General features: G+C 42.1%; 14 protein-coding genes and 1 pseudogene across 15 annotated transcripts; 2 read left to right on the forward strand and 13 right to left on the reverse strand.

Moving 5' to 3' along the window:
* Nucleotides 1-1425: 1425 nt before the first annotated feature.
* Nucleotides 1426-4844, reverse strand: LOC114768873 (extracellular calcium-sensing receptor-like). The gene is made up of 6 exons (XM_028961296.1): nucleotides 4651-4844; nucleotides 4120-4411; nucleotides 3221-4030; nucleotides 2912-3139; nucleotides 2708-2831; nucleotides 1426-2486 (listed from the first exon to the last, which is right to left on the reverse strand). Exons 1-6 carry the CDS (start codon nucleotides 4827-4829, stop codon nucleotides 1573-1575), a joined length of 2547 nt encoding a protein of 848 aa, XP_028817129.1. The 5' UTR covers nucleotides 4830-4844; the 3' UTR covers nucleotides 1426-1572.
* Nucleotides 4845-10423: 5579 nt separating this feature from the next.
* LOC114768870 (extracellular calcium-sensing receptor-like) lies at nucleotides 10424-15535 on the reverse strand. The gene is made up of 7 exons (XM_028961287.1): nucleotides 15350-15535; nucleotides 13693-13750; nucleotides 13298-13586; nucleotides 12354-13166; nucleotides 12016-12243; nucleotides 11815-11938; nucleotides 10424-11697 (listed from the first exon to the last, which is right to left on the reverse strand). Exons 1-7 carry the CDS (start codon nucleotides 15402-15404, stop codon nucleotides 10799-10801), a joined length of 2466 nt encoding a protein of 821 aa, XP_028817120.1. The 5' UTR covers nucleotides 15405-15535; the 3' UTR covers nucleotides 10424-10798.
* A 467-nt stretch (nucleotides 15536-16002) lies between these two features.
* Nucleotides 16003-18088, reverse strand: LOC114768871 (extracellular calcium-sensing receptor-like). The gene is made up of 4 exons (XM_028961288.1): nucleotides 17864-18088; nucleotides 17486-17777; nucleotides 16486-17277; nucleotides 16003-16380 (listed from the first exon to the last, which is right to left on the reverse strand). Exons 1-4 carry the CDS (start codon nucleotides 18085-18087, stop codon nucleotides 16132-16134), a joined length of 1557 nt encoding a protein of 518 aa, XP_028817121.1. The 5' UTR covers nucleotide 18088; the 3' UTR covers nucleotides 16003-16131.
* Nucleotides 18089-20527: 2439 nt separating this feature from the next.
* LOC114769585 (extracellular calcium-sensing receptor-like) lies at nucleotides 20528-23571 on the reverse strand. Its single transcript, XM_028962742.1, is given in 7 exon segments — nucleotides 20528-21448; nucleotides 21545-21668; nucleotides 21742-21969; nucleotides 22044-22213; nucleotides 22216-22831; nucleotides 22953-23244; nucleotides 23346-23571. Coding segments are annotated over 7 exon segments (2568 nt in total). The 5' UTR covers nucleotides 23570-23571; the 3' UTR covers nucleotides 20528-20534.
* A 1435-nt stretch (nucleotides 23572-25006) lies between these two features.
* Nucleotides 25007-32063, reverse strand: LOC114769621 (uncharacterized). The gene is made up of 12 exons (XM_028962809.1): nucleotides 31820-32063; nucleotides 31425-31716; nucleotides 30548-31339; nucleotides 30240-30467; nucleotides 29988-30111; nucleotides 28995-29899; nucleotides 27873-28045; nucleotides 27487-27778; nucleotides 26548-27339; nucleotides 26241-26468; nucleotides 26003-26126; nucleotides 25007-25920 (listed from the first exon to the last, which is right to left on the reverse strand). Exons 1-12 carry the CDS (start codon nucleotides 32041-32043, stop codon nucleotides 25007-25009), a joined length of 5088 nt encoding a protein of 1695 aa, XP_028818642.1. The 5' UTR covers nucleotides 32044-32063.
* Nucleotides 32064-36182: 4119 nt separating this feature from the next.
* LOC114769622 (extracellular calcium-sensing receptor-like) lies at nucleotides 36183-39822 on the reverse strand. Its single transcript, XM_028962810.1, has 6 exons — nucleotides 39614-39822; nucleotides 38970-39261; nucleotides 38075-38869; nucleotides 37781-37990; nucleotides 37507-37630; nucleotides 36183-37416 (listed from the first exon to the last, which is right to left on the reverse strand). The coding sequence occupies exons 1-6, from the start codon at nucleotides 39820-39822 to the stop codon at nucleotides 36503-36505; spliced, it is 2544 nt and encodes an 847-aa protein (XP_028818643.1). The 3' UTR covers nucleotides 36183-36502.
* Nucleotides 39823-41422: 1600 nt separating this feature from the next.
* Nucleotides 41423-43851, reverse strand: LOC114769733 (extracellular calcium-sensing receptor-like). Its single transcript, XM_028963016.1, has 6 exons — nucleotides 43640-43851; nucleotides 43232-43523; nucleotides 42336-43130; nucleotides 42023-42255; nucleotides 41719-41842; nucleotides 41423-41603 (listed from the first exon to the last, which is right to left on the reverse strand). Exons 1-6 carry the CDS (start codon nucleotides 43849-43851, stop codon nucleotides 41535-41537), a joined length of 1725 nt encoding a protein of 574 aa, XP_028818849.1. The 3' UTR covers nucleotides 41423-41534.
* Nucleotides 43852-47186: 3335 nt separating this feature from the next.
* On the reverse strand, nucleotides 47187-51476 carry LOC114769731 (extracellular calcium-sensing receptor-like; annotated as a pseudogene).
* A 43-nt stretch (nucleotides 51477-51519) lies between these two features.
* olfch1 (olfactory receptor C family, h1) lies at nucleotides 51520-54860 on the reverse strand. Its single transcript, XM_028961708.1, has 6 exons — nucleotides 54661-54860; nucleotides 54188-54476; nucleotides 53304-54107; nucleotides 52819-53046; nucleotides 52601-52724; nucleotides 51520-52524 (listed from the first exon to the last, which is right to left on the reverse strand). Exons 1-6 carry the CDS (start codon nucleotides 54795-54797, stop codon nucleotides 51614-51616), a joined length of 2493 nt encoding a protein of 830 aa, XP_028817541.1. The 5' UTR covers nucleotides 54798-54860; the 3' UTR covers nucleotides 51520-51613.
* Nucleotides 54861-62562: 7702 nt separating this feature from the next.
* Nucleotides 62563-65636, reverse strand: LOC114769041 (extracellular calcium-sensing receptor-like). Its single transcript, XM_028961719.1, has 6 exons — nucleotides 65435-65636; nucleotides 65042-65330; nucleotides 64222-64965; nucleotides 63803-64030; nucleotides 63570-63693; nucleotides 62563-63476 (listed from the first exon to the last, which is right to left on the reverse strand). The coding sequence occupies exons 1-6, from the start codon at nucleotides 65569-65571 to the stop codon at nucleotides 62563-62565; spliced, it is 2436 nt and encodes an 811-aa protein (XP_028817552.1). The 5' UTR covers nucleotides 65572-65636.
* A 1103-nt stretch (nucleotides 65637-66739) lies between these two features.
* LOC114769057 (extracellular calcium-sensing receptor-like) lies at nucleotides 66740-69862 on the reverse strand. The gene is made up of 6 exons (XM_028961751.1): nucleotides 69657-69862; nucleotides 69280-69568; nucleotides 68447-69196; nucleotides 68105-68332; nucleotides 67886-68009; nucleotides 66740-67743 (listed from the first exon to the last, which is right to left on the reverse strand). Exons 1-6 carry the CDS (start codon nucleotides 69860-69862, stop codon nucleotides 66830-66832), a joined length of 2511 nt encoding a protein of 836 aa, XP_028817584.1. The 3' UTR covers nucleotides 66740-66829.
* A 1712-nt stretch (nucleotides 69863-71574) lies between these two features.
* Nucleotides 71575-74654, reverse strand: LOC114768932 (extracellular calcium-sensing receptor-like). Of its 2 annotated transcripts, none has more exons than XM_028961459.1 (6): nucleotides 74438-74654; nucleotides 74059-74245; nucleotides 73188-73940; nucleotides 72860-73087; nucleotides 72635-72758; nucleotides 71575-72488 (listed from the first exon to the last, which is right to left on the reverse strand). In XM_028961459.1, exons 1-6 carry the CDS (start codon nucleotides 74638-74640, stop codon nucleotides 71575-71577), a joined length of 2409 nt encoding a protein of 802 aa, XP_028817292.1. In that variant the 5' UTR covers nucleotides 74641-74654. The 2 variants fall into 2 exon arrangements, with proteins under 2 accessions (XP_028817292.1, XP_028817291.1); XM_028961458.1 differs by having other exon boundaries at nucleotides 74059-74347.
* A 15933-nt stretch (nucleotides 74655-90587) lies between these two features.
* LOC114768934 (extracellular calcium-sensing receptor-like) lies at nucleotides 90588-93970 on the forward strand. The gene is made up of 6 exons (XM_028961461.1): nucleotides 90588-90831; nucleotides 91026-91311; nucleotides 91382-92203; nucleotides 92294-92515; nucleotides 92611-92734; nucleotides 92870-93970. The coding sequence occupies exons 2-6, from the start codon at nucleotides 91051-91053 to the stop codon at nucleotides 93772-93774; spliced, it is 2334 nt and encodes a 777-aa protein (XP_028817294.1). The 5' UTR covers nucleotides 90588-90831; nucleotides 91026-91050; the 3' UTR covers nucleotides 93775-93970.
* A 1521-nt stretch (nucleotides 93971-95491) lies between these two features.
* On the forward strand, nucleotides 95492-99399 carry olfcw1 (olfactory receptor C family, w1). Its single transcript, XM_028961460.1, has 6 exons — nucleotides 95492-95568; nucleotides 96127-96415; nucleotides 96505-97341; nucleotides 97422-97652; nucleotides 98091-98214; nucleotides 98303-99399. Exons 1-6 carry the CDS (start codon nucleotides 95492-95494, stop codon nucleotides 99208-99210), a joined length of 2466 nt encoding a protein of 821 aa, XP_028817293.1. The 3' UTR covers nucleotides 99211-99399.
* A 2380-nt stretch (nucleotides 99400-101779) lies between these two features.
* Nucleotides 101780-106609, reverse strand: LOC114769039 (extracellular calcium-sensing receptor-like). Its single transcript, XM_028961718.1, has 6 exons — nucleotides 106351-106609; nucleotides 105986-106277; nucleotides 104093-104890; nucleotides 103763-103993; nucleotides 102914-103037; nucleotides 101780-102827 (listed from the first exon to the last, which is right to left on the reverse strand). The coding sequence occupies exons 1-6, from the start codon at nucleotides 106566-106568 to the stop codon at nucleotides 101929-101931; spliced, it is 2562 nt and encodes an 853-aa protein (XP_028817551.1). The 5' UTR covers nucleotides 106569-106609; the 3' UTR covers nucleotides 101780-101928.
* Between the last annotated feature and the right edge of the window lie 10604 nt (nucleotides 106610-117213).

The raw sequence follows: 117213 nt of genomic DNA on the forward strand, positions 1-117213 counted from the left end.
TCATCTCTACACTGCCTCACCTCTATTCAATTTGATTCTGCTTATTATTATTATCCTATTATTCTGTCTTTATGTCTCACTAGCACACTCGCCGTTCAAGCGACCAGTCCAGTTCTTAGGTTATGGCTCTGGCTGGCTCACTGGAACATCAATCTCAGACCCCTTTGTCTTCTCATGTCAGCTGTGTGGGCCATCTTTGAGTCATGGAATGCCCTTCAAAAAAAATTAGTATGGAACCCATCATGTACTTACCTTAAGTAGCTCTTTGTTGTGAATTGACCATTACATTCTCTGCTCACAGATTTCTTCAAATTTATAATGTTTAATGTAATTGTTGATCTTGTTATAGAGCAGACTGTTACTCACGATTCTTACCAGAGGGATACACTGGCGTTTCATGCTGTTTGTTGTCTTCCTAATTCCTGATTGTGTTTACCTGATGTTACGTGTCTAAAGCAGCAGTCCCATTGAATGTAATCTGTGCAGGGTCATTGTATCTTTTTGTATGTCTTTGTCCCTGAGCCTGTTTTTTGTGCTTGGTTCCAACCCCTGTCTTTGTGAAAGTATAAAGTGAAGTGAAAGTGAAGTGATTGTCATTGTGAAACACTGCAGCACAGCACACCATGCACACAATGAAATGTGTCCTCTGCTTTTAACCATCACCCTTGCTGAGCAGTGGGCAGCCATGACTGGCACCCGGGGAGCAGTGTGTGGGTCCTGTTCGTTGCTCAGTGGCACCTTGGCGGACTCTTAGGCCACCACTGCCCCCTTGTGAAGTCATGCGATTGTGTCCATGTCATGTACTGACTCCAGAGGGGGCACTCCACTCCGATTTGGGCAAAGCCCCCCATTTGTGAAGCTGTGTAAATGTGTCCATCCCTTGGAGCTTGCTTGACCCTTGCCATCCTGAATTCACAACTCATCTGGAGACACCGCCAGTTCCCTGTTCCCTGGCCAAATATTTGGCTTCATGTTCAGAAGGGTCCCGATGTGCTACCATGTTAGCCAAGTAGTTGAGGATGCCTGCAACAAATCTCTTTGCTGGCAGTGGAGGACGGTGAGGAGAAGAGTGGGGCAGATGGTGGAGGACCAAAACCGTGCCTGTGGTGCCAAATGGGTGCAAAAGTGCACCAGGAGTCACACCTAGGACTGGGGGCTCTGTCATTATGTTCTGCCTGATAAAAGTCAACAATAGCTGTTGTTCCCGATACAGTAGTTAAAGTAGTTGAATTTTTATTTAATGCTGTTGATGGGAAGTTAGTTTTTTTTTCATTGCTCCAATGCTAATATATTAGGTTTGACAGATTACTCAGCGATTCGGACAGGAGTTTCATTGTGTTTGTGTTGACCATTATTGTGATTGTGTGCAGCTGTAATATTCTGCATAAATGCATTGTCCTCATCAGGTCCTTAACATGTCTGTGTGCTTGTGTTACCTGTAATAAGCCTCTCAATTGTGTATGCTGTGCGCATGTGTCCTGCTGTTCACCACAACACTGTGACAAATGCGTATAATTTTTTTAAACATTTATTACTAAGGTGCTCGAACACATCAGATTGCATAAACAGTACTTAAAGTGACTTTGTTGCCATTTTACCAATCATGTGCCTTTTGTTATTTTTTTCTGGTTTCAATAAAATTATGTAACATTTTGGTACAAAAATGCAGAATAATAACCCAAAACTAGAAGCTAAAATAGCAAAAATCTCCACAGCTACAGTGAACTTGCCAGGAGAGCTGACATAAGCTGGGATAAAGGTGATCCAGACCGCACAGAATATCAGCATGCTGAATGTGATGAATTTGGCCTCATTAAAGTTATCAGGCAGCTTACGAGCCAGAAAAGCCAAAACAAAGCACAAGACAGCCAGGAGGCCAATATAACCCAACACGGCCCAGAACCCAACTGCTGAACCCAATTTACATTCTAAAATAATCTTTTCTTTGTAAAGCTCTACATTTTGATGAGGGAAAGGAGGTGAAACTGTCAACCAAAGGACACAAATAATAACCTGTATGAGAGTGAAGCCCAAAACACTGAGTCTCTGTTGTGTAGGCCCAAACCATTTCATGACATTACTGCCTGGAAGTGTAGCCCTGAAAGCCATTAACACAACTATCGTTTTCCCCAGAACACAGGAGATACAGAGGACAAATGTGATCCCAAATGCAGTGTGACGCAGCATACAGGACCATTCAGAGGGCTGGCCAATAAAAGTCAGAGAACAAAGAAAACAAAGTTTCAATGAAAAGAGAAGCAAAAAACTCAACTCTGAGTTGTTGGCTTTTACTATTGGAGTATCCTTGTTCTTATAAAATACTACAGCTATAGACAAGGTTAGTGATGCCCCAAGCAATGAAAATGTAACAATAATTATTCCCATTACTTCTCCAAATGAGAGGTATTCAGTGAATTTTAATATACATGCATTTCTTTTGGTGTTGGGCCATAGTTCGAGTGGACACTTAAAGCAACTGATGGAATCTGTTAAAAATAAAACAATAATATTAATTCAGTTAAACTACACTACACTGACAACTGATACTTCACTGTGAGGCAGTGTAAAAAGATATTTATTTGAACTGAATGCTTAATACATGCAGTTTCAACAAATAGGTTCAACATATCAAGAGGAACATAACGGAGAAATATATTTAAGTCTGGCATTGGTAACATTAGCAAACTTCAACACGCTATTTTAATACCTGTCTCATTACTGATCTCCCCTTCTCCACATGGCAGACAGTCATAGCAGCAGACAGGCTTTCCTTTCCGAGCCGCCTTCCTGGTGCCTGGAAGGCAGTTCTCACTGCACACAGATACAGGTACCTGCAAAACAGACGATACTATTTAACAACCTTTTTTTTTTTTATTATGACGTGTGCATTCAAAATACATGTCAGCCTCACCTGGTGCTTATTTTGAGCCCAGATAATGCTACTTTGATTAAAAGAAAGCTGTAGCTGCTTTGGCAAAGAGGCATCATAAGAACCCACAGTAACAAATTCAGTTTTGCTGTCTTTGCCTTGCTGCCAATTCAGCAGGTCGTACCTAGCTACGGGATCTCCATTTCTGTCAAAATGCACATCCTCCCCTGTGTTAGTGGAGAAATGAACTGCCTTTAAGAGTTCAAGGACCTGCAGTAATAAAACAGACATTTCATGAACTAGCAAGAGACATCATTTTTTGTCACAATTTCAGAGGATTGCACCCTTTACCTTCCACGGCTCTATACTGTCAGAGGTTTGAATGCAGTTGTCATTGGAAGGCAAGTTGTCATCCTGGCAGAACCTCATGTTATGCAGGACATGCGCAACAGCATAAACTGCTTTATAAACATTATTTGCTATTTGCAGCTCAGACACATCAGTGTATTGGTTTTGCACATTGCTTAGCCGTTCATTGCCTTTACATATGTTGCTGTCATTTGCAGGTCCATTTGTGGTCAGCCGACAACCAAATATTGTCTCTAGCAATTCTCTGTAAAGAGGAACTGGTGTAGACTGTGGTAGATTGGTAAGAAATTCTCCTAGGCCTTTTAATTTAGCTTTAGGGATAGCAAATCCCATAGATCCTCTCAGAATGGCTTGCCATTCCCCTGTTGCAATGTTCATGTCAGAAATCCAAGATTCACTTCCTATCCACTGCAACCCAGTGATGTTCTGGAGGACTATTTCTCTTAACAGAACCTCCATGTCTGAGTAGGACACAAATGCAACAATGACCTTTGAGCTGGAAGCTTTAATGATGTCCACTATTTTGAGAATGTCCTCCCTCGGGTTTGTCCTGAAGAATGCTTCGGAATACTCAATACAAACACCTTGCTCCAATGCAGCTTTGATGAATGTGGTCAGCCCATTTTTCCCATAGTCATTGTCGCTGCACAGAGCTCCGACCCAGGTCCAGCCAAAGCTTTTCACTAACTGGGCCAGAGCTCTGCTCTGGTAATAGTCACTTGGAATAGTTCTGAAGAAGGACGGATGCTTGTTTTTGTCACTCAGGCATGCACACGTGGCAAAGTGACTTATCTAAAACATTACGAGAGAGAAGATGATTGTGTATATTATTACTTTCATCTATTTTAAGTAAATAAATATAACATTCTGTACAACCTTACCACTGGTATATGTAAAGGGCCTACGGTGGCAGAAATGGCAATGCTTGGGGTAGATGAGGTCTCTGCTATAATGGTTTGCACAGTATCAGGTTTAGAACAAGATATAATTTCATTTGTCTCTTCACGTCCATTGACCAAAGACAAGGCTGCTCTTATGGCCATTTCTATAGAGCCACATGAGTCATAAATCTTGTATCCTAGTCGTATGCCGGGAAGGAGGTTGGTACTGTTGTTTATTTCCTCAATAGCAAACACCATAGTCTGAGCATTTTGAAATTCTCTGAGGCTTAAACTGGAGGAAAACATACAGAATTCACACAATTGTATTATTAGGCATTGCAGAAGAACATAAGAAGCTGACCCAAAAAACAGATATGATGAAATTATGAAAACATATATGCATTTATTCTCGAGTTAATCTACATTGATGCATTGCTGCAGTTAGCATGTCTTGTTGCATTTTTTCATTATATATTTGCTTATTTATATTGAGTATTCTTCAGTCTGCACCAGCCTTTGACATCCACTCACCTCTTGCAGCGTGGATGCACTGGCTCTGATGTGAAAGAGGGTTTTAACTCTTCCCAGCCATTGTGGAAAGAGAAAATCCCTCCAATTATCACATCTCCATCCATGCTTAGTTGTGGAGCTTCAGGTTCTCTCCACAGCCTGCAAATGGGGCGGATTGCTTGTACCAGTGTGATCAGCATCCATGTGTGTAAGAGCACCATCATGACCCTTTATTCAGTCTCATCATGTCTAATGTGGGGTTTATATCATTGTGGGAGGGTACCCATGGTGTTCAGAAAAATGTTGATTGGTAGACATTAGGGGCAGGTCTAGTTTGGCTGTGAGATTAAATTATTATGCAAAGATTGTATCATAATCCAATTTTAGCCAATGTCTTATATAATTAGTTAAGTAAATATTTTTTATCCAAATCAGTCATATTAAATGTAAATTGTACATCATTGTTTAAATACTTTAAATTATAACTGATATGTTTTGCTTGCATGACATGAAGAATTTGACTTTAAATGTGTATGAAATAAGATAAGATAAGATAGCTTTTTTCATAAATTATGATTTCTGAATTTTAGACTGACAAAATAGTCATGGTTTTCAATCTAGAATTATAACTTCATGTATTTTTTATAGGCTTGCCTGCTGTTATGTTGCAATCTGATATTTGACCAGATAGAGGCACTGGACGATTACAGGCTTCCAAATGCACCATACTATTGTGCCATTTATGCTGATATAAAATGCACTTTCAAGAACAACAACAACAAAATATTTTTGTATAGCCCTAAATGATTTCGTAGTCAGTACTAAGTTTGATGGTTAGCCAGTGCAGCGAGTATAAGATTGGGATGATTTTGACATATTTTCAAGTATCTAGGCCCAAGAAATGGTTAAAAGGGATAAAAGAAAGGGCTCAAACCTCATCCTCGGGCGCCTGTCATGGCTGCCCACTGCTCACTCAGGGTGATGGGTTAAATACAGAGGACAAATTTCACTGTGTGCACCATGTGCTGTGTTGTTGTGTATCACATGTGACAATCACTTTACTTTAACTTAAAGTACAAGAGCTTCTGTCTTATCAGTATATAACAGAAGAAAATTGGTGAGCATGCACTGCCTATCATGCTCCAGAAAATTTTCTGCTGCCTCTTGTCTGGCATTGCTGATACATACAACTGTGTTTGCATAGCAGTGAAAGTTAGTACCATGTTTACAAACAATGTTACTTCAAGGTAGCATGTAAAAGAAAAATAGCAACGGACCTAACACGGAACCTTGTGGAACATCAAACTCCACTTAACTATGTGAAGATGAATCACCATTAATGTCCACAAACTGATACCCATCAGTCAAATAGGACCTGAATCAGAAGGGGCCTTTAACCACAAAAACGTTCCCCAACCTGTCGAGGTGAATTGCGTGATCAATAGTATCAAATGCTGCTCTAAAGTCAAGAGACAAGCAGCGAGATGTGGCCCTGATCAGAGGCCAAAAGCAGGTTATTAACCTATTTAACTAATGCAGACAGCTGCTGGGCTCTGACAGTTTTTAAGATTGTTGATATAAACCAATTCCCTAAGAATAACACCAGTAGTAGAATAACCCTCATAATTCCATTATTTTTGTCCCTTAGATGCCTTTTTTCTGTCAAAAACCAAATTGAAACAGAACTAAGTTCTCTCTCAGGTGAGTCTAATAACACATAGAGCACATCCAATACAAAAATCAATCTTTTACTAATACAAATAGGAAGTATATATAAGCAGGGTACTTTGACACGTGTGGAAAGACAGGTAGTCAAACAAGGATATTGCACCACCTGGTGGGCAAAAGGTGCCAGGTACCCCCTCAACCCCCCACCACTGGGGAGTAAGTCAGAGTCAAAGTGATCTTTGTCATCTTACCATATACACAGAGAGACAAATATTGCAAAGAGACAAGTGTGCAAAAGGACATGGAAATGATGCACAAAACAAAAACATGACAAAGGGTGGTAGTAACCTAGTGGGTAACACACTCACCTATGAACCAGAAGACCCAGGTTCAAATCCTACTTACTTCCATTGTGTCCCTGAGCAAGACACTTAACCCTAAATTGCTCCAGGGGGGGACTGTCGCTGTAACTACTGATTATGGATAAGGGCGTCTGATAAATGCTGTAAATGTAGTCAAAAGTCAAAAGTTTTGGAGAAGGAAGAAATAACAGAAGAGTCACTAAAGGCCCCTGTGGTCCTCCTATGCTAGCTGCAGGAAGACATGCAGGTTCAGGATCTCCAAGGGCCTCTTTCTGCATGTCCAGAAGGGACGCTGGCTGCCAAGCTCCTTTGACTCTCTCTCCTCTGGTCTCGGACCATATCCCAGTTTGGTCCACCACACACTCTTCCATCAAGCTTCAGGGCTATACCCCCTAAAAAATACTTGGGCTAAGCACTCCTCTAAGCTAAGCCAGGGGCTTTTATTGGACCACCTGTCCTTATCTTTAGGGTAGCCAGGTAGTGCAGCAGGGGCAAGAGAGCTCAGACAGGGCACTGGAAGACAGGAGACTTTCCTCCCTGCAGGGTAGAGAAAGAAAGAAGAGGAGCGAGTGGGAGAAGGAGGCAGTATTCCCAGCACAAATGTGGTCAGGACTGGCATATTTTCTGGGTTTGGTACTGGCAACCTCACTGGGGCTGGACCTAGATGACATGGAGGAACCCAGTGTCAACCCGACAAACAGAAAGAACAGAGGAATGTGGGACCAGGCCACATGGATCCAGAATAGATGCATGACTAGACAAACCTGCTGGCACCAGAAGCATAGAGGAAAATGTAGCTATTTGAGGTGTACAGGGAGTGCAAGGTGTACAGGGAGGCAAGTTGTATTTTTGAGGAATAATTTTATTATTAAACAACAACCATGTTCTCAATGAACAAAAACTCGTTAATATAAAAGCTGAATGTTTTTGGAAGTAGTTTTGAGTTTGTTTTTATTTTTAGCTATTTTAGGGGGATATCTGTGTGTGCAGGTGACTATTACTGTGCATAATTATTAGGCAACAAAAAACAAATATATACCCATTTAAATTATTTATTTTTACCAGTGAAACCAATATAACATCTCCACATTCACAAATATACATTTCTGACATTCATAAACAAAACAAAAACAAATCAAATCAGCGACCCATATAGCCACCTTTCTTTGCAAGGACACTCAAAAGCCTGCCATCTATGGATTCTGTCAGTGTTTTGATCTGTTTACCATCAACATTGCGTGCAGCAGCAACCACAGCCTCCCAGACACTGTTCAGAGAGGTGTACTGTTTTCCCTCCTTGTAAATCTCACATTTGATGATGGACCACAGGTTCTCAATGTGGTTCAGATCAAGTGAACAAGGAGGCCATGTCGTTAGTTTTTCTTCTTTTATACCCTTTCTTGCCAGCCACGCTGTGGAGTACTTGGACGCGTGTGGTGGAGCATTGTCCTGCATGAAAATCATGTTTTTCTTGAAGGATGCAGACTTCTTCCTGTACCACTGCTTGAAGAAGGTGTCTTCCAGAAACTGGCAGTAAGACTGGGAATTGAGCTTGACTCCATCCTCAACCCGAAAAGGCCCCACAAGCTCATCTTTGATGATACCAGCCCAAATCCAGCCACGGGCCCATCCATCTGGCCCATCAAGACTCACTCTCATTTCATCAGTCCATAAAACCTTAGAAAGATCAGTCTTGAGATATTTCTTGGCCCAGCCTTTCTTACCTTGGCCATGTCTCTGAGAATTGCACACCTTGTGCTTTTGGGCACTCCAGTGATCTTGCAGCTCTGAAATATGGCCAAACTGGTGGCAAGTGGCATCTTGGCAGCTGCACGCTTGACTTTTCTCAGTTCATGGGCAGTTATTTTGCGCCTTGGTTTTTCCACACGCTTCTTGCAACCCTGTTGACTATTTTGAATGAAACGCTTGATTGTTCGATGATCACGCTTCAGAAGCTTTGCAATTTTAAGAGTGCTGCATCCCTCTGCAAGATATCTCACTATTTTTGACTTTTCTGAGCCTGTCAAGTCCTTCTTTTGACCCATTTTGCCAAAGGAAAGGAAGTTGCCTAATAATTACGCACACCTGATATAGGGTGTTGATGTCATTAGACCACACCCCTTCTCATTACAGAGATGCACATCACCTAATATGCTTAATTGGTAGTAGGCTTTCGAGCCTATACAGCTTGGAGTAAGACAACATGCATGAAGAGGACGATGTGAACAAAATACTCATTTGCCTAATAATTCTGCACTCCCTGTAGTGAACCTGGCAACCTTGCTTGTGCTGTCATGCTTGGCTTGAGAAAGGCATGGGGCACATTAATTTATTTAGACATTAGAAAAAGAAAGAAACTGGTAAATGGAGGCAAAAAAGAGAGCTAAAGAGTCTCTTAGGTAGCTCTGACAAGTGACCAAGACTAGAAATAATAGGAAGCTTGTATAGGCAAGGTAGTTTAACACGTGATAAAGTTAATTTGGGCTGAAACCAGGGCCAGTTCTATGTAAGCATATATGAGGAAGCAGACATAAATGTGAAGGTAGAAAACATGGTGGCCGTGGAGGCAGGAAAGGGGTGGAGTTGGACTGAGGTGGTATGTCATTATACTTTATCAGACCTCTAGCCTAAGACCTGTCCAACTTGGGTGTTCGACCTGAAGGCTGACCTTATGGTTGAGCTCCCACTGACTAAAAATACTGATGTCTTTTTTAGTTGTTAATTATTGCACCAGTTACTAAGATATTTAAGACAGATATTTGCCTCCCACTCATTTACACTGCATGATTTGTCCAGGTAATTTCCTGTCATGGGGTAAACACCCAGCTCAAACTGTACGAATAAATCGCATCCCAATAAATCGCATGCAGAAAATAAAAGATCACGTTTCATGATGGTCTGATGCTCTGATGCGACCTGACTGCTCACTTATATTGCCTATTACATAAGCAATATAAACACACTGGACGCAGAAGAAGAAGAACAAAGCAAAACGCACTGTTTAAAAAAGATAAAAATGCTTTAAAAAATTTAAAACATGCGGCATATGGCTACAATTTAAAAGAGGGGGGGTCACAAAAATTAATTTGATTTACCACTATAAATAATATTTCTCCCTGTGGTTCCAGTCATGATAAGTAGGCGTTAACCACGTTAAAAAGTTTTGCTTGTGTGTGTCACAGCTGAACGAGCTGAGATTCCATGTGCTGCTTCTTGAACTACAGTTCTGTGTTTGCACATGTGGAATGAGGACAAACTTCAAGATGGGTGACAAATTTCAAACAGGCTTGATATTCTTACGACAAGCCTCTCATGGGTCAAGGCCTGGTTGGGAGGGGAGAATCGGTGATCAAACATAATGTGTACTGTATGATGCAAGATGTTCTAAAAGTTTGATTTAAGGGGGCAGGACTTATGTTTAAGGGGGCGTTGCCACCTCTTGCCCTTGCGTAAACAAGAATGAGACTTCTCCTGGTGGGCCAGAGGCACCAGTACGTTACAGCGGCAACCAAGTCCGCTGAGGACATTTCAAGCCACGAGTCTCATAGCTGAACCAAAAAATTGTATGAGCAGAAAAGTGTTTGTGTCGTTTAATTCCACAATATTACACATTTACTACAGTAAATAACAAATTACAGTATATCATTCTATTGTTTGATTTAAAATGTCAGGAAGTCCTGCTAATTCCAATTCATAACAACATTGCAACTGCACTTTATGTACACTGTAATCCATGTATTTTTGTTTATAAAAAATATTGAGTGTAATGTATATTGTTGTCTATTATACTGAGCTTGAGAGTCACCATCAGCCGGAATCAAGTTCCTTCTATGTGTTCACTCACACACTTTGCCAATAAACACAGTTCTGATTCTGGAATGGAATGATACAATTTCCTTGTTTCTTTGATTGCCAGGATGTACTCATATATGAATCTTGATCTATTATGTGTGGATAAGGAAGACTGGAACGACAAGTGTGAGTGTGATAAAGTCACAGGCCAAAAGGTTCTTTGGCCTCATTACCTGTTTCAATGAGGACAATGTTGATGAAATGATCTAATACAAATGCTACGATTTGATTAAGTGGCTAGTGTTGAATAAGGACAATTTTAATATAAAGAGAATAATTATATCTAATTATATCTTCCCCATGACATGTCTTTTGGTGTTCTTTTCTGGCTTCATTATAATTACATAGCACTTTGGTGAAAAAATACAAAGCAATAAACCTGAACTAGATGCTAAAATGGCAAATATCTCCACAGCTACAGTGAACTTGCCAGGAGAGCTGACATAAGCTGGGATAAAGGTGATCCAGACAGCACAGAATATCAGCATGCTGAATGTGATGAATTTGGCCTCATTAAAGTTATCAGGCAGCTTACGAGCCAGAAAAGCCAAAACAAAGCACAAGACAGCCAGGAGGCCAATATAACCCAACACGGCCCAAAAAGCCCCAGTAGAACCCAGGTTACATTCAAGAATGATTCTATCTTTGTAATATGTCATATTTTTAACAGGAACTGGAGGTGTTAACACCAGCCACAGTGTGCATATCAGAGCCTGCACAGATGTAAAACAGACAACAGTGAGTCTTTGTTGTAGAGGACCAAACCATTTCATGACATTACTTCCTGGAAGTGTAGCTCTGAAGGCCATTAACACAACTAGAGTTTTCCCCAGAACACAGGAGATACAGAGGACAAATGTGATCCCAAATGCAGTGTGACGCAGCATACAGGACCATTCAGTTGGCTGACCAATGAAAGTTAAAGAGCAAAGAAAACACAGAGTCAGTGAGAAGAGAAGCAGGAAACTGAGTTCAGAGTTATTGGCTCTGACAATGGGAGTTTCTTTGTAACAATAGAAAATCATAGCAGTCACCATAGTGAAAAGGACACCTAAAAAGGCATACGTTGCAATAATTATTCCCATTATTTCACTATATGATAAGTATTCTATTTCTTTAGAGATGCAGGTGTCTCCTCTTTTGTTTGGCCAATACTCCTCTGAGCACTTCAAACAATCGGTTGAATCTGTAGAAAATAATAATAAGAAAAAACACATATATGAAGAACTTTTCCATTAGTATAACAATGCTAAACATTTTGTTCCTCAAGATTATTTTTGGAATTTAGTTCGGTTATAGTTACCAGTAGCATTACTGATCTCTCCTACTGGACATGGTAAACAATCATAGCAGCAGACAGGTTTTCCTTTCTGTACTGCCTTCCTGGTACCTGGGGGACAGCTCTCGCTGCACACTGACACAGGAACCTGTAATTCACAGATATTCATGGGGTTCAGGGATTTCATTGGATTTTGAAAGTCTTTTTATGCCTATTTTGACATACATTTTTATATCCGCCTCCCCAAACAATGTTTACATTCTTCATTCTGAATTGCTGTCCTTCTGGCATTGACCCATCATAGTGGCCAATTGTGGCCATTTCTATGGTGCCCTTTTTGATATTTTGCAGATTTATTAGGTCATATTGGGCAGGAACATCACCATTGCTATCAAAGGACACATGTTCTCCATTTGGTGTTGTGAAGTTCACTCTTTGCAGGTAGTGTAACACCTTTAGTTTGAAAATTGTGGAAGTAAGTTAACACATATACACAATAAATGTGATATATAAATTAATAAAACAAAAAAAATGTTTTTAATAAAGCAAACTGATACTAGCACCTGCCATGGCTGTATTTCTCTTGGTATTGCACAACTTCCATTAATAAAGGGGCCTTGGCTACTCTGACATGTTTGCAGGTTGTGTATAGCATGAGCAACTGCATACACCGCCTTGTACACATTGTTGATGAACCGGACTTCTGTGACATCAGTAAACTGGTTTTGCACATCTCTGAGGTCCTCGGTTCCATTACATTGCCTTCTGTGAGTTAAATTCTGTGGACTCAAGGAACAGTCAAACACAGCTTCCCAGAAATCTCTAAGAAATAAACTGTCCGGAAACTGTGAAGGGTGCACTTTCTGTAAAAACGGACCAAGTCCAGGTATTTGGGAGTTGGGTGCTGAGAATCCTATAGATCCGATGAGGTCAGTTTGCCCTTCACCGACTGCAAGAGAGTCATCTGTAATCCATGCTTCGCTGCCAATCCACTGCAGACCTGAGATATTCTGGTTGTGCATCTCTGCCACCAACAGCTTGATTTCAACATATGACATGAAGGTAACTATCACCTTAGAAGTGGATTTCTTTATGACCTCCACTATCCTGAGGAGCTCCTTCCGTGGCCCTGTCTCTTCAAAAGCCTCAGAGTATTCAATGCATAATCCTTCCTCGTGAGCAGCCCCCATAAAACTGGCCATTCCATTGATTCCATAGGCATTGCCATTACTTATAGCCCCAACCCAGGTCCAGCCAAAATGTTTGACGAGCTGGGCCAGTGCTCTGCTCTGATAGTAATCACTTGGGATAGTTCTGAAAAAGGAGGGAAATGCTTTTCTGTTGCTTAGACAAGCACACGTGGCAAAGTGGCTTATCTGTGTGAATATAAATGGACAACATTTCAGCATCAATATTCCCAAATCAGATTTATAATGTAAATATTTGAGTCTTAACAAGTTCAAAAATGTACTCAAAAAAGCACAAAATACATGTTTAGGCTGCTTACCACTGGAATCTGAAACCTCCCTACTACTCTTGCAAATGCTATAGTTGGTGCTGATCCAGAGTGTCCGACAATAGCTTGTACTGTATCTGGTTCACTGCAGGTTTGTGTAGTTATTTTGCTCCTATGACCATTTACTAGAGTCATGGCAGCTCTGAGTATGTTATTGGTGCCACAGTCGTTATAAATCTTATATCCCAAAGAAATTCCTGACAGAATGTCAGGATTTTGGTTTATTTCTTCTATTGCAAAGATGACTGTCTGAGCAAACTTGAATTCTCTGAAATTAAAGCTGGAAAGAGAGATTGTGTAATTGACGAAAAAAAATGAAGTTCTTTAGCAAAAGAAAAAGCAACTTCCTTAATCAAAATAAAAAGAATATAGTACATTAGACATACTCTTTGCATTTGTGTATACTTGGAGGCTCCTGAAAGGTTTCCATTACAGGGTCTTGCTCTGCACGAAAGGAAAAAATACCTCCAATTACCAGGTCCCCATCCTTTTTGAGTTCAGGCTGCTCAGTGCTGCCGAGGAGACTGCAGATGGGTTCCTCTGCCTGGGCCAGGAAAACCAGGAAGCCCAGCTTCAGGAGCAGCATGTCAGCTTGTCTCTCTCTACCCAGTATCTCTCCTCTTATACATATCTAAAGTGCTTCTTCAGGTTTTGCATATGGAACAGTGATGAGCCTCTGGAGGCAGGGGTCTCAGAGGCCTGGCTTCAGATTGCGTCACATTTGCTTAAGCATTTCAAAAAATGTAAAACCCCATAATCTTTTTTAAGGTCCTCATTTAGAATTATACAATCATTTACACCTTATTCATAATCAAAACGTAATGCAGAAAAGTTTTTATGTACAGGGTTTGCTTTTATAAAGTCACTTATCATTAGAAAAAAACATTGTAATTAAATCAGCAGTTATTGGGAAAATATTTTGGAACAACTGAGGCTTAAGCAGAAGCAAAAAATATAAAAATTGTATTATAGTGTTAGTGCTGCAACAGCCATACATTAATATTAAAGGGTAAAATTATGGTAGATTTCCATTTCAGGAACAGCATGTAAATCAAATGCATTTTTACAAATCTCCTTTCATGAACATTTCTCTCTGTGTGTTCCCCTAGCCTGCCTATGGTCCTGCAGTGGCTAGAAATGGCGATAGGTGTAAATTGCCATTCTGCTTTGCCGTTCAGACAGCAACAGCTTAGACGGCCGGATCTGGAATTTGTCCTCATAAGGTGATCATAAGGTCATCACAAAGTGAAAGGTTACCTTAGTCCTGTTACGTGGGGTTAATTTTATTTTTTCTGAGAAAACAGCAACACAACTTCCTGACTTTGCCAAACATTATGGTTGGTGAATGGTGGTGATGACATCATTCCTGCGAGGGCCTGCTCATTATAGGCTGCTCTTCTCCACATCCTGCCTCTCTCCTCCTCATTAGCATTTAAAGCTACACACACCGACATTCATTATGGAACTGGTTTGAAGTGGTTGTAACGCTGCACCAAGGCTGAAATTTGGAAAGACACTTCAGATACAATTTTTGGTGACTACTAAGACCTATATAAAAGTAAAATAAAAATTAATGTCAGGGGACCTTTAAAAATTGTTATATCAGAGTGCTTTTGATGGCATTTTGCCCATCATGTGCTTCTTGGTGTTTTTCTCTGGTTTAAGTAATATTATATAACATTTTGGAATGAAAATGCAAAAAAGTAAACCAAAACTTGAGGCTAAAATAGCAAAAATCTCCACAGCTACAGTGAACTTGCCAGGAGAGCTGACATAAGCTGGTATAAAGGTGATCCAGACAGCACAGAATATCAGCATGCTGAATGTGATGAATTTGGCCTCATTAAAGTTATCAGGCAGCTTACGAGCCAGAAAAGCCAAAACAAAGCACAATACAGCCAGGAGGCCAATATAACCCAACACGGCCCAGAACCCAACTGATGAACCCAAATCACATTCCAGGATTATTTTGTCTTTATAATACTGCATATTTTTGTATGGGAAAGGAGGGGATATTGTTAACCATAAAAGACAAATAATAACCTGTATGAGAGTGAAGGCAAGGACGCTTAGTCTCTGTTGTGTAGGTCCAAACCATTTCATGACATTACTGCCTGGAAGTGTAGCCCTGAAGGCCATTAACACAACTAGAGTTTTTCCAAGAACACAAGAGATACAGAGGACAAATGTGATTCCAAATGCAGTGTGACGAAGCATACAGGACCAGTTAGAGGGCTGGCCAATGAAAGTCAGAGCACAAAGAAAACAAAGTACTAGTGAAAACAACAGGAGAAAGCTGAGCTCAGAGTTGTTAGCTTTAACAATTGGGGTGCTTTTATACTTCAAAAATATAATTGCTATCAAAGATGTCATACATGTTCCAAGTATAGAAACTGTTGTGAGCAATATGCCTATAATTTCTTTGTAAGACAGATATTCAATCTCTTTCTCAATGCAGTCGTCCCTCTGTGTGTTGGACCAGAATTCCTGATGGCACTGTACACACGTGATTGAGTCTGGAATTAAAGTACAAAAAAGGTTGTCAGACAAGTAGGGACAGATCAAATAATTTTCCTTGAAATATGTTGTTCACGTATGGATGAATCTATTCTCTATTTACATATTTACCTGTTTCATTACTCATTTCCCCTTCTCCACATGGTATACAGTCATAGCAGCAGACAGGCTTTCCTTTCCGTGTTGCCTTCCTGGTGCCTGGGGGACAGCTCTCACTACACACTGATACAGGGATCTGATAATAAGAGAAGGTTATTTCATTTTTAAGGACACATTGCACTGTGTTGCTAGAAATTTAGTGCACAGTTTTAACCATTTTGAACTGTTACCTTCTTTGCGTAATTTGCCCACTCAATTGAATGCTCATTAAAGGTTAGTTGACTGTTCATAGGTAAGGATGTGTCATAGAGGCCCACAGTAATAAACTCAATGTGTCCTTCTTTATGAGGTTGCCAGTTTATTATCTCATATTTGGCTGCTGGATCTCCATTCGCATCGAAATACACCTCCTCACCCTCTTTGGTCCTGAATCGCACCTTTTTCAGTTGTTCCAAAATCTTTTTTTTTTTTTAATGGGAATATTGCATTAGTTATTTAATATAGTTTGTCTGTTTCTATGTATTTTATACAATATAGTTCTATTTTAATTCATTTTCTATTACCTTGATTGGCTCTGGTTGTCTCTTGTTAGCACACGTATCACCACAGTTCAGCACCTTGTGGAGGGCATGTGCCACAGCATATACAGCCTTATAAACATTATTTAAAATTGGCATCACGGACATGTCAGTAAAGACACTCTGTACACCAGATAGATCCTCTCTTCCTGTGCACCTTGTGTGACCTGCTGATTCATTGTTGGTGGGGAATTTACAGTTGAACATCGTTTCCCAAAACTCATTGAAAATCTCACTGCCATATGAGCTCAGTGGTGCTACATCTAATATGAAATCCCACAATCCTGTCACTTGTGCTTTGGGAATAGCAAGCCCTATGGCTCCAACTAATATGTGGTGACTGTCCAGCAAGGCAACCTGAGAGTCTGCAATCCATCCCTCTGTGCCCACCCACTGGTACCCCGTCAGGTTATGCTCAGCAAACGCATGCACTAAAACTTCTAAGTCAAGATGAGATAGGAAAGCCACCACCACCCGTGATGTAGACACCTGCACTTGCTCAATAAGCCTCTGAAGTTTTTCTTTTGGGTAGTTTCTTAAAAAGGGCATGGAGTACTCCAAACAAATCCCCAGCTGCTGGGCAACTTTTATAAATGTGGCCATGCCATTGTTCCCATAGTCATCATCAGTGCGTATGGCCCCCACCCAGGTCCAGCCAAAATGTCTTACTAAATGTGCCAAAGCTCTGCTCTGGTAAAAGTCACTGGGAATAGTCCTAAGAAATGATGGATATCTTTTTTTGTTACTTAGGCAAGCACATGTGGCATAGTGACTGATCTGAAAAACCAAAAAAAGATGAAAGTAATTAATTTTATTGCTGTAAAACAGTGATTCGAATTCCATTTCAGTGCCATTTCAGCTTTTTCATGTAATATATTAAATTAGAAAAGCATATGTATTCATATCCAGTAACACAATCTGTATGTGTTAGAGGCATATAAAGCCTTAACAGGGAATAATGTGGATTACATGAACGCATGCTTACCTGAGGTATGTGAAAAGGTCCAATACTGGTTGCAATGGACATGCACTGAGAAGAGGTTGACTCTCCAATAATGGCCAAAACCTGGAATGAATCTGTGCATGGTTCTTCAGATGCTGTCTCCTCATAGCCATTACATAAAACCATCGCTCTCCTGACAGCTTCAGCAGCTGAGCCGCAGGAGTCATAGATTTTAAAGCCCAGTGAAAGACCAGGCAGTAAAGTAGTACTGTTGTTGATCTCCTCAATGGCATACAGTATTGACTGAGCATACTGGAATGCCCTGTAATTAAGACTATATGATATGCAATTGTCAGGTTAAAGCATAATACATATGTTAAAAAATGCTTCAGTCTTTGCTGCTTTTGAGATGAAACAGACCTGGTACACTGCAGTGGAAGAGGCTCACTTGAGAATGTAAAATCTCTATCTGTCCAGCCACTGTGAAAAGAAAAGATTCCTCCAATGATGAGGTCTCCATGCTTCCACAGCTGTGGATGAAGAGGTTTTCCTTGTAGCTTACATTGAGGTTCACTTACATTCACAGAGGATGGCTCAGAAAGAGAAACAGCTATGAGCAGTAGAATGATTTTGTTCAGAGCCATATCACTACACAGATGTGTGACTGCTCAAATGCTGAGTGAACTGACCTATTTATACAATGCACCGCCTAACTCTCTGTGGTGAGGCAAGGCAACACTGCTGGGACACTTTTTTTACAGTATTTTTTCCAGAATATAGACTGCATGTAGGCTGTATGTAAATTATATGCTCTTTTTGTTCAGCCATGTCAGGAGCAGTATTGCATTTATATTTTTAGCCTTCTAATGCCATTTTATGCAACTTTCCTAAGAAACAAGAGATTTTGATATCACATCAGTTATTAAGTTTTTCAGGTTTTCATTTTCAAACTAGACTCTCTAATTTGGTCCATGTTTTTTGACCACACATTGGGCCTTATTTATCAAACATGTGTATGTTTGTCACGTGTGTCACAATTTCAGTGTCCACACCAAAAGTCCACACCAGCTCTCGAATTATGCAGCAGAGGTAATCAAGCTGTGATAGAGAATTCTGATTCTGCTTTTTTTTTTGCTGCACTAAACAGCAGTATTTTATTTCTGAATAAATTAACATCATATTTCTTTTAGCTTTCTGTGCAATAGTAATATTACACTAAAAGACACACGGATTGGCACAGGCACACCTGTTTCATGAATCACACGTGAAACATACAGTTTGGTGAAATTTGCTCATGTTCGTGTATGTGCAAAGTGTATCCAAAGGTCACTTTGTCTTTTTCTCTAATCTTCCACCTTGATCGGATCAGATTAAATATCAGATTAAATTCTTTACACAGTTGAATGTTCTTGAAAATGACTTGATAAAAAAATAAAATGCATTAAACCATGGAGGTCTGGATTTGGAGTCACACTGAAAATTAAAGTGGAAAAACACGCTATAGGCTAATCCAACTTTGATGTCCTTAAAACAAGTCAAAATGAGGCTCGGTAGTGTGTGTGGCCTCCACGTGCCTGTATGACCTTCCTACATGGCCTGGCCATGCTCTTGAGGGATCTCCTCCCAGACATTGACTAAAGCATCCGCCAACTCCTGGACAGTCTGTGGTGTTGGTGGATGAAATGAGACATGATGTCCCTGATGTGGTCAATTGGATTCAGGCCTGTTGCCAGTTCATAGCATCACTGCCTTCATCTTTCAGGAACTGATGACACACTCCAGACACCTGAGGTCAAGCATTGTCTTGCATTAGAAGGAACCCAGGGCCAACTGCACCAGCATAGAGGTGAACTCCTGATGAACTCCTCTCGATACCTAATGACAGTCAGGCTACCTCTGGTGAGCACATGAAGGGCTGTGCGGCCCCCCAAAGAAATGCCACCCCTCACCATTACTAACCCACTGGCAAACTGGTCCTGCTGGAGGATGTTACTGGCAGCAGAATGTTCTCCACAGTGTCTTCAGACTTGGACACGTCTGTCACATGTGCTCAGTGTGAACCTGCTTTCATTTGTGAAGAGCAGAAGGGCAGCAGTACCGAATTCTTGGATTTCTCTGGCAAATGCCAAACGTGCTGCACAGTGCTGAGCTGTAAGCACAACTCCCACCTGTGGATGTCGAGCTCTCATTCCACCCTCATGGACTCTGACCATTTTAGCAGACAGATGCACATTTGTGGCCTGCTGGAGGTTATTTTGCAGAACTCCCTCCTACGGCCTCCTCCACGTCTCCTGATGTACTGGCCTGGACACTATGCTGACAGACAGCAAACCTTGCCACAGCTCGCATTGATGTGCCATCCTGGATTAGCTGCCTACTTGCATTGTGTGGGTTGTAAACTAGAGTGAAAGCACCGCCAGAATTCAAAAGTGACCAAAACATCAGCCAGAACATCATCCAGGCGGGGCAGTGGTAAGCAGGTAAAGAAACGAACCCGTAATCGGAAAGTTGCCGGGATATATCATGAGCTGTCAAGGTGCTACTGAGCAAAGCACCGTCCACACACACTGCTCCCCGGTACCTGACATGGCTGCCCACTGCCCACAAGGGGGATGGTTAAAAGCAGAGGACACATTTTGTTGTTTGCTGCAATGTTTTACAATGACAATCACTTCACTTTCACTTCATCATGAGGCGCACAGGTGTGGAGCATGAAGTGGGTGTGTCCTCAGATTAGGTGATAAGTACATTAGTGCAGGTGATTGTGTGCAGGTCAGAGTGAGTGAGTGGTGCAAAACACACAGGTTAAATTAATAGGAAGTAGCATATTTAAACTGTAAATCTGCCATAGACTCCTCCCATTTTACTTCAGATAATTCATGTTATGGCCGAAGTAAATCCACATGGTAATTTGCTATTCTCTTTAGGAAATAAATACTTTTTTATTTACTCAATGTGAAATGTGATTTTTAAAACACTTTTTACAAAAATTGTAGTTATTGTTTTTGCTTTATTACATTCAGTAAATTTCTTTATAACAAAAGATGTTTCCAAAGTATACATTGATACATATTTTACGTGCATATTAATTTTAGAGCGATTTTGTAGGCATTTTGCCCATCATGTGCTTCTTGGTGTTTTTCTCTGGTTTAAGTAATATTATATAACATTTCGGAATAAAAATACAAAACAATAAACCAAAACTTGAGGCTAAAATTGCAAAAATCTCCACAGCTACAGTGAACTTGCCAGGAGAGCTGACATAAGCTGGGATAAAGGTGATCCAGACAGCACAGAATATCAGCATGCTGAATGTGATGAATTTGGCCTCATTAAAGTTATCAGGCAGCTTACGAGCCAGAAAAGCCAAAACAAAGCACAAGACAGCCAGGAGGCCAATATAACCCAACACGGCCCAGAACCCAACTGATGAACCCAAATCACATTCCAGGATTATTTTGTCTTTATAGTATTGCATATTTTTGTATGGGAAAGGGGGGGATATTGTTAACCACAATATACAAATAATAACCTGTATGAGGGTGAAGGGAAGGACACTGAGTCTCTGTTGTGTAGGTCCAAACCATTTCATGACATTACTGCCTGGAAGTGTAGCCCTGAAGGCCATTAACACAACTATTGTTTTCCCCAGAACACAGGAGATACAGAGGACAAATGTGATTCCAAATGCAGTGTGACGCAGCATACAGGACCAGTCAGAGGGCTGGCCAATAAAAGTCAGTGCACAAAGAAAACACAATATTAGGGCAAAGAGTAACAGAAAGCTGAGCTCAGAGTTGTTAGCCTTAACAATTGGGGTGCTTTTATACTTTACAAATATAACTGCTATCAAAAATGTCACACATATTCCGGTGACAGAAACTGTTGTGAGCAACACTCCAATTATTTCTTTATAGGATAGGTATTCGGTCTCTTTCCTAATACAGTCATTCCTCTGCATGTTGGACCAGAATTCCAGGTGACACTGCACACAGGTGATAGAGTCTATAAAAAGGGTACAAGGGTTTTGGATATGCTTAAATGTAATATAAATCTAAATAAATAAATATATATATATATATATATTTTTTTTTTAAATACCTGTTTCATTACTGATCTCCCCCTCTCCGCATGGTATACAGTCATAGCAGCAGACAGGCTTTCCTTTCCGAGCTGCTTTCCTTGTGCCTGGGGGACAACTTTCACTACACAATGACGCCGGTACCTAGAGTCAAAAAATGCATTTTTGTTCAAATATCAGTAAACAAAGTTAATATTTTCAATGTTTGGACTGTTACCTCTTTTGCATCTTTTGCCCAAACAATTCTGTGCTCATTAAAAGTTAGTTGACTTTTCATAGGTAAGGAAGTGTCATAAAGGCCCACGGTGACAAACTCAAGTTGCCCTTCTTCATTTGGTTGCCAGTTTATTATTTCATATTTTGCAGCTGGATCCCCATTGACATCAAAATACACCTCCTCACCCTCTTTGGTTCTGAATCGCACCTTTTTCAGTTGATCCAAAATCTGTTGCAGAAATGTGAATAGTATTTAACATAGTTTGATAAGATGTATGTTCTTTCATATTGTAAAAGGCCTACCTTAATGGGCTCAGGTTGTCCCTTGTTAACACATGTCTCACCACAGTTCAGCACCTTGTGAAGGGCATGTGCCACAGCATACACAGCCTTATAAACATTATTTAAAATTGGCATCACGGACATGTCAGTAAAGACACTCTGTACAGCAGAGTGCACCTTCCCGTGCACCTTATTTGTCCTGCTGTTCCATTTTGAATGAGAAATTTACAGTTGAACATGGTTTCCCAAAACTCTGCAAAAATCTCACTACCATATGTGTTCAGAGGGGTTACATCCATGATGAAGTCCCACAATCCTGTCACTTGTGCTTTGGGAATAGCGAGTCCTATTGCTCCACCTAATATGTGGTGACTGTCCATTCTGGCAACCTGAGAGTCTGCAATCCAGGCCTCTGTGCCCACCCACTGGAACCCAGTTAGGTTATGCTCAGTGAAAGCATGTAATAAAACTTCCAAATCCAAATGAGAGAGGAAAGTCACAATGACTCGTGATGTAGAAATTTGCACTTGCTCTATGAGCCTCTGTAGTTTCTCTTTGGGGTAAGTTCTTAAAAAGGGCAAAGAGTACTCCAAACAAATCCCCAGCTGCTGAGCAACCTTTGTAAATGTGGCCATGCCATTGTTCCCATAGTCATCATCCGTTCGTAGAGCACCTACCCAGGTCCAGCCAAAATAGCCAACTAACCGTGCAAGGGCTCTGCTCTGGAAGTGATCACTAGGTATGGTTCTGAGAAACGATGGATATTTGGTTTTGTCACTCAAGCATGCACATGTGGCGTAGTGACTGATCTGAAAAAAGATTTTTTTTTTTACTCTTATTGTGAATTTATGTCTGCTTTTATATAATATTTTAAGGTAGGATGTCATGAATGTTCTCAATTTTCAAGCTTAATTTAGAGTACTTGCTTACCAGTGGAATATGGAATGGCCCAATACTGGACGCAATTGCCATGCTCGCAGAAGATTTTGTTTCTCCTATGATTGCCAAAACCTGTGAGGTATCAGTGCATGGTGCTTCAGAGACTCTGTCCTCATAATCGTTACATAAAGCCATAGCCCTGCTTACTGTTTCAGCTGCGGAACCACAGGAATCATATATCTTAAACCCCAGTGAGAGTCCTGGCAACAAAACGGTGCTGTTGTTGATCTCCTCAACTGCATAAAGTATTGCTTGGGCATACTGGAAAATCCTGAAATTAAGACTGCATCACACATGTTTATGGGGTTAAAGTCTGAAGTATTACATTCAGATTAATTCAAATGATTTGACCTCATAATTCACTGCATTTGAAAGCTGACTGACCTTTTGCATCGAATTGGAGGAGGATCAGTTGTGAACGTGATCTCCCTGTCTGCCCATCCGCTGTGAAAAGAAAAGATCCCTCCAATAATGATGTCTCCATTCTTCCATAGCTGTGGATGAAGAGGCTTTCCTTGTAGTCTACACTGGGGTTCACTCACATTTACTATGGATGGACTAGAAAGTGAAACCACCATTAGCATTATGATGGTTTTGTTAAAAGCCATATCTCTACATAACACGTGTGTGACTGTTCATAAGATGAAAGTGCTGACTTATTTATACTGATCTGTGGTCATTTCTTGAGGGAGGTGCTTAAATCAAGTGGGATTTAAGACTCTTTGAGATCAGCTTTGCAGAAAACATTGTATAATTAAAAATTATTTTCTACAAACCAGAGAAAAGTCATAGATAAATACTGTAGTGCAAATAGATGTATTTATTGGAAAGCCCATCAAGGGTCAGATTTTCTGTCACCAATCCTTTTTAAAACAATGATCTCAATGGTGATAATGTACATTTTTGCTACCACAATAACATTCTCCTGAAATCTTTGATTTATTATTGTTTCATGAACATTTGAGTACGTAAAAGCAAGAAAAAAATAATTCAGGCCATTCAGTGAATCAGATTTATCGACGTCTTTCCCAGAGCCCTGGTACTACGAAAGAATTTTGTTCATGCAGTGTCAAATTATGCTGCAGAGACAATTAGCAGAATTGTTTCACGCACACATCCATGAAATTGTCCTATCGTGCCATAGCAGCCTGTAGCCCCTAGTGGATGCTACTTGAACATGGGACATTTGGACATTTTATATCTTACAACACATTTTGAACACTTTGGCGTTCTTCCTGTGCTTGCCATTTTGAGCTCATCCCCCTTCATCTCTTTTTAATTTTTCTCTTGGTTTAAATGTTCTTTTCCTTTGACTCACCCTGATGATATAGCCTTTGTCCATGTTCCCGTCCCTCCTTTCTGGGGGGATTGTCAGGTCCTCTCCCTGCTCCACAGTCCCCATATCCCTCCTTTCATTCTAATGAACTATAAACTCCATTTTTCATCATCCTGTCTTACCAATTCATTTTAAGTCCTCTCCCTCCTGGCATTGGTCATTATGCTATTTCGGTTACGGCCACCTTGAAGGTTTATTATTTTGCCACATGGTTCTGTGGCCTCATACCTCCAGGGCTGTGGGTTTAATACATGTTCACATGTTCACTCAATGTTTGTGCGGGCTTCATACAAGTTCTCCAGTGCTGAATGGGAGAGAGTGAGTGAGTGAGTGAGTGAGTGAGTGAGTGAGTGAGTGAGTGAGTGAGTGAGTGAGTGAGTGAGAGTGAGTGACAGGAATTATCATTCTCTTTATAAATACATTTAGTTTGTAGAACTATTTATCACAGCCAAGCACAAGCCCCAGACTATTTTAATAACAGTGGGACTACTCTATGTCCATAATTTTAAGTAGTCTGGCAGCCAAACAATATTCTAGCATTGCATGTAATATAATACAAATGGAAACAGAGATGTGCCATTGAAAAGTTTAATTAAAAAAGTTGGGAACCTGATATAATGATATTTATTAAATGCATTAACTTGCATTATCAATTTTACATTAGGAATTTATAATTACAATTTCAAAAATTGCTTTTACTTACTTTACATTAGAGAGCTTTTGAGGGTATTTTACCCATCATATGTTTCTTAGTGTTTTTCTGTGGTTTAAGTAATATTATGTAACATTTTGGTATAAAAATACAAAACAATAAACCAAAGCTAGAGGCTAAAATAGCAAATATCTCCACAGCTACAGTGAACTTGCCAGGCGAGCTGACATAAGCTGGGATAAAGGTGATCCAGACAGCACAGAATATCAGCATGCTGAATGTGATGAATTTGGCCTCATTAAAGTTATCAGGCAGCTTACGAGCCAGAAAAGCCAAGACAAAGCACAAGACAGCCAGGAGGCCAATATAACCCAACACGGCCCAGAACCCAACTGATGAACCCAAATCACATTCCAGGATTATTTTGTCTTTATAGTATTGCATATTTTTGTATGGGAAAGGGGGGGATATTGTTAACCACAATATACAAATAATAATCTGTATGAGAGTGAAGGCAAGGACACTGAGTCTCTGTTGTGTAGGTCCAAACCATTTCATGACATTACTGCCTGGAAGTGTAGCCCTGAAGGCCATTAACACAACTAGAGTTTTCCCCAGAACACAGGAGATACAGAGGACAAATGTGATCCCAAATGCAGTGTGACGCAGCATACAGGACCAGTCAGAGGGCTGGCCAATAAAAGTCAGTGCACAAAGAAAACACAATATTAGGGCAAAGAGTAACAGAAAGCTGAGCTCAGAGTTGTTAGCCTTAACAATTGGGGTGCTCTTATATTTGAGAAATATTACTGATATCAAAGATGTCATACAAGATCCAAGTATAGAAATGGCTGTTAGTAATATTCCTATAATTTCTTTATAAGACAGATATTCAATTTCTTTCTTAATACAGTCATCCTTCTGCATGTTTGACCAGAATTCCAAATGACACTGCACACAGGTTACTGAGTCTAGAAACAAGGTAAACATATATTTAGCACGTTGAAAATACGAAATAAAACCTTTTTATATTTATTTCTTGATTTAATTTACCAGTTTCATTACTGATCTCCCCCTCTCCGCATGGTATACAGTCATAGCAGCAGACAGGCTTTCCTTTCCGTGCTGCCTTCCTGGTGCCTGGAGGACAACTCTCACTACACACTGATACAGGCACCTAAAGTAAAGAGAAGCAGATGCATTGTCAGCATTTAGGTTCACTCTGTCAATGTACTGTTTCTTAACTTATTACAACCATTTATCAAAATGTGTGTAAAAAATGACCTGTTACCTCCTTTGTGTTCTTGGCCCACACAAGATTATGCTCATTAAAAGATAGTTGATTCTTTTCTGGTAGAAATGTGTCATAAAGTCCCACTGTGACAAACTCAATGTGCCCTTTTTTATGTGGTTGCCAGTTTATTATTTCATATTTGGCAGCTGGATCCCCATTTGCATCAAAATACACCTCCTCACCCTCTTTGGTTCTGAATCGCACCTTTTTCAGTTGTTCTAACATCTGTTGTAAAATTTGAATTTGATAGACATTAAATGGATGTCAAGAATTAACTTTTTTCTTTTTTTTCCACAGAGATTACCTGGATGGGCTTAGGTTTTTGCTTGTTAGTACATGTCTCTCCACAATCCAGTACCTTGTGCAGGGCATGTGCCGCCGCATATACAGCTTTATAAACATTGTTCAAAATGGGCAAGATTGACATGTCTGTGAAAATACCCTGTACTCCAGACAGATCCTCTCTTCCTGTACATTTTCTCTGTTCGATTGTTTCATTGTTGGTGTAGAATTTACAGTTAAACGTTGTTTCCCAGAATTCTGTGAAAATCCCATTACCGTACATGTCTAGAGGTGTGACATCCAAGATGTATTCCCACAATCCTGTCACTTGTGCTTTGGGAATAGCCAGCCCTATGGCACCTGTTAGTATGTTGTGACTGTCCAGCATGGCAATTTGAGAGTCTGCAATCCAGGCCTCTGTTCCCACCCACTGGAACCCAGTCAGGTTGTGCTCACCAAAAGCATGCAATAAAACCTCAAGGTCCAGATGGTAGAGAAAAGTCACAATCACTCGTGATGTAGAAACTTTCACTTGCTCAATAACCCTCAGGAGCTTCTCTTTTGCGTAATTTCTTACAAAGGTGACTGAGTACTCCAAGCAAATCCCCAGCTGCTGAGCAACCTCTACAAATGTGGCCATGCCATTGTTCCCGTAGTCATCATCAGTTCGTATGGCCCCCACCCAGGTCCAGCCAAAATGCCTCACTAACTGAGCCAGGGCTCTGCTTTGGTAGTAGTCACTAGGTGCAGTTCTGAGGAATGATGGATATTTGATTTTGTCACTTAGGCAAGCACATGTGGCATAGTGACTGATCTAAGAAAATATCAAAAGACAAACATTGTATGTAAATAAATCTTAATGGATAGATATGACAAACTCAGTAATCCTCCTCCTGGTGATCTTTTTAATTGTGATAATGTGGCAAATATATGAAAATCCAGAAAAAGTGCACATGCTTACCAGGGGGATGTGAAAAGGTCCGATACTGTTGGCAATAGCTATGCTCTGAGAGGACGTTGTCTCACCTACGATGGCCATAACCTGGAATGTATCAGTGCATGGCACACCAAAGGATGTGTCCTCATAATCATTACATAAAGCCATTGCTCCGTTTATTGCCTCAGCGGCAGAACCGCAGGAGTCATAAATTTTAAAACCCAATGAAAGACCAGGCAATAAAGCGGTGCTGTTGTTGATCTCCTCAATGGCATAAAGTATTGACTGAGCATACTGGACAGCCCTGTAATTAAGGCTACACAGCAAAATGATTAAATTTTAGAGAAAAATAGCAACATTCTCTTTTGTTAAGGATTTTATTTATTTGCTATATTTCAGAGCTAACTGACCTTTTGCATTGGAGTGGAGGAGGCTCACTTGAGAACGTAAAATCTCTGTCTGTCCAGCCACTGTGAAAAGAAAAGATTCCTCCAATGATGATGTCTCCATTCTTCCAAAGTTGTGGATGAAGAGGCTTTCCTTGTAGTTTACACTGAGGTTCACTTCTATTCACTGATAATGCCTTAGATAGAAAAGCAGCCATGAGCAGCATGATGATTGTGTTCTGTGCCATATCACCATGCATGTGTGACTGTTCAAATGCTGAGTGCACAGATACATTTATACTTCACACCGTATAAATCTCAGTGGTGCAACAAAATGCTTCATTCTGAAGGAGGTGCTTAATTCAGGGGTAATTAGTTCATCAGGAATTACATCATAAAACATTACTCATCCTAAGAGAATATAGGAATGAATATTATCATGTATGTTTTCAGTATGTTTTCAGGATGACTTTTTTTTTACCACCCTCTAAAGAAAAAAAGGTGGGTCATTTGGTCATTTATGTTAATTACACTCAGTAGTAAATATAGGGTTTTCTAATTTTGGAAAGTATTTGATTATGTATGAAAACATATATCATGTGTCTTTTTCAGGAATTTTGGAAAAAGTCACATTGTACAGCAATGAAGAGGTACTATAGCACAAATAGCTGAGAACCTGAGTGCAGTCCATTATAGACTGGCATCAGAACACTTAATCACTTGCCATATCGTAGATTAACTCCCCAAACATGTAAATGGTTCTAAATTACTAGTATTACTAGTAAACTTTGAATGTTTGGTTTACTAAAACGCAGTTAACTATTTAATACCATGTTTTTACAGTGTCCTGAGTTATGAACATTATCTTCATGTGCTGATAAGCCATCTTTTCTAAAGATTCAGTCTTATGCATGAGAAAATGGAGAAATGCTGATGTGCATCATATTGCCTATACAAAAAGAAAATGACATGATATACCGGACATGATGTGATTTTTTTGGCATGTTCTTAAGAAAAAAATTTGACACTGGACTTAAAATGTATATATTGTTTAATTAAAACATTCATTTGTTTCATATTGTTGTAATCATGTGTTAAATATACTTACAAAAAGATGTAAGTATTGTTAGAATAAAACTAAAGGGCTTTTGAAGGCATTTTGCCCATCATGTGCTTCTTGGTGTTTTTCTCTGGTTTAAGTAATATTATATAACATTTCGGAATAAAAATACAAAACAATAAACCAAAACTTGAGGCTAAAATGGCAAATATCTCCACAGCTACAGTGAACTTGCCAGGAGAGCTGACATAAGCTGGGATAAAGGTGATCCAGACAGCACAGAATATCAGCATGCTGAATGTGATGAATTTGGCTTCATTAAAGTTATCAGGCAGCTTACGAGCCAGAAAAGCCAAAACAAAGCACAAGACAGCCAGGAGGCCAATATAACCCAACACGGCCCAGAACCCAACTGCTGAACCCAAATCACATTCCAGGATTATTTTGTCTTTATAGTATTGCATATTTTTGTATGGGAAAGGGGGGGATATTGTTAACCACAATATACAAATAATAACTTGTATGAGAGTGAATGCAAGGACGCTGAGTCTCTGTTGTGGAAGACCAAACCATTTCATGACATTACTGCCTGGAAGTGTAGCCCTGAAGGCCATTAACACAACTAGAGTTTTTCCAAGAACACAGGAGATACAGAGGACAAATGTGATTCCAAATGCAGTGTGACGCAGCATACAGGACCAATCAGAGGGCTGGCCAATAAAAGTCAGTGCACAAAGAAAACACAATATTAGGGCAAAGAGTAACAGAAAGCTGAGCTCAGAGTTGTTAGCCTTAACAATTGGGGTGCTTTTATACTTTAAAAATATAATTGCTATTACAAATGTCATACATGTTCCAAGTATAGAAACTGTTGTGAGCAATATGCCTATAATTTCTTTGTAAGACAGATATTCAATCTCTTTCTCAATGCAGTCGTCCCTCTGTGTGTTGGACCAAAATTCCAAATGACACTGCACACAGGTGACAGAATCTAGAAATAAGGTGCAAATATTAAATAAATATATAAAAATATTAAATTGTGTTTAAAATAATATTTATTTATTTGTATACTTATTTACCTGTTTCATTACTGATCTCCCCCTCTCCGCATGGTATACAGTCATAGCAGCAGACAGGCTTTCCTTTCTGCGCTGCCTTCCTTGTGCCTGGGTGACAACTCTCACTACACACCGACACAGGCACCTAAAGTAAATAGATGCAAATGTTTTTAAGTGTACATAACATATTAATCAAGCTGTACTTTGCTTGATTTTGAATGAATTTCAATTTGTATTATTAATAGCATATTCAAATGCTAGATCATGCTTTACCTTTTTTGCATTTTTGGCCCAAACTATAGTGTGTTCATTAAAGTTTAGTTGACTATTTGTAGGTAAGGACGTGTCATAAAGGCCCACGGTGACAAACTCAAGGTGCCCTTCTTTATGTGGTTGCCAGTTTATTATTTCATATTTCGCTGCTGGATCACCATTTGCATCAAAATACACCTCCTCACCATCTTTGGTCCTGAAGCGCACCTTTTTCAGGTGTTCTAACATCTGTTTTAGAAATATATTACATTGTATAGTATATTGTATATTAAATAATGTAACATAATGCATTTTTTTATGACAGCTACCTTGATTGGCTCAGGTTGTCTCTTATTAATACACGTCTCTCCACAGTCCAGTACCTTGTGGAGGGCATGTGCCACAGCATATACAGCTTTATAAACATTGTTCAAAATGGGCATCACAGACATGTCAGTAAAGATACTCTGTACAGCAGACAGATCCTCTCGTCCTGTGCACTTTCTCTGGGTTGCTGTTCCATTATAGGTGTAGAATTTACAGTTGAACATGCTTTCCCAGAACTCTGTATAAATACCATTACCATATTTGTTCAGATGTGTGACATCCATCATAAAGTCCCATAGACCTGTCACTTGTGCTTTGGGAATAGCCAGCCCTATGGCACCAGTTAGTATGTGGTGACTGTCCAGCATGGCAATTTGAGAGTCTGCAATCCAGGCCTCTGTTCCCACCCACTGGAATCCAGTCAGGTTGTGCTCACCAAAAGCGTGCAATAAAACCTCAAGGTCCAGGTGGGAAAGAAAAGTCACCACCACCCGTGATGTAGAAACTTTCACTTGCTCAATAACCCTCAGGAGCTTCTCTTTGGGGTAATTTCTTACAAAGGTGACTGAGTACTCCAAGCAAATCCCCAGCTGCTGAGCAACATTTGTAAATGTGGCCATGCCATTATTCCCGTAGTCATCATCAGTCCGTATGGCCCCCACCCAGGTCCAACCAAAATGCCTCACTAACTGTGCCAGGGCTCTGCTCTGGTAATAGTCACTGGGAATGGTTCTGAGGAATGATGGATACTTGGCTTTGTCACTTAGGCAGGCACATGTGGCATAGTGACTGATCTAAGAAAAGATGAAAAATTGCACATTGAAGGACCGTTAAAATATATAAAAATATATACACTGCTAATGTATGTGAAAAACTTACCAATGGGATGTGAAAAGGTCCAATACTGGTAGCAATTGCTCTGCTCTGAGAAGACGTTGTCTCACCTATGATAGCCAGAACCTGGAATGAGTCAGTGCATGGTCCATCAGAGGCTGCGTCCTCATAGCCATTGCATAGACTCATTGCTCCACTTACTGCCTCAGCTGCAGAGCCGCAGGAATCATAGATCTTAAAGCCCAAAGAGAGACCTGGCAGCAAATCAGTACTGTTGTTGATCTCCGCAATGGCATACAGTATTGCTTGAGCGTACTGTATAGCCCTGTAATTAAGACTTCACCACACACATGTTATGTCATTTCTTCTGTTCTTTATAATAACTATTTAATAGTGAATTTCTATATATTAAAAAAATATATATTATTCAGCTGACCAACCTGTTACATTGCAGTGGAGGAGGATTGCCTGAGAATGCTAATTCCCTCTCTTCCCAGCCACTGTGAAAGCTGAAGATTCCACCAACGATGATGTCCCCTTTCTTCCATAGCTGTGGATGAAGAGCCTTCCCTAGTAATGTACACTGAGGTTCACTTTGATTACCTGAGGAAAGTGTGGTCAGAGAAATAATCATTAGTGAGAGAGTGATTATCTCTGATGCCATATCACTGCATAACCTGCAAATGTTAAACACAAAATCTACAGTTTGAATGCCGAAAGCAGCGGCATTTATACTTGCTGCACCTCTTTCTCTGTGGTGCAGGGGCTCTGAAGGACAATTGAAGGAGGTGCTTAAATGGGGAATGAGAGAATTGCTTAATGCCTGGCAAGTACAAAAGATACAAAATAAAATAATTAAACTTACTTTGTTCATATTATTTTTACATTATGTTTCATATTATTAAGACATTATTATAATAAAAACAATTCTTACATAGTTAAAACATGATTTATTATTACAATGTGTAGGGCTTAACTGTTATGGTCGTAGATACATCATGTAGTTTAATATATGACCATAAAATGTTCTTTTAGCAGTGCTGCTCTTTTAACAGTGCAACATAGGCCAGAAATCTTTGCCTCTGCCATTTATTCCGCCGATTATCCAGATTGTGTTCATCTATGTTTCACCTTTAAAATCATGAATGCCATTTGCAGCCAGATTCTGGAGTGTTCCCTGCAGTGAAGAAGAAACCTTAAAGTATTCTCATCTGATCTTTGAGTTTCTTACAGGGGTAAGAGGTGACTATGTTGCTGCTTGCGGTGTTTAGCCATTGTCAGCTGCAGCTTCAAAGTGAGCATAAAATGGGCATGAAAATGTGCAGTTTATATGTTTGAGTTAATGAGCGCTATTGCCGGGTTGTAAATACTGTCTCTCATTCTTTTAATTCTTGACCTCAGCCCCTGAATTCTGAGCAAATGCAGTCACCGTTAGGCCTTCTTTACTACCACCAACACGTTGGAGCACCATTTCAGGTCTGCATCCATATGCACTCCCAGGAACTTTAAACTGGTCACCCTCTCCAGACCTTCCCCGTTGATGTAGATGGGTTGTAGGTTCGCCTTCCTCCTCCTGAAGTTGAAGATGAGTTCCTAGAGTTAATAACCAAGTTGTTATCCACACACCACCCCCCAGTCTCTGAACCTTCTCCCTGTACACTGTCTCATCATCATTGGAGACCACAATGGCATCATCAGCAAACTTAATGATGATCATTATTTGGATGGGTGCTGATCCCTACATGTAGAACATGTACAGTAGAGGACTTAGTATGCACCGCTGTTAAGATCCCGTGTTAATGCTGGGGGCTGTGGAACCCACTCTGACTCTCTGATTGCAAGAGAGTGTCACGCTCGCGAGCTGACGGGGAGGGAAGCACAGAGGCGGGACATTCGGGAAACAAGGATTTATTAATAATACTAAATAAACACCAATAAATATGGCTCGGTGGCCGAAAGCAGTTGGACTTAACAGGGGAAAACACGAAGGAGCCCGCAGGCATGTGGCGACTGCCAGAACTCAAAAATACACGTTAACAGAAACTGGTCAAGTTCACACAAAAATGCCGTCCCTGCAGAAGAGGCGAAGTTCCAGACCTTTAAACGGTGTCGGAATTGATCCCAGCTGACAACCTCACCTGAAGCCAATTCTGACAGAGACCCATCCTCAGAGCCCCAACAGTACCATCAGTGGAGGTGGCGGGGCGCCTGCCCTCCTGCATCCTCCCCTTGGCCTCCTCTGGCCCCTGACGTGGTCCAGCATGGCGGCCCGGGGCCTGGGTTCCCTGGCGGGATATCCTGGATCCATCCCTGCTCCTGGATTTCCATGACCGCCACCCTGATCTGCCGGGCCTAGGAGGGGGGGGCTCTGTCACAGTCAATACACCTCCAGCCCACCAGAGAGCACCAGACAAGCTAGGGAGACAGCGACCCTGAAGCGGAAAGCACCGAGTATAAAAGTCAGGTTACCTTGAGGAGACGCTGCCCACTCTGTGAGTTGAATTTATTCCCAGAGACGCTAGCCTTATTTACCCACGCCCAGCTGATTAGAATCCACGACCACGACCTTTGCCTGTCCCTGTCCCTGATGTAGAATCCGTAGAATCCGTCTGGAGATCGTCGTAACAAAGGTGAGAAAATGTGAGAATGATATGTTATTCTATTTAAAATATGATAGTACGGTAACAAATTCAATTACTATATGAGAGTAACTGAAGTAATTACATTTGTCTCAAGGATCAGTGGCAGATTAATTTGCATAACGTACAAAAAACAGGGGATTTCCTCCGATTGGGGTGTAAGACGGGATGTCGCAGGGCTATGGCCTTTCTGCGCTTTTGTTTTGCATAGCAGCCGTCTGTAAGATGGGACGTCGCAGAGTTACGACGTTTCTGTGCTTTTGTTGTGCATGGAGATTCAACACCTCCCCCGAGCCAAAGGTCCGACGCACCGGCCGTCGGGAGCGCCTGCTCTCTTTGTCTGCCCCAGATGGGAGACTCTGAGGGCGTGACGAAAGAAACAAGAAATTCTGATTGGTCTGTGACAACTTCCTGTGTGCCAAATGTATAAAGCATTTTCACGTGTGGGAAGGGGCACTTTTCTCCCAGCTGCTTTTCCATCGAAACCGAACCTTCCAGCTTTCGAGTCTTTTCCCTCCTCCCATTTTTGTCCTGAATCAGGTGATGTCTCTGAAGCTTGGTTCAGGCTGTTCTGTCTCTTTCTATCTTTTCCTCCTGTCTTTCATTTTGGTTTTCTCTGTAACATTGGTACCTTTTTACACACAATGTTTACATGTGCCTGCAATAATAATCTACTGGGGTTAATAAATTAGAAACTTTTCATCCTTTTAACCTCTCTTTCTGCCAGGTAACATCAAGTTCAAGTGGTTTAAATACAGTGCTTTTGTGTGTAGAGAGAGAGTTTTTCACTCTATTCTCCCCGGTTTTACAGTGGATTAAGGAATACTCAAAAAGCAAAAGAACTTTGGCGGACATTCCAAGCATTTGCACCCTTACAGACATTGTGCATTGAGCATGCACAACCCCAGCAGGAGACACAGGGACAGGCATCCTCGACACCACCATCAACTGTCATGAGTGCCTGGACCCTCCTGGATTCCACGGATGTCCACAGAAGTCGGCTGTGTCCAGAAGTCGTTCGATCATTCTATCAAGGATCAAGAGCATTGCCGGAAAAAAGGATGCATTTGCATGACTTAAAAAAACAGGGAATTTACTCAGTGACAAAAAGGAGCATGGACACTCATATCAGTACATAAGACACAGTAAAATACAACAACCAGACTAGACACAATGAGAATAAATTTATATTTTACATGACAGGTGCACACATTCAGGGAATCAGGAACAGACACAATGAACATAAACCTCTGACCCGGAGCACCCCAAGGAGTACCCATGGTTGGCCGACCACCTACCGGTGCTTGCTGGGGTCATAGGAACACTCCACCAGGCAGCCACGATAATCACTGGTGGGTGCCGATAATCACCCACTCCCCAGTGGGTGCCAACTCCAGAGTTATTCCAGGTGCCCACTGTCTGCCACAACCTGTCTGAGTGTTTGACAAGGAACTTTGCCCCCTCACAACCTGTCACAACTGCCATTCCTATACAAGGCCAGCAGGGGGCATTAAAGAAGTCAGCATTACCTAGAAACATCCTCAACTCTACTACTAACTGCGAGCTCATTGTGTTTTCCTCCAGTGTTGCAAACATTACCACATAAGGGGACAAATTCCAGAGCTGCCACTCTCTGAAAGGTGAACCAAAATTGCCAAAACAATGACCTAGCGCCATTTCTAGCCACTACAGCACAAAAGACAGGCTAGGGGAACTCATATTAATGTTAAATAATCTCACAAAGTAACATTTTTATTATAGGGAACTTTTAGCTCAACACAGCATTGCAAATTTGAATAGTTTCAGCAGTCTACTTATATGTTTTCTTTGATGTATGGCATTAATTTGATCTTTTTGAAACTGTTTAAACACTCTGTGAGTGTTTTTTGGTGGGACAGGCAGTGCTAGATTTAGATAGTATTGAATAAATTGAAGAGGCACCACAGCTTATATGTTGTATTTATTGAATTTTGATCATTTTTGTCTTATTGTTTCTGGATTCTCCCAATTACTTTTCTGAGGAAAAATTGGAAGTCAAAAATGTTCCATCAGTATAGCAAAAATAAAAAATATGCACCTAAAAATATTTATGTATATTATAATACCAATAAGCCAACATACTGTGATACAAAATTTCTATTACATTTTTTTACATCAGGTGTCAATGAAAAATTCTATTGTACACTATTCACTTAAGTAATCAGTAAAATAAATAATCACTTAATTTCCCACTGAGGTTTTCATTTTGTAATAAACAATGAATATCCATAGCAAGCATACTAAAAACTGGCTGGGGGATTGTCCGGTTTGTTCAGGTCTAATCTCGACCAGGAGCATACAGCATCGTGAGAGAGTGCCTGTAGAGAGCAAAGCCAGTGAGTCACTGGCAAGTGTGGATCAATTGATTTAAATGTTTTTCTTTACGGACATTCCTATCACATCATTCTATTTAGACATTATAAAAATGCATTTGAAAAACAAGATTCAAAAACCTTTCATTGCCGTTTTGCCCACCATATACTTTTTTGTGTTTTGTTCAGGTTGTAGTAATATAGTGTAACATTTTGGAGTAAAAATACAAAAGAGTAACCCAAAACTAGAGGCTAAAATGGCAAAACTTTCCACAGCTACAGTGAACTTGCCAGGCGAGCTGACATAAGCTGGTATAAAAGTGATCCAGACAGCACAGAATATCAGCATGCTGAATGTGATGAATTTGGCCTCATTAAAGTTATCAGGCAGCTTACGAGCCAGAAAAGCCAAAACAAAGCACAAGACAGCCAGGAGGCCAATATAACCCAACACAGCCCAGAACCCAACTGCTGAACCCACATTGCACTCTAGAATGATTTTTTCCTTGTAAAGCTGCATATTTTTGTATGGAATAGGTGGGGATGTTGTTAACCAAAGCACACAAATAATGACCTGTATGAGTGTAAAGAAAAGAACAGTGAGTCTCTGTTGTATAGGCCCAAACCATTTCATGACATTACTGCCTGGAAGTGTAGCCCTGAAGGCCATTAACACAACTACTGTTTTTCCCAGAAGGCAGGAAATACAGAAGACAAATGTTATGCCAAAAGCTGTGTGGCGCAGCACACAAGACCACTCTGTAGGCTGGCCAATGAATGTGAGGGAACACAGAAAACATAATTTCAGTGAGACGAGGAGCAGAAAGCTTAGCTCTGAATTATTAGCTTTAACAATAGGTGTGTCCTTATGGACAAAGAATATGATAGCAACAAAAAATGTAATACAAGTTCCGAATATGGAGAACAATACAAGCATTATTCCCATCATATCAGTGTAAGAAAGGAATTCAACTAATTTTAAAACACAGCAATCCCTTTTTTCATTAGACCAGTACTCCAAATCACATGGCATGCAGTCATTAGCATCTGCAAAAGTTAAAGACGCTGCTGTAATACTTGCATTATCATACTAAATTTATTGCAGAATTCTATAATTATATTACACGTATACATTACCTGTTATATTACTGATCTCGCCCTCTGCACAAGGTACACAGTCATAGCAGCAGAGAGGTTTTCTCTTCTGCACAGCCTTCCTAGTGCCTGGGGGACAGTTTCTACTGCACACAGACAAAGGAACCTGTGAGACAAAATTTGAGACAAAATGAAAACCTAAAAACTCAATGTCAAGCCATGGGTTTATTTTATCATGAACATTTTTGTGTATGTGCGTTTTTTAAGTGTCAGTGTTGGTTAATGGTTTCTACTTTTCCTCAGTTTGTCCCCCAGCCCAGATCACTCGCTCTTGGTTTGCAATTAACTGATGACCTATGGCAAGCGATGTGTCATAGACCCCAACAGGCTGAAAATGCAGCGTTCCATCTTCACCAGGTTGCCAGTTGACCAGCTCGTACCTGGCAGCTGGGTCTCCATTTTCATCAAAGTAGATCTTCTCACTAGTCTTAGCAGTGAATCTGACCTTCTTAAGATACTGAAATACCTATACGTTCGGACAAAATGGCAAACATAGATATTACACATTTGTATATTCTGAAAAGCTTTTGCTGGTCACCATACATTTTACCTTTTTTGGATTAAAGTCAGGTATAGTGCTTTCATTTGTATAAGACTTTTCATCCTCAATAATGTTATGTAATGAATTTGCAATAGCATATACTGCCGTGTAGACTTTACTGGATATCCGCAGCTCAGACACAGCAGTGTACTGGTTTTGCACTGTAGATAAGTTTTCTGATCCTGTACACAATGCAGTAGTATTCTGGCTTTTCTCAAATGAGCACTGAAATGATGTTTCCCAAAATTCCTTTACAAGACTGTTGTTTGGTGATTTTGATGGGTGAACATTGACAAGAAAGTCCCACAGGCCGTCCAGTTTTGCCTTTGTAATGGCAAATCCCAGAGCACCTTTAAGGAAATTGAACTGCTTAGTCTCTGCAATACTTCTAGAAGTTATCCAGGACTCACTGCCCACCCATTGAAACTCTGGCATGTTATGCAGAGCCATTTCATTCAGAAAGGGTATGAGGTCCCCTTGTGCCACAAACGCCACCACCACCTTGGCAGTCGATCTCTTCATCACCTCAATGACCCTCTGGAACTCCTCTCTGGGGTCTGTCCTGAAGAAGGATTCAGAATATTCAATACAAATGCCGTGCTTCTGTGCTGCTTCAATGAAAGTGGCCATCCCACTGTTTCCATAGTCATTCCTGCTTCTGATAGCCCCAACCCAGGTCCAGCCAAAAAGCTTCACCAGCTGGGCAAGTGCCCTGCTCTGGTAGTAGTCACTTGGAATAGTTCTTAAGAAGGTGGGGTACTTTTTCTTATCGCTCAGGCAAGCGCATGTGGCAAAGTGACTGATCTACATAACAAAACAATGTATTGCAAACAGATAGCCATATGCATGTTCAGTATACATTTATTAAAATAAAAACGAAATAAATAACATGGTGATATCTTACCACAGATATATTAAAAGGCCCAACCGTGGATGCTATTCCAATGGATGGACCTGAATTAGTCTCACCAATGATGGCCTGCACAAGTGGTGCTTTGGAACAAGATTTTTCACTCAGTTTCTCTTCAAAACCATTCATGAGGGCCATGACTGAGCGAATAGCCAAAGACACAGATCCACAAGTATCAAAGATTTTATAGCCAAGAGTCATGTTAGGGAGGAGATCAGTGCTGTTATTTATTTCCTCAGTTGCAAAGATTAATGTCTGTGCCGTCTGAAACTCCTGCATGTTAAATCTTGAGATAAAAAATAATTAAAAAATTAATTTAATTACATATAATTTTTAAATAGTATCTTAAATAATTCTACGCATGAAATAGTGTGTTTATGTACATTTATTTAATTCCTACCTCATGTGCATTGATATAAATTCTTAATATATTACACCTATTCATTATATTTGTATTGAATTATCATTTATAACAGTATTATGAAAGGTTTATGTATATAACATTTTCCAAAAATATTAGTAAGAATTCCTAAAAATATATCATATATATTAATATATTCATATTTATGTAATTCTATGTTGAATAAAAAACACTTTTATATCAGTTGTTGCATTTCTGTTTTTCTTATTTTACAAACCTGAAGCATGATGTTGGTTCTGGCTTGTGGTTAAATAGGTTAATTTTCCCATGTTCTTCTGTGTGAAGTGAGAGAACCGCACCAATGTTGACGTCCCCCTCAAAATACAAAGAAGGTAGTGCTGGCAGACCCAGTAAACTGCAGCCTGGCACCAATATAGCAGAGATGCGAGTCAACCACAGCAACAGCAGCAATGTTTCCTGTGACATGACTGTGCTCTTTAAGACAGAAGCTTTTCAGTTGCTCATGATACAACACTCACTTCTTTATAGAAATGTTAATTCCCCTAAAGGGAGAAAAGATCCTCCCTTCATATACATAAATTAAGCTCATTACACAGTAGCACAATGAAACATCGCTTTCAATTGAATTTAAGGTCAATTACATTGTGCTGTAAATTAACTTTGTGTTAGATATCAGATACCAATCTTATTTATTTTTCTAGCCATGTGGTGATGAGTAGCACCTAAAAAGCTTTATTAAATTGTAAAATTGTAATATTCTTTGGACCTGTCGTCATTGAAATCAGCTCATTTAGTGGATAAAGATGTACAAATTCCCATCTTAGACATTTGTTATGTTATCTATGTTCTGTTTTGAATAAAATATTGACTCATGTGATTTGAAAGTCTTTTAGTTTTCATTTAATACAAATTTAAGGCCTGACTCAACTTTTCAGGTATTCACACTGTATAAAAATAACGTACAAAATCAAATGTGCAAACCTAGGAGTGAATCCTAACTGAGCCTCGTTCATGCCACATATTGTTTAGTTGTAACTTGGTGTCCTGATGGGGTTTAAAATGTCAGTTTTATTTTGTAGTACACAATACAAATCCATGAAATGCATGATAAAAACTGAATAAGGGATGTTCCTGTTTTGCTGGGCTTGGGGTTGGATTGAAGACCACTACATCCTGTGACAGAACCTGTAAAGAGCAAAGCCAGTGGAATCACTGACACTGGCCAACAGTATTATTGTATATCTAAATACATATTCAATGCCACATCACCAATACATTTTGTATAATATGAAAAACATGATATTAAAAACTTTCAATGTACTTTAAAAACATTCATAAACTTTTTGTGGGTATTTTCCCCATCATATGTTTTTTTGTGTTTTGCTCAGGTTTTAATAATATGACATAACATTTAGGTGTAAAAATACAAACTAATAACCCAAAGCTTGAAGCTAAAATGGCAAATATCTCCACAGCTACAGTGAACTTGCCAGGCGAGCTGACATAAGCTGGGATAAAGGTGATCCAGACAGCACAGAATATCAGCATGCTGAATGTGATGAATTTGGCTTCATTAAAGTTATCAGGCAGCTTACGAGCCAGAAAAGCCAAAACAAAGCACAAGACAGCCAGGAGGCCAATATAACCCAACACGGCCCAGAACCCAACTGCTGAACCCAGGCTACATTCTAGAATAATTTTTTCTTTGTAAATCTGCATATTTTTAAAAGGGAAAGGAGGCGAAATTGTTATCCAAAGCAAACAAACTACACCCTGTATGAGAGTGAAGGCAAGGACACTGAGTCTCTGTTGTGTAGGCCCAAACCATTTCATGACATTACTTCCTGGAAGTGTAGCCCTGAAGGCCATTAACACAACTAGAGTTTTCCCCAGAACACAGGAGATACAGAGGACAAATGTGATCCCAAATGCAGTGTGACGCAGCATACAGGACCATTCTGTAGGGCAACCAAGGAAGGTCAGAGAGCAAAGAAAACACAGTTTGAGTGAGAAAAGTAGTAAGAAGCTCAGTTCTGAATTGTTTGCTTTGACAATGGGAGTGTCCTTGTTAACAAAAAAGACAACAGCCACTATTAGAGTAGTACATGTCCCAATTACAGAGAAAAATACGAGCACTATTCCCATTACTTCAGTGTAAGAAAGGTATTCAACTGCTTTTAACACACATCGATCTTTATTTTCATTAGACCAGAACTCCAAATCACATGGAATGCAGTCATTAGAATCTGAAAAATAGATATACAATGTAAAATAATTACATTTTAATAAAGGGTGCTAAAATTAACATTGTTTTAAATAGTTATTTGTTTTCTTTATATATGTGTGTATTATATTTCTCACCTGTAATATTACTGATCTCTCCATCTGCACATGGTAGACAGTCATAACAGCAGACAGGCCTTCCTTTCTGTGCTGCCTTCCTGGTGCCTGGGGGACAGCTGTTACTGCACACTGACACAGGGACCTGTGAGAATCAAATGGAGGAAATACGTTTTAGCCTATACTTGCTGAAGAGGATATTGATTGCTTATCCCACTCTAGATTTTACTCCTCAATCTGGATATTTTTATTAGTTAGCTATTCTTTCAAATGCTTCCATATGAATAAAGCACATGCAGTCCATTATACACATTACAATTTATACTTTTCCTCAGTTTGTCCCCGAACCCAGACAATTTGCTCATGGTTGAGAATGAACTGATGGTTTGTAGGCAGCGATGTGTCATAGACCCCCACAGGTCGAAATTGCAGCGTTTTATCTTCACCAGGTTGCCAGTTGACCAGCTCATATCTCGCTGCTGGGTCTCCTTTCGCATCAAAGTAAACTTTCTCACCAGTTTTAGCAGTGAATCTGACTTTCTTCAGATACTCAAGCACCTTTGCACACAGAAAATATCACAGTTACTTAGATGAGAATGCATTTGTTAACTGATTACATATTACACCATAATACTTGCCTTTAGTGGATTAAAGTCAGCTCTGCTGCTTTTATTTGTTAATGATTTTTCATCCTCAATAATGTTATGTAATGAATTTGCAATAGCATATACTGCCGTGTAGACTTTACTGGATATCCGCAGCTCAGACACAGCAGTGTACTGGTTTTGCACTGTAGATAAGTTTTCTGATCCTGTACACAATGCAGTAGTATTCTGGCTTTTCTCAAATGAGCACTGAAATGATGTTTCCCAAAATTCCTTTACAAGACTGTTGTTTGGTGATTTTGATGGGTGAACATTGACAAGAAAGTCCCACAGGCCGTCCAGTTTTGCCTTTGTAATGGCAAATCCCAGAGCACCTTTAAGGAAATTGAACTGCTTAGTCTCTGCAATACTTCTAGAAGTTATCCAGGACTCACTGCCCACCCACTGAAGCTCTGGCATGTTATGCGGAGCCATTTCATTCAGAAAGGGTATGAGATCCCCTTGTGCCACAAACGCCACCACCACCTTGGCAGTCGATCTCTTCATCACCTCAATGACCCTCTGGAACTCCTCTCTGGGGTCTGTCCTGAAGAAGGATTCAGAATATTCAATACAAATGCCATGCTTCTGTGCTGCTTCAATGAAAGTGGCCATCCCACTGTTTCCATAGTCATTCCTGCTTCTGATAGCCCCAACCCAGGTCCAGCCAAAAAGCTTCACCAGCTGGGCAAGTGCCCTGCTCTGGTAGTAGTCACTTGGAATAGTTCTTAAGAAGGTGGGGTACTTTTTCTTATCGCTCAGGCAAGCGCATGTTGAAAAGTGACTGATCTTTGTATTTGATTGCATTGGGGGAAGAATTTACAGAGAAGCATTAATTGACAGTACAGTCATCACCATCTTTTGCTGTAAAAATTATATTTACATCTTACCACAGGTATGTTAAAAGGACCAACTGTAGAGGCTATACCGATGGACGGACTTGAACCAGACTCTCCAACAATGGCCTGCACAAGCGGGGGTTTGGAGCAAGATGTTTCAGCCAGTGTCTCTTCATATCCATTCATCAGGGCCATTCCTGATCGAATAGCCAAAGTTACAGAGCTACAGGCATCATAGATTTGATAACCAAGGGTGATATTGGGTAGGAGGTCAGTGCTGTTATTAATTTCTTCTGTAGCAAAGATTAACATTTGAGCAAACTGAAACTCATGAAGATTCAGTCTGTGATCCAAACAGAAATGCAATGTAGAGCTAAAGTTTTACATATTTTAAGCAACACATAAAAGAAACAAAGAGAGCATAAAAACATACTTTAAATTTTAATAATTTTTACCAACCTGATGCATGATGTTGGTATAGGCTTAGAGTTGAATGGATGAATCTTCACTTGTTCTTCTCTGTGAAGGGAGAAAACTGCACCAATGTTAATATCTCCCTCAGAGAAAAGAGATGGCAGTGCAGGCTGACCCAGATTACTGCAGCCTGGCTCTGACATTCTGGCACAGACTAGAGCCAACAGGAGTAGCAGAAGTGTAGTTTTCTGTGACATGACTCGTGCCTTTGAGACACAAAGAAAACAGACACTGCCCTATATCAAAGGAAACGTTCCCCCAGGGACAGGCAAATCACAGATCCTCCCTTTCCAACAAAATACACCAAGCCCTACAATAAGGGATTGAAACAAAATGTTCCATTTTAGTTTTCTCAGAACAGAAACTCAACAAAAGCCTCTGTTCTGACTGGTTACCTGACATAGAAAGTAATTATCCGCTCCACCATTGTGACATCTAGGGGCTGCTGGGCTCTCATAGCTGGTACTGTAGCACCTGATTAAGGAGTCCTGATCAATCCAAGCTGAAGCCAATTAGACACAATTGATCAGGATGTAAAAAGCAGCAACAGGACATCCCTGCCACATTAATGTGGATGAAAGCTCCATACTTGCCTTTGGTTTATTTCGTTCCAGACGTTTATGTCTCACAACTTTAGGTTTTTTAGTGTTTTCTTTTGGCCATAGTGGCAGTTTTCTTTGTATTTATAATAAATCCTTTTCCATCAAATATCCTGCTTCTGTGGCTTTTTCCCCATCCAACCCCATATAATGATCAAATATGTTTTTTCCTTTTCCATTAAAAAAGTTACATTTGATTTTGCCTTATAATTTGGAGGGACAAACATTCTGAAGTGATATTCATTTTTAAGATAATGAAAACCAAAGCTTGAGGACTTGAAATTCAATATTATTAAATTATCCATATTGAAATACATATTACATTAGTATTTGTCACGATGGCTGGACACGGCGAGGAAGGAGGACGCATACGCACGACGTCACGGGACAGGGGTTTAATACATAGTACATAGGACAGGGGAGCATCACCAGACAATGACCCGACAACAAACAGACACACCAGGGCAGCTTTATACACTCATATAATTATACACAGGTGAACATGATCACCCCCCCCCCCCCCCCCCCCCCTCAAAGGCACGACCTTCAGGTGTGTCACACAAAACGGTCCATGAAAGGAGGGGGAGGAAGTCCATAAGGACGAGTGGTGGCTGTCCTGCACTGGCGGCTTCAGGCCCGAGCAAAAGCACGGCTACTCCGTGGGGGATCTCTCCGCCATCCGCAGCACCCGCCAATCCATCAGTCTCCGGCATGTCTGCCACTCTCCTCGTCTTGGTCCCTTCGACCCCAAGGTAGCTTTCGTAGGCCGCTGTGGTCCAGCCGCATGATTCCGTCAGTACTCCCCGCCTCCGGAATCACCAAGGGGAACATGGACAGCGCTGAGAGTCTGTCACGCTTGGGGAAATGATTAAAACATGGCATGGATCTTGACCAGGAAACTGGTGATTACCAGAGGTGGTCGCTGGAATACGGACGAGACGGCGGCATCGGGGGAAGTCCATACATGGAACCCTGGAACTCCACCAGACATGGAGCTATGGAGCAGGCGTCCTCCCGATGAACCACGGCTCTTTGGGTCTCAGCGGGGCGACGTTGGCTGCATCCAAATATGGTCAGGTTTTTCTGTCACGATGGCTGGACATGACAAGGAAGGAGGACGCATACACATGACGTCACAAGACAGGGATTTAATACATAGTACACAGGACAGGGGAACATCACCAGACAATGACCCTACAATGAACAGACACAACAGGGCTTATACAGCTTTATACAGTCATATAATTATACACAGGTGAACACAATCAGGGAATATTAAACGAGACTAACATGAAACTAACATGAACACCATCATCACATAAGTCAGCAATAGGTGTTATGAACATAGATATGCTAGTTTCTTAATTTACTAATTTAGAATAGATCGTCTTCTAATATCTTCAGATATCATACACATTCATATACCCAAACATGTTTAAGAGAAGTGTTTATGGCTTAACATGTAATAAACGCCTGAAAACAAAAGGCTTTATGCCAGTCATATGCCAAAACAACTCTCTCAGATATGTAAAGGTTCTCATTAATATATATACCGCTCAAAACACTTAACACTTAAAGACTGAAACAATACAATGTAACTCCATCTCAGTTACACTTCTGTGAAATCAAACTGTCCACTTAGGAAGCGATACTGATTTACAATCAATTTCATATGGTGTTGTGCAAATGGAATAGACAACAGGTGGAATTTATAGGCAATTATCAAGACATCTCCAAAAAAAATGTGTGGTTCTGCAGGTGGTGACCACAGACCACTTTTCAGTTCCTATGCTTTCTGGCTGCTTTCACTCTAGTGGTAGCATGAGACAGAATCTACAATCCACACAAGTGGCTCAGGTAGTGCAGCTCATCCAGGATGACACAATCAATATGAGCTGTGGCAAAAAGGTTAGCTGTGTCTGTCAGCGTAGTGTTCAGAGGATGGAGGCTCTACCTGAAGACAGGCCAGCACATCAGGAGACGTGGAGGAGGGCAACAACCCAGCAGCAGGACCGCTACCTCCACCTCTATGAACGGAGGAACAGGAGGAGCACTGCAAAATAACCTCAAGCAGGCCACAAATCAGAATGAGAAAACTTAATTAATCCCAAAGGAAATTGCTCAAATGGTCATGTTTCTGCTCAAACGATCAGAAACAGATTCCACGAGGGTGGGATGAGTGTCTGACATCCACAGGTGGGTGCTGGGCTGTAAGCACATGGCACATGCAGTACGTTAGGCAAATTGGCAAAGATGACTGCCATTAGGTACCGAGATGAGATCCTGCTGGTGCAGTTGGCTCTGGGTTCAATCTAATGCAAGACAAAGACATTGATGCTATGGACTGGCCTGCCCGTTCCCCAGACCTGAATACAATTGAGCAGATCTGGGACATCATGTCTCATTCAAACCACCAACGTCATGTTGCACCACAGACTGTCAAGGAGTTGGTGGATGCCTTAGTCCAGCTTTGGGAAGAGACAATACGCCACCTCCGGAGCATGCACAGGCATTGTTGGGAGGTCATGCAGGCACGTGGATGACACACACTACTGAGCCTCATTTTGACTTGTTTTAAGGACATTACAGGCTCATATAGGCTCAGTGATACTGAGGAAGGGGAATAAAGTTTTTGGGGTTCCATGTTTGATAGTATCACACTGGATAGTATCCAGTCAGAAGTATAAGGCATAGCACAGATGCTTTCAGGATTTTATCTCCTGTTTGTTGCCTCTGACTAACTCAGTCACTCACACTGATATGGCTTGGCAATAACCATCTTTCATCAACTGGAGGTTATGCACTTGTTTTCAGGAAATAGCAGTTTAATATGATCTTGTCAACATTTACATGAAATTCAGTGCATGAACATTTTACATAAATATAACCTAATACAGAAAATAAACAAAAACCATCGACAGCAGTGCTTTTAATTATGATTTGCCCATTAGATGTTTTTTTGTATTTTTCTCAGGCTTAAACAAAATAATGTAGCATTTTGGCATAAATATGCAAAACAACATACCATAACTAGAAGCTAAAATGGCAAATATCTCCACAGCTACAGTGAACTTGCCAGGAGAGCTGACATAAGCTGGGATAAAGGTGATCCAGACAGCACAGAATATCAGCATGCTGAATGTGATGAATTTGGCCTCATTAAAGTTATCAGGCAGCTTACGAGCCAGAAAAGCCAAAACAAAGCACAAGACAGCTAGGAGGCCAATATAACCCAACACGGCCCAGAACCCAAGAGCTGAACCCAAATAACACTCTAGAATGATTTTTTCTTTATAGTATTGCATGTTCTGATAAGGGTAAGGTGGTGATATTGTCAACCAAAGTACACAAATCAGGACCTGTACAAGTGTAAAAGCTAGAACACTGAGTCTCTGTTGTGTAGGCCCAAACCATTTCATGACATTACTGCCTGGAAGTGTAGCCCTGAAGGCCATTAACACAACTATTGTTTTCCCCAGAACGCAGGAGATGCAGAGGACAAATGTGATTCCAAATGCAGTGTGACGCAGCATACAGGACCATTCAGAGGGCTGGCCAATGAAGGTCAGAGAGCAAAGAAAACAGAGAACCAGTGAAAACAGAAGCAGGAAACTCAGCTCTGAGTTGTTTGCTTTTACTATGGCTGTTTGTCGATATTGGAAGAACACAACACTTATTGACAACGTGAGGCACCCACCAAATACAGAGAAAGTCACAAGCAAAATGCCCATAAGCTCCTTATAGGTCAAGTATTCAATGTTTTTCAAATCACAACGAGTTCTGTCCTCACTTGACTTGTACTCAGGAGGGCAGGGCAAGCATGTCACTGCATCTGAAAGCACAAACACATTGAAGGTAGGAAATTTGACTACTTTCAGGTACTTCAGAAACGTGATTAGACTAACTCTCCCGCACAGCAGCCTGAGCAGCACCAGGCCAAAAGAAAGGAGCTGCGCCATCTCACTTGTTGTGTTGCTGTACTCATCGTTAGCACACGGGATGCAGTCGAAGCAGCAAATAGGCTTGCCCTTCACGAAAGCTCTGCGCGTGCCTGGCAAGCAGCTCTCGCTGCAGACGGACCTTGGCACCTGAAACACAAGTCGCCTTAAAGTCACACGTCTCTGGAATTAAAATCAAAGCGCTCACGTGTTTGGACACACCGCGATTATTACCTCTTGCTGATTTCCTGCCCAGACCGCGTTGACATCATTGTACATCAAAATCTGCTGCATCTCAGGGAGAGAGGTATCATACAGGCCAATGGACTGAAAGGTTATGGCGTTACTGGAGTCCATCTGCCAATTGACCAAGGCGTAGCGGGCAGCAGGGTCACCTTGGTGGTCAAAATGAACACTTTCCCCCATTTTGGTTGTGAAGTTCACGATGCTCAGATAGTGTAGCACCTGCAAGTACACGTGTTATTGTGCTTTATAATTGTGGTTTTTAATAATCACTATGCATTTTAGAGAACATGTACCTCCCATGGTTCTATTTTGTCTTTTATTAGACATGTTTTATTAGCAAATGGCCCCTTAGCATCCGCACAGTTCAGGAGCTGGTGCAGAGAGTGGGCGACGGCAAACACAGCCTTGTACACATTGTTGAGGAGGCTTGAATCAGACACATCTGTCAAGCGCACGTCCAAATTCTCCAGAGACTCATCCCCTGTGCAAGCCTTGGCTGCGCTGTGCGTGTCAGGGCTGAGAGAGCACTCGAAGACCGCCTCCCACAGCTCGACCAGTCCCCTGTTCTTCGCATCGGTGGAGGGCCGGAGACCCTTCATAAACTCCCTGAGTCCAGGAATCTGCACGTTGGGCACAGCAAAGCCCACAGCTCCCCCTACCACCGCATAGTTCATTGCCGTGGCTACATATTTGTATGTGATCCATCCCTCGCTTCCCACCCACTGGAGTCCCGTCACATTTTGCAGAAACAGCTCTGTCAGGAGGATGTCCAGATCATTACCATCAGCAAAAGCCACAATCACTCTGGACGTGGACTTTTTAATGATGTTGACCACCTCCATAAACTTTTCTCTGGAGTCCGTCCTGTATATGGCCACTGAGTATTCAACACACACTCCCTCCTTCTCTGCTGCTTCAAGAAAGGTCGCCATTCCATTGTTTCCATAGTCACCTCTGCTCCGAACAGCTCCCACCCACGTCCAACCAAAATGCTTCACCAGTCTGGCCAGTGCCCTGCTCTGATAATAGTCACTGGGAATAGTTCTGAAGAAAGAGGGGAACTCTTTTCTGTTGCTGAGACAGGCACAGGTGGCAGAATGGCTGATCTACAGAACCACAAATCAAAGACATTTAATTAGAAGCTTAATTCATGCTACATTTATGTCAATTGTTATTAGACAAAAGCATCACATTTTACCAGATTTTGGCAGCCTACGTACCACAGGTATGTGGAATGGTCCCATGGTTCTTGCAATTCCTATGGTAGCAGTGGAAGTAGTCTCACCTATGACAACGTGAACAGTGTCGGGTTTTGTACAGGTTTCCACCTCGGGCCCATTCATGAGGGCCAGTGATGCTCCCACAAAGAGGGGGATACTGGAACAAGAACCAAATATCTTATAGCCCAGAGTAATCCCAGGTAGGAGCTGAGTGCTGTTATTGATTTCTTCAATTGCAAAGATCATAGTCAAGGCATACTGAAGTTCTCCTGTGTCTAACCTGTAAAAATGACATTGCAAATATCTACAATCATCAATTTAACTACAGGATGCACAAATTCATCTGGATATTTCACATTTGTTTTATGATCAGCACTCAATACAAAACCGAATGCATAGTAAAAATTTACCTGTGCAGGCATTCCAGGAATTCATCCTTTTTTGTTGTTCATTTTAAGAATTTCTTTGTAAACACTGCCATATATAGGCAACATTTAAAAGAATATATAATGACAAATAAATATACAGTACAATTACATAAAATTTTATTAAGAGATATTATAAATTATATTGTAATAAAACACATGACAGAAAATTATCACTTAAATAATTTTAAATTACAACACTTTCAATCTTACCCTTCACATTTGAGAGTCCCAGGGTTGTTGTGGAGGGATGGATTCAAACCTATGGGATTTTGGTGAAATGAAAAAATGCCTCCTATATTAACATCACCCTCCTTTGAAAAATACAGCAATTCGTGTGTCCCATATGCTATGCATGTAGGTTGTGCAGCTTTAGCACTTAGTACATAGTGCAAGAGTAGGTGTGTGAAAAGCAGCATGGCATATGTTTTCTTCATGTGACAGAACCCTTTGAGTAGAGCTAGATTATGGATTTTATGTTGTCTGGCACAAATTTAAATGTAATGGCAATTTTTGTGGGCCAATTGTGAGCTGTCTCACAATGATTGGCGGACCAATGGTGCAATAGAATACGTTGTGTTGTTCCACATCCTTTACATGGCTGTGCTGTGGGGGGAGTGCTGCTCAGGGAGAGCGAAAAACAATTCACTCTTAAAAAAAATATTTATACATGCTGAAATTGCCACACCACATTTTACCATCCAACCAATATGAATTGTTCCCATAACCACCTCTAGGAGAAAGAAGAAGGTTGAATTTCACAACCACAGTTGTATTCTCTTTAAAAGAGCTGATTGGAACATGAATGTGCAGCAGCCAAGCTTTGTTTCCCCTATTCTAGAGTGAAGGCAAATATCAAATAAATCAGAGAACCCACCTAACAGTGCTGTACAAAAGTACTACTTTTTCAGTTCTAAATAATGTCTTCCCTAATGAATAACCTTTAGTCAATAAATTGCAACAAAACAATTTTACGCAAAATAATGCAGAGTAAACAACTAACACAAACAACACACACAACACATATACAATTTACATAACATAACACAAATTTGACAAATGTTAAACATAATTAAGTAACTAAAGAGCACATATAACATATACATTTTACAACATAAAACACATTTTACTAATTGTAAACATAATAAGTAAAAGTAGATAAAGTTATAATGTAATTAAGCACTTTTAAAATTACTAAATATTTGGGTTTGCACTTTTTGTGCTAGATATTTTTATATCTGCACCCTGGTGTTTGATGTTTATAATGGGTAAATGGTATTCAAGAATTCATGATGCAAGTAAATATAACACAAACCTAAAGATACTTATTAAATATGCTCATTATTTTATAAGTCTTTGTACGTAATCTCATGTGTCTCAGCATGTTGCTCATGTTCAATATGTTGTTGTAAGTGTTTATTACATAACATTAAAACTTCAAGAGAACACAATTGAATTGTGAAAGAGATCCAAAACTTAATTTTTTTTTAATTTTCCCCTCCTGTGTACTTATAGAGTTATAGAGAGCATTTCACATTGATTTTACGTTGGCTTTGCCCATCACATGTTTCTTTGTGTTTCTTTCTGGTTTCAGAATAATTATATAACATTTTGGAAAGAATATGCAGAAAAGCAAACCAAAACTTGATGCTAAAATAGCAAATATCTCCACAGCTACAGTGAACTTGCCAGGAGAGCTGACATAAGCTGGTATAAAAGTGATCCAGACAGCACAAAATATCAGCATGCTGAATGTGATGAATTTGGCCTCATTAAAGTTATCAGGCAGCTTACGGGCCAGAAAAGCCAAAACAAAGCACAAGACAGCCAGGAGGCCAATATAACCCAACACGGCCCAAAACCCAACTGCTGAACCCACATTGCACTCTAAGATAATTTTGTCAATGGAGTGGACTGTGTTCTTTTGTAGAAATGGAGGAGCAAGGGATATCCAGAGTGTGCATATGATGACTTGAAATACAGTGCAGCACAACACACTAAGCCTCTGCAGAGGTAGTGAGCACTGAGGGACACCAGCGCCAGGCACTGTAGCTCTAAAGGCCATCACAACAACTATTGTTTTTGCCAGAATGCAAGAGATACATAGAGCGAATGCAATTCCAAAGGCGGTGTGTCGAAGTCTGCATGACCAATCAGAAGGTTGACCAATGAAAGTCAGAGAGCAAAGGAAGCAAAGGCTCAGCGAAAATAGCAGCATGAAGCTCAGTTCAGAGTTGCTAGCTTTAACCAGAGGTGTGTCCAAGAAACAGAAGAAAACTAGGCCCACAGCTAGAGTAAAGAATACTCCTGTCAGTGAGAACATGGTCAGCAGGATCCCCATGTTCTCCTCAAATGAGAGAAACTCAATCCTCTTCAAAATGCATTGAGTGTTGTCCTCATTTGACCAGTAATCCAGGTCACACTTTATGCATTCAGCAGAGTCTGTAATGGCACAGAGAACGAGTGAATGTATGTCAAAATCATGACAAAAGCATTGATGTTTTTTAGCTGTTCTCACCAGTCTTGTTGCTGATTTCCCCAGCAGCACACTGTATGCAAGAAAAGCAGCAGACAGGTTTCCCTTTAATCACAGCCTGTCGAAAGCCTGGTAGGCAACTCTCGCTGCACACAGACCGGGGTCGCTTGAAAAGAAGCAGCCGTAACATAATGGAAATTATTTTCACGAATTATTTTAAGATTACTGTCAAATGTTTATTGTGGTGATTTGATACCTACTGACAGGGCACCACCTGCCCAAACAATATTCACATGGTTCATTGCAAATTGCATGCCTTTTGGTAATGATGCATCGTATTGGCCAACAGTAACAAATGAAGTGTCTCCGGCTTCGCTGTTCTGCCAGTTGACCAGCTCATATCGAGCAATAGGATCGCCATCATGGTTAAAAAATACAGTCTCTCCAGATGGCATTGTAAAATTAACATCTTGTAGAAAATACAAAACCTTTAATACATGGGGAGACAATTGCAAATGACAAATTATGTCACCAGTATATAACATAACACATTATTGACAACTCTTTACAAGCTTGTTGATAAAATGTGCATTTTTTTATGGAGACACCTATGTTTCACTCCATGAATTAATCAGCCATGCTGACAGAAAGATTTAACATCATGAAGTCATGATACTGAATTTTTCTATTGTTTTTCTTGAAGAATATATGTTTTATTACCCTGTGGAACAGCAGTGCATCTTACCTGGCCTGGTTCAATGCTCTCTTTCTGGATACAGTTCCTCGCCTCACCATTCCTGCAGGTGAGCATGTTGTGTAAGGAGTGAGCCAAAGCATAGACAGCTTTGTACACGTTATTTGAGATCCGCAACTCAGAAACATCAGTGAAAGTGTTCTGAACACTAGCCAGATTTTCAAAACCAGAACACTGTCTCATATTTGCCGTCAGGCTTTTAGATTGGAAATGACAGTCAAATACAGTCTCCCAGAACTCTCTCAAGAGAGCACTATTAGTGTTTTGAGACGGATGTACCTTGACCAGGAAGTCCTTCAGACCAGGTATTTTTGACTTACAGATGGTGAAGCCAATAGGTCCACTAATGACTTTAGCAGCCCTGGGAGTGGCCAGCTGTCGGGATGTTATCCAGGACTCACTACCCACCCACTGGATCCCAGTTACGTTCTGGGCAATGACCTCCTCCAGCAGAACCTCCATCTCACTCTGCGCCAGAAAGGCAACCAGAACCCTTGCAGTACCTTTTTTAATCACGTTCACCACTTTAGATATTCTCTCTTTTGGGTTTGTTCTTAAAATAGCCTCAGAATATTCAACACACACCCCTTCTTTCCCTGCTGCCTCTAAAAACGTTGCCATCCCGTTGTTGCCATAATCATTATCACTTCTCACAGCTCCAACCCAAGTCCAGCCAAAGTGCATAACAAGCTCAACCAGTGCTCTGCTCTGATAGTAATCACTTGGGATAGTTCTGAAGAAGGAGGGGAATGTTTTTCTGTTACTTAGACAAGCACAAGTGGCAAAATGACTGATCTGTTGGAAGAAAAAATGAGATAAACCATGACATCAGACTTGTGTGAATTGGACTGTTTAGGTAAATGTATAGATATTACCACAGGGATTTTAAAAGGTCCAGTTGTCCTTGATAGGACAATAGTCGAAGATGACTCTGACTCTCCTATGATAGCATGCACTGGGGACTTTCCAAAGCAGCTTCCTCCAATTGTGAGCTCTTGACCATTTATCAATGCCATGGTTGATCTCATGGATGCCAGGGTTGAGCCACAGCTGTCATATATTTTATAACCTATGGACACATTTGGGAGAAAATTGCTGCTGTTGTTGATCTCCTCGATGGCAAAAAGCATTGTTTGGACAAAGCGGAATTCCCTGAGGTTTAAGCTGATAGCAATATAAAGAAAAAATAAAGCAATGCATTTAATATTACTATTTGTATTATGGCTTCTTTCACAAGTTCTTTCAAAAGTGTTAATTTTAATTATTGAAATTGTATGTTCAACAGAAATAACATGATAGATTTAAATGCATTACGATCATTAAAATAAATTATTTATGAAATACAGACCTGGAGCAGACAAGAGGTTCTGGTTTGTTAGTGAAAGGCAACAGCGATAAGGTGATTTTGCTATGTATAGAGAACGTTCCTCCTATGATCACATCTCCTTCCTTTGATAGCAGGGGGAACTCTGGAGTCCCCATCATTCGACAGACAGGCTCTTCTGCCTTTGCCAAAATTGCATACAGTAAGGGGAGTGCACATAAAAGCATCACTGATGCTTGCCAGAGCTGCCCAATGGGTGAACCCAAAGAGCGTGCAAGTTTTATAAAGGAGACTGAGATAGCTTCATTGGAGCAGCTCAAAAAGCAAATCTTATTGGCTATTGTTTTTTTTGTTTTTTTCTTACATTGTCCATTCTTAGATGTGACAGTGTTTCACAAAAATAACAAGGGGTCACTAGTTTTACAATAACAAAATAAATAAATGTAATTTAATTTACTAATTAAAATATACTAACTACAATGTCCCATAGTTTTGTTTAATTTAAGTTTTATGAATATTAATGTTTTATATAGTCTCTGAATCCTCTAGTCCATCATACTCACATAGACAGCAAATTTCTTTGTAATTTTGTTCAAATATAAATCCTACACAAATTCTTTATCCATTATTTTATAATACTGGAGGGTACAGTAAATAACCCCCTTGTCATGAACCACAACTATTCACATGGGTGTTGAATCACTCCCAGGAACTGTTCTCTAGGCTCAAGTGACCAGGTCCTAACACTCATGTGAATAGGTACCAACTGCATGAGCTCAGTGGCACCAAGGCATGACAAGGGTTTTTTATTTACAGTACCCTTTAGTATTGTAAAATGATAAATGAAGGATTTGTGTAGGCTTTATATTGACTCCCTTGTCCTGCATTTTGATCGTGTTAATGTCATGGGAATGAGGTGAGCAAGCGCGTGTAGGAGGAAATAAAAACCCAGTTGTGGAGTAGCGCAAGGAGACTTTTCCTGTGAATGTTTAACCAACGTGAGCTGCATCATCCATGGATGTTGACATTTGTGAAAACAGGCACGACAAGGGACAGGAAAAACAGTCAGTCAGGAAAAATGTAACAGGAATAATCTTACTTGAGGTAGGATGAGAGCTTGAGGTAGGATGACTGACCAACTGGAGGTGGCCATCTTGCCGTTTTAGTTAATTGCTGTTTAAATAGTTTCATGTCTGTTTTGGGGTTATCTCACCTATTCTTTGTCATTTATCACCATAGTCCCCATATTTCACATAATGTAGAGCGTGTGAGGGGAGCAGGTCTTCCCCTCGGACACAGAATGGGTGGCATCTACATTTACAGCATTTATCAGAGCGACTTACAATCAGTAGTTACAGGGACAGTCCCCCTGGAGCAACTCAGGGTTAAGTGTCTTGCTCAGGGACACTATGGTAGTAAGTGGGATTTGAACCTGGGTCTTCTGGTTTATAGGTGAGTATGTTACCCACTAGGCTACTACCTCCCTACCGCATCTAGTGTGGAGATGAGGAATCCTCTTTAACACCATATTTCTAGTGGGTGATGCAGAGCACCAGTGACTTGACAGGCTCCACTGCCTGCACCCACACAATGAGGGCAAATTACTATGAGCATGAACGAGGGCTGGACTCTGTCCCTGGTTTCTGTTGTGACTCCCCACTTCTTGAATGCAGGTCCACAGCACACAAACAGCACCGTCTCAAACCACTGCAAGCGTCTGCCCACCCCAGCCGCCACCATTGCAATATCTCTCTTTTATGTTTTGTCCATCTCTCTATCTCCCTCCTTCTCCTGTCTCCCTACAGGAGAGGAGATGTGTCCAGTACCCTGCTTAAGCTCTCCAGCCCCCCATAACACCAGCCCAGAGAAAGAGAATGGCTGGTCTCCAGTTGAAGGGGCTGTTATGTACAGGTAATGCTGTGTTCCAGTAATATCTGAAACTTGGCTAAACCCAGCGATTCATAAAGCGTCAACTAGCAAGTCGTATTGTGCATCACGGGGACCAAAACAAAAACTCAGGTAAGAGCAGTAAGCTCTTACCACCCAGTGCTAATGTTAGCATAGCTCTCTTGCTACTATCAAGCAACATCAACAAGCTACAGCAGACTTATTCCAAAGGAGTACACATCTTAGCTAGGGATTTTAACAAGGTAAACTTGTCTAAGTTCTATTAGCATGTTAAATGTTGGACCAGAGGACATTTTAACACATTAGACCAATTCTACACTAATATAAAACATGCATATAGAGCCACACAGCTTCCACGCTTAGGCCAGTCACAACACCTCTCTTTACCCCTTACTCCTTACATGCCTCTCAGAAGAAGTATTGCTTCATTGATCAGGTTCATCACCACATGGCCGGAAGACACACTTCTCCAGCTTCAAGACTGCTTCACTCACACCGAGTGTTTTTGAACAACAGGACCTGACTGAACACACAGAAGCCATCTTGTCCTACATCACATTCTGTGTGGAAAATGTCCCAGAGAATAAATGCCACAGATTGTTTCCCAACCAGAAGCCCTGGATGACCAGCCAGGTCCGCAAACAGCTCAAGATGTGTAACTCTGCCTTCATGTTAGGAAATAAGGAACTGCACAGTGCTTCCAAAGCAGATCTAACTGTATATCTAGAAGATCTACACAAAGCACTGTATTAAAACCACTTCAATCTGATCGAACAAGCTCAATGACCTCAGGGCCAGGGTAATGTTCCAGAGAGACATCTGGGACTGCAACCTCCTCTGCTTCACCAAGACATGGCAGAACCCAGCGATGCCGGACCACGCCATCCAGCCGGCCGAGTTCTTCTCGGTTCATCGCATGGACAGGACACGGGACTCAGGGAAGACACAGGGAGGCTGCGTGTGCTAGATGGTAAACAACAGCTGGTGCGACAGCACTGTTCCTCACACTCGCTCCTGCTCAATTACTGACCATCAAATGCTGTCCTTTTTATCTTCCTCAGGAGGTCATCATCAGCGCTCTTACATCCCACTGAAAGTGGACACGGACACTGCCTTATGTGAGCTGCTTGCGGCAGGCACCTATCACCAAACACAGCACCGGGATGCTGCGCTTATTGTGGCAGGGGGGATTTTAATTATGCCAGCCTCAAACACGCAGCTCAAAACTTTCACCAGCACGTCACCTGCCCCACTAGGGGCGAAAGGACATTGGACCACAGGGCACAATCTCATCCACCGTTTGGTAAAACCGACCATGTCACCATCTTCCTCATGCCTAAATACAAACAAAGGCTCAAACAAGACCTGAGGGAAGACCTGAATACCTTCTTTGAATGCTTCAAGACCCAAACCCACAGCTAATAGTGTCTGCCACCAACATTCCAATTCTCATGAATGCAGCCACAAACAGCCTTGTAAGATGGGACGTCACAGGATCACGACGTTTCTGCACCATTGTTTGCGTAGAGGTTCAACACCTCCTTTTTCCATATCTTTGTCAAATGGCAAGAATTCTAATTCAAATTTTATTTGTCACATACACAGTCATACACGGTATGATATGCAGTGAAATGTTTTTTGCGACTGCTACAGACCACAGTATTGCAAATGTTGCAAGTAAACAATGAACCAATATGCAAATATTGCAAACATAACCAAATATTACACTTTTACGTCTTTAACATAAAATATGTGTAACTGGTAGGGTGAAGGTGTGCAAATGAATTACAGTTGTTTTTTTTTTACAATGTTTAAAGAAAAGAGAAAAAGAGCCAAAAAAAAAAAAAAGAGCAGTAAGGTAAAAAGCGCAGAGTCATTTTGTGCAAAGTGGTTTAGTGCAAAGTGAAGTGTGAAATGCCAGCCACGGGTTTTTGCGATACCCCGCCCTGCCTTTGTCTGCCCCAGACGGGAGACACCGGGGGCGGGACAGACAGTTACAACAAATTCTCTGTCTGTGACAACTTCCTGTTGGTCAAATGTATAAAAGGATGTTCACTTGTGGTAGCTGGGCTCTTTTTTCATCTTCTTTTCCATCGGGAACTGGGCCTACCAGCTAATGAGTCTTCTCTCTACCAAATTTTCTCCTGGATCAGGTGATTTCTCTGAAGCTTGGTTCAGGCTTTTCTGTCTTTTCATCCTGTCTTTCATTTTGTTTTTCTCTGTAACATTGGTACCTTTTTTACACACAATATTTACATGTGTTATTAAATTAGTGTTATTTAATTTAATAAACTGGTGTTATTATATTAGAAACTGTTGATTCTTTTAACCTCTATTGTGCCGTGCCTCTTTCAGTCAGGTAACATCAAGTTGTAGTGGTTTTAATACAGTGAATTTGTGTGTAGAGTGAGAGTTTTTGTACTATTCTCCACAGTTTTACAGCCTAAATGACTACCACCCATCATTGCTAAGTGCTTTGAGTGTCTAGTCCTAAAAATTCTCAAAGAAATCCTCCCATCTTGTCTCGTTTGACCACCAGTTTGCCTACAAACAGTTTAACAGAGGACACCTTTGCCACACTTCACACTAGCTGAGCCACCTAGTGTGAATCAGAATGCTCTTCAGAGACTTCAGCCTTTAATACCATCATCCCAGACATCTTGGTCAATTAACTGTATGATCTGGGAATCCCACAACTCACCTGGTTCTGGATCAAAGATTTTCTCACAAACCAGCCCCATACAGTAAGACTGGGACTTCACCTGTCTTCCACCAGGACACTAAGAACAGGCTCCCAAAACAGTGTGTGCTCTTCACCTTGTACACCTGCAGACTGCAGACCTACCCACATTAGCAAAACAATTGTCAAGTTTGCTAATGATACAACACTGGTGATCTCTGGTGGGGATGAGTTTGCTAATAGGGATGAGGTCCTGAACACTAAAAACAAAAGAGATCATTCTAGACGTCAGAAGGCACAGGGCAGATCCTCCTCCACTCTACATCAAGGGTGACCTCACTTTCCTAGGCACCACAATCGCCACTGACCTCTCCTGGAACACCTACACCATGGCGGTCTTTAAATTTCCTTGTGAATTTCCAACCTGTGGGATTAATAAAGAACCATCTTATCTTATAAAGAAGGCACTGCAGCAAAGGTTTTACACAAATACTGGTTTTCATTGCTTCACTGCTTCAGTGTTTTAAATCTTCTTGTCAGTTGTTTATGTGGTGTATTGAAGTATAATTTCAAGCATGGTATACATTTCAAAAGCTTTTATTGGCAATCAAATTTATGCAAAGAGTCAATATTTGCAGTGTTTGTCCCCTTTTTTCAAGACTTCTGCATTTTGCCCTGGCATGCTGTCAATCAACTTCTGGGCCAAATCCTGACTGATGGCAAACCATTCCTTCATAATCAGTGCTTGGAGTTTGTCAGAATTTGTTGCTTTTTGTTTGTCTACCCACCCCTTGAGGATAGACCACAAGTTATCAATTGGATTAAAGAGTTTCCTGATCATGGACCTTGGTTGCAGCCTCTCTAAACATTTGTCATTTGAACTCAAAGCAGTCTTGAAGAGCTCCTGCTGTCCAGGTTCTCATCTGCTTCAGAAGTGTATTATCCAATGTATTGTCCTCCCTCATTGCAAAGTCAACATTTTGATGGAATTTAGGGAGAACTTTATGGAAAAAGTGGACTGCATTAAGACCCAGATCATGCCAGCTCTTAGACACCTCTTTGGCACCAATCAATTGCACCAATTGCACTGTTTAACTGATTTGAGCCCATCTCTCTCTCTCTCATATGTAGATCAACTTATTTCTGAAATAAAACCCTCGGGTTCCCCCTTAGACGTTATTCCTCCTTGCCTTTGAAAAAGGTATTCTCAACTTTGGGGCATTTTGGCCTCTCCATCATTAACAGTAGCCTTGTCTCTGGTGTGGTTCCCAAAAGTTTTAAGCATGCTGTTGTTCAAACTGGTCTCAACACCACTGCATTATCAAGCTTTAGGCCGACTTCAAAGTTACCTTTTATTTCTAAACTACTTGAAAAGGTTGTTCATGTCCAGCTACAGACATTTTTAAACATAAATGTAATACTGGAAGTTTTTCAGTCTGGTTTAAATCACATCACAGTACAGAATTGGCTCTGTTAAGAGGTTTTAATGACATTTTCTTAGCAAATAATTCTGGGGATTCTGTATTACTTGTCCTTCTCAATTTAACAGCTACTTTTAATACAACTGATCATGTTATTCTTGCTTCAATGCTGGAGCATTGGGTGGGTTTTAGGGTCCAGCCCTCAAATGGTTCAAACCATATCTGTGTTATAGAAGCCTATGCGACTCCTTCTCATCTTCAATGGCGCTTCTGTGGGGGGTACCACAGGGCTCTATTATGGGTCTTCTTTTATTCTCATTGTACTTATTTCCTCTTGGAGCTTTTTTTTTTCTATGCAGATTACTGTCAAATATATATTTCCCCTTAAGTGTAACAATCAATGCTCCATCTAACCTCTCCTCGTCTGACTGATGTCACGAGGTAGATGGCCCTAAATGTCCTGGACCTAAATGAGAATATGTACGCTTTTTGGTAGTGATTACCTTTTTTGTGAAAAATCATTGATTACAAACCTAGGGGTTAAAATGGACTCAACTCTGAAATATATGCACAGGTTAACAATATTGTAAAATTGTGCTTTTTTTTAGCTGAGGCGCCTGACCAAACTTAAGACAGTCCTTTCCAAACGAAATCAGTGATTCACGCTTTCATACATTTACATTTAAGACGCCCTTATCCAGAGCGACTTACAATATGCTTTTACATGCTTCCCTGGGTGGAATACGTTCAAAACTCCCTTAGACATGTGTCCACTACCTTAATACCATTCCAGTGTGTCCTTTGATACCACCCCTCTCACAGACACAGACTGAACAGAGCTGAGAGAGAGCCGGTGAAAGCCTGTGGTGACTAAAAGTGCCCAGAATGGTCTATTCTGCGGTACGGTAATGAGGCGGTGGATGTTCCAGAAGGGACACACAGGGGAGGGGCCTGTACGTGCCACAAATGGTCTGCCCAATGGTGCGCTATGCAGGGAGGAAAGCTGGTGGATCCAGAATGTTCGCTGGAGGTCCCAGGACCACTTGCCAGCAGGACTCAGGGAAGAATGCTGGAGAACCCAACAGTGATGTGCAGGGGCAGGGCCTGCATGTGCCCAGAATGTCTTTCAATTGCAGGGTGCCTGGTCGGACAACAGAAGAAATGCAGCCTCCAGCTTTGATGCTGATTGGGTGCCTTGGAGCTCCGCCCTTAGATGCATGTTAATGCCCAGGGGCTGCTACACTCACACAGTCAGTGCCATGACACCTGATTATGAAGTCCTGATCAATTCAAAATGAAACAAATTAGATCAGGATTCTTAAAATACAGCAACAGGGCCGTGCTGCGACACTAAATGCATTATGTTGTATGTTTGTGAGTGTTAAGTGATGGCATTAACCTTCAATTTCTTGAGTAGCTCTTTACAATAGTTTTTTTTGCCTCTTAATGCTGACCTGGTTGTCAACCTCTGGTGAAGACTATACTACCACTGTTAGGTATGGACGTATCAAGATTGTATTCTTATCAGAACAAATGAATACCTACAGCTCCTCTGATTTAGGTCTTGTAATAATACAGATGTAAAATGCCAATTTGTAATGCCAACTATATAAATATTGGAAAAATAAATTGCTACAACCAGAAACACTGTTTAAAAAATCGAATTTCTAAATTAATCACACTAAGCAGAAGAATCTGATTGAATATAACATCTATTCAGACTATCCACAGTTTTCAACAGTTTTCAAGTTCGATAAACTCACCATCACTGTCGATATTTCACGATTGACTGTTTTGCATGTTTTAATATGTATGTAAGTACATTTAATTGGGTTTAGAAATAAAGAGAACAATTTATTGTTTATTCAAAGTAGTGAAACATCAGATCAAAACAGGACAAACTTTTTATTTGTATCTTTATAGAGACTTGGAAGGCATTTTGCCCATTAAGTGTTTTTTAGTATTTAATTCAGGCTTGAAAATTATGATATAACACTTGGGTGCAAAAATACAAAACAACAGGCCAAAGCTTGATGCTAAAATAGCAAAAATCTCTACAGCTACAGTGAACTTGCCAGGCGAGCTGACATAAGCTGGGATAAAGGTGATCCAGACAGCACAGAATATCAGCATGCTGAATGTGATGAATTTGGCCTCATTAAAGTTATCAGGCAGCTTACGAGCCAGAAAAGCCAAAACAAAGCACAAGACAGCCAGGAGGCCAATATAACCCAACACGGCCCAGAACCCAACTGCTGAACCCACATTGCACTCTAGAATTATTTTCTCTTTATAAAGATATACATTCTTGTATGGGAAAGGAGGAGATATAGTTAACCAAAGCACACAAATAATGACCTGTATGAGTGTCAGAATTAGGACGCTGAGTCTCTGTTGTGTAGGCCCGAACCATTTCATGACATTACTGCCTGGAAGTGTAGCCCTGAAGGCCATTAACACAACTAGAGTTTTCCCCAGAACACAGGAGATACAGAGGACAAAAGTAATGCCAAATGCAGTGTGACGCAGTTTGCAGGACCATTCAGATGGCTGACCAATGAATGTCAAGGAGCAAAGAAAACATAATTTTAGAGATAGGAGGAGCAGAAAACTTAGTTCTGAATTATTTGCCTTTACTATGGGAGTGTCCTTGCACATCATAAACAGAAAACCGGAAAATATGGTCAAAGCAACACCAAAAAGTGAGCAAAGCACTAAAACCATACCTAATGCATCAGTAAAAACAAGAAATTCAACCATTTTAAGGACACATTTGTCTTTAGCCGCATTTGACCAGTAATCTTCAGGACATGGTTCACAGTTATTAGAGTCTGCAACAGAAATGGGGCCATCACAGTTAAACATGTATTCTTTTCATTGATGCCAAGAGGAACCCTTGAAGGAGATTGCAATGTCTGATTTACCTGTGGTATTACTGACCTCCCCCTCAGCACATGGAATACAATCATAGCAGCAAACTGGTCTTCCTTTCTGTGGTGCTTTTCTGGTGCCTGGAGCACAACTCTCACTGCATACTGACACAGGTACCTATTGTTTAGATCAGAAGTTAGAGAATATTACAGAATATATCCATAGCTCATGTAAGCAAATGCAAATGCAATTATTATACAATATTTCATAGACATATTCTCTCTACCTGGGATGTTCCTCCAGCCCAAACTATGGTATCTGGTCTGAGGGTCAAGTGCTGCTCAGCCGGTAAGGATGCATCATAATTCCCGACCGCCTGAAACTGCACATTCCCATCTGGCCCAAGCTGCCAGTTTACCACCTCATATCTGGCAGGTGTAGCACCGGAATTGTCAAACCATACATGCTCTTCATTCTTTGTCATGAAATTCACTCTTTTAAGAGACTCAGCCACCTATTTAAAAGAAATAACACATTTTTGGAGCAGGCGAAAGCACCTAGTCTTAATTCTGAATGAATAATTTTATTTTTGACTAGACACTAGAACATATTTAGTAAAATACTAGAAAGGTTAATAAACAAAACTATGGAATCCCTAGCAGTAATAAATTATAAAAGTTTGTTTTTTAATTTATTACGTGATACCTGCCAGGAATCGAAGAGCAAATCTTGGTCACATCCATGTTGTTGTGTACATTTCAGTAAACTGTGTACAGAGTGTGCTATTGCATAAACTGCCTTATAGACATTGCCTGAATATCGCAGTTCTGGCACATCTTTGTTATAATGTCTGAAATCCATCAGGTCCTTGCTGCATGAACTTTGAATTTCTGTCACGTTCATTTGTGCACAGTCCACTGCGCTTTCCCAAAACTCTTTAACAACATAATCAGCGAATCCGCTTAAGTTGGCTTTTCCACCAGAAAAACCAAGTGACCCACCCAAGACCCTATAGCTTGCTGGAGTTGCCAGAGTTTTTGCTGTGACCCAGCCATCGACACCTATGATTTGGAGGCCCGTGATATTTTGAAGGCTCAGTTGCTCTATAAGTTGAATCATCTCTAACCCAGTAAGAAATGCAACAATCACTTTGGCGGTTCCTCTTTTGATAACATTCATCACTTTTAGGAGTTTTTCTGGCTCTGTTCTGTGAAACTTCTCTGAATATTCAACACAGATGCCTTCTTCCTGGGCGGCTTTCAGAAATATGGCCATCCCACTATTTCCGTAGTCACTGTCGGTCCTCACTGCTCCTACCCAGGACCAGCCAAAGTACTTCACAAGGTGGGCTAGTGCCCTGCTCTGGTAGTAATCACTACCAATGGTTCTGAAGAAGTAGGGAAACTCTCTCCTATTACTCAGGCATTCACAAGTTGCCCAGTGACTTATCTATACAAAAAGAATGGAATAGAATTGAATCAGCCTGAACAAATATGTTAATTAACAGTGAGTGTCTTGGAATTACCAGAGGGATTTTAAAGGGCCCAGTTATTCTTGCCAAAACAATACTTAAGGAAGACTCAGACTCCCCTATAACAGCATGAACTAAAGATTTCCCAGTGCAGTTGTTTTCTCCTGCATCCTCATCACCGTTGATCATGGCCATCGCTGCACTCACAGATTTAAGAATGGTGGCACATGTGTCATAGATCCTGTAACCAATGGAAACATTTGGAAGCAAATTATGACTTCTGTTGATTTCATCGATGGCAAAAATCAGTGTCTGAGCAAAGCGGAATGCTCTGAGGTTCACACTGTGGAAATATAAATTAGAAATTTAGAAACAATATACTTAATTCATAAAATGTTTTATCGCCAAAAAGGTTTTACATTTACTGGTTTCTGAGATGTTACAGACCTTGAGCAAACCACAGACTGAGGCTTGTGAGTAAAAGTCACTGGTGGTTGAGAGAATTTAGTATGAATGGAGAAAACTCCTCCGATGATCACGTCCCCTTCTTTTGATAGCAGAGGGAATTCTGGACTGCCCATCATTTGACAAGCAGGCTTCTCCGCCTGTGCTACAAATGTACAAAGCAGAACCAGTGCACACAGAAACATCATGGAGACCTCCTTTTGCCAGTGAAACGTTTTCGTTTTATATATAGACCAGTGCACACCTTCTTCATGTAATATTCAAAACAGAGCAAGTCACAAAGAGGCCAGATTGTCCCAAATGGTTGAAACAGAACTTTCTAGGGAATTCTGAATTCTTATTAATTTATTAAACATTTATTACAATTGAAAAACTATTGATCAACACAAACATCTGTGATGTTCTACATGAAAAGTATGCCTAGCAAAGTTAATATTATTAAAAATGACTCATTCATATAATAAAGTATTTCATTTTTATGGGTATATTTTAAAGAGATTTTGTTTTTGCATTTAGACTCTATTGTAAATTTACTTTTTTTCCCCAAAAAGTCCCCCAAACCTATCCATAAATACAGGAGGAAAAGGTTCTTGTGTCTTTTTGAGACAATCCTACTGGTGAGATACAGTACTGTACAAGTTTTTTTGAAGGTGTAAAAATACTTTCAAAAATCAAAATAATAAATCTTTATTTTTAGCAGTTTAGCACAATTAACAAACAAATTATAAAGCATTCTTACTTTTAATCATCTTCACTCATTCTTAAAACATTTGTACAGTACTGTATATGCTTTGTGACATATGGTTGCCTGGTTGACCTCATGAATATGTTACATACCATGAAATATGAAGCTTAAAGTTGAAGAAGTAAGTCAAATGTAGACAAACATTTACCATAATTCACACAAATGTTTGGTTTGTTTAGGGCAAGCCTTATGGTGCAGAGAATGCATCCTTTTCCAGCACTGCTAATCACAGATGAAGAGCAAATGCCAGGTTCTTTAGGCATTCCAACAATTCTCTTAAGATGTCCCCATGGTCTCCATTCCATGCATTTGTCTGGTCTGACTAATTTTTGACATCATTTTGCATGCCAGTTTTCTTTTCTGTTAGACCAAATTTTAAAAACATTTGCCCACTTTTGATGTTTCAAACATAAACATTTTATTTGATTATTTAGATGAAATAATATTACGTACATACATTTATGGAGGTGTATGAAAGGTAAGGGAAATGTAGTTACAATTTGTCTGACAGATAAAACATAACATTAAGCTTTATTAGACAGTACTACAAGGTAATATTAAAAAGTGATACATAAACTGTAGCTTACCTGCTGAATATAAGCCTACCAGTCTGAAGAATTTAATTAGTTCCTTTAAAGAGATTTGGAAGGCATTTTCCCCATTAAATGTTTCTTAGTATTTAATTCTGGTTTGAAAATGATAATATAACACTTGGGAGCAAATATACAAAATAACAAGCCAAAGCTTGAGGCTAAAATAGCAAATATCTCCACAGCTACAGTGAACTTGCCAGGAGAGCTGACATAAGCTGGTATAAAGGTGATCCAGACAGCACAGAATATCAGCATGCTGAATGTGATGAATTTAGCCTCATTAAAGTTATCAGGCAGCTTACGAGCCAGAAAAGCCAAAACAAAGCACAAGACAGCCAGGAGGCCAATATAACCCAACACGGCCCAGAACCCAACTGCTGAACCCACATTGCACTCTAGAATTATTTTCTCTTTATAAAGATATATATTCTTGTATGGGAAAGGAGGAGATATAGTTAACCAAAGCACACAAATAATGACCTGTATGAGTGTCAGAATAAGGACACTGAGTCTCTGTTGTGTAGGCCCGAACCATTTCATCATATTATTGCCTGGAAGTGTTGCCCTGAAGGCCATTAACACAACTAGAGTTTTCCCCAGAACGCACGAGATACAGAGGACAAAAGTAATGCCAAATGCAGTGTGACGCAGTTTGCAGGACCACTCAGATGGCTGACCAATGAAAGTCAAGGAGCAAAGGAAACATAATTTTAGAGATAGGAGGAGCAGAAAACTTAGTTCTGAATTGTTTGCCTTTACTATGGGAGTGTCCTTGTTCATCATAAACAATACAATTGCAAATATGGTCAAACAAACACCAAAAAGTGAACAAAGCACTAACACTATACCTAGTTCCTCAGTGAAAATAAGAAATTCAACAGCCTTTAGGACACATTCGTCTTTAACTGCATTTGACCAGAAATCTTCCGAACAGGGTTCACAGTTATTAGAGTCTGCAATGGAATCGGGAATCAGGATTAAATGTGCTGCCCTGTAAAAATAACAGACTGCACGCATGTAATTTGAACAGGTGTAAGAGGATACATAGTGAAACCAAAGAAAGTTTCTGTGGACCCTTAAAGACTTCTAGTTTACCTGTCATGTTACTGACCTCCCCATCTGCACATGGAATGCAGTCGTAGCAGCAGACAGGCTTTCCTTTCTGTTGGGCCTTTCTGGTTCCCGGAGGACAGCTTTCACTGCATACAGATACAGGCACCTAGCATTTTGAAGATCAGTCCATGCTATTTCAATAAAGCAGGCAAAATATTTTCGTTTAGTGTTGTCTTGTACATGGTTGAGTCTTCATTGTACCTGAGTTTTGCCACCAGCCCAAATCATGGCATCTTGCCTGAGGGTCAGGCGATGTGCCACTGGCAAAGATACATCATAGTTTCCTACTGCCTTAAACTGAATTTTCCCATCTGGGCCAAGCTGCCAGTTTACCACCTCATATCTGGCAGGTGTAGCACCAGTACTGTCAAACCATACATGCTCTTCATTCATAGTGGTGAAATTCACCTTTTTGAGAGACTGAGCGATCTATTGGTGGGGAAAACATATGCACAAATATGTGATCAGATATTGTTGAAAACATATCTATGTAAATTAATCTTTCTCCAAAATACCATTCAGATTACAAACTTGTCACTGTACCTGCCAGGCATCAAAGGTGAGATCTCTGTCACATCCGTGATGTGGTGTACACCTCAGTAATCTGTGCACAGAGTGTGCTACTGCATAAACTGCTTTATAGACATTGCTTGAATATCTCAATTCTGGTATATCTTCATTATAATTTTTGAAATTTAGGAAATCTTGATGTGCACTACACGCCTGTTCACTTCCTGTTGTATTTGTCTGTTCACAGTGGAATGCAGTTTCCCAAAATGTGTTCATGGCATAATCTTCAAAACCACTGATGTTGGCTTTTGACGCGGCAAAGCCAAGCGACCCACCCAAGATCCTGTAGCTTGCTGGAGTTGCTATGGTTTTTGATGAGATCCAGGCATCAACACCAATTATTTGGAGGCCTGTGATGTTGTGTGTGTTGAGTTGCTGTGTAAGCTCAATCAAATCTAAACCTCCAAGAAATGCAACCAGCACTTTGGCCGTGCCCGTTCTGATAACGTTTAAGACCTTTAAGTTTTTTTCCGGTTCAGCTTTAAGAAACTTCTCTGAATATTCAACACAGATGCCTTCCTCCTGGGCGGCTTTCAGAAATATTGCCATCCCATTATTTCCGTAGTCACTGTCACTCCTCAATGCTCCAACCCAGGACCAGCCAAAGTACTTCACAAGGTGGGCCAGTGCTCTGCTCTGGTGGTAATCACTAGCAATAGTTCTGAAGAAGTAGGGAAACTGGTTCCTGTTACTCAGACAATCACATGTTGCCCAGTAACTGATCTATTTAAAAAGTTGGTGTAATAACAATTATTCTTATAAGTTATTATAAATGGCAGATGTAGTAATGTCATCTTAAATATTACCTGGGGAATTCTGAAAGGTCCAGTTGTTCTTGCTAAAACTATAGTTGAGGAGGAGTCTGATTCTCCGATAATGGCATGAACTAATGACTTTCCAGAACAGTTCTGTTCTGCTGTGGGCTCATCACCACTCATCAGGGCCATCGATACACCCACAGAAACAAGAAAAGAGCCACAACCATCATATATTCTGTAACCAATGGAAATGTTTGGCAGCAATGCATCACTTTTGTTGATTTCTTCAATGGCAAAAACCATGGTTTGAACAAAGCGGAAAGCTCTAAGGTTTGCACTGCAAAAATATGAATGAAACAATCATGAACAGCAGATGCACATAACAACATTACATCAAACATAAAAAAAAAATCTTCATAGCAGACCTGAAGCAGATCAAAGGCTGAGGTTTTTCAGTAAAAGATGTTGGCAGTTGTGAGGTTTTGGTATGAAGGGCGAAAACTCCTCCGATGCTCACATCTCCTTCCTTTGATAACAAAGGGAGCTCTGGAATCCCCATGACCTGGCAAAAAGGCTTCTCCGCCTGTACTACAAAACCACAGAACAGGACCAACACGTAGAGACGCATCATTGAGACCTGTCCCTACCCGACTTAATATTTTCTTGGGAGTGGTTATCTCATGTTATATAGATTGTGCACCAAGCGTTATTTAACAAGAGCAAATAATTAAGAGGCCACATGCGCCACAATGATCTCAGTAGACCTTCCTAGGGAATTTGAGTATTTTGTAAATAGAAATCAGCAATAACATTTTGACAACCCATCTAATATTGATTAAGGTCACACCGAACACAACATGCACATACAAGTTTAGAACAAAACAGCAAGTTGCCCTCAACACACCACACGTGCAACGGTGGTTTTCCAGACTCCCAGTAAGACGATAATGTCGTGTTGTAGATCTCTGAGCACCTCCATTCTCGCTTTGTGTGTGTGTTTTGAAGGAGCAGAATGAACACTAGCTCACTTCCATGATTTCATTGTATTGCTCGCACCAAAATGTGTCACGGCTTGCAGCGGTCAAAGTTAAAATTTTAAGTTTGACAACGGTGTGTGCACAAGTCTGCAGAGTGATGCCCGCAATCTATAGAAAACAGGCTGGCTTTATCACCACACATGCATCAATGAGCCTTCAGCTCACCCATGGCCTTGTAGCCCTCTCCTTTCTGGAATTATTTTTTATCAGACCTGACAAGTGCTGCACTTTTAGATGCCATGGTCCAGCTATCTATTATCACATTTTGGCCCTTGTTGGTCCTCAAATTCTCAAATCCTCAGAAATAACCAGAAACCAATTTCATCAGTATATCAGTTGAATGTGCAATATATGTTTACCTGGCTAAAATGCATTTTGTGGTTGCCAAAAATATCCAGTTTGTTACCATTGAATACGTGCGATGTAAAATTGAAAAATCTATGTTTATTATTGCTAATCAATGTTATTCACATCACCATAGTTCATTCTCTTCACCATGACTACATTAAACATGAGAGCATTTATTGATTATCTGTTCTTTTTTTGTCCCTCGTGCCTGTTTGTTTCTGTTTCAATAAATGTCCTTATATTGAAAATGTCCTGCTTTTGCTCGTTACAGTCTGTGGCAGCCTACGAAAATGCGAAAACTACGAGACGCAAAAGCAAGCTTAAACTGAGGAGGATGAAGCCAGGGAGTTTGTCTTGTATCTTTCCGGTAGTTTTCAGTTCTTCTTTTGCTTCCTTTTCTGGCCCTCGTATCTGTTTTGTTTCTGATTTAGATTGCTGTCCTGCTTTTGCATCTCCTTTCCCTTCAAACCCCAAGTTAAAACCCCAGCCTCTTTCTTCACTTCACTTCACTTCACTTCCTTGCGGTTAAGGAAGAGGCCCCGTAATCAGAAGGTTACATGCAGAGGACACATTTTACTGTGTGCACCGTGTGCTGTGCTTCTGTGTAGCATAATGACAATCACTTCACTTGTGACATTACCTAAACTAAACTGAGTGTATCTACTTTGATTTAATGACTATAATGAAAACTATCTCTCATGAGACGTATTATTGAACTCCTAATTTAAGTCTTATGTTCAGCAATGTCACATTTTTCCAAAATAAAAGGCATTTATTTGTATCATAATTTGTATCACATTCAAGTATCATAAATGCCACAAAATTTCAATATTTTGTATTATTTGATAATGGTGACAGAAATACATACATTTTGAGCATACAGTTTATTGAGTTAACTACATTTTACAAACAACTGTTGAATATAAGCATGCCCTCTATAAATATTTCATTTCTGCCTTTAGAGAGACTTTGAAGGCATTTTCCCCATTAAATGTTTCTTTGTATTTAATTCTGGTTTGAGAATTATAATATAACACTTGGGAGCAAATATACAAAATAACAAGCCAAAGCTTGAGGCTAAAATAGCAAATATTTCCACAGCTACAGTGAACTTGCCAGGGGAGCTGACATAAGCTGGTATAAAGGTGATCCAGACAGCACAGAATATCAGCATGCTGAATGTGATGAATTTGGCCTCATTAAAGTTATCAGGCAGCTTACGAGCCAGAAAAGCCAAAACAAAGCACAAGACAGCCAGGAGGCCAATATAACCCAACACGGCCCAGAACCCAACTGCTGAACCCACGCTGCACTCTAGAATTATCTTTTCTTTATAAAGCTGCAAATTCTTGTAGGGGAAGGGGGGTGCCGTTGTTAACCAAATCACACATATGATGACCTGAATGAGTGTCAGGGCCAGAACACTGAGTCTCTGTTGTGTAGGCCCAAACCATTTCATGACATTACTGCCTGGAAGTGTAGCCCTGAAGGCCATTAACACAACTAGAGTTTTCCCCAGAACACAGGAGATACAGAGGACAAATGTGATCCCAAATGCAGTGTGACGCAGCATACAGGACCATTCAGATGGTTGGCCAATGAAAGTAAGAGAGCAAAGAAAACATAATTTTAGAGAGAAAAGGAGTAAAAAACTCAATTCTGAATTATTAGCTTTTACGATTGGGGTGTCTCTTTTAATCATAAACAGAACAGCAACAAGAACAGTTAAAAAAACCCCAAACAATGAAAAAAATACTAACACTATCCCCATAACCTCGGTAAACAATAGAAATTCAACAAGCTTTAATACACATTTATTTCTCTCAGCGTTTGACCAATATTCTCCTGGACACACTTCACAGTTATTAGAATCTGCAAGAAAATTGTGATGGTCACCATTAGACACTCCTGTCATTTATGCAGAGCAGAGCTCAGACATTGCATCCTGAACAGCTGTAGGAGGATGCACAGAGATGCACATGCAAACTTCCTTTGAAGGTTAAAGGTCTCTGATTTACCTGTTAGGTTACTGATTTCTCCATCTGCGCATGCTACACAGTCATAGCAGCAAATTGGTTTTCCTTTCTGTGGGGCCTTCCTGGTGCCTGGGGGGCAGCTGTTACTGCACACAGACAAAGGAACCTGTGTGGCACAATGTTGGTCCTTTTTTATTGCTGCTTGAATCATTCATAACACTAGGATTCCAATTTTGCAAATTATGTGATTAATGTTGTTGAGTGTACCTGTGTTTTTCCACCAGCCCAGACTATGATTTCTGGTCTGAGGTTAAAGCGTTGGCCAGCGGGTAAGGATGCGTCATAGAATCCTACAGGTTTGAACTGCACATCCCCGTCTGGCCCAAGCTGCCAGTTTACCACCTCATACATGGCTGCTGCTGCACCTGTACTGTCAAACCACACCTGGTCCCCCGTTCTTGCTGTGAAATTGACCTTTTTAAGAAACTCCACAACCTTTAAAACAACAGAAAGTTAATGTAGATGTGCAGTTGGGGGATCATAAGCTGGTGACCTGTCTTTTGATTCTGCTTTAACTTTTAAAAGTGCTATATACCTCCCAGGGTTCGATTTTCCAGTCTTTGTCACATCCATGAGGTGATGTACATCTTAAGAAGCTGTTTATTGCATGTGCCACTGCATAAATGGCTTTGTATATGTTGCTTGAATACCTTAGTTCTGGCACGTCCTCATTGTCATCTTTAAACTCAAGCAGGTCTTGGTGTTCGTTGCAGAGATTCTGATCCCCGAAAATGTTTAGCTTAATTGCTGGACATTCTGGACGGAAGGCTGTTTCCCAAAATTCACCTACCACATAATTAGCAAAGCCATCCAGGCTGGCTTTACTCACAGCAAAGCCAAGTGAACCACCCAATATGCTGTAACTTGTTGGAGTTAACAGACTGTTTGCAGTAATCCAGGCCTCCACCCCAATCATTTGGAGGCCTGTGATATTCTGAAGGCTCATCTGAAACAGCAAATTATCCATTTCCACGTGGGCTAGAAATGCAACTACCACTTTGGCGGTTCCTCTTTTTATGACATCCACCACTTTTAGGAGTTTTTCTGGCTCTGTTCTGTCAAACTTCTCTGAATATTCAACACAGATGCCTTCTTCCTGGGCAGCTTTCAGAAAAATGGCCATCCCGTTGTTTCCATAGTCACTGTCACTTCTCACTGCTCCTACCCAGGACCAACCAAAGTACTTCACCAGTGCTCTGCTCTGGTAGTAGTCACTACCAATGGTTCTGAAGAACGATGGGAACTCTTTCCTACTACTAAGACATTCACAAGTAGCAGAGTGACTGATCTATCATAAAGGACGCACAAAAAGAATGAATCGCTGTTATTGTGAGTGCCTGACAATGAATTTTGACAAAATGTTAAATCAGCCATAACACAACAATGGATACATTTTGACATTTTACCACAGGGATTTTAAAGGGTCCCGTTGTTCTTGAGAGCACTATGGTTGCGGAAGACTCTGACATGCCTATAATGGCATGGACTGCTGACTGCTTGGAACAGATTTCCCCCACAGTGAGCTCGTCACCATTCATCAAGGCCATTGCTGCCCTCATAGAAGTGAGAGAGGAGCCACAGTTGTCATAGATCCTATATCCGATGGAGATATTTGGAAGCAAAGTGTCACTTTTGTTGATTTCTTCTATTGCAAAAATCATGGTCTGAGCAAAGCGGAATTCTCTAAGGTTCACACTGGAAATACATGATAAGGCAAGATTAATATTTAAAACTAAGGAACACTTTAATTTTGCTTAGCAATGCAAATAAATCTTTGAAACAGACCTGGAGCAAATTGGAGGTTGCGGTGTTTCTGTAAAATTTGTCGGTGGTTCTGTGATTTTGCTATGAATGGAGAAAGCACCTCCAATGATCACGTCTCCTTCTTTTGACAGCAGTGGAAATGCTGGAGCTCCGATTATTTGGCACACAGGCTTCTCTGCCTTAGCCATAATGGCACAGAGAAGAAGTGCCATGTGGAAAGGCATATCAAAGACTTAAGCTGTCCTGATCAGAGTTCCTTTGTTTGAGTTGATGTCTTCATTATATACTTACCTGTCCTGTCTATCCCAGAACCACATGCCTAACAAAAAGTGGGCTGGACTTTCACAACAGGCAATGAAATGAATGGTTTTAAACACATTTGCATGTATGTTAGTATAGATAGTAGTATTAATGTTTTTTTTTTTATTGATTTTTTTTCTAAATAAACAAACATCATTTTTTAAATAAACATAGAATACAGGCCAAAAGTTTGGACACAACTTTTTATCTTTATTTTCATGACCATTTACATTGGTAGATTCTCACTGAAGGTATATAAAGTTATGCACTTAACAAAAAATGGGAGAACTTGCCTCCACAGTCACCGGACCTGAACCCAATCGAGATGGTTTGGGGTGAGCTGGACCGCAGAGTGAAGGCAAAGGGGCCAACAAGTGCTAAACACCTCTGGGAACTCCTTCAAGACTGTTGGAAAACCATTTCAGGTGACGACCTCTTGAAGCTCATGGAGAGAACGCCAAGAGTGTACAAAGCAGTAATCAGAGCAAAGGGCGGCTATTTTGAAGAAACTAGAATATAAAACATGACATGATTTCAGTTATTTCACCTTTTTTTGTTAAGTACATAACTCCACATGTCTTCATTCATAGTTTTGATGCCTTCAGTGAGAATCTACCAACGTAAATGGTCATGAAAATAAAGAAAATGAGAAGGTGTGTGCAAACTCTGCATGTGTGACTGACAATAACAGAAGCGGTTTCTTCTGCTTCTTCTGCATTTTTATGGCCTGCAAGTGTTATAAGTCAGTCAGCTTTGTGTAATCAATTATTTAAATACAACTATAAAACTAATATTGGAATATTTCTATTACATACCACCTGTCTAGTACTTGTGTTGTATCTGTGACAGGGCCCATGCTGCCAATGATTAGATTTTGTTGGGGCATACAATTAGGCCCTAAATTTTGTAGCCGTTTATGTACTATGTGTGTAAGACTGCTTGAAAAAGGTCCAATTTCTTATTGAATATAATTAAATATGTTTTAAAATAAATTTGAATGTTGTATTGTTTAACCACATGTTTATGCAATTAGAATCATATTTTAAAGAAAATATGCATATGATCGCATATTATATATTATGTTGTTGTCTTCCTTTGGCTGGAATCAGCACATCAACCAGTCTGGCTATCCTCGTAGTTGACCTGGCAAAAGTTTCACACGAAATGCCCTTCCAGACTCAGCCCTCATTTACCTGGGTTTTGGAGCGGCACCAAGAAATACACTGTCAATCTCCAGTGGCTGAGCTCAATTAAATTATTTATTATAATAAAATATATACAAATTATATTTTATATTATTGCTATAAATGTTTGTTTAATATGTCTGTTGCAGTTCAGTCATGGCCTGATGCAATATGCTAAACTGTGTGTGTGTACATGTTTTTGTGTGAGCAAGAGTGTGCACAAACATCAAAACAGCATACTTTACAAAGTTTCCAATCTGACAGCTCAAGTAAACAATCCAAATAATTGGCCTTTTGTGTTTTACTTTCATCACCGGGCCTCATTAGATTCTATTCTTAGTTGTTGTGTTCCAGTAGATTTTGGACATGAACATGAGGTCACACTTTTGACATTTGCTCAAAATAAACAGTTGATCCACACCGCCTGGCTACATGGGGAATTGTGAGACTTGTGCTAATGTGCTGTTGTTGTTTTTACCTGTGGCACACCACTGTTGCAAATGCTGATTAATGTGACCGGGCTGTCAGCGGAGATTTAATTAAAGAACGTGTTTTCGTCCGCGGGCCTGCCCGTCATCGTGTTGTTCGGATGACTTTGCATTTTCCTCTGTGCCTGTGTGTCATGCTGCTCTCCCGAGTCATAAAGTCTCATTAAGGTTCAGGTCCCCGGTCTGAACCTGAAACCAAACAGTCCAACAGCAAAAACTTTGGAGTTACTGAATAATTAAAAATATTGATGTGCACCAAATTTTAAAAACATTTTGAAAACATTAAACATATACTCCAGTAAATGTGTTAATTTATCTTTTGTCTCCTTGCACAGGAGGGGATAACTTTACCACAACTAAGATCATTGACCCTATAAATCCTAATCAAACATTATGCAAAATGCATGGGCCAAAGAATGAACCTGGTCTTTCAAAAGAGAGAAACTAGAAAATAAAATTGGATATCATAATTCCTGTTCTTTCTTTCCCAAGCACTTCCATTATTGCCTGCTAATCCTGATCCTCGGACCTCTGTAAATTTACACTATCACTATTTACATTTACATTATCTTTACACTATCATCCTGCATATTCACACTGATGAGATCCTGTCATCCTACTAATAATAAATTACATTTAACATTTGTTGTTTGGTTGTAATCTGAATTTTTCAAGGCCTGTAATGGTCTGTGACATATAAATGTTCATGTACGGTAGTTCAGTGTATGGAGTAATTTGGCACATATTAATTAAAAGATCAACAGTGTATATTGCATTGTAGTAGTGAAACAATACAAGGCCAAGAATATGTTAACCACCACCCTTGCACTGAAAAGTGAGTCTGAGTGACTGTTTGAAGTTGTTCATATTTTTTTTTCATGAAATGCTTTAATAAAGACAGATTTTAATGATTTTAATAAATCATTACACAAAATAAACCTTATGCTAAACCAACCATTTTATATGATGGTCTCATAAAAGTGAACAAATGTGCAAATGCATCTGATCATGCAACACATGATTAGTTCAGAGATTCAACTTTGATCTGCCGATTTGATTTTATCATGAGTCTATATGACCTCAGTTTTTTATATTTTATTTTATTTTATCAGCATTTAGCAGTATGAAACATGGCATTTCCCCCTTTTTTCAAGTGAATATTCTTGCTTGTACTTTAGTATAAAGTATTAGTGGGACGGGAAGCTTAGGAAGATCATATTTATATGTAAGTTACATTTAAATGAGTACTTGCACAATAATCTTTTTTTTCTGTAGTTTTTATATATATCATATATAGCACAGGTTGACCTTGTATAACGGTGATCTTTAATTAAAATCCTGACCTGAGATGGTTTAGGATGCTGTCCTAGAGCTCCCCCTAGCGCCGCTGTGAAGTTTGGATCACAAAACAAACATTGCTACAATGTTCTGCAGTCTGCAAGAGTGAAGAAGGATTAAAGATTCTTTGTAATTATGGTTTGTTATTAGAATTTAAATCAGGGCAATTACATTTTATTTTGTATAACTATACATATACAACAAAATAAAAAAACAATTCTTTGTTCATAAAATGAAAAGTAATATTCAGTGCAAACAAATACAGCAGTTCAGTCAGTCCCTAGAATATATATCTGTTATATTTATATTTATGTATGAGCTGCTTTTAATATGAGTCAATCAAACCAATAGTATTAGTAATAGTAATAATAGTAATAATATTATTCTAATAATTATGATATCACAATAATAATTGCAATTTATTTATTTATGTATTAATAACAAATGTTATTACCATCATTATTATTATTAATATTAGGGGTGGTGGAAGTTGTTTTGCATCTGTAAACACCATTATTATAAATTATTAAGTCTCCTTTTAGAATTTTAAATGGCAAAGTTAACCACTTCTAAAGATTATTGTCATCATTTTCATATTGACTAATTAACTGTAAATACAAAAAGTTCATTTTTATTCTTTTTGTGGCAACAAAGTTTTAATTATGTTTTAATTAAATTAAAAGTGATTGTTCTTTTGTTCAGTCTCTAATCACTACACCACCCTCTCGTCATGCGTCCCCTATTACCCCTGGGGTATAATTATTCCATGGCACGCACCTGAGCTTGTGTCTCCCATCTGCTGTTTCATCATGTGAATGGGAAACAGTTACCTGTCCACACATGTTTACCGGTGCTCACCTGTCGCCTCTGTTGCCAGTTGAACAGAGGACATATGCCCCAGTCCCCCAGGGGTGGCTCTTCCCTCCATACCCAATTATGCCGCTTGGTTGCAGCCAAGCTTTTTCCTCCAATTAAACCTTTGCCATGAGCAGCTCTGGATTGTGAAAAACGACAAATTTACCAGGAAGTGCTTTACCCTGAGTTCACAAACAACTCAGCTCAGCCCATGAGACTTTTCTTTTATTGTTTATCATTGCCAGCTGGCAACTGTTGCTTTGACCTGTGAGACTAATATGGATCAAAATAAAACTTTTTTCCACCTCAGTTCAAATCCCAAGAAAACAATTGCATCATGAGCACATTATTATTTCTTATTATTATTATTATTATGAAAAACTCAATAACATATTATTGCCCTGAAGAGCAATGCTTACATTTGTAATAATGTGTCAGAATAAACGCAGCTAAAAGTGCTTTAAAATTTATTTAAACATGCATTTCATTTTTTGAATGGGTTTAGTATTGATTGCACATTGAGAATGATTGATGTAGTATGATTGATATCTTATGATAAATTAAAGAGTTCTAAAAATAAAATGTTGCCATTATACAGAATACAGTCATGAAAGGCCAACTTGTGATGCATACATAGTGATTAATTTGGCCTGTAAATTTGGCCTGTTTTTGCTCCAGGCTCATAGAAACAATTAATATAAACAGCATCACACTTTGATGTGCTTGATGTGCATAGAAGTGCATGCTGGTCAGGTTCACTGCTGCTATAAAGATGTGTGTTTATCCTGAAGCCGGCAATGTTTTGTGCAGCTCTCATTGATTCATCGTACATCAGAAATTGAGAAAACTGAATCTTTTACCTAAATGATAAAACTTTTTTTTTTAAGTAATTTTAAAGTAAAGTAATTTGCTTTGCTGTTTGATCTGACAGCACAGGCCTGCTTGCTTTCCCCACATGCATCAATGAGACTTGGTCACCCAGGATCCTGTCATCTTACTGGGACTTGTTTTGGTAAATCCTGGCCACTGCAGACCATAGAGATTTCACAAGAGCGCATTCCTCTTATTTATAATTTTTTTTAAAAAGCATTAAAGTTTGTCTTCTGGGTGTGATAAATATTTACACTCAAACAAAAATGCCTGGTTGAGTACAGAGTTGCTTTTCTGTTCAGGATAGTTAAAAGGAATCATTTCTTTTTTGTATTTAATTAAACTGTAAATCACAAATAGTAACATGTTCTTCATCTTTTATGCCGCAATGCCTGAAATTATTTTTTGTTATTTTTTGCACACACTGCAGCATTTCCTGGGCCACCTGTCAGAATTCTTCAGGCATTTGTCAATGCTTTCTAATACTTTTTTGCATTTGCTCAAACCCAAGTGATCCAGACCCCAAAAACATGTCACATGGCTACATGTCTGTTATTGCTTGGCAACCCTGCTGGCTTCACCTGTTTGGGTAAATATTTGCCGGTTCTTGTGGAATTATGTCCTAAATATAAAATTTGCATACGTGTCAATGGGCAGACACCCTTATCACCCTTACCAGTTCCCATGCCCTGACCTCAAATCCTGTTTTCTTCCGCTAGCCCTTCCACAGCACACAGTGACACAATGAAATGTGTCCTCTGCTTTCAACCATCACCCATGGTGAGCAATAGGCATCCATGACAGGCGCCCGGGGAGCAGTGTGTGGTGACGGTGCTTTGCTCTGTGGCATCTCAGTGGCACCTTGGCTCTGACAGGGATTCGAATCTGCAACCTTCTGATTACGGGGCCACTTTCCTAACCGCTAGGCCACCACTTCCCCTGGGCACCCTGGTGTTGGGTTTGAAGCTGGGGTTTGTGAGGCTACAGTTCCCCTGGCCCAACCAGGTGTCCTGGCCAGCTGGCCTAAACACCCACAGGAGTTTTCTGTTTGGTTTGAGGAATTGGGACTATTTATGTTGGCCTTTTTCTCCTCACTCCCCTTGTGTGCTTTAACCCCGTGTGATGCCAGTGTGTTCCTTTAGTCACATTTTGCTTTCATAATAAGTAAAGTGAAGTGTTTGTCATTGTGAAACACTGCAGCACAGCACATGGTGCACACAACGAAATGTGTCATCTGCACAGTGGAAAGCTATGAAAGGCACCCGGTGAGCAGTGTGTGGGGATGGTACTTTACTCAGTGGCACCTCAGTGTCACTTTGGTGGGTCGGGATTCAAACAGACAACCCTTTGATTACGGGTTTGTTTCCTTATTCCTTATCCTTTTTCTTAGGGGGGGTGTGTGCTTGTTCTTATCAGTGAAGATGGTTTACAATCCTTGGGTCTCGTAGAGTTGTTTGGGAAAGGTCACCACTGGCCAGAATGGCATTGGGTTGAGGTCTTTAATCAGGGTTCAGAATGTTGTAAAGGCAACACAGACGATCATTGGCTGTCCTCTCCCATCCCTGATGGACATCTAAACCTCCCGATGACTCTACTGCTCCCACCCTGTCTCTCATGTCTCTGACCTGCTGCCCTCAGGAAGACGTTACAGGTGCATCACAACAAGGACAAACCAGCTCAAGAACAGTTTTTTTCCAAAAAGTCATCACCACTTTAAACTTTCACATGCACTGAACACACAGTCGCACCTCCCATACTGTATACTGTATACTGTTCAATAACATTATTCTCACTGTCCAACACTCACTACTCACCACATGTTCATCACTACTGTGAATACTTGAAACAATGGGAACAAATGTGCACTAATATTTTTTGCACACATTATATAAAATATACACTTTATATAAAACCATACTCAGTTATTTGTTCTTCCCACATGTATACAACACAGGCACTCACTTGTAACTGCCCCTTAATGTATTGTGTTATGTTTATTTGTATATTTGTATCTCTGCACTATTTTGTACATATATGCCTGCACTGGAGGAGCTGCTTTAAATCCCATTGTACATGCATATAGTGACAATAAAATTAATTCTATTCTATTCTATAATTGCAAGGTTTTATGAACAAAGAAAGTTCATAAGAAAGCAGAGCATGAGCTATGCAGGTTCATGATCAGATTTTACCAGCCTGTGTGTCCCCAATAAGGTGTAGATGTCCTCTTTTCCATTGACATGTTGTCATTTTGAGACCTGGAAATGGCTTCTGACCATGCTTTTAGAATTATCTGGGTTTTTGACCTGTCTAAAGATTAAGTCATTGGCTTCCTACACGCCTATTCACTACACGCTAGTGGATTGGCTGTGCCTCATTATTCACTTGACCCGGCAATACATGAATGTAACATGAATGTAATGCAATTGGTGCCATCTGGTACTCATCTGGACAAAACTAAAGAGACGATTGTTTCAGAAGAGAACGGACAGACCCTGCTCCACTGAACATCGACAGATCTTGTGTGGAGATCATCAAGAACATACCCTCGGTGTTCATCTAGAGGAGAACCTCTCCTGGACTCTCAATACCTGCTTAACAGCCAAGGAAGCTCAGCAGGGTTTCAACTTCCTGCGGAGGCTGAGGAAAGCCCATCTCACCACCCATCTTCACCACCTTCTATAGAGGGACTATTGAGCGCTTTCTGACCAGATATTTACCACACACGCTGCATCAGGAAAGCCACCAGCATTGTGAAGGACTCCACACATCCCTCACATGCACTTTTCACCCTCCTACCATCCGGAAAAAGGTACCGAAGCATTGAGGTCCTCACTGCCAGATTATGCAACAGCTGCTTTCCACAGGCCATCAGACACCTGAACACACAAGAACTGTCCACTCTGGTCTCACACTTACACTACCTCTATAACATTGAATAATATTATCTATTATTGCACTGTTTCACTATTAATAGTATTTGCACTATTTTAAGTTTGCACATTTATATTTCACTTCACCCATTTTAGCGCTGTCTTGTCTACATGTTGTCTAAATGTTTTTTGTTAAATGTTACTCTTGTGCTGCCTGTGTGACCTGTATGTAACTTTGTTCAATTGTCTAAATGTTACATGTAGCAAAAATGTTGTTTCATTTCACTATGTACCGTATAACATGTGTGTAGCTGAAATCACAATAAAGCTCATCTTCAACTTCATCTTCCACTGATCAATCCAAAGTGAAGCCAATTAGGCACGATTAAGCAGGGCTCCTTAAAAGCTAGCAAGCACCGGTGGACTGCATGTGTTTTTCCCTGTTTATGTTCCTGATAGTTATTCACATGCCTATGGGTTTGTTTCTGTTTATTTCTCTTTCCTTTTGGCCCTCATGCATGTTCATTTCCTGTGTTAAATAAGTATACTTACCCTACAATGTCCAGCTTCTATGCCTCCTTCCACCACGCACCCTGAGTCAAGATACACTGTGTTTTTACCAAGCCTACTGTCACGACTACGGACTTACGGGGGAAGGAAGCGCAGAGGTCTGACATACTGGGAAGGGGTTTTTATTATTAAATAAACAATAAACACAAATAAAGACGGGCGCGGTGGCCAAAAACGATTTAACTTAAATAAAGAACTGAAACTAACCCGTAGGCGTGTGGCGATTGCCAGAACTCAAAACACATGAAACTAAACCAGGTCAAGTTCGTGCAGAGAGTTCACGAAAATGCCGGAGACCCAGAAGGGGCGGAAACTTCCGGCATTTATGGGGTGTCAGGATTGGAGTCAGGATTGGATGTGGAGCCCAGCTGCAGGCAATCCTGACAGAGCCCCCCCTCCAAGGGCTACGTCCTCAGAGCCCCAACAGTACCATCAGTGGAGGCGGCGGGGCGGACGGTGGCAACCACAGGGCTCCTGCCCTGCTGTATCCTCCCCTTGGAGGACCCGGTCCCTCGGGCTGGCTCCCCGGCGTGGTCAGGCGTGGCGGCCCCGGTCCCTCGGCCTGGCTCCCCGGCGTGGCGGCCCCGGTCCCTCGGCCTGGCCCCCCGGCGTGGTCAGGCGTGGCGGCCCCGGTCCCTCGGCCTGGCTCCCTGGCGTGGCGGCCCCTCCCTGGCGTGACTATGCAGCCCCTCTCACTGCCCGGCCCTGGTGCCAAGAGGGGGGAATTGCCAGACCATCCGGCTAGCCCCTTCTGCGTCCGTTGGGACAAGCAGGCCCTCTTCCTGCCTGACCCAGCTGGGTTCTCGTGCCTACCAGGGGGCTCTATGGCGCTCCACCCCTCTGGAGGCGGACACAGACCCATGCCTGGCCCACCCTCCTCACTGGCTACCGGAGGACCCAGCTCAATCGCTTCCCCACCTACCCTCCCCTCAGGAGGAGTCCCCAACCCGAACTGCACCCCCCCAAAAAATTCTTTGGGGGAGCACCCCCCCCGGCTGGACTTAATGGGTACCTTGGGGCTTGTCCACCTCACCTTGCACATTCAGGTCAGGAACCTCCTCCCTGGGGTTCGGCTCCGCGGCTGGGTCGCCATCTGGTGGACACAAAGAGGGGAAGTGGGGGGGCGACATACGGACACATATGCCACGCACACACACACAGACAGAGACAGACAGAAGAGAGGGTCATCTGGCTCCCTCTCTGGGCTCTCCGGGACCTCCTCAGGGGGCACAGCCAGGATCTCGGGAGGTGCGACCTTTTCGTCGCCCGCCAGTGCTTGGTCTTCTTGCCCCGGATCCTGACTGGTACTGGATGTGGTGGAGCAGCAGAGTTCGATCCCTGGCTCAGGCTCTGGCCGATCAAACTCCGCCCTCAGTCTCTGCTGGAAGTCCCGAAAACTCCTGTCGGTCTCTCCCTGCTGCCAGAGGGCTGTGCTCCAGCCCCATGCTGATCCAGTCAGACATGTGAGGATGGTAGTGATCTCATCCGTGTCTGCTGCTCCACTGAAGGGTCCTGGGACCATTTGGCTGTCCCACACGGGGCTGGGCACGTCGCTGGAGATGGTGGTGGGCGTGGGGGGTGGTGGACGTCTACTCCAGCATGTGGGGGCGCTGGTTATGCGCTGCCGTTCAGCTGGGGAACGTCCGAGCAGAGGGAAGGCGGGTCGGCGACTGGAGCTGGGAGGGCATCTTCCCTGTGAGGCAGTTCCGGCAGTGCAGTTGCTGGCTGGCGACCTCCCGTCGCTGTCCTCCTCCTCACTGTTGTCGCACCTCTGGGACTGACGTGGGTTTCCACGGACCTCGCAACGATCATGGACGGGCACGATGGGCGGAGCCATCCCGGCACCGACTGCCCAATCGGCGTCATCCTCGTGTTGGTCCGTGTCGACCTCATACCCTCGGAAGTCACGTGGATCTTGACGGATGTCGCGACAATCTCGGACGCGCGCGCTGGGTGGAGCCATCCCGGCCCCGACTGCCCAACGAAAATCCACGTCATTGTCGCTTTCGTCATCCGTGTCCTCCCACCTGTGACTCCGAGGGTCGTCCACCCTGCGGACATCCTGGACCCAGGGTGCGATCAACTCCCAGGGACAGTACTCTGGCCATTCGGGCTGGAGCCTGCCCACCTCCTCGCTGGAGGAACGCCGCCGTTGTCGCTTCTCACCCCCCTGGAAGTGACGTGGGTCCCCACGGACCTTGCGACGATCGCAGACTGGCGCGATGGGCGGAGCCCAACTCTCGTCTCCCATGCTCTCGTCGTCGTCCGTGTCGTCCAGGTCCACGGGGAGTCTTGCCAGCAGAGCGCAGAGTTCTTGGCTCGACATGGCGAAGATCGTGGGGGTCGCATCTTCTGCGCTCGCTGCCCACGTCACTTCCTCGCTGCTGCCAACGCCAACGTCCTCGCTCCGCCCACTCACCCGCCGACGTTGTCGCTTCCGGGTTTCGCAGAGTTTCCCGGGGGTGACGTCATCACGCGGCGCCGCGTACCACGGCTTCTCTGGGAGAAAATGCTCCACCAGAACGGGCGGCGCGTCTCTCCCCTGGCGTCCGCGTTCGCCGCGCCGGGCTGCGTCCTTCGCGGTGCATTTTCTCCTCTGCTTTCCACCTCTGCGCTTTTGGGTGGGTCTCCGGCATTCTGTCACGACTACGGACTTACGGGGGAAGGAAGCGCAGAGGTCTGACATGCTGGGAAGGGGTTTTTATTATTAAATAAACAATAAACACAAATAAAGACAGGCGCGGTGGCCGAAAACGATTTAACTTAAATAAAGAACTGAAACTAGCCCATAGGCGTGTGGCGATTGCCAGAACTCAAAACACATGAAACTAAACCAGGTCAAGTTCGTGCAGCGAGTTCACGAAAATGCCGGAGACCCAGAAGGGGCGGAAACTTCCGGCATTTATGGGGCGTCAGGATTGGAGTCAGGTGTGGAGCCCAGCTGCAGGCAATCCTGACACCTACATGGCTCTAAGAATTTGTGAATCACTGTATCAAGAATCATTGTGTTTTTACTGTATGGAGCTGGACTAAAATTGAAAGTATAGTTTGCAGTGGCTGTCAGCAAATAGGTATTACAGAAATGCACACAATTGATTCCATTGTGTGCAGACAAAGGTGGCTGAAGTGCCTATAAACTTTTTAAGCTACAATGCTTTGCAAAATAGATGGTTGGACCAGCTTTAGCTTTGACAACAGCATGCATTTACCATGACATTGTTTCAATAAACTTGCTATGTGACAACATCTATGTCTTTCAAGAGTTTTGAGTTGAACCATTGTGTCTACATGTATTTCTTGTAAATCCAGCTTGAACTTTTTTAGAATAGAAAGAACATTGATTTTCTTTTGAAGCATGTTATAGAATTATTTTATGTAGTCAACACTTCTATTTCACGGGTATTACTGAGGTGCCAGTAGAATTTGATGTTTTGAATTCACTGTTTAAATTTTTGCATTGAATGATTTGAGTCTGATTCCAGTTTTAATGTCATCCAGATTTTCAACTAAATAGACTATTATCACCTCATTGATTGTAACATGGAAGCACGTTGTAAGTCACTCTGGATAAGGGTGTCAGGATTGCCTGCAGCGGGGCTCCACACCTGACTCAAATCCTGACGCCCCATAAATGCCGGAAGTTTCCGCCCTTTCTGGGTCTCTGGCATTTTCGTGAACTCTCTGCACGAACTTGACCTGGTTTAGTTTTATGTGTTTTGAGTTCTGGCAATCGCCACACGCCTACGGGTTTGTTTCAGTTCTTGATTTATGTTAAACTGTTTTCGGCCACCGCGCCATTGTTTCTTTGTATTTCGTTATTGTTTGTTATAATAAAACCCCTTCCCAGCATGTCAGACCTCTGCGCTTCCTTCCCCCGTAAGTCCGTAGTCGTGACAGAATGCCAGCGACCCACCCAAAAGCGCAGAGGTAAAAAACAGAGGAGAAGAAACGCCGCGAAGGACGCAGCGCGGCGCGGCGAACGCGGACGCCAGGGGAGAGACGCGCCGCCCGTTCTGGTGGAGCGTTTTCTCCCCGAGAAGCCGTGGTACGCGGCGCCGCGTGATGACGTCACCCCCGGGAAACTCCGCGAAACCCAGAAGCGACAATGTCGGCGGGTGAGTGGGCGGAGCGAGGACGTTGGCGTCGGCAGCAGCGAGGAAGTGACGTGGGCAGCGAGCGCAGAAGATGCGACCCCCACGATCTTCGCCATGTCGAGCCAAGAACTCTGCGCTCTGCTGGCCAGGCTCCCCGTGGACTGGGACGACACGGACGACGACGAGAGCACGGGAGACGAGAGTTGGGCTCCGCCCATCGCGCCAGTCTGCGATCGTCGCAAGGTCCGTGGGGACCCACGTCACTTCCAGGTGGGTGAGAAGCGACAACGGCGGCGTTCCTCCAGCGAGGAGGTGGGCAGCCTCCAGCCCGAATGGCCAGAGTACTGCCCATGGGAGCTTATCGCGCCATGGGTCCAGGATGTCCGCAGGGTGGACGACCCTTGGAGTCACCGGTGGGAGGACACGGATGACGAAAGCGATGATGACGTGGATTTTCGGTGGGCGGTCGTTGCCGGGATGGCTCCGCCCAGCGCGCGCGTCCGAGATCATCGCGGCGTCCGTGATGACCCATGTGACTTCCGGGGGTACGAGGTGGACACGGACGACGACCAGGATGCCGCCGTTTGGGCAGTCGGTGCCGGGATGGCTCCGCCCATCGCGCCCATCCAGGATCGTCACGAGGTCCGTGGAGACCCACGTCCCTCCCAGCAGTGTGAGGAAAGCTGGTGGAAGAGGGCGACGGGAGGTCGCCAGCCAGCAACTGCGCTGCCGGGACTGCCTCGCAGGGAATCCTCCATTCCTGCTCCAGTCGCCGACCCGCCTTCCCTCTGCCCGGACGTTCCCCAGCGAAATGGCAGCGCAGCACCAGCGCCCACACCTGCTGGAGAAGACGTCCACCCCCCTCCACACCACACACCTACCACCATCTCCACCCACGAGCCCAGCCCCGTGTGGGACAGCCCAATTGTCCCGGGACCCTTCAGTGGGGCAGCAGACACTGATAAGACCACCACCATCCTCGCGTGTCTGCTTGGGTCAGCATGGGGCTGGAGCGCAGCCCTCTGGCAGCAGGGAGAGACAGACAGGAGTTTTCGGGACTTCCAGCAGAGACTGAGGGCGGAGTTTGATCGGCCAGAGCCTGAGCCAGGGATCGAACTCTGCGGGACCACGCCGGGGAGCCGGGCCGAGGGTCCGGGGCCGCCACGCGGGACCACGCCGGGGAGCCGGGCCGAGGGTCCGGGGCCGCCACGCGGGACCATGCCGGGGAGCCGGGCCGAGGGACTGGGGCCACCACGCCGGGCCGAGGGACCGGGGCCGCCACGCCTGACCACGCCGGGGAGCCGGGCCGAGGGACCGGGGCTGCCACGCCGGAGAGCCGCGCCGAGGGTCCGGGGCCGCCACGCGGGACCACGCCGGGGAGCCGGGCCGAGGGTCCGGGGCCGCCACGCGGGACCACGCCGGGGAGCCGGGCCGAGGGTCCGGGGCCGCCACGCGGGACCACGCCGAGGGTCCGGGGCCGCCACGCGGGACCACACCGGGGAGCCAGCCCGAGGGACCGGGGCCGCCACGCCTGACCACGCCGGGGAGCCAGCCCGAGGGACCGGGTCCTCCAAGGGGAGGATACAGCAGGGCAGGAGCCCTGTGGTTGCCGCCGTCCGCCCCGCCGCCTCCACTGATGGTACTGTTGGGGCTCCGAGGACGTAGCCCTTGGAGGGGGGGCTCTGTCAGGATTGCCTGCAGCTGGGCTCCACACCTGACTCAAATCCTGACGCCCCATAAATGCCGGAAGTTTCCGCCCTTTCTGGGTCTCTGGCATTTTCGTGAACTCTCTGCACGAACTTGACCTTGTTTAGTTTTATGTGTTTTGAGTTCTGGCAATCGCCACACGCCTACGGGTTTGTTTCAGTTCTTGATTTATGTTAAACTGTTTTCGGCCACCGCGCCATTGTTTCTTTGTATTTCGTTATTGTTTGTTATAATAAAACCCCTTCCCAGTATGTCAAACCTCTGCGCTTCCTTCCCCCGTAAGTCCGTAGTCGTGACAAAGGGCGTGTGAAAAATACCATAAATGTAAATGTACTATGAAAGACTTATGTTTAATGGCCACTTATTTACTGTATTAAATGTACAAATTATAGAGATCTGTACAGTACTTAAGGTTTAGTTTTAGCTAATATAGTTTAATGTGTATATACATTTTTCTTTCTTTTATTATTGCACTATGGGGGGTCTGTGTGAAACATTATTACTGTGTATAATGTTGTACTGACAATAAACCAATCTTGAATCTTGAATTTTGAAAATGGCTTTGTTCATATTATAGAATCGGCTGTGCCAAAAAAAAAATCATTCTTGAATACCTAGCAAGGTGGTTTCAATGATAATGTCAATATTACTGACATAACAAATAATGCAAATGATTCATTAGCAGTGTACAACATACCATACCTTTCCTAAAATATATATTAAATTAATTAATTTAATTTAGTTAATATCTTAAATTAATATCAAATATGTATGGTTATCATCGTTGTGTAATGTGTTTATAGAACAGCAGGGGCAGTAATGGCCTAGCAGCTGAAGAAGAAGACTCATAATCCAAAGTTTGCTGGTTCAAATCCCAAAGCGTCAAGGTACAACTGAGGTCCAATTGAGCAAGATACCGTCCCTACAGTGCTCCTGCGGAGCAGTTCATGGCTGCCCAAAACCCACAAGGTGATGTGTTAAATGCAGAGGACACATGCATGCATTTTTTTGCATATCAAACGAGATGAGCATTGGGAATAGACATACAATTTCTAAACTTCAGTACATTTGGGTTTTGATGTTGGTCTTATATATTCAGATGGTCTCTTGTGCCAGAATTGCCTCTTCTGCAGAGAGCTCCTTTGGGCTCCAGAGGTCCTCAGGGAGCCCAGCACAGAAACACTTAGCATGCTGAGGGGGTAATCTCACAGCAGAATTAGAGAAGAGAAATGGGTTTGTAGCCTGGAGCAACACAACAAGGCACCTTTTTAGCTTTCAGCCTCTGCCTCACGCACACACATTTTGCCTGAGGCACTTACAATAATGAACTGTTCCCAAACAGCAGTCCCATTTATCTTGCAGAGTACAGCCTTAATGAGTCATTAAATGATCCCCAGGTTTCAGTGGCAGAGCAAAAGGGGCCCAGCAATGTCCTCAGCGTGCCACCTGTTTTCTGCTCTTCTCAGCCTTGTAAGCATTTAAAAAAATGTTGACATCAATGGCACGGATTTGGTGTTGTTTTTTAACAGATTTTTTTGTTCAAATGTATAAATATATCACTCAACACAGATGTTTATGACATTTCTTTTGTATCTGACGTGCACCTGCTAGGACATCCAGAACAAAGACGTTTGCGTTTGTGTATTCACAAAGCTGGAGGCTTTTCTTTCCATTGGGTCATCTCTCTAGTGACAGGGGGGTGGGTGATGTGCCCGTTTCGTATAAAGGTGGGGTTCAGTGGTCTCGGCTGGGAAATGAGGATGGGTTTGTGTCTTTGGGCGGTCTTGTGCCATGCTGCAGTCTTCAGGCTAGAATGTTCCGCACCCAGGGCCGTTTTTTTTTTTTTTTACTTGATTCTCTGGATCTGTGCTGGGTCGTGGTAAACATGTGTGGGTGTAGGAGTGTATGTGTTGCTTGGCTGGTGGCCTTCACTCATCTCCTCCAGAGTCCGGTGTTTTCACTAAGCACCCCGCAGCAAGCCCTGCGCACGTGTCACCCCATCGGCAATCCCTCAGAGCTGCCAGTGCTGAAGAAAGAGGGGGACATCAACCTGGGGGGTCTCTTCTCTTTGCATGACACAGTGACAGAGCCAGATCTGTCGTTCACTTCACAGCCAGGTCCAGTTCAATGTTCGGGGTTAGTTGATGGACCCCTGGATGGTGTTTACATGTGCTTTTGAGTTTCTGTAAATGCTAAAGGTCACTGCTTATCAGGTCCATTCATTTTTGTTGTGAAGGTTTTTTTTTTACTACTACTAACTATAAAATGCCAAAATGTAAAAAAAAACTTATCCATGCGATGTCATGTGATCATATATTTGCTTTTTTAAGATTTAATTTTAGGACGTTCAGGTGGATGCAGACTATGATTTTCGCCATAGAAAAGATCAACAGGATCAACAGCCTCTTGCCAAATATCACACTGGGCTACAGGATCTACGACTCGTGCAGCACCCATTTCCACGCGCTGCGCACAGCCATGACTCTCATGGGTGGGAGCGAGGAGGAAAACGCAAGCACGTCCTGCAGCGGCACGGTGCCTGTGGTTATCGGGGATGGCGGCTCCACCCTGTCGCTGGTGGTGGCTCGCTTTCTTGGCGTTTTCCATGTTCCGCAGGTGAGGAACCCCCTTTGGTTAAATTTGAGCTTTGCTTGCCGTTCGTTAAAATGCCCTCCTCTCTCCGTAGGTCAGCTACTTCTCTAGTTGCGCCTGCTTGAGCAACAAGCTTCAGTTCCCCGCATTCCTGCGGACTATGCCAAGCGACTTCTTCCAGGTGGATGCCCTGGCCCAGCTGGTCAAGCACTTTGGCTGGACCTGGGTTGGGGTGGTAGCAGGAGATGACGCTTATGGCCGAGGTGGCGCCCAGATATTTGTAGATAAGGTGAGGATGATAGGTGCCTGCATTGCCCTCCACGAAATCATTCCGAAGAATCACGGCCAGGTTCTCATGTCCGGCATCGTGGAGCGGATCCATCGGTCCAGGGCGCGGGTGGTGCTTCTTTTTGCGCTCGAGCAGGACGCTGGAGCGCTCCTTAAAGAGGCACTCAGACAGAACTTGACCGAAATACAGTGGCTGGCCAGTGAGGCCTGGATCACAGCTGCAGTGCTTTCCACTGCAGAGTTCCACCCCATCCTCCAGGGTTCTCTGGGCTTCGCCATCCGCAGAGCCATTATCCCCGACCTGCAGCCATTTCTGCTGCGCCTGCACCCCTCCATGGACCCCGAGGACCCTTTCCTCCAACAGTTCTGGCAGGAGAGCTTTGGGTGTCAATTGCTCGGTGGTGGTGAGATGATTTCCACAAACAAACCTGCATGCTCAGGTGCCGAGGATCTGGCCAACTTGCATAATATCTACACAGACGTGTCCCAGCTCCGAATTTCTTATAATGTGTACAAGGCTGTGTATGCCATTGCTCATGCCCTGGATGCTATGCAGAAATGTGTGCCAGGCAGAGGGCCGTTTGCTGGCCGATCTTGTCCAGACAATTCCGGCATAGCGCCTTGGCAGGTACCTTATTAAAAACAAGTGCTTCCATTATGAAGTTGTTTTGTATTCTATACTATTTTTCCTCCATATGTATCTGTCTGTGTCTCACAGCTGCTGTATTACCTGAAACGGGTGGATTTTACAAATGAATATGGAGAGGAGACAAAATTCGATAACAACGGTGACCCTGTGGCTACATACGACCTGATAAACTGGCAGGTGTCTGTGGAGGGAAAGGTGAAATACGTCACAGTAGGACGGTATGACGAAACCACGCACAGTAAACTGGAGATAGACGAAAAGGCCATCCTGTGGACTGGGAGCCATACAGATGTAAGGCTCACATCCCTGTACTCTGTATTTGTATTACATGTACAGTTGTAACAGTCTCTCTCACTGGTGCAGTTTCTGCTTTCTGTGTGCCGCAGGTCCCTCTCTCTGTGTGCAGTCAAAGCTGCCCGCCTGGAACAAGGAAAGCCAATAAGCCAAATGCCGCTATTTGCTGCTTTGACTGTGTTGTCTGTGCAGCTGGGGAGATTAGCAATCAGACAGGTAAAACAGGACAAGGTGATGCAGTATCTGTAGTAATACATAATAGTAATAATAATCTTTTTCTTAATCTAAAACCAAATTCAAAAATAGAAAAGATAAATTCATGTTTTTGTGTGAATCACTGTCTTTCTTAAGATGCTATAGAATGTGTCCAGTGTCTCCCAGAGTTCTGGTCCAATCCAAGAAGGGACGCCTGCATCCCCAAAGACGTGGAGTTCCTCTCCTATGAAGACAACATGGGCATGACCATGCTGGCTGTGGCCTTGGTGGGATCCTGCTGCACCCTCACAGTCACCTTCATATTCGCGTGCCACAGGACCACGCCCATCGTCCGTGCCAACAACTCAGAACTGAGCTTCCTCATCCTCAGCTCCCTGTGGCTATGCTTTCTGTGTGCTCTGCCCTTCATCGGTGAGCCTACTACCTGGTCCTGCATGCTACGCCACACCGCCTTTGCCATCACATTCTCCCTCTGCATCTCCTGCATCCTTGGTAAGACCATTGTGGTGCTCATGGCCTTCCAGGCCACCCTGCCAGGCAGCACAGTGATGAAGTGGTTCGGCCCACTACAGCAGCGTGCCATGATTTTCATGGGCGCGGTCGTGCAGGTGGTGATTTGTGGGGTGTGGCTGGCAGTGGCACCGCCAACACCGCGGCGGCTGCTGAGCCGAGAGAGCTCGCGTGTCATCCTGCTTTGTGACCTGGGCTCTGCCCTGGGATTCTCCCTGGTTCTTGGCTACATTGGCCTGCTCTCCACCCTTTGCCTCCTCCTGGCTTTTCTGGCAAGAAAGCTGCCCGGCAACTTCAACGAAGCCAAGCTGATCACCTTCAGCATGCTCATTTTCTTTGCTGTGTGGGTATCTTTTGTACCAGCCTATGTCAGCTCCCCTGGAAAATACAGCACAGCCACAGAGGTGTTTGCCATCCTGGCCTCCAGCTATGGTCTGCTAGCCTGTCTTTTCCTCCCAAAATGCTATATCATCCTGTTGAAACCAGAAAAGAACACCAGGAAGCACCTGATGTCCAAATTTGCACATTAAAACATGTACTGGCGTGACTGTGAGTTCAACTGTTGAATTAAATGTAAACATTCATAAATGTTTTTTTAGTAAACTCACCCTAATAACATAAAAGTGTCATTTGCATGCTGTGTAGCTTTTCTGCTTTGTTATCAGAGAAAGATTATTATTATTTTGTGTAGATTGCAGCTTTATGTACTTTTGTGTAGTTTTTGTTAATGGCCACTAGAGTGTACTGCGCTGCACATTGTAAAATACAACTTTGACCTCAAAATATAACGTTTTGCAGCTTTATGCTATACTTGACTTATTGCAGTCATCATACATGTACTCCTCTGTATAGATGTGTGTAATGCATGATACCCCCCGACCCATGGAGACCCTCTGAAAAAAAAATGTATTTGGTTGTGCAGCTATTGCACACATATGTCTGACAAATGATGACATTGACCCAAAACTGACAGACGTCAGTGAGGGACCCCACTGTTGGGTTTCTAAAAGGCTCACATTCTCCAGACGTGTGTGGCCCAGCTGCCTCGGCCTAATTCCTCGTCTTCTTGAGTCCCTGGTAGGTAAACACCATTTCTCAGTGTCCCACTCGCCGAAGACCGCAATAACCAGTGCGAATAACCTCCCTGCATTGTGCAAGTTCCACCTGTGACTGATTAGGCAGAAGTAATTTATGTTGTCGTGCCCTGTTGTCAGAGTCGAGAGTGACGCACAGTCTCCAGTCCCCAGCCCTGGGTGACAAACAGACTGCCTCGCGGGACACATGGCAGGCGGAGCGGGCTAATGTCATGTAATGACACTCACTGCCGAGTGGTAATTGCGCCACTCGGCATGTGACTCTAAACACATATCCATCATGCCCTTTAACACTCGCTGCTGTTTTCCACAGAGACAGGCCTTGGTCTTGTCATGTGGCCAACCCATCTCGCTCTTCAGACCACATTGCATGACCATAAAGAAGTTTAACGATGTGCCACTGGAGTTGAAACACTGATGCAATTATCTAAATATGTGGAAGAGAGTAGGGAAGGTTGAATCCCATTGACAGCTATCTATAGTTAAAAAACAATGCCTCTTATCATAATGTAATATAGTGAAATGTAATAGTAAACACATACAAACCGTGTCATTCAGTCCATGTTAAAAAGGAAAATATACAATAAAATATGTTTTTTTTATATATTTGTTTATTAGGACGGTGATTTTACTCATGAGGAGCAACCGTAAATAGAGAGACCTTGAAATCAGTGCTAAAGAAGACATACATTCCAGTTCATTAAGTAAATTATTAAATTAATTGTATAGTAATTTCATAAAATTAGCCATGTGAATTAGCCATGTTGAGGTCTTTGAAAGTTTAAAAGAGAAGGTCTTCAATAAATACATGAAGAAGGTCACCTCAGCTCTGATTGTGTGTGTTTGTGTGTGTGTGTGTGTGTTCATGCATGCATGTCTTCACATTGCCCCCATTGTTTAATTTCCCTGTAGGTGGACACCTCATTAATGTGGCTCTATAAAGTCCTGTTGAGACCGTGGCAGCACGCAGAGGTGGGGGGAGAGATCTGAAGGACTGGAGATCTGCAGTGAGATGGATCTCCTCTCTGGCACGTTCCTGCTGCTCTTTGCACTTTTTGCCCCCGTATCTAGTGTCCCAGATGGATCATGCGAGCAGTGGACAGACCTAGAGTCCAGCGTGGTGCACAAGGACGGGGACGTGGTTCTGGGAGGGATGTTCCCCATTCACTCCAAAGGAGTAGAGCAGGAGCTGAGCTTTAAAAGCTTGCCAGACAGGAGAACTTGCCGAGGGTAAACCACAATGCTGCTCATATAAACTTGATCTGTACATCATTACATCCATGGAAGATTTTCTTTCCATGTTTTAATATAAACCAGATCAGCTTAAATAAGATGATGCTGAATTGTGCAGCGAAGATTGACCAGTTAATTTTGAACCGAAATGTAGAAAAAAACAATTTTTTTTTTTTAAGCGTAAGTATGGATTAGTCTGCATGAGGAGGTGCTGCAAAAAGCATTGAAAAAGCATTGCAACTAGTTTGTGAATTAGTTTGGTTCCTTCCAAACAAGCTCGATGTGCTAAATGGTCTCCTCTCACTTGTAACTTTCCTCTGTTCTAAAATAATGCAAGATTTTTGTGTTGTGTGCCATAAAACCATGCTGGAAATGTAATTATTTAAAATGTAAAGAAAATGGTTCTTGTATGTAGAGAAATGTACAATTTTTTTTGTTTCTTTAATCTCAGCATCATAGACAGATGTTCTTTTTTTTTTATTCAGTAATGGCTTTGGTTTATCAGTGCTGTAACTTTGAAACTCAGTACTGTAAATCTTTTTTTTTCCCTCTAAGGTTTAATATGCGGGTTTTCCGCTGGTCCCAAGCAATGGTGTTCTTCATCGAGGAGATCAACAGGAGTAATGTCCTGCTGCCCAATGTCACCTTGGGGTACCGCTTGTATGACACATGTGGGCTGGAGGTCCATTCCATGAGGACGGCATTGTCAGTGGTGTCCCAGCCCCTGAAAAGTGACAGCGCAGGGGCATGTACATCTCCCAGCATCCCTCTAATAGTGGGCGATTCTGGCTCAACCTTGTCTATGGCTATTTCCCGAGTGCTCAATCTTTTTAATGTTCCCTTGGTGAGAACATCTGCTCGTCCATCTCTCTCGTCCATACTCCTGCCTGCTTCTTCAGCTGACCCTCTCTCTTATTCTTACGTTCTCTCTAGGTCAGTTACTTTGCATCGTGTGCATGCCTGAGTGATAAAAATCGATTCCCGTACTTTTTCCGCACCATCCCCAGCGACGTGAACCAGGCCAGGGCCCTTGCCCGCCTGGTAAAGCACTTCGGATGGACCTGGGTGGGCACCATGGGTGCAGATGACGCCTATGGGCGCACAGGCATCGACATGTTCACAGCCGAAGTGGTTCGTCTCGGGGTGTGTGTGGAATACAGAGTCATCATCCCCAAACTCCCCTCCCAGCAGCGTGTGCGGGACATTGTCAGAACTATCAGAGCCTCCACGGCACGGGTGGTTGTGGCCTTCGCGATCGAGGAGGACATTGAGCCGGTGGTGCGGGAATTTGTGCGGCAGAATGTGACTGGCAAGCAGTGGGTGGCCAGTGAGGCCTGGGTCACCTCCACCCTCATCTCCACTCGGGAGAACTTAGCCTCTCTGAGCGGCACCATCGGATTTGCCATCCGCCGAGCGCAAATCCCCAGGCTCAGGGACTTCCTGAACAGCCTTAACGTCCTGGCCGAGCCCTATAACCCTTTCGTTCGAGAATTCTGGGAAACGCAGTTCCAATGCTCTTTGAACACCACCCATCCCCACGGCTCTATGGCTGAGCCTGTGCGCTATAATAAGACCTGCACAGGGTGGGAGAGGGTTGATGACACAGACAGCATCTATAATGATGTGTCTCAGCTCAGGGTCACCTATAATGTGCACAAGGCCATCTACGCCGTAGCCCACTCTCTACACAACTTGTTATATTGTGAACAGAGACAGGGTTCTTCTACCAGTGAGACCTGCGCTGATGTGCACAACTTACAGCCCTGGCAGGTACAGCAGTATTAAACATTTTAGAGACTATGAAAATCATTCCCTTACACTTTTTTTGTATTAATTCTCTTGGCCTTAAGGTTGCTCAGTACCTTAGAAAGGTGAATTACACCACGCAGTTTGGTGACGTGGTCCACTTTGATAAGAACGGCGACCCTGTGGGCTCGTATGACCTGGTAAACTGGCAGAGAAGCTCATCTGATGGCCCTGTGGATTATGTAACTGTCGGGAGGTTCGACTCCATTCTGCCACAAGATGAACAGTTGGCACTAAGCTCCGAGGGCATTGTCTGGCACGGGGGGACAAGGGAGGTGAGTTGCAAGAGTGTGAGTGCAACTAGTGTGAGTTTTTTTTATAAAAATATATGTAACAATAATGTTTTATTCCAATTTTGTGACAGCTTGATTTGAAATATTTCTCTTAAGAGATATTGTAAATGACGAATTAATCCACACATGTAAAAGTTTAAACAACTTTACATGAAAAGTTCCTCTATGGATTTAATGAATACATATAGTATAATAGATCCAAGCACAATTCTGTGATGATAATTCTCTAGTATTTTTCTGGTATTTTTTATCCCTGTAGCGTTTTTTTTTTTTTTTTTTTTTTTTGTAGAAAGCATCAATATTAGTGTAAATAAATATTGTTTTTGAAAAATATAAATTGGAAGTTCATGAGATTCCCCTGAAATTAAAATTCTGATACTGGCCATAGTGTATGATCAGATGTTGGTCTTTACCTCTTAGGTCCCTGGGTCAGTTTGCTCTGAGAGCTGCCCACGTGGGTACAGGAAGGTGACCCGTGCTGGTCAGCCCGTCTGCTGCTACGACTGTGTTCCATGTGCAGATGGCACCATAAGCAACACTACAGGTCAAGACGTCTCGCATGTAAATGATCCTTATACAGATTGGACTTTGTGTTTGTAATGCTTCAGGTTTTCATCTGTGTCTCTCTCTAGATCAGCCCGAGTGTACTCCCTGCCCTGAAGACTTCTGGTCCAATGAGGAGCATGACACCTGCATCCCGAAGCAGATTGAGTTTCTCTCCTACACTGAGGCATTTGGGATGGGCCTGGCTGCAGCAGCCATCCTGGGAGCAACAGTCACTCTGGCAGTGGCAGCCATCTTCCTTCGCCACAGGAACACACCCATTGTGCGTGCCAATAACTCTGAACTGAGCTTCCTGCTGCTGCTCTCTCTCTGCCTGTGCTTCCTGTGTGCACTTACTTTCCTGGGGCAGCCCTCTCGCTGGGCCTGCCCGCTCCGGCGGACGTCTTTCGGTCTGAGCTTCGCCCTCTGCCTCTCCTGCCTCCTGAGCAAGACTCTGGTGGTTCTCATGGCCTTCAGAGCCACACTGCCAGGGAACAATGCTGCACGCTGGTTCCGCCCTCCCCAACAGCGCCTGGGCGTCTTCATATGCTCCGTCCTGCAAGTGATGGTCTGTGCAGCCTGGCTGGTCAAGGCCCCTCCTTACCCGGTAAAAAACAACTGGCTGTACAGGGACCGGATTATCCTGGAGTGCCACCTGGGCTCTGCAGCACTATTCTGCTGCGTGCTGGGTTACATCGGCTGTCTGGCAGCATTCTGCTTTCTTCTGGCCTTCCTGGCTCGTAAGCTGCCTGATAACTTTAATGAGGCCAAATTCATCACATTCAGCATGCTGATATTCTGTGCTGTCTGGATCACTTATATCCCAGCTTATGTCAGTTCTCCTGGCAAGTTCACTGTAGCTGTGGAGATATTTGCCATTTTAGCATCTAGTTTTGGTGTGCTCCTATGTATATTTTTTCCTAAATGCTACATCATCATATTTCTGCCCGAGAACAATACCAAAAGATATTTAATGTCCCAAAAGGGTGGTAGATGAGAATACACCTTGGAAATCAATATTATTATTGCTGTATAGGTGCTCTGAATCTTATTAATCCAAGGCTGGGCTAACGTGTAATAGTGGTAATTTCCCTTTGTGACCACTAGAGTGCACTAATGTTCCAGGGTGAATCCAATGTCATTCAAATATTACAAATGCAATTAAATATCAACAATCAATCATTAACACGAGGTACTGGAATTACATATGAATACACATATATACACACACATTGGTAAAAACGTGGTGTGTGTATTTATGTGCACTGCAGCACAATAGACGTGTCTAGGTTACTTCAGATGTTTTTGAAGGCACTACAATGCTCTCTGTGGAAATATACCAGCACCTGAACAGAACCGTCAGCCAAAAGCTTCAAATCCCACATGCAATTAGAAGGCAAAAACACACCACTGGGTCAGACCTCTGGTTCACGCTAGATTAACAGCATATAATAGGCAGATAATAGTCTTCCTGAGAGAGTTACCAACACATGACTGTTGTACACATTCACAAATATATTTACATTAAAGCCACTCTTTCTCTCACACAGATCACACCTCTGTGACTCAGTGTCCCACCAAGGAACCTGACATGCGTTTGGTATGCCATTGCTTAGGCAAGCCATGTACGGTTTGGGCAGGCTGCCCATACATCTCCAATGTGCTAGAAAATGTGTGCACAGCCCGATATCTTCTCTATAAATGAATGGCAGTAACTTATTTTATATCTGCCTGTTCACATGCCCCACATGTTTGCATTTACGTGTACGTGGGAACCAGATGTTGCCATTTGTACCTTATGTACTAAAACTAAAACTACATCTTTTCATCTAAGCACTGTTTTAAGTTAAGTCTAAGGTGCTGTTTTTATTGTGTCTGGCCATATTAGAAAATGTAATGCTGGGGTGGGTGCACAGACGCTTGCCCTGCTTGTATGCTCTGTAGTTGTTTACAGAATTGCGGTTTTTCTGTGCTCTGTACTCCTAGTCTCTCAAGCTTGTAAATGTTGACCAGATGTTTTTACTCTTTCAAAAAGAATGAGAGGCATGCATCATTTGAAAAGAGGATGCCTTTCACTGCTGCGTGACAGAGAAATATGTTTAGAGATTTATTCAGAATAGATAAATGTATGAATGACATCTAAAGTCATCATTAGACTAGCAAGTGCATTTGGACAAAGGAGGTCATTCATTTTCAACATATTACTTTTTTTAAGATGTTTGAACTTTTACATATTAACATTTTATTCTTTATAATCTAAACTAAATTATATGACTGCAAATTTAACCATTTTTCAGAAATGGGTTGCATAGTGGGTGAGGCTCAGATCAGGAGGAGGCTTTACACTTTTATCCTCAACTACCCAGAAATGAGTGTGAAATCTCTCGGGGGTTCTGTCTTCTGATCTGTGTGTGCCAGCGTGCGTTCATGCCAGAGACCCTTGTGTAGATCACTGCGATGCTGTCAGGGCCACTAAGAAAATATTAAAGAACAAAGATAAGACAAACTCACAGAGGGGGTTGTTTTTGCAAAAAACAGCTTGAAGTCATGATGACGTCTTTGCCCAGATGTGGAAGATGTGCAGGAAACGATCTCCACTCTACTGAGAGATGAATGCCGTGAATACATCCCCACCCTTAGGTTTGATACACACACAAACACATACATAAAACCATAACTTAGGGCCTGTCAGCCTTAATTAATAACCAACAAAACGGAATCAGTTTATTTCTTGATCGGTTGGGCTGTGGTATGATGTGGACTTAGATTTTTGGCCATTGGAGGTAGGTGGTTCCTGTTGTGCAAAACGTGAAATCATGATGTGGCAGTGGTGGCCTAGTGGTTAAGGAAGCGTAATCAGAAGGTTGCCGGTTCGAATCCCGATCCGCCAAGGTACCACTGAGGTGCCACTGAGCAAAGCACCGTCCCCACACACTGCTCCCCAGGCGCCGGTCATGGCTGCCCACTGCTCACTCAGGGTGATGGGTTAAATGCAGAGGACAAATTTCACTGTGTGCACCGTGTGCTGTGCTGCTGTGTATCACATGTGACAATCACTTCACTTTAAACTTTAAAACTTTATGTGGCTATCTGCATTATATTACAACACCATTAATGGGGATGCATGCCTATGTTCTCAGTCCATGCACCTCCTCACTTCCTTTCTTTCTCGTTTATCTGGCTGAGACTGAGATCCTCTGTGTCATACCCTCATATCTCCCACCTAACAGCGATCCATTCCTGGGGCCACAATAAGAGCTATTCAGGGTGGATTACTGGAGCTTTGTTGGCCTCCCCGATGACAGCAAGGCGCACGAGGCCAGATTGTAATAACCACCTCCACCTCCCTGAGAAGACAGGATGAATAGAGCCTCAGTCAGATAAATCCGCGGTGGAGGTGGGAGTGTCGTCTGGGGACAAGGAAGAGGAACAAGAAGACTATTTGTGTCTGGTCAGGCGCACAGTGAGTGGGGAAAAAGGAGGTTATTCTGGAAAATAACAGCAAAAAAAAAGCTTCTCATTAAGTGACATATTCACTTTTATTCCTTTATGTGTTCATTCACCAGTATATCATAATACATAAATACATTTCATTATAAATGCAGTCTTGCAGGGTAATATTGCAACAAGGGTAATATTGCAACAAATTGTGAATAATTCACTTTCATTGTCATAGTCACAACAACAGCAGGGTGCCACTAAATGTTCAGGCACTTCATTTAGCCATCATGTTCTTTTTCGTGTTCTTCTGTGGCTGCAGCAGGATGATGTAACATTTGGGAGCAAAGATGCATAGCAGCAGCCCATAACTGGAAGCCAGAATGGCGAAGATCTCCACGGCAACAGCGTACTTCCCCGGGGAGCTGACATAGGCTGGGACAAATGCAGCCCACACGGCGCAGAAGATGATCATGCTGAAGGTGATGAACTTGGCCTCGTTGAAATTGTCCGGTAGCTTCCTGGCAAAGAACGCCAGCAGGAAGCAGATGGCTGCCAGCAGGCCGATGTAGCCCAGCAGAGTGGCAAACGCAGCCACCGAGCCCACAGCGCACTCCAGCACCACCGTGGCACTGTGTGTCCTCTCATGGTTCTCAGAAGGCATAGGAGGGGCTAAAACGAGCCACAGCAGGCAGACCAGCACTTGGATCAGAGTGCAGAAGGTGATGCCCAACCTTTGCTGCGCGGGTCCAAAGTAGCGCATCAGGTTATTGCCAGGCAGCGTAGCACGGAAGGCCACCAGGACCACCACCGTCTTGCTGAGGACGCATGAGATGCAGACCACGAAGCTCACCCCAAAGAGGGTGTGCCTCAGCATGCACGACCAAACTACAGGCTGGCCGATGAAGGCCAGCGCACAAAGGAAGCAGAGTGTGAGGGACAGCAGCAGCAGGAAGCTCAGCTCAGAGTTGTTGGCACGCACCAGAGGTGTGTTGCGGTGACAGAAGAATGTGGCAAGGACAGCAGCTGTCAGCGCTGCCCCAGATATGGACAGGACTGTCAGGATGATGCCCATGGTGTCCTGGAAGGACAGGAACTCCACTTGTTTAGGGATGCATTCTGTATTCTGAGCGTTGGACCAGAAGTCCTCTGGACATCTTGTGCAGTCAGTTGATCCTAAACCACAATAATGAAAAGAACAAAACTTAGAATGCAGGGCATAGCGCTCCATGCACAAATACTGAAGACGCTGAAGCAAAAACCTGTGGTGTTACTGATCTCCCCATCTGCACAGGGCAGGCAGTCAAAGCAGCAGACAGGCTTTCCTTTCTGAATGACCTTCCAAGTGCCTGGGGGACAAGGGGTGCTGCACACTGACACAGGTACCTGGGTAAAAAAAAGTACTTCTCATTCAATTTCACACAATTATATTATTCTTATCTCAGAAGCTGTCACAGTAAATACATTACAAAGTTGACCCTTTGAACCGTCTGTAATGAACGTGTGATTTCTTACACTTCTACAGGTCTGCATGATAGAATAAACTGCATGTTTATTAAATGTCAAGCATCATAAATCCCTCCCAGATTGCTTTCGTGATAAAATGTGCATGTCTGATGACACTGAGTTTAGGCAATCTTCCCGCCAGAAGGGCTGCTGCACTCTATCATTACATCCAGACCACTGAAGAACCATCCTTCTTGCATTAGAAAAGGCTCTGGACAGGACTAGATTTGGCTCAGCCCATGTTTACCTGCTCTTTTATTGTTAGGGTCTGATAGTGCAGCACAAATCAAAAGAACATTGTGCAAAAATGTTCAGTGTTTAATTATGGAGCTTTTGTTAAGAATAATCTATTTGTAAACAACTTTATTTTTTATTTAAATTGAAATGTATTTATTTTATTTTATTTGGAAATATGTATTTGCTCTGTTCATATAAAATATGAACATTTTATAAAGTTTATATTGTGCATTTTTTTGGGATCAAGGAATCAATGATAATTATCCCACATATTATGTGCATAATATATTCTGATCCATGGCTTTATGCTGTATAAAGTAATATTATTATATTATATTAATATTCATAGTAGTAGTTTGTCTGCTTACCCTGTTTTGCCAGCCACCACCCCAGACAACTTTCTTAATTTCCATCTGAAACTCCCAGTTGGAGCCCCTGTTGGAGTCATAATTGCCCACCTCAACAAATGCCACTGTTCCCTGAGCATCTCTGTGCCAGTTGATGATGTCATATGAAGCTGCTGGATCTCCATTTTTGTCAAAAGTTATGATATCCCCTACAGGTGTTGTAAAATTTACTCTCTTCAGATAGTACAAAAGCTAGAAATAAAACAAAATTACATATTTTACAGGCAGAACAGAACCTTTTCTTAGCTTATAATGTCTGTACATCTTTGGAATAATTGCACATGATCATACTTGTTTGGGGGTAATGTTGTTGATATCAGGAGATCTTTGTCCTTGTTTGAATGAGAGCATGTCTTGAATGGCGTGAGCGATGGCATAAACAGCTTTATAGACGTTGTAGCTCACCCTTAGCTGGGAGACATCAGAATATGCACTGGGTTTTTCAGCAATTTTTTCTGCACCAGTGCATGATCGCCTGGGTGGCCCAGAAGTGTTTACCTGCAGGGAGCATTCAAACAGTGTCTCCCAGAACTCTCTCACAAAAGGTTCTTCTTCGGGTCCGACAGGCTTTATTCGACTGAGAAAAGGGCCCAGGCCAGGGATTTGTGCTTTCCTCAGAGCAAATCCTATGGTCCCCACCAGCAGTGGTAGATGCTGAGTGTCAGAGATGTCCCCAGACGTGACCCAGGCTTCAGTGGCAATCCACTGCCTGTCGCTGACATTCTGCCTCTTTACCTCCTCCATCAGCGCCTGGGCGTCAGGGGCAATGGCAAAGACCACCACCACTTTAGCACTGGATTTTCGGATAATATCTACAATATTTTTCATCCTCCACAGGGTGTGAGCTTTGGGGATCACCTCGCTGTAGGCCACACACACCCCCGATCCCCGCAGCTCCTCCAGGAGTAACTGCACCCCAAATTTCCCGTAGTCATCGTCACCAGAAACCACCCCAACCCAAGTCCAGCTCAAGAGACGCAGCAGGCTGGCCATGCCTTTGGCTTGGAAGGTGTCGCTGGGCACGGTGCGCAGGAAGTAGGGGTACTTCTTACTGTCACTCAGACAAGAACAGGACGCAAAGTAGCTCACCTAGACGCACACAGACAAATGTGACCACATTAGACAGCCCAAACTATCCCATAATACTATGCACAATGGTCATTTAATGCAAATGCATGTGATTTTACTTTAATTTAAAGTTATAACAAAGTGTGTAATGAGATTACAGCAAATCATCTGTCATATTATCCAATTATTATCCATGTGTAATTAGTCAGATACCAATGTGCCAATGTAATGCTTTAATTATACAAAATTTTAAGACTGTAATGCACTGGGATTTGGGATCATGTACAAATGGTACATTTGATAAATTAACTGTAGATTGGTTTGAAACTCGAACTGACTGTGCACATAAAGACAGAACATTATTTTCCAAAGGTAGAAATGAACAAGATATATTTTGTATTTATTATACTAATTCCAACATAGTTACAGTGTATGAGTCTTGCTTGTATTTCTATTGTCCATAAAGATGATGCACAGACAGCATCAACACAAATTAGAAGGAGTACACAAAAGTTACAGAGTTAACAAAAATTGTCCTCTCACCACCAGATTAAAACTGGAATGAGTTGGAATGGAATCGGAATGACAATATATAATGAAATTATAACATTTGATCTGAACGGTGCAAAGTGACATTCATGTAGATTACATTTCCAGAGAGAATTGGCTTGTTTCATTTAGGAACACTGATATTGAAGCCAACACACTGGGAGGGCAGCAGTATTCATATCCTGCACACCTGAGGCAGCAGATTGTCTATCATTAAAATTTATATATATATAAACCTGGAATGAGTTTCAAACCAATATATATGAGTTTCAAACCAAACTATATATATATACAGGTGTTTTTTATAGGTGTTTTAGCACTGGGAAAACATCTCACTTGGAATTACTTCACACATATGTCATCTTATGAAGCCAGACACGTGTGAAACAGTTCGTTGTCAATGCACGTCACCTTACAAAGCATGATAAATTCACATTGAGCTTAATTACACAGTTAATTGCATGTACCATTAACCAGACAGGAAAGAAAATGCAAAAAACATGAACGTGATTGATGGATGATCTGTGCAGGGTGGTGCAAGTTCAAGTTCGCTTTGTCATGGTTTACCATCGGGATGTCAAAGACCCCCAGCGTACGGGCCACCGCAATTGAAGCAGAGGAGCGGGCGTCGCCGACAATGACGGGCACCTGGGGGGCGCTGCTGCAGTTTGAGCTCCAGGCGGTGGGCTCCTGCCCCGTCACTGTTGCCAGCGCCGCCCCCAGAGTGGTGCGCTCTGCCAGGCATGTATCGGCTGCCAGGTACCCTAGAGTAATGTTTGGCAATAGGCCAGGGTTCTGGTTGATCTCTTCGATTGCAAACAGCATGGTCTGGAGCCAGCGGTAGTGCCGGAAGCTTAAACTGTAATCAAAGACAAAGTGTGAAGCTCTGCTAATAAATACATACATGTAAAGTAGAATGTTTGGAGCCTTACCTTTGGCAGGGTGCACGGCTCATTCTCTGTGTGAACATCTGGTCGGGTTCAGGGGCGTCATTGTGCACAGGGAACAGGCCACCGATAATGATGTCTCCGTCTCGGTACAGGCTGTCTGACACCGGCGTCCACTGCAGACGACAGGAGGCTTCTGCAGCTTCCGACCAGCATCGGCCACTGGCCAACCCCAGCAGCCACACATACACAATGACACACATGACAGCGTGACACACAAGCAGAGGAAGTGAGGGGACGCCACACATCCCCAGCAAGCAGGAAAGGAGCCAAAAGGTGGCCCGTCTTAAGTAGTGTGAAATTTGCCCTGAGCAAAAACAAAAAATAACTCCATTGTCAGGGGAAGAGCATGCAAGAGCATGCAGAGTAAATGGGGCTAATTGGACAAAGCCCTTGTGAGGCATTGACAACTGGGGACAAAATATCTCTCAAGTAGATGGAATTACTGCTGGAATAAGGCCCACGGTTTGGTATTTATTGAAACTTATTACCTAATTAAATAAAGACTAACTAAAACTTCAAAAATAAAAACAAAAAAAATTCTGGGTTGTGCTCATTCACAACCCTGCCTGAGTAATTGTGCTTATTCTAGTGGTTGGCCTAGCGTGTAAGGAAATGGACCCATAATCGGAAGGTTGCCGGTTCCTATCCCAAACCACCGAGGTGCCACTGAGTAGAGCACCGTCCCCACACACTGCTCCCTGGGTGCCTGTCATGGCTGCCCACTGCTCACCAGGGGTGATGGTTAAAAGCAGAGGACACATTTTGTTGTGTCACCGTTTGCTGTGCTCACTTCACTTTCACTTAAGAGAGTCACTAAAGAGTCACTAAGTGAGACAGGTTTAGTGTACTGTACGGACAGCAGATAGGATCACCGGTGCCCAAGATCCAACAAAAGGGGAAATCATCTCAGACCCCTCACACCCTGGACACAGACCTTTTGACCTGCTGCCCTCTGACAGACATTATAGAAGCCTGCAGACCAGGACCAGCTTCTTCCCCCTCGCCATCTCCCTCCTAAACAGCTGAAACTGTCACACTGCAAATCTCCTTCAACATTGCACACTGCACTTTATGTACTCTCTGTATATAGGATTTAGTTTTTTGCCTATTTATTCATAGACCTATGTACATTTTTACATATATTTATTTATACTCAGTAGATATACTTATTTATAAAAAGTACAAACAAATTCCATAACTTGTACAATAACACTTACACACATCCTTGCACATTGTTGTTGTTTTTTGTTGTAGTTTTTTCCTACTCTGTACTTGAGAGACACCATCCACTGGAATCAAATTCCTTGTATGTGCTTGCACTTACTTGGCCAATAAATACGATGCTGATTCTGATTACTGGAGTAATGCTTTGAAGCTGCAGCACCTCATCACCCCACCACATGAAAGCATTAGCCAAATCTTGTAACCAGCCAAATTCATGTTGCTTATGTCATAAAAGTAAGTTCAGCAATTATGTTGATTCATCTACTGTATATTTAGCAGACTTGGTTACAGAATACATTTTACTGTCTAGTTCTTATCGCCCTGCTCTGTCAAGCCCAAGCTCAACACCTTGTTTCTTCCCAACTTGGAAACTTGTAAGTACAATATTGCAGATACAAGGTGGTCCACAGCCTCTCTAAAGATCTGTAAGTACATCTGACATATTGGACATAACAATGTTTAACAATTTGGACATAACAAAATTTTAGCGCTCACTAAATAGAAAAAAAGAAAAAAAGAAACTTAGTCATTGCAATTTTTCAGTGTTGTTTCAGTGTAAAAGCAACTGACTTTATTTCCACCACATTAAACACAGAAGACTGGTCAAGTACCAGCAAGGTCAAAAGAAGTGATTCAGCTCACTTAGCCCTTGCTTTCCCGAAACCTCTCCATGGTGCTTGTCCCCGAGCAGTCAAGATGACTGAGGGTTCAGCGTGACCTTAGAAAATTACACTCAGGCAGACCACCGCTTGGTTGTGACCTCTACTTCAGAATGCACTAAACAGTAAAAATAGACAGCTTCTCGCTGAAAAGCTCCTGAGAGACAGCAGGAGCTGAGACTCGGCTGGAAGAGAGTGTTTGAGTCACAGGCCGGGTTTTCGCCTTTTGTGTTCAGTAAAATCCTATGCAGCAGTGTTCCTACCACCCTGAGATGAATATTTCATTCTTGCCGTTTTGCCATTTTTGTGCAGCCATGGCCTTGATGGACGGGAGAAATGCAGTTGCTTATGTTATTTCCTGTGAGTCCCCTGATGGTGGACACTGACTAAAAGGACACTGACGCGGCAAAGACCAAACCCCAGCTGTAGCAGGGTCTCCTCTGGGATTAGTAATGGACAAATGTGAGCTTTTCACAGCTGGGTATGGTCCCAAGAGAGAAATTAGACCATGTAGGCATGGTCAAATATTTTACTCTGACAGAAACAAGCGAGTTTTCAAGATAGACTCTAAATATTAAAAAATGTTAGGCACTGATTAGATTTTGATATTTTTTGTTTAAAATTTGCATTGTTACTGTGAATGTATATATTCACAAGTGTAAAATACCACTATAGATTGTGCACACATGATCATTAAGGTCCCACTCATTGTGTGGTAGAGAGGGATAATAACCTATTAAAGGAATGTCATTGGATGTAACAATCTAGCTGAATTCGTAATTGTTAGGGTCAGAATTGTGAACCTTTTGCACATATCATATGACAATCTTCAAATTTGTGCTCCTTGGAGCATCTTTATTTACAGATTAAAAGATTTGCAGGCTCAGCCTCGGCTCTGACTGCATTATTCCCCCTGTCAGTCCGAACATGACAGGAGTGATGGAGTGCTGACGTGCTGGATGACTGCTTCACTGCCAGGTTCCATGCTGTACTGCAGTTGAGCCTCTGCTCTCACTTTCCCAGACATCCAATGTCACTTCTGTGAAATATGGCATATATTTAGCAAGAATAGACAGGCAGATGTACAAAGCCCTTGTGACCTGAGGTCATACAGGGACATAACTCCTGAGGATGGGATGTCATTGAGCTGGTCATGAGTTGACTCTTGGATTTGGTTCAATATTTTTCAGGACTCACATTGGTTCATTCATTGCCGCCTTGCTGTATTACTGTGTCAGGTCACCATTTACCAGAGCTCGAGGTCAAAAGCAGTTACCTGGACTGGTTGTCCGATTCCTGGTGTTTACGAATAATCCTCCACCATTTGCCCCAGTAAATGCAGACAGCCGCGAGGCATCCAGACGACTACACCACCCTCTAGCTCTCATGAGGACTCGTGTGAACTGAGTGTTTCTGCCTGGCCACACTTTCAGGGCATATGCACGTATGGCAAACCCTTCACCTAAAATGTGAGCACTCATTTTAGAAAATGAGGACATTGGGTGCATTTCAGCCCCTCTTTATTTAAGGCTGGACCAGCGGACGAACCTCAGTGGTGTCCCTGGGCACAGAGGAACCAGAGCGACAAGCCAAGAGAAGCGATGGGGCAGAAAGGTACGTGATCCACGCCTGTGATGGAACTTTCGTAGCTTTGTAGCTGCTCAGGGTAAAGTCAAGTTTGTTTGGATATTATATAATGCTAATGACATTTGCAATAATGAATATGTGAATCAAATAGTAAATGTGTAGTTTACAATGCTTTTTTACTGTACTATTTATTTTTTTACATTTTTTTTTGTTATACTGTGCATTCCTTTTAGAAAATTCAGTACACCATATTACCTTTATGAAAAAAATTGTGTTTGAGAGAAATATACCAAAATGTAGTGTGCAATGCTTCCAAATATTCATTTACATTTATGGCATTATCCAGAACACCCTACAATCAGTAGTGACAGGGACAGTTGCCCTGGAGACACTATGAGTTGAGTGTCTTGCTCAGGGACACAATGGTAGTAAGTGGCTGTGACTGTGACTTTGTGGTCTTCTGGTTCATATGCTCGGCTATTACAACCCCACATATGCCATTATTCAGCGATGACATTTTTAAAATGATTATAATTTGTAGCTACAGGACAGCTGGACACCTCTCGCCTGCTGGTCCCCATTCTCCTGATGCTGGGCTGGATTGTTGGTTGTGCAATCGTCGTCTACTTTGTCTTTTCATAGGAGTCCGTGGACGTTGTATCTCAGCCAGGTAATATGATTTCATTCATCTGTACTCTTTTTGTGGGTCTTTTGAAGGCAATAGATGAAAGTGACCTTGGTGACCTTACTGTGTCTCAACAGGGAGAAAACGCTTCCCCATCTGTCATCATTCAAGATGTGTCTGTTCTGACACATGAAACAAAGATGACAGCACATCTTATAAGTGTGCATTTGGAATAGAAATGTTGTCTGTATATATTTTCTCTCACTTTTCCTATTTTAACTGCATCATTGGAATATGAATATAATGGATGATGGACAGCATGATTTAAGCACCATAGACTGCTTCTCTGCCCCCCACAAAATATTAATGATATTTAGAAAAAGAAGAAATGAACTCATTTAAGATGATGGACCCACAATGGTGGGTAACCCTGTTCACATGCTTTGTGTATTTATTGTCACCATCTGTTTCAACCTCCTGGCACATAGTGTCACTGTGAATTCTTTGTTAGTGGTCTTATAGGTTTTAAATAAACAGTTATGAGTGAAAGTGTCTCCATATTTTCTAAATAAACAGGGGATTTAACTTTATAATATTAAGAAAAGTAACTAGTAGCCTTGCAACATCAACAACAGTTCACTGTAAACTCTGCAACAAGCTGTTAAAAGTGAACAATTATATCAAACCAGGGACATTATACTTACATTTACATTTAGAGTATTTATCAGAGGCCCTTATCCAGAGCAACTTACAATCAGTAGTTACAGGGACAGTCCCCCCCTGGAGACACTCAGGGTTAAGTGTCTTGCTCAGGGACACAATGGTAGTAAGTATATATATATATAATATATATATATATTATTCTCGGTTCGGGTTTGGTTTAGGAATAGAAATGTCTTGATTATAGGTAGTTATACAGAAAGCTGTTTAGTGTACTGTGTGTGTGTGCACTGGTGTTATGGGAACATGTCCCATGCAGCCCCTCTAACAACGCGCTTGACATTCGAATGCATTGGCCAGCGTCCCGAGCCCCTTTTATCAGGAGCCATAATTACCATGCCATGCAGGACCTGTGTGAGTCAGACTCGAATAATGCTGACCTACTTAGAGGAAGAAGGACCACTGCTGTGCATGCGACGTATCCGGACACAAGCAAACAAACAATAACCCCAAAAAAACCTGTTACATCTGTTCACGGCTTTCTCGATGTACTCTGGTCTGTGGAAAGTGGCGTCCCTGTCCCCGAGGCGTGAACTGTTCTATTTCCATCATGTGTTTGTGATTGAGTGGGCGATTTGCAGGTCTCTTTATTTTACGCACGGAGCAGGTAGCTGTCCTCTTTGCTTTCTCAGGTTCTAGATTCTACCCTTAAGCAGTGGTCTAATGTCAGGCACTGAATAGGAAATTAACCTTGCCTGTATTCTGCTTACAAGTCACAGATATGATAATGAACACCGCCAGTCAAAAGTTTGGATGCACTCGCATTTTTTGCATTTTTGCACTTTTTTGCAATTTGCATTTTTTACATTTTTTACTGAAAGCAAATGAAATTCAAATATGAAATAACACATTTGAGATAATATATTAAACTAAGCAGGGAGCTTTTGCCATGATGGCAATACTCTACCACCTTAAGTTAGACAGCAATGATAGTTTTCTGAAGGTTTGTGTTATGTTATTGAGCAACTCATGAAGATACTTTTGATGATGAAAGTGAAAGTGAAATGACTGTAATTGTGAAACACTGCAGCTCAGCACACGGTGACACAACAAAACGTGTCCTTCACCATGTGTCCTTAACCATCACCCTTGGTGAGCAATGGGCAGCCATGACAGGTGCCCAGGGAGCAGTGTGTGGGGACGGTGTTTTGGCAGTTCGGGATTAGAACCCACAACCTTCCAATTACTTCCTTACCCGTTAGGCCAACACTATCATTGACAATAGTGAACAAAGCTGTCATGAAGGTAAAAAGAGGCAAATCTGCACAAAAAGATTAATCAAACATATTTCACATTTTCCTGCTAAAAAGAATACTAAATTGTTTTCTTGCATTGGATTCTTCAGAATGGCTCCATTTTAATCTCCATAGCCACCAGAGGATAGGTGCGTACAAACTTTTGACTGGTAGTGTAACTGCATAATTAAACGTATACTAGACTCATAGCTGAAAATCCTGGAGGGACAGAGAAGAATCCCTTAAAATCCCCAAATCCCATAAAAAATCCCATAAAATACATATTTTTTTATTTGAACATTATATTTGTGTTTGTTTAACACAATACAAGTTGTGCTACTTAAAAACACACTGTTTGAGAGTTCTAACAAGTGAAAGATTTACACTCACACACACGCCTAATCCTAAATGGTTCAGTCCAACAATCTGCTTCTCTGATGGGAGGGCCTGCTGCTGCTCGCACCCAGAGTGCGCTGCAAGGTGCAGAGCAGAGCGGCATGTATATAGTTGCCTGGTAAGGTTTTAATGCATTCAGTCGTGTTTTTAATGGATTAAAACTGGTTATTGATCACTACACTTGTTCAACAAGCACAACAGCTACAGTAAAGCTACAGTTCAGCTCCTTTCTGCGAAGTCTGGCATGTTTCACATAGACAACATATACTGTTAGCTTAAGCAGAGTGGTGTGTTTCTATTAACGCTGGGTTAAGAGAGAAAGATATTTGATATTATATGAGACATTTAAGAAAGTGTCAGCAGCACATGAAAAAGGCTTTTTTTTATGTGCCCCTCAGGAACAATTTAACTGTCTAATTTCCACCCCGGAAATGATTTTCACCCCTGACTAGACTGAACTCATAATGTGTTCACAAATTGTTTTAGTCACAACAAAGTTATATACGGATAATTCTATAAAAAGTCATTTCAAATAAATTATCCTTGTTTTTGTTTTTTAGGGGGCTGTAACATTGTTCAGCATCTATCACACGGGAGCCTGCAATGGGACTAATTACATTACATTTGCAATCTATTATGTCCCAATCTATCCAGCTATATTTGGTAATATAGACATTATGGAGAACAAGCTTGTTATTGAGGATATTATTTGTAATATTATTATTTTTTATGACATAAACTGAAACAAACTGTAACAAAATAGAATATATCTAACAATATACTATATACCTTAAACATTTATTCAAGAGATTGTAGACTGTAACGCAGCCCATTAAAGTAAAATTTGGTTGAAATAATACGGTAAATAGGGTGGTAGTAGCCTAGTGGGTAACACACTCACTATGAACCAGAAGACCCAGGTTCAAACCCCACTTACTACCATTGTGTCCCTGAGCAAGACACTTAACCCTAAGTTGCTCCAGGGGGGGACTGTCCCTGTAACTACTGATTGTAAGTTGCTCTGGATAAGGGTCTCTGATAAATGCTGTAAATGTAAATAAAGACGAGAACTGAGAGTAACTTTGTTGTTCACCGTACGGCCACAAGACGTCGCTGTTTCAGCTCTTGCAGGTGCCTCATGCAGACATAGAAAGGATTCTGTTTAAAGCGGTTCAACACCCCTTCCTTGGTTGCCAGATGGCTGGGTTTATAGTTTATAGCTGAAATAGTTTTTTGTTTGCTATGAAATGCGGTTCGGAGAAGCATAATAACTGACCTAATTGCCCTGTTTTATGAATTATTTTGGTGTTTGACGTTTTATTTTTTGTTTTTTTTTTTGTAATATGTCCCAAAATGTTTTATTACTGTAATGTTATGCTTCTCTTTGCCTTGGAGCCAACACATTCCTTCCAGATGTGGTCCTGCTGCCAGTACATGGAAGAAATCTGACCTGCCACATGTCTCCCCACACCTGATAGAAGTCCCATTGACAGGCCGATGTTTAATGCTTAACCCTGAAGTTGTTGGATAAATGTAGTGTACCCCTGAAATTGCAGGGTTAGACAGCAGTCACGTGGCAAGGGCAGAGGAGAGAGGTCACGCTGGGGGCATCAGTAAGTCAACTTCCAGGAAGAGTCATGCCTGCGACTTCTCCCCTGCTCCCCAAATTTCAGCCACGTGCTGAGACCTGTTTGTGACACCATGCTGGCCTCATTAGTGGCCGCTTGCCACCGATGATTTCTAGGCTGTTGTGAAGGTCATGTTGCCTTCAAAGCCTCCTGCCTGACATGTAACCCTGGCTCTTCTTAAAAGCCAAGCCTCTCACCACTCAGGTTTTTAACATCATTTACATCACTCTCATCTTTCAGCATGGTTTACTCCAGAATCATATGGCCCTCTTCTCTATATCTGCTCTTGCACCAAATTAAAGCAAACTTCTTTACAACAATCCTGTAACCCTGCCCATACGAAACAAATGTATAATACTAGATACTATATACTATAATTTATACTGAAATACAATGGTAAATATATTTCAATATATGAGAAACCTTCCCATATATTTGCAATGCCTCTTTCCAATATATAATCTAATTTAATGTAGGAAAATATTGTCATATATTGTCATATATCCTATTTCATATATTTATTGCTTACATATAAAATCTATTATTATAGAATATATCAACATATATTACTAAGTCAAATTCACAATATAAGAATACACACGAAATATATTGTCCCATTTTTTTGGGTTTTCCTTTAAACTTACATCTATGCCATGCTTGGGCTTGAGTCATGACAAAATGTGAGCAGCCATTAAGACCCAGATTGCGTCCAGTTACGACTTCCCTTGCACCCCTTCATCTCTGCATGCAGTCTATCATTAAGCACTCACTTTGCATGGCTTTGATATGATTCTAGAGGTCCTTTAAACATGCATTCCCCGAAAAACAATTACAACTTACCAGGAAGGCTAAATTTAGATATGAAAAGGGTGTCACAAAGGGATGAGGACGTAAAGAAATAAAGTGGATTTAATAAGTTTATACCATCCATTGTCATCTCTTGACCAGGGGGGACAAACCCTGATTGCAGAGTTAAATATGAATGACGATGGATGTAGGGCTGCAGATCTTATAATTCAGCTCCCGGTGACTAAGCACTTTTTTTTTCTTTCCTGCAGGTACTGTCGACTGGTCACACTTGGCCTCAAAAGGGGGCTGTCGTGCACAAAATTGCTTCCTGCTGGCCCCCCACCCCCCGCAGCAGCCAGCGGATGATTGAAAGGCCGTCGCTTATCGACTTCACTTTCCTCTCACCTGGGTTTTCTGGGCAGGGATCCTTTCTTGATTAGATGTTGATGCAGGAGCTCCGCAGTCCCGCAGGGAGAGATCTTAAATCCCTTCTTCGCGTTCTCCTTATTCCGCCGAGGCTGCAGCTTTATGCTGAGCAAATCTCTCCGGCCCAGAAGCGTCCAGTGCAGGTCTATAAAACTCTCCGGCTCATTTTGGGCTTCAAACTGTTATCCTGCTGGTTTGGCCTTCGGAAAGATTATATTTATCTGAGTGAATCAATAATGCTGGGAAAAAAGGTGAACAGGGAAGTGTGATGAAGATGAATGCACAAGGTTTCTCTGACCTCCCAAAACCACCTAAAATCGCCTCCGCACGGTCAAAACGACCCATTCAACCTTTTCTGCCAAGCACAGGAGTATCTGGCGAAGGCTGGATTTATTCTTCCGAAAGGTTGCTCCCATACATCTTCAAGACTGTGGTTCTAAAACAACCGTACAAAGCCTGATGGGGGTGTGCAGTGATGAAGTGTATTCATCAAGCGTGATTCGAGAACAGAAGCAAGTGTAAGAGCACTTTAAATGATTTACTGGGCTGAAAGGGCAATGAAAATGGGGACTTGCTCCAAATATTTTTTTTAACGAGCCAGATATATAGCATGGATCATTTATTATATGTCGCTGCAAAGCTCAAAAACTTGTAAATTGTTGATGTAATATCCTGTAAATTTGAGAGTGACATGGACAGCACTGTGTTTGGCCCTATCTCTGGACTGAAAAAAAACTGAATAGGACTGTACGAATGGACACACAAACCTTGCATTTACCAGCAAAAATGACAACTAAAGATGGTGGTGATTATATTTTAAAAATGCACTTTGCTCTAAATGCAATTTGCCAAAGAAATGCCTACAAATGTGTTGCAGGTCAATTGAAAAATTACAGTGAAATCAGTCAAGAGGCAGAAATGCCCAAATTAACATGCAAATTTGGAGGGGCTGATTCTGTGGTATAGTTATTACGATTCACTGTCATATCAGAAAACTGTAAGCTGTAAATTGTTTAGGTGGCCTAGCGGGTAAGGGAGCGGGCTTGTGAACCAAAGGGTTGTGGGATCAAATCCTGAACCGCCAAGTTGCTTGTGAGGTGCCACCATCCACATGCACTGCTCCCCGGGCGCCTGTCATGGCTGCCCACTGCTCACTAAGGGTTAAATGCAGAGGACACGTTTCATTGTGTATCACAATGACTTCACTTTTCTTAAGCGGGTAAGCAAATTAGTGTGCAAAACCTAGCCAATGATATCGCCACCCTGTGGCCACCGAACCCATTACTTCATCCTACATTAAATGGAAAACTGAATTAAAAGGATAGAACACATATTATACATGTTAATGCTGATGCATAACCCAAAAACATGATGTTGCAACCAATAAGAAATACTTTTTTACTTTTTACCTTTACCTGCCCCTAGTTTTTCTCTTTTTTTTAGGTCACTTCATACAATGTGTTTTGAATCAGGTGGAGTTCAGTGTTGGCACAAGGTTCATTTTTTGACTGCCTTGCAGGCAGTTAAATGCATACATGGTTGAACTCCAGATATTT

This window comes from Denticeps clupeoides, chromosome 19 (assembly GCF_900700375.1).
Source record: "Denticeps clupeoides chromosome 19, fDenClu1.1, whole genome shotgun sequence".
In the NCBI taxonomy this organism is placed as follows: domain Eukaryota; kingdom Metazoa; phylum Chordata; class Actinopteri; order Clupeiformes; family Denticipitidae; genus Denticeps; species Denticeps clupeoides.

What these genes read in the sequence shown, in the direction of transcription:
- LOC114768873 (XM_028961296.1), bottom strand. Translation starts at nt 4,829, where the DNA reads ATGCTGATCACACTGGTACAAGCAATCCGCCCCATTTGCAGGCTGTGG. An exon ending in GTGCATCCACGCTGCAAGAG is followed by an intron (nt 4,412 to 4,650) that starts GTGAGTGGATGT and finishes GTTTTCCTCCAG; the next exon opens with TTTAAGCCTCAGAGAATTTC. An exon ending in ACAGTATAGAGCCGTGGAAG is followed by an intron (nt 3,140 to 3,220) that starts GTAAAGGGTGCA and finishes TTATTACTGCAG; the next exon opens with GTCCTTGAACTCTTAAAGGC.
- LOC114768870 (XM_028961287.1), bottom strand. Translation starts at nt 15,404, where the DNA reads ATGGTTTGGACCTACACAACAGAGACTAAGCGTCCTTGCCTTCACTCT. An exon ending in GGAGGTTTCAGATTCCAGTG is followed by an intron (nt 13,167 to 13,297) that starts GTAAGCAGCCTA and finishes ATATTCACACAG; the next exon opens with ATAAGCCACTTTGCCACGTG. An exon ending in GAGAAATACAGCCATGGCAG is followed by an intron (nt 12,244 to 12,353) that starts GTGCTAGTATCA and finishes TTCAAACTAAAG; the next exon opens with GTGTTACACTACCTGCAAAG.
- LOC114768871 (XM_028961288.1), bottom strand. Translation starts at nt 18,087, where the DNA reads ATGGCTCTGAACAAAATCATTCTACTGCTCATAGCTGTTTCTCTTTCT. An exon ending in CTTCCACTGCAGTGTACCAG is followed by an intron (nt 17,778 to 17,863) that starts GTCTGTTTCATC and finishes CATATCATATAG; the next exon opens with TCTTAATTACAGGGCATTCC. An exon ending in GACAACCAGAGCCAATCAAG is followed by an intron (nt 16,381 to 16,485) that starts GTAATAGAAAAT and finishes AAAAAAAAAAAG; the next exon opens with ATTTTGGAACAACTGAAAAA.
- LOC114769621 (XM_028962809.1), bottom strand. Translation starts at nt 32,043, where the DNA reads ATGGCATCAGAGATAATCACTCTCTCACTAATGATTATTTCTCTGACC. An exon ending in GGAGATCAGTAATGAAACAG is followed by an intron (nt 29,900 to 29,987) that starts GTAAATAAGTAT and finishes CCTTATTTCTAG; the next exon opens with ATTCTGTCACCTGTGTGCAG. An exon ending in CCTCCACTCCAATGCAAAAG is followed by an intron (nt 27,779 to 27,872) that starts GTCAGTTAGCTC and finishes TTTGCTGTGTAG; the next exon opens with CCTTAATTACAGGGCTGTCC.
- LOC114769622 (XM_028962810.1), bottom strand. Translation starts at nt 39,822, where the DNA reads ATGTCACAGGAAACATTGCTGCTGTTGCTGTGGTTGACTCGCATCTCT. An exon ending in CTGACTTTAATCCAAAAAAG is followed by an intron (nt 37,991 to 38,074) that starts GTAAAATGTATG and finishes CCGAACGTATAG; the next exon opens with GTATTTCAGTATCTTAAGAA. An exon ending in ACCAAGAGCGAGTGATCTGG is followed by an intron (nt 37,631 to 37,780) that starts GCTGGGGGACAA and finishes TTTGTCTCACAG; the next exon opens with GTTCCTTTGTCTGTGTGCAG.
- LOC114769733 (XM_028963016.1), bottom strand. Translation starts at nt 43,851, where the DNA reads ATGTCACAGAAAACTACACTTCTGCTACTCCTGTTGGCTCTAGTCTGT. An exon ending in ATACCAACATCATGCATCAG is followed by an intron (nt 43,524 to 43,639) that starts GTTGGTAAAAAT and finishes TTTGGATCACAG; the next exon opens with ACTGAATCTTCATGAGTTTC. An exon ending in CTGACTTTAATCCACTAAAG is followed by an intron (nt 42,256 to 42,335) that starts GCAAGTATTATG and finishes CTGTGTGCAAAG; the next exon opens with GTGCTTGAGTATCTGAAGAA.
- olfch1 (XM_028961708.1), bottom strand. Translation starts at nt 54,797, where the DNA reads ATGATGGGGACTCCAGAGTTCCCCCTGCTATCAAAGGAAGGAGATGTG. An exon ending in GAACCTCTTGTCTGCTCCAG is followed by an intron (nt 54,477 to 54,660) that starts GTCTGTATTTCA and finishes TATTGCTATCAG; the next exon opens with CTTAAACCTCAGGGAATTCC. An exon ending in AGAGCATTGAACCAGGCCAG is followed by an intron (nt 53,047 to 53,303) that starts GTAAGATGCACT and finishes CATGTATTAAAG; the next exon opens with GTTTTGTATTTTCTACAAGA.
- LOC114769041 (XM_028961719.1), bottom strand. Translation starts at nt 65,571, where the DNA reads ATGATGGGCAGTCCAGAATTCCCTCTGCTATCAAAAGAAGGGGACGTG. An exon ending in GGCCCTTTAAAATCCCTCTG is followed by an intron (nt 64,966 to 65,041) that starts GTAATTCCAAGA and finishes CTTTTTGTATAG; the next exon opens with ATAAGTCACTGGGCAACTTG. An exon ending in GGGCTGGAGGAACATCCCAG is followed by an intron (nt 63,694 to 63,802) that starts GTAGAGAGAATA and finishes TCTAAACAATAG; the next exon opens with GTACCTGTGTCAGTATGCAG.
- LOC114769057 (XM_028961751.1), bottom strand. Translation starts at nt 69,862, where the DNA reads ATGATGCGTCTCTACGTGTTGGTCCTGTTCTGTGGTTTTGTAGTACAG. An exon ending in CAGCCTTTGATCTGCTTCAG is followed by an intron (nt 69,569 to 69,656) that starts GTCTGCTATGAA and finishes ATATTTTTGCAG; the next exon opens with TGCAAACCTTAGAGCTTTCC. An exon ending in GACCTTTCAGAATTCCCCAG is followed by an intron (nt 69,197 to 69,279) that starts GTAATATTTAAG and finishes CTTTTTAAATAG; the next exon opens with ATCAGTTACTGGGCAACATG.
- LOC114768932 (XM_028961458.1), bottom strand. Translation starts at nt 74,640, where the DNA reads ATGCCTTTCCACATGGCACTTCTTCTCTGTGCCATTATGGCTAAGGCA. An exon ending in GGAAAATCGAACCCTGGGAG is followed by an intron (nt 73,088 to 73,187) that starts GTATATAGCACT and finishes GTTGTTTTAAAG; the next exon opens with GTTGTGGAGTTTCTTAAAAA. An exon ending in GGGCTGGTGGAAAAACACAG is followed by an intron (nt 72,759 to 72,859) that starts GTACACTCAACA and finishes TGTGCCACACAG; the next exon opens with GTTCCTTTGTCTGTGTGCAG.
- LOC114768934 (XM_028961461.1), top strand. Translation starts at nt 91,051, where the DNA reads ATGCAGACTATGATTTTCGCCATAGAAAAGATCAACAGGATCAACAGC. An exon ending in GCGTTTTCCATGTTCCGCAG is followed by an intron (nt 91,312 to 91,381) that starts GTGAGGAACCCC and finishes CTCTCTCCGTAG; the next exon opens with GTCAGCTACTTCTCTAGTTG. An exon ending in CCGGCATAGCGCCTTGGCAG is followed by an intron (nt 92,204 to 92,293) that starts GTACCTTATTAA and finishes TGTGTCTCACAG; the next exon opens with CTGCTGTATTACCTGAAACG.
- olfcw1 (XM_028961460.1), top strand. Translation starts at nt 95,492, where the DNA reads ATGTTCCCCATTCACTCCAAAGGAGTAGAGCAGGAGCTGAGCTTTAAA. An exon ending in GACAGGAGAACTTGCCGAGG is followed by an intron (nt 95,569 to 96,126) that starts GTAAACCACAAT and finishes TTTCCCTCTAAG; the next exon opens with GTTTAATATGCGGGTTTTCC. An exon ending in CACCATAAGCAACACTACAG is followed by an intron (nt 98,215 to 98,302) that starts GTCAAGACGTCT and finishes GTCTCTCTCTAG; the next exon opens with ATCAGCCCGAGTGTACTCCC.
- LOC114769039 (XM_028961718.1), bottom strand. Translation starts at nt 106,568, where the DNA reads ATGTGTGTCATTGTGTATGTGTGGCTGCTGGGGTTGGCCAGTGGCCGA. An exon ending in GGGTCTTTGACATCCCGATG is followed by an intron (nt 104,891 to 105,985) that starts GTAAACCATGAC and finishes GTGTGCGTCTAG; the next exon opens with GTGAGCTACTTTGCGTCCTG. An exon ending in GGAGATCAGTAACACCACAG is followed by an intron (nt 102,828 to 102,913) that starts GTTTTTGCTTCA and finishes ATTGTGGTTTAG; the next exon opens with GATCAACTGACTGCACAAGA.